This window comes from Haliotis cracherodii, unplaced genomic scaffold (assembly GCF_022045235.1).
Source record: "Haliotis cracherodii isolate W230 unplaced genomic scaffold, xgHalCrac1.p SCAF_13, whole genome shotgun sequence".
NCBI classification, from domain to species: Eukaryota; Metazoa; Mollusca; class Gastropoda; order Lepetellida; family Haliotidae; genus Haliotis; species Haliotis cracherodii.
In genome coordinates, this window is record NW_027266268.1 from 15,532,115 (window position 1) to 15,676,293 (window position 144,179).

A 144,179-nucleotide genomic window follows, 5' to 3' on the forward strand; every position below is an offset into this window, starting at 1 on the left:
CTCTCACAGCACATGCTTGGTGTGTTCTGTGTGAAACGCTGTCACCTTTGCAAACAATAATGTCGATAAAGTGAGTGAGTGTGGGTTTACTCCACGTTTAGCATTATTCTTGCAATATCACGCCGGGGACACCAGAGTGAGTGAGTATGATTTTACGCCGCTTTATCAATATTCTAGCAATATCACGGAGGGGGCACCAGAGTGAGAGTATGGTTTTACGCCGCTTTAGCAACATTCTAGCAATATCACGGAGGCGGCACTAGAAATTGGGCTTCATACATTGTACCCATATGTGGAATTGAACCCGGGTCTTCGGCGTGACTAGCGAATGCTTTAACCACTAGGCTATCCCACCGATGATCGTGATGCAAAACAAAAACACCGTCAGCCAAAGATGAACCAAATTTGAGTGAAATTTGAAATGTAAAAGTCAATGCTCTCTTCTAGTGTCTGTGTGTGTAACTTAATATATTATCAATACTCTTTGATTTGATTTCCAAGAATCTACAGATTCAATAAACCCACTGTCACATCTACACAACTTTCTAACCCATCGGACGCGATACAACATCATCCAGTCATTAACATTGTTCATCCAACCAACACATACATCGTCACATTCCCACTCAACGCTTCAGCGTGAAGCCATGCGAGGTCCAACCCATCTCCCACCCAACACAAGCACGTCGATATGAATATCATACGCTCTATTTCCGTCTGCTAGGCTTCTCTATTGCCACACACTCAACCCCCAACTTTGACATTTACACAACAACGGCTTTTTGTATACAGCATTAGTGGCCCTTCGTGACACCTATTTTGGCACGGGTTCCCAACACCGCGACTAACCCCTTCATTCGCTTGCTGGCTGAGAACTCGCCAGCTATTTAATATTGAGGGTATCTATTAGCGACAGGCGTATTATTGCCACCTAACAGCGGGGTTCAATCTGATTACACGACCAGCCTATGAATGTGACAACGACGGAATCTAAAATCTAATGAGGAGGGAATTTCAGATATGTACCCAAGTATCATTTCAGATGACGTTTCCTTCTCGAGAAGCTAAACTTCAGGTGAGTGAGTGAGTTGGGTTTAACGCCGCTTTTAACAGTATTCCAGTTATATCGCGGCGTGTCAGCTTCATGTGGAAGGAAAGCCCGAAGTGATGCAGGTCCCAGACGTTTACCACTTCGGTGAAACCCACGAGCACGGGTATGGTGCTGACAAACCTAGAAACATAATTGGGGCGAACCGGGATTCGAACCCCACAATCATAGGTTTCTGGTGTGTCCAACGGACGAAACTGCACAGCGAACCGCGGCGCCTTAAGGCGACTGGGCCACCCGTGCCCCCAGGAAGGAAAGAACTTATGGCAACACCAATACTCTGTATCGCTAGTTCTAAGATGACTTGACACATCATCAGTGATGACAGTATAATGATCACCATTCATTGCAAATGTCATATGTCATCACTATCGTATCGGTGAAGTCCACGAGCACGGGTATGGTGCTGACAAACCTAGAAACATAATTGAGGCGAACCGGGATTCGAACTCACAATCATAGGTTTCTGGCGTGCCCAAGGGACGCAACTCTGCACAGCGAATCGCGGCGCTTTAGACGACTGGGCCACCCGTGCCACCATTGTTTAAATGTAAATTATTTGAAAATCCTGCGCTCAGAAAAGATTCTACTTTGGCTCAAACCCCTTTAACATTCTTGTAGTAACAAAATAAATGAAGTAAGGAATCAGTACGCGAATCCGCACAGCGAATCGTGGCGCCGTAGACGAATGGGCCACCCATGCCCCCTTTAACCTTCAGTAACAAATGGGTCAACTGAACTCAACAATTTCAGAGGGTCCCACTTCAACCGTTTTCGTTGTCTTTTTTCGAGTCGGATCATAATCTGTGCTGGTAATTCATCGAGATAGTAAGTGAATGCAGCGACCAATACCGTCGCGGTATCGCACAATTGTGTATCTCAGGCCACCATTTCCTTGTTTCAATTGGTCGAACGTGGAAAAGACTCAAAGTCCAGTCATTTGTCTCCTGCGCGGCATTCAGCAAAATCATCTGGACAAGCTAAAGCGTGTGTAAAATACAGCTGCCAGGCCCATCAGATGATGAATAAATGTGCGCACATATGACACCTGTCCTCAAAGAACAGCACTGGCTATCAGTAAGACAGCGAATCATGTTCAATCTGCTGGCATCTGTCTACAAATCCCTCAATGGTCTGACTCCCATGTACCTACAAGAACTTACAAGGTTTCAGCAACCGGGCATTACGATCTGCATTGAAACAGCAGATGGTGGGGCCACCAGCCCAACCAACAACACATGGAAACAGACCTTGCAGCAGAATTTCGGTCAACTTTTAAGACCACCTTCCACGACAAACGTATGACTTGGGCTTGGAGTATCTGGATATGATGCGCTATTTATATATATGTTATTTATCAATACATATCCCATTTTACCGTACCTGTATTCTCAGACAGTATCGTGGGCCCAAACTACTGGGAAACAGACATGATACCTTCGACTTTAAACCGGCCATAGTACAAGCACACACACACACACACACACACACACACACAGACACACACACACACGCAGCTAGTACACACTGTATATATACTGCACAGTAGATAAGTGCAATAATCTTGAACGGGCTAGAAAAGGCCTTAAGCAATCCATGCTTGCCGTAAAAAGCGACTATGCTTGTAGTAAGAGGCGACTATTAGGATCGGGTGGTCAGGCTCGCTGACTTGGTTATTGCATGTCATCGTATCACAATTAAGTTGATCGATGCTTAAAGTGTCACTCACTGGATTGTCTGGTCCAGACTTGATTATTAACGGACCGCCGTCATATAGCTGGAATATTGCTGAATGCGTTGTTCAACAACAAATAAACAAACAAACAAATCATACGTTTTGTGAGAGCCGACTAAAATGGAGAAGGGTTGGTACAATGTTTTGAATTGCTCTGGGCATCATTCCCCTCGCCTCGGACCGTTGCTCATGTTGGTTGGTTGGTTGGTTGGTTAATGCCGCACTCAGCAATATTCCAGCTCTATGACAGCGGTCTGTAAATAATCGAGTCTGGACCAGACAATCCAGTGATTGATATCATGAGCATCGATCCACAGGATCGATGACATGTATCAACCAAGTCAGCGAGCCTGACCACCCGATCCCGTTAGTCGCCTTTTACGGCAAGCATAGTCACCTTTTACGGCAAGCATGGGTTGCTGAAGGCCTATTCTACCCCGGAATTGTTCATGTAAAAGATCACTGGTTGGCTTGTCCCTGACTCGATGAATGGAATAGAATGATGGCCATGCTATGCACGTTTGGAGGCGTCTTAAGATACAAGACAGGCACACAGGCAAGGTGTGCTGCGGTGATTTGAGACAGAGCCAACAGAAAGGATTTAAGGAATTGGATTACTCGGGACACTGATATCACTCGAGGCACGTGAGATCACGCGAGACACTTGAGATCACACAGGTACTGGGGTCTTTCGATGCACTCATGAGGGTGTGTTGTGATACTTGAGATCTGTTGAAATGACTTGAGATAAAGCCAACAGAAATTATTTAAGCAATCGGATCACTCGAGACACCAACATTACTCGGTACACTTGACATCAATGAGTACAGGGGTCATTCGGTACACTTGAGATCATTCGAGACAGTGACATCACTCGAAACACTTGCGATCATTCGGGCACCGGAACCACTCGCGACACTTGAGATCACACAGGCACTGATATCATTCGAGACATTTGAGATCACTCAGGCACTGGGCCCCTGACAACAACACGAGTAATTAGAGGTACGTTATAAGATATTTGAAACCTACATCAGCATCCGAGCTCTGTGCAACAAATGCACCACAAAGCATATTAATATAAGAATGTTCGATAACAAATACGGGTAAAGCACCATCAGTCTGCTCTGAAACAAGTACATCAACATCAGTCTGCTCTGAAACAAGTACATCAACATCAGTCTCCTCTGAAACAAGTACATCAACATGTTCTATTAAAATAATCACAAGCCTGAGCTTGTATAAATATCTCAAATTATGGCTGTTCTATAACGAATAGACCCGTGAAGATCCCGGGTAGAATAGGTCTTCAGCAACACATGCTTGCTGTAAAAAGGTGACAATGCTTGTCGTAAGAGGCGACCAACGGAACCGGGTGGTCAGGCTCGCTGACTTGGTTGATGCATGTCATCGTATCCCAATTGTGTGGATCGATGCTCAATATATTAATCACTGGATTGTCTGGTCCAGATTTGATTATTAACGGACCGCCGTCATATAGCTGAAATATTGCTGAATGCGGCGTTAAACCTCAAACCAACCAACTATTAAAAAACGAATAGTATCAGTCTGTCAGCCTGTTCCACAAACACACTCATAAACACCAGCCTGTGCTAAAAAACACACATAAGCTGGTCTATAACATACTTGTATATCATCAGCAGCTTGGTGTATAACAAATATATCAACAAAAGCCGGTGCCACAACAAATATATCGCCATCGGTCTGTTCTACAACAAATATATCAATATACTTTAGTGTGACAACCATACGAAGGTCAGTCTGACCTATGACCACCAGACTGGACTGGGGTCAGACAGTTTATGTTGGGGCAGCTCATGTGTTCTAACTTCGATGTATGGATTTCTGTCACCTGAGAAAAGATCTCTTCTCATCAGAACAACAAAGAAACATAAACGGTTCCATAGCTGAGGAGAGGTGAGGTGAGGTGAGGTGATATTGGGTTTAACGTCGCGCCCAAGATTATTGCACTTAAATAGCGACGTGCATGCACGTGTGCGTGTGTGGCTGCTTGAACTAGTCCGGACTGATGCCGATTTATAGTGCTAGCTCACTGAGATATCATGCCGCAGTTTAACATGAATACCCCACTCAGACACAGTATACTGACTTCGAACTGACCAGTCCTTGTTTTAGCCCCTTAATGTCGAGCGCCCGACAGGGTAACAACAAGTACCATCTTTTAACGTCTTTAGGTATGACGCGGCCTGGACTGAACCACCGACCTTCCGCTCTCCGGGCGGACGCTCTGCCACTAGGCCACGGAGGCGGTCATATCTGAAGGAAACAATAGTCAGTCAACGAAGAAACTGCATAAAAATATATTTTGAAAGTTTATATCTGATTTTATCGGAAATGATGTGCAGTCCAAACTATTTCAACAAAACCCATATAACACTACCAGGCAAAAGAAAGTATACACTTGAAAATTGGATTTGACCAAACAATTACAAACGTTATGAAAACGTTATTCGGCGGAAAACAGACGCCGAGACACAGCAAACTTAGGTCCTAAACGCTGCTATACCCGTTTCCATTACATCACCATCGAAACAACATGTCGTGCTTGTTTTATTTTTACCCACCATCATGCTGCATACTTTCTTTTACCTGGAGACCGCCTCCGTGGTCTAATGATAGAGCGTCCGCCCGGAGAGCGGAAGGTCCGGGGTTCGATCCCCGGCCGCGTCATACCAAAAGACGTTAAAAGATGGTACTTATTGTAACCCTGTCTGGCGCTCGGCTTAAAGGGGCTTCAGCAAGGACTGGTCGGCTCGGAGTCAGTATACTGTGTCTGAGTGGGGTATTCATGTTAACCTGCGGCATGGTATCTCAGTGAGCTAGAACTATAAATCGGCATCAGTCCGGACTAGTACAAGCAGACACACACACGTACATGCACGTCGCTATATATGTGCAATAATCTTGGACGCGACGTTAAATCCCATTTCACCTTACCTCTTTTACCTGGTAGTGTATTTTAGTTAAAAACTTGTTCGGACATGCATCTTCGATTTCGATTTCAACACCAACAAATCTAAACGAATGTTATTGAAAAAGAACTACACTGAGCCTCGTAAAACCAGAAGATGCTGTAATAACAATATGCCGACCGGGTTAACAAATGTTGATACATGAACAAATAAATGCCATTCTTAACACTGATTTTCTCGAGGAAATCTTGACGCGTTTGTACATCTGGAACCATCGCTGATCTCCGCCACGGCCCCTTATCGGGAGTTGTAAAACATGACAGCGAAATGGAAAATGAGAGACTATTCCGGTCTGGCTGATACTCCCGGGGCAGGTTTTGGCGAGATTCTCATTAGCAGAAATGACCATTCCCCGTCAAAAGTCACTCTGGCGACGCGGACACCCGACGGCGGAGGGGACCATTGTTGTCTGGCGCGGCACTGTGATTGAAAAAACTGGAGGAATGCCTGTGCCACGATACCTTATACCAACTAGTTTGACGGTGAAATGGCCCGGTAGATTTCATTATTAGCGAACCAGAGAACATTGCAGCAGGCAAATGGAAGCTGAAGGAAATTAAACTCAGTTATAACGTTGCCTGGTCGATTTTGGTCCGAGAACTTAATTCGGTATTTCTTTTGCTGATAGACTAGGTATTACATCCTAACGTGCTGTTTAAGAGCAATCACCTGCCATTTTACATGGATTGGCTTTGGAGAGAGAGATTTTTCATTTATTTATTTATTCACGTTTTTTTGTATAGGGGGTGTAAAATGGGGAAGACGGGCTGTTCGGCAAACGTGAATCGGACTCAACGTTGGACGTTGTGCTTGTGTCGCGTGTTTCTTTTTGACGCAGCATGCAGCAATACTCAAGCGATATGACGGCGGTCTGTAAATAATCGAGTATGGGCCAGACAATCCAGTGAGTGACATCATGAGCATCGATTCACGCAATTGGTATACGATGACATTCATCAACAGAGTCGGCGAGCCCGACCCCCTGATCCCGTAAGTCGCATCTTACGACAAACAGGGATATACTTACAGTATATATTGTCATAACAGACCGCTCCCGTGGTCTTGTGGATAGATCGTCCGCCCGGAGAGCGGAAGGTCGGTGGTTCGATTCCCGGCCGAGTCATACCACAACACGTTGATAGATGGCACGCTTTAAACTTTATACCCCATTTCACCTCACCTCGACCGCATCTGTGGTCTAGTAGTAGAGCGTCCACCCGGAAAGCGGAAGGTTTGTGGTTCGATTCCCGGTTGCGTCACGTTAAAAGATGGAACTTGTTGTTACCCTGTCTGGCGCTCGGCATTAAGGGGCTAAAACAAGGAGTCGTCTTCTCATAGTCCGTATACTGTGTCTGAGTGCGGCATGGCATCTCATTGAGCTAGCACTATAAAATCGGCATCAGTCCAGACTACTACAAACAGCAACACACACACACGTGCATGCACGTCGCAATATTTCACGTTAAACCCCATTTCACCTCGCCTATATCGTCATAATGGCTTCACACAGTGATTTGCCGAGCGCTTCCTGTAATATACGCATCACAACATTGACAAATGTGACTCGGTTCACAAGGTTACTGTTTAACAAACTGAAGACATTTCGGCGTGAACACCGCGTTTAGGTTCAGTAGGTGTAACGAAAGAATCCATTTTCATTACACGGGACTGCAATCGAGATTGAGGCGGTGCACGTGAAGTTCATGCTTTACATGTTTTCGTCAATACCTGTTTTGTTTGTTGTTTCACGCCGCAGCTGGTCAGGCTCGCTAAATTGGTTGATGCATGTCGTCGTATCCCAATTACGTGGATCGATGCTCATGATGTCCATGACTGGATAGTCTGGCCCAGACTCGATTATTTACAGACCGCCGTCATATCGCTGGAATATTGCTGAGTGCGGCGTTAACCAACAAACAAACAACATATGTGTTTCGTGACGGTGTGAATTCTCCTGGCTGTATTTGTGCTATGACGTGCAGAATTCTTTTCGCCTTCTGCTAAGAATGTTCTATTTTAGCTCATAACCGATTGGAGCTCCCCATTCCAAACGCTCGGTATTTCCGTCCAGGGTACGGTCTGTTATCATTTGTAAAATGCTTTAAAATGAAACGCTGAAATATTAAGGCAAAAACGATCGAATCTGATATTTCATATTTAGATTTTAATCACAATTTATCATAATATTAGAGAGATGACACAACAAGCTAAGTAATAATTCTACTAAAATAAGTTTTATAACTGTTACGACTTACAGTTTATATAAAAGCTGGAATATTGTTGACAACTTGCAGCATTCACTCACTGAGGCGTATCACTAGTATGTTGATTTTCGGATTTATTCTTCCTGTGTCGGTGGTAAAATAAATGATAAATAGAACCTTTAATTATTGATTTTTTTAAACAACAAGAGGGATAATAGGATGAGAAAAAAATGAAATTACAAATTCTCTATTTTTTGCAATTTTTACATACTGCTTGTACCGGTGAAGCTATATAGATACTATGTGAGGTCACTTTTCGCGTTTAAATCTGTATCAGGCATAGAAACAATTGTGATTTTTTGTTTTTTGTAAAGGTGGTTATCATGCTCGGTGGTGAAAAATTAAAAGTGGAATTATTATTTTTTAAAAATACACCTGACTATAGATTAACTATTAATCATTTCCTTTGTACAGCGTAGCCTTGTTCGGGACGAAGTCTTTGTTACAGCCGTCTGTGGTGCAGCAGTAATGACACTCGAGGTCTCCTGTGTAGGCCGGGTTGAAGGGGATACACCTCTGGTCATCAGAGGTCTGCTCCCACCATAGCCTCTCACAACGATGCTGTCCGGCGCACCTGTCAATACCATAACCTTGTTAAACTGGGCAGATGGACGTAACCAGAACTGGTAGATGAAAATGAGAATGGAATCACGATAAATATTACCAACGACGTGCCACACTCTCATATAGAACCACCCGTGGAGATTCCAGGTTAGAATAGGTCTTCAGCAACCCATGCTTGCCGTAAAAGGCGACTGTGCTTGTCGCAAGAGGCGACTAACGGGGTCGGGTGGTCAGCCTCGCTGACTTGGTTGATGCATGTCATTGTATCCCAGTTGCGTAGATCATTGGATTGTCTGGTCTAAACTCGATTATTTACATCCCCCCGTCATATAGCTGGAATACTGCTGAGTGCAGCGTTAAATAACAAACAAACAAACAAACAAACAAACACTCAGTCACTCACAATACCAAGGATTAGAATATAACGGACACGGCATATGTTGTATGAACAGTAGATATATACACAAATGTCTCAAAATTGAAATCTTGCCCCCAAGCGTTCAAAACTAGGTGTGAATTTTTAACATTTTTCTGATGAGCATGCGCTAAGAGACTAACGGCAACGTCAGTAACATCGGTGAGGAGGGCATACAAGACGACACAAAGAAACTGCATGCAGAGTCCCAGGAGCTTGAGACAATCATTATGTTGTGAACAAAATTATAATCTGCTATTTATAAATTATTTGTCCATCCTGGTCGGTTATGCGATATGAATAGGGCTTTTTTACAGTGAATGTATTCCATATTCCTTCTTATATTATCACGCCCCCAAAATGTACAATGCTTGCTAAGCATGCCTCTAAAAAAACTTTTATTTTGCCAAAAAAATCACTTCAACCAAATTATTATCAGACAAGAAAATTGTGTACTAATGTATCAGTGGAATATTGAGTTTCAAGTAATGGAAAAAAACTGTACGTAAGACCTTTTTTTCTGGATGTTTTAAACCCCTGCCTAATGCTGTAGTATATGGTGAATGTTTTTGAAATGTTTTTTACAAACTCTGTTAAATATTTTTTTCAATATGAATCGTCATTTTGGAAGACAGACGCTTTACGCCGCGTTCAGCAATAGTCCCGGGGCGGTATTCACAAAGCTTCTTAGAATTTTCTTAAGCCTTAAGTATTCTTAAATCCACAAAGAAATCTTAGTTTCCCCAACAACCAACTTAAGTTTTAAGTAATTTCTTAAGCTTTGTGAATAACGCCCCAGCAATATCGGCGAGGGACCCCAGAAAATGGGCTTCACACATTGTATCTATGTGGGGAATCGAACGTGGGTCTTTGGCGTGACGAGCGAACGCATTAACCACTAGGCTACCCCACCGTCCCTCCAGGAATATAGGATTTATTATAAAGACCCTTACTCTTTCACGTATGTTGTATGTCCTTGGGCGTCCTTCTTGACTGAGTTCATGCAGAATGGCTCCGTCCTCGTGCACGTCTGCGTCTTTTCCATGGCGGGGAGAATACCGCATGGTCCACCGCTGCAAACGTTGCACACAGCTGAAGTAGACAAGCACAACAGTTCCTCATTTTTTTGCGTTTGTTAATAAGAAAACGTTTTTGGATAACAACTTCTTTTTCATTATTATCCAATCAGCTTGTCCCAATTTGTTAATCCTTACCCTTACTTTACACCTGGCTTCTTTACCAAGGTGTCATTTGTTATTATCACTGTACATCTTGCATGCTAATCTGTTGCTTATTACAACACATCTTGTATAACACATACCATATACCTCTCACCACGTGGATGTCGTTACTCAAGCTTGATAACGGTACAGACCCGTGAACATCTGGGGTAGAATAGGTCTTCAGCAACCTGTGCTTGCCGTAAAAGGCGACTATGCTTGTCGTAAAAGGCGACTATGCTTGTCGTAAAAGGCGACTATGCTTGTCGTAAAGCTATGACTATGACTCTGGGGATGGGGTGGTCAGGCTCGCTGACTTGGTTGATGCATGTGCGGCGTAAAACAGCAAACCAACCAACCAATGATAACGGTACAGAATCTCCATCGAAACGTCGTAAATTGCAATGAACCAGACATTGTTATCCATAAAATTGTATGTTTTCTTATTCACTCAAACACTTCTAGAATGCTAATCCAACAGTGTGTTTGTTCGTTTGTTGTTTAACGCCGTTCTCAGCACTATACCAGCTATTCGTTGTTCTTAATATCAGTCACTGGTATGTCGATCAGGTTCAGACTAAACTATGGGATACGATGGCATGCATCAACCAAGTGCAGTAATAGGCGACTATGCTTGTCGTAAAAGGCGACAAACGGGATCGGATGGTCAGGTTGCTGACTTGGTCGATACATGTCATCGATCCCAATTGCGTGGATCGATGCTATTGATGTCAATCACTGGATTGTCTGGTCCAGACTCTATTATTTTACAGACCGCCGTCATATAGCTGGAATATTGCTGAGTGCGGCGTTAAACAACAAACAAACAGACAAAAGCAGTGGGTTGCTGAAGACATATTTTTCAGCAGGAAACACAGACAATCCAGCCATGTGCATATTTTGCGCTGTTATCGATCTTTGCCAATCTCCACACCAACCATTCTGTTTACGTATGTGTGGACATACGGGTATTAAGACCTGGTCATGTGACCTTCGACCTTGACCTTGACCTACATGGCACAACAGGCTTCCGGGTTGTGTGTGACCCAGATCCATCTCCTGTCGATTGTTCGTATGTAGCGGTGTGTTGGTAGGGTGCTGTGTCCGGAGTGGTTGCAGGTTGCACGGTGGGCGGTTGGGTGCTTGTCTGTGGGACTCCATCTGTAATAAAATAAACAGCGTTCGAAATGATACATCGTAGTCGGAGGAAAATGAAACGTACCGACGTTAAATGCCCTATTTCCTTCACATGCTGACCCGTCAAGATCCGGGGTAGAATAGGTCTTCACCAACCCATGCTTGCCGTAAAAGGCGACTACGCTTGTCGTAAAAGGCGACTAACGGGATCGGGTGGTCAGGCTCGCTGACTTGGTTGATGCAGGTTATCGATCCCAATTGCGTGGATCGATGCTCATGATATTAATCACTGGAATGTCTGGTCCAGCCCTCGATAATTTACAGAATGCCTTCATATAGCAGGAATATTGCTGAGTGCAGCGTTAAACAACAAACCAACCAACCTTCACATGCTAGTCCCGTTTGCTGTTTCTGACACTCGACTCGACACGAGGTTACAGAAGACCTCTGTCAGCAGAGGCGGGAATCCATATTGGAGCGAGTTTCGTGCACGTGACTATCACGTGACGCAAAACAACCTGGCAGCAGTATTGAACATAATATTATATGAACATTGTTGCCGTTTTGCGTTTGTCTTCAAATCACAGTGTATACCTAATTCCTGGTCAGTACAGAATAACTGTCTTCAAGCCGCCTTCGTGTTATAACTATATTCGGCGGGATCAAGCGTTACACGTTTTACAGGAGTCACACAATAGCACGACGCCACTGCTGCCAGAGGTATTATATGCAGGTAACGGAATGAGCCGAGTGAACCCGAAGATGATCTCGGAACAACCATTTTGAGTGGGGTATTTTTTAGACTCAAATGATTAAGAAATTAGCTAACTTGACAAAAACATTAGGAAGGGAACGTCCATACCAATGACTGTGTTCTGATCAACGCTTCCAAGTTTGGAACACTTAACAATAGGTGAAGAGCCGGGGCTTAAATGTCTGCTGAGGGTTAATTGTCATGGGAGAGGTTTTCTGAAATTTCTTTGACCTTAGCTGATGTTCTTATGATATGTGTATCCTCGAATCTGATCACGCTTCGGATTTCGTTAGCCTTGTCCATTTGTAATGGCTACATGTCTGATCATCGTAAATACTTCACGAATTTGTATACACAACGTGTCACCACCGGTAATGGAGGGACGTACTGAATACAGACTCTAATTGGGGATGCTGCCTAATTGACAGTTACTCTACGATGGCGCTGCCAGCAGAATGTTATTTTCCGAGGGGCTAGTGACCAAAGTTGGTTGGTTGGTTTGTTGTTTAACGCCGCACTCAGCAATATTCCAACTATATGACGGCGGTCTGTAAATAATCGAGTCTGGACCAGACAATCCAGTGATTAATATTATGAGCATCGATACACGCAATTGGGATCGATGACATGCATCAACCAAGTCAGCGAGCCTGACCACCCGATCCCGTTAGTCGCCTTTCGCGACAAGCATAGTCGCCTTTTACGGCAAGCATGGGTTGCTGAAGACCTATTCTACCCCGGAATCTTACGGGTCAAAGACCAGGCTCCATTAACCGTCCGGCACAGTGTGTGAAGCAGTTGGCATAATTGTACATATTCCAAGAGGTGGTGAGAAACCCAACTCGCTCACTCTCCCTTCCCACTGACATTGTTTCTTTTGTACTTTCCTTTTGTTTGTTTGTTTGCAAACAATATTTCAGTTATATGACAGCGGTCTGAAAATAATCGGGGTTGAATCGGACAATCCAGTGATTGACATCATGAGCATCGATCCACGCAATTGGATTACGATGATATATATCAACCAAGTCAGCGAGCCTGACCACCCGATCCCGTTAGTCGCCTTTTACGACAAGCATAGTCATCTTAACGGGAAGAATGGCATGCTGAAGACCTATATGGATTACGATGACATATATCAACCAAGTCAGCGAGCCTGACCACCCGATCCCGTTAGTCGCCTTTTGCGACAAGCATAGTCATCTTTACGGGAAGAATGACATGCTGAAGACCTATATGGATTACGATGACATATATCAACCAAGTCAGCGAGCATGACCACCCGATCCCGTTAGTCGCCTTTTACGACAAGCATAGTCATCTTTACGGGAAGAATGGCATGCTGAAGACCTATATGGATTACGATGACATATATCAACCAAGTCAGCGAGCATGACCTCTCGATCCCGTTAATCGCCTGTTACGACAAGCATGGATTGCTGAAGACATATTCTAACCCTGCTCGTCACGTGGTTGTACATTCCTTACATTACATTATTATGAAGAAAAGTTAATATTCCGCCTAAGTGGCATACGTTTGAGTTTTCAGTTTGCCAATGAGGGAATGAATCTGTTTAAAAAGAAAGTATACACTTTTAAATTGGGTTGGATAAAAAACTACATACGTTGTGAAAATGTCACCAGGCTGAAAACAGTCGCCGCAATATTGCTTTGCAGCAATGACACCCGTTACAAATGATTCATTTCTGGTTTGTTTCATTTAAGCCACCATCAAACCAGGGGGTATCTTTTGCCCTGGAGTTTAGAGTATTGGGTACATATGTACCCAAATTGTAATTATTATAATATTATTAATTTATAATTGACTAAAACTAAGACGATGTGATTAAAATACTGATAAGTATTAAATGGATTAGTTAATTCAGTGACGATGGACCAGTGAAGACTCGTTAAAGAAAACGTCTTCAGCGACCCATGCTTGCCGTAAAAGGCGACGATGCTTGTCGAAAGAGGCGACTACCGGGATCGGGTGGTCAGGCTCGCTGACTTGGTTGATGCATGTCACCGTATCCCAATTGCGTGGATCGATGCTCACTGTCAATCACAACGCCGCACTCGGCGATATAAAAGCTACGTGACGGTTGTCTGTAAACATTCGAGTTTGGACCAGACAATCCAGTGATGGACATCATGAGCATCGATCCACTCAATTGGGATCGATGACATGCATCAACCAAGTCAGCGAGCCTGACCACCGGATTCCGTTAGTCGCCTCTTACGATGTCGCATCGTATATCATGTACCATACGTACGTTGAGTGGACATGCGCAGTGGAGTATACCGTACTCGTGGTGTCTGTACGTCGGCCATGTAACATGCAACCTGGATGTTCCAGGCTGGTGGGGCGACCACGCCCACTGCCGCACTGGTGTTCACCATGTACAAGGTGTTCGTAAACCAAACCCTTTCTTTACTGATCTGAAATTAAGGAAAATTAGAGTCAAGCACAGCCTCACGTACCCGGTGTATTATACAGAGTTTCTTTAGATACAAATACACTTTTATTAAGTGTTGATATATTTGATGTCAAAAGACACGAGGGTGAGATTGTAAAATGATGAACAAAAGAAACTATACCTCTCAGTTGGTTTTATCATATGATATAATTTTCGATTGAATGTATCTGCTGATTGATATCTTAGACATCTATCTGTCAAAATCAATAAATTTGTGTATTCAGATTGTATGCAGAATGTTGAAGAATGCTTGATTCAGTTTGGTTATCGGACCGGACTGTCAGGAACCATCTTCGCGAGGCTGGAATCCGACCCAGTATGGTGCCATACCTTACAGCCTTGGAATTTGACACTGTGTACAAATTCGGTGGCGGCTGTGACATGGTGGGGTTAGTGAGAGGGGGGGGGGGGGGGCTTATATCCTTCACCACGAGATCTGGCTTGGTTGTGGTTCAGGGTAATTTGACAGCAAATCGCTACATGAATCAAATTCTTCAACCTCGCCTTCTTCCAATCATTGACCGCCAGAGGGAGCTGTTTCAACAGGACAACGCTCCACCGCACACAGCTCATGTCACGGTAGACTACCTTCATAATACCAACATCAACGCCTTGCCCTGGCCGTCGAGATCTTCAGATCTGAACCCAATCGAATACCTCTGGAATGAACTCGATCGACGTGTACGTCAACATCAGAACACGCCGCAGACACTCCCACTACTGGTCAACGCGTTACAAGAAGGAATGGCGCAGAATTCCGCAGGTCAGAAGTCGTACACTTATCCAGTCAGTGCCGAGGTGATGCAGAGCCGTGATTGCTGCCCGGGGCGGTCACACGAGTTCAGCGCAACCTTGTCGCCATATGTGACATGACAATGAACGGTTTTGAATGCCTTTGTACAACGACAACATGTGACTATCGAGCTCCAGAATTTCGTATTTGTAAATATATCGACTTAATTAGCTACAATAAATTTACTAAAAATGTACCTGTGCGTTTCTATTTTTTAAGAGTGTATATTAAGCCTTTTCATGCAAAAAAACGTGGGTATGTGTACATCGATTGCCTACATATCGATTCACAAAAAATGGCTGCCGATCGATCACACATAAGAACTGTAAAACGTATCGATATTTCTTCTATTACACGCTAGGTCTCTAATACACGCCGGATCAACGGCTCTTGGGAAATTAATAAACGGCCTAGCGCCTGAAAGAGAAAATACGGTCGTTTGATATCGGATGTTTTGGCGACAGTGTGACGTTCAAGGCCGTAACCTGGACTGCTTCGATGATGAGATTACAAGGCATATCTTTTGCATACAAACGAACGTTTATGAAACACTGTTAGGGACAGGTCCAGGGTAGAATAGGTCTTCAGCAACCCATGCTTGCCGTAAAAGGCGACTATGCTTGTCGTAAAAGGCGACTAACGGGATCGGGTGGTCAGGTCCGCTGACTTGGTTTATGCATGTCATCGATCCCAATTGCGTGTATCGATGCTCTTGATATTAATCACTGGATTGTCAGGTCCAGGCTCGATTATTTACACACGGACGTCATATAGCTGGAATATTGCCGAGTGCGGCGTTTAGCAACAAACAAACAAACAAACAATTACACTAAATAAAATTGTTATCCATAAATTGTCTCTACTTTGAACGCAAGCGGACTGACCGAGATATCTGTTTTGCAGGCTTCATACGGGTATCTGAATACCAGGTCACGACCTTCCATTGTGCCTTTGCAGGTGGTTGTCCCCAGGGAAACGTCGTCAGCAGTTGACGACGTCACGCCATAACCAAATGACGTTATATCCAGCCGGATGTCCCACCCATTGGTTTGGCATGTGGAGATCAGGTTAGTGTTGGGAGAAACTGCAAAAAATAGATTTCTAATAAATGACAATGTTTTTCCGTTACTTAAGCCTTTGGGGATTGTGTGTCAGAATAGTCGGCTAGTTCCCTGCCCTGAACCATGGTTGGTTTATGTCTTGTTTAACGCTGTACCTAGCAATATTCCAGCCATATGACGGCGAACTGTAAATAATCGAGTCCGGACCAGACAATTCAGTGATGGACATCATGAGCATCGATAGGATGACATGTATCAACCAAGTCGGCGAGCCTGATTACCCGATCCCGTTAGTCACCTTTTACGACCAGCATAGTCGCCTCTTACAGCAAGCATGGGTTGCTGAAGACCTAGTCTACCCCGGATCACGGATACAAGACCCTATGGGGAATCCGAGTTAGAAGAGGTCACCAGCAACCTGTGCTTGTCTTACGAGGTGACTTAATGGATCGGATGGTCAGACTCGATGACCGGGCTAACAAGGCTGACCTGGTACACCGACGGTGTGGATCATTGTTCACTATATCAATCACTGGTTTCTTGTCGAGAGTCGATTGTTGACAGGCCGTTGCTAAATAACTTAAATATTACTGATTGCGGCGTTAAGCAACATGTATACGTTTTCGTAAGACCCGACAGTGTGTGTGTGTGTGTGTGTGTGTGTGTGTGTGTGTGTGTGTGTGTGTGTGTGTGTGTGTGTGTGTGTGTGTGTGTGTGTGTGTTTGTGTGCGTGCGCGCGTTTGGTTTTACGCCGCTTTTAGCAATATTCCAGCAATAGCACGGCGGGGGAAACCAGAAATGGGCTTCACACATTGTACCCATGTCGGGAATCGAACCCGGGTTTCGGCGTGACGAGCGAACGCTTTAACCACTAGACTACCCGACCGCCCCCCGAATTTAATGAGGGTCGGGTGGTCAAGACGTGTCAATGGCTAAATGGGTGTCACTACACCCCGACAGCATCAATGGTTGCTCATGTTTGTCTTACCCAGGATATAATTTTCTGACAGTTTATGCCCCGTAGGGTTGGTTGGTTGGTTTGTTGTTTAACTCCGCACTCCGCAATATTCCAGCTATATGACGGCGGTCTGTAAATAATCGAGTCCGGATCAGACAATCCAGTGATTGACATCATGAGCATCGATCCACGCAATTGGGATCGATGACATGCATCAACCAAGTCAGCGAGCCTGACCACCCGATCACGTTAGTCGCCTTTTACGACAAGCATAGTCACCTTTTACGGCAAGCATGGGTTGGTGAAGACCTATTCTACCCCGGATCTTCACGGGCCCCGTAGGAATTCCGTGTTAACATTTCTCCCCAGCAACCTATGCTGGTCGTAAGAGGCGACTTAATAGATCGGGTGTACAGGTTCAGTGACTTCTTTGATGGCGTGCCATCGTACCCCGACGGCGTGAATCGTTGCTCATAATATCAATCACTGGATTGTCTTGCCAAGACAGGCTATTTATGCTGCTGTCATAAAGATGAAAGCGTGAGCTCGTCACACCGAAGACCCGGGTTCGATTTCCGATACGGGTACATTGTGTGAAGCCCATGTCCCCATCCCTGATATTGCTGAAATATTGCTAAGAGCGGCGTTAAATCAAACTCACTCATTCATATAGATGGAATATTGCGGTGTTAAGCAACAACAAAAACCAACACAATAAGGCAGTAAAAAGCTTGAATGTTGCTACTAGATACCTAGATAACAAACAACTCATTTAGGTACAGAAGAAGCAATATATGGATGACTACTTCTTAAAATACTATTATAGCAATGGTTCGGTAAAAGGATGAATACCAAACGTCGCTATAGGAGTCTCGTAAAGAAGTTGGTATCTATGAAATAACTTTGTCATCCGTCAACTTCTAAAAAATGACTAACAATGTTTGTAAATCATTTGAAAGTCTACATACCTGCTTTTGAAAACGGAAGAATTGCGATGGATAATGCAATATACAAAATACTACCCCTGTGTGCCATGTTTAAATCAGCATAGATTGGCATGGATGTATTACACTAGATAACACATATAACGCAGATAGCTAGGTGGTACCTGTGACCTTACTTCGTGAAGACAATACTTGGTTTGACCTTTTTATCAATGTGACCTGTGCTTTATTCTCAACGGACATGGTACTTTGCACTTAAGCGGAATAGTACAGTCAAGCGTTCTGCGTGTCTAAGAGGGACTGTTTTAAGTTTTAAAAACAGAATATTTTGTTCACTCAGCGCTTCAAGAGATCTGGGTCCCACAGCAGCATGTACAGTGAACAATTTTGTGTACAAAATACAATCTATTTTTTGAATGAGTGAATGAGTAATAATTCTGCAATATCAGAAACCAGTAATAGGCTTTGCGCGTACCCATGTTTGGATTCAAACCCGGGCTTCGGCGTGACGGGCAAACGCATTAACCACTGGTCTACCACACCGCCACCTTAAGGAACCCAAGTGATTTGTCATTGTCCTGGCATTCCTAATCGTAACGTATATCATTTATCACAATGTGGCACTCATCTCTCAAGTGGGTATATGTATGTTATCAGTCTCGTAATGGCTCCCATCTCATACTTCTTCCTGTTAGATAACCCTATCAATGCGGACGACGATGTAGCTTGGTGACGTCAAAGGGGACACGCCGGTTGTTGAACATTGTGCATGTTCTTTTACATTTGTTCTTTGCGGGAAAGCAAACATGATCATTCTTAGACTAGCAGCCATCGGGTTGGTACTGTCGAGATGCCATGTTGGTAAGTTTTTTTCATTGATGATTTAGGTCATTGCATGGTTATCATATATATGTATGAATATTGATTGCTATTTCTGTGATTTTAAATTGTGGTGGGTGAGGGGAAATGGGTTTAACGTCGTGTCCAAGATTATTGCACTTATATAACGACGTCCATGCACGTGTGTTTGTGTGTGGCTGCTTGTACTTGTCAGGATTGATGCCGATTTAAAAGTTCTAGTCCACTGAGATACAGTTTAACATGAATACTCTCTGTGACCTTGACCTACTTGGTATTAATCTGATTTCTCTAGATTCAGCATCCAGTACCAGTGTGGGGACTGACTTCACTGTGGCGTTCTTCCCCTACGCCTCCCAGAACATCACTGTCCCCGTCAGCACCAACATCTACATCACCTCGGCTAATCCCGGCTACTGTAACATCGAATATGCCGTTGATCCATTTACAAGGTCAGTCAGGTATGTAGAGGTCAGAGGTCAACAGACAACGAAGGTCGCTATACCAATTGCTGCAAGAGTATCGCTTGGGGCCATCAGGGAATTCAGTGCAATCCGGATTTCTTGCTCAGTTCCGGTGTCTGCGTACGCTTCCTATACTACTTCCGGTTTTCTGTCAAGCGCCATGTTGATTCTCCCGATGTCAAGCCTGTCTACGACGTATTACGTTCCTGGGTTCCCTGGCAACGGCTTTGTAGGAATAGTTGCAACGTCTGATGACACAAAGGTGCATATCACTCTGCAATCGGTCACGAGGTTTATGTATGGAAACAAGGCGAAGGTATCAGGAGATTACATCGATGAAACTCTGTCAGAAAACGAGGTACTGTTTTTGCATTCACCGGCCAGTGATTTCGGAGGAACCAAGATTACTTCCAACCAACCAATCGCAGTGTTCTCTGGATCCAACAAAATTCAAGATGACGGTTTCGTTTTGAGCGACGAATTCAGTTCCGCTCAAGCTCTACCTTTGCATATGTGGGGCACAGACTTTATCATCAAGGAACCGGTCAGATCAACCTACACCCGACGTTTTACAAGGATCCTGGCAGCAACGAATTCAACAGTCGTAAATAAAATAGCAGGAGGCGTCACGCAGTCTGTATTCACTGGCCTGCGTCAAGGCAGCTACAAAGAGGACGAACTGAATTCTACAGACACGACTGTCTATTTCAGCTCCAACCCTATTTCTGTGACCGTTATAGCGTATGGCCCGCATGGAGCTTCGTACCTACCTGTGCCCTGTCTAGCGCTTTACCAAACGGACACGCAAGTCCCCCAATTAGATTCATCAGATTCTTACATATTCATTACGACGGAAACTAAGGAACTGCTAGGCATGCGGATAAATGGTAACAGCCCTGTGGGAACAAAATGGGCCAACATGTCATCTAAGGTCTTACCATACTCTATTACCGTAATGCAAACAACGAGGACGTCATCGATGACCCTCCAACAGACATCTCCGTTAGGGGACTTCTCGGCCCAGATTTTCGGTTTCACGGCTAATAATAGGGAATTCGTGGCTAATGTTGGTTATGGGGTCTCCACGTCATCTCCAGGAGTGCCAGGTAAGTGTGGATATGTTTCAGAGAGAGTGACGGTATAAGGATACGACAATTAAATATTATTGGGTTTTTGTTTTTCTTCGAACAATTTTTACTTTCTTTTCAAGTATAATTTTAATCAACGCTGTAATACACTTTACGCTGATTCGGAATGTTTTTCAGTAACCTGACGACTGTTTTGAGAGCTGACAATTGCTTATGACAGTTTTCTTGAAATAATTAAAGATGACGTCATCTATCATACATGACGTCACAGGCGGTTTTATGTGACGTACATGTTGTTCCACCACAGATTTACTGAGGAGATCGGGACACATATTTCATAGAAAAACAACTTTGGATATTAAATAAAATAATGCACTCGAAATAATGAACGGATACTATGTCCCTCATGAAATAATGTCAAGGATCGAAACTTTGCTTACCGACATACGGTGGTGGTGGTGTGTGTGCGTGCGTTCGTGCGTGCGTGTGTGCGTGCTTGCGTGCGTGCGTGCGTGCGTGTGCGTGCGTGTGGGAGGGTGTAGGGTGTCTTTTATTTATTGGCAGGATATCTGTCTTTACTACTTCAAAACACACATTTCTTTTGTTGAGGGTGGAGCAAAATATTTTCATTATAATACATCACATATTTTACATTAAATCTTTGATGTTCAGTGTACAATTTCTATTTTTGGGGTACCCCTGCCCAAATCGATATTAAATGGTTTATTCCGTACAGAAAATTACTTCACAAATCATTCAGGACAGATAATCCGTGATTCCTTTGTAGCTCAAGTACATTTTCTTATGAAGGTATCGAGTACAGCCGAGTGCATCTGACGTGTGGCCGTGACAGATGGGAGATAACTCTAAATGCAACAGCTTTCAATGGCAGCCTGGACTACCGTGGTATTTTCAACAATGTGACCCTGGGTCGAGATCCGTTCTGCACTGGGGTTCTGCAAGGTGACCGCTTGGTGCTCAACGCTTCTCTACAGGACTGCAACACAAAAACAGAGGTGACACTAAGTTTTATGTTTTAAGAGGGGTTACAGCATTCTCGCACTTTTTACATTTTTAGCTTGTTTCCAAAGATCCAGATCGCGAGTATGCAAAAAACGCGAAAATGCAGCTAGTATACCATGTGTGACTGAAATATTGTTGATACGAAAACCCCATCTTTCCGAGGCACTGATTATAAGAGTCCAGTTTCCACCCTTGACGAACTAAACTAGAATTCCTGAGTTACATTTTGGCCGGACTAATGGGTGTATGCATAGTCCAATCAAAATCACATAACCAACTAGACATCCGGTTCGTAAACAACATGGATTATAACTTGCAGATTTCGGTCGACCACAGGATTTGCAAAGCATGTGTACCGTCAACTGGTCGCCGACAGATATTTTGCAAATCTTTTCATGCTATTAGTCAATGTGCTCGAGTGAAACCCGTTTTCTTATAATATACATATAGTCTTGACTGGGCGCCTCCATTTTATTTGAAGCAAACGCAAGTGATATGAGAGATGGAATCTGATTGGTCAATAGGAGGGACATAGAAGGGACATAACTCGTAAAAGCCACTGGTGGCTCTACGATCGAGTCCAGAAATTACAGTCCATTTCGGTAAAGGTGTAAACTGGACTTTAATAGTCTATTAACGCCCTTGCCTCGGGAAGATACGAAAACCCAATCTCACTCACTCACCCCAGATCATTCTACATTGCAGACGGAGAAAGGTCAGACCGTGTATGAGAACTCACTGACGTTTAATCAGGGCTGGCAATACAACGTCATGTGTTCCCTGGCAACCACCAACATGTCTGCGGCACAACCACAGGTCGCCAGTAACGTCATCGACGTTCGTCTAGGCTCCATCCCTACCGTCACTCAGATTAAGTTGTTCAGTGACTATGGCTTCCAACACGAGATTCCTGGAGACTTGAAGATGGTCAGTGGAAGAACGGTGTACGTGGAAGTGTCCGCACCGTCGGACATGGGTCTGAGTATAGTGGTCAACGATTGTTACACATATGACCGGTCTGACTCTACCATACCATTGCGGCACTTGATCAGAAATAGGTGAGAGTTGAATATGTATACAGTGATAATTTACTCGTAAATTCTGGGAGCGGTCGGGTAGCCTAGAGGTTAAAGTGTTCGCTCGTCACGCCGAAGACCCGGGTTCGATTCCCGACATGGGTACAATGAAGGAAGCTCATTTCTGGTGTCCCCCGCCGTGATATTGCTGGAATATTGCTAACAGCGGCGTAAACCAAACTCACTCACTCACTCACTCACTCACTACTCTTATACTCATACACTTTAAAAACGCATAGTGGATTTTGACCCTTGTTACGTAAGTAGTGTCAAAGTAATTTAACGGGAATAAGGATTCAAACTCAGACAACATTACTGCAATGTTGCAAACCTTCTGGCCTCACATCCACAAAACATTTTCTGTTTTTTTGCAGTTCGCTGAAAATTATTCCCCAAATTCAACATTTTCTTTGTGTGTCTGTATACATTGGTGTGGTGAGGAGTGTGTATAACATGGCGCCCGTACACATATGAGTAGGAACATGATAAACTAGTGACTGAAAGCATGAGCAACGATTCACGCCAGGGCAGGCGCAATAAGTCTGGTACTCGATTCGCTTTCTCTTTAATCTGCTCATACGATATGCATATGGTATACCACCTCCATGGCGTAGTGGATTGAGCGTCTGCCCGGAGAGCTGAAGGTCGTGGGTTCGATCCCCAGTCGCGTTTATACCAAATGACGTTATGAGATGGTACTTGTTGTTACCTTGCCTTGCGTTCGACAGTAAGGGACTAAAACAAGGACTGTATACTGAATCTGAGTGTGGATATATATGTTAAACTGCGGCATGGTATCATGGGCTAGCACTATAAAATCGGCATGAGTCCGGACTAGCACAAACACACGCACGCACGCACGCACGCACGCACGCACGCACGCACGCACGCACGCACGCACGCACGCACGCACGCACGCACGCACGCACGCACGCACGCACGCACGCACGCACGCACGCACGCACGCACGCACGCACGCACGCACGCACGCACGCACGCACGCACGCACGCACGCACGCACGCACGCACGCACGCACGCACGCACGCACGCACGCACGCACGCACGCACGCACGCACGCACGCACGCACGCACGCACGCACGCACGCACGCACGCACGCACGCACGCACGCACGCACGCACGCACGCACGCACGCACCACAAACTCGCCACTTTAATTTTAAGGGCCAGTGCGCTTAATGCGCCACAATAAGCTGTGCAGAATTGTGTCCCTTAGACGTACAAGGATCCGTTAGTGTTTGATTAACGGGGTTTCACCGTCTCACTATTTTTCAGATGCGCCAACGACAGGTCAGTAGGCATCATGTCCACCAGTGCGTACAGTAGACGGTTCAGCTTCACTGCCTCCAGCAACACTCTGGAGTACGTCAGCTGTGACGTACGATTCTGCAGAACAAATGACCTCAGTGAACCTTGTCAGCCAGAATGTGGGTTTCACCTGGGGGGACCTGCCGTTGGCAGGTAGACAGATGAAGGTCATAGGTCCAGCGGATGTTAGGGGTCAGGGGTCAGGGAGTCTCAGGACCAGACGTCCACTAATTGATTAGTTTTAAAGGACTTGGTGATACAAATTGACATAGTCCCTATATTTATCAGGAGCGGTTATTATGAGGTGGCTAACTTAGGGGAAAACATGTTCATTCTGTGAAACTCCTTACTTCACTTATTTTGTTATAACAAGCATGTTAAAGGACGTTGAGCCAAAGTAGAATCTTTTCTGAATGCAGGATTTTCAAATAAATTTTGATTAACATTTGAAAAATGGTGCCACGGGTGGTCTAAGGCGCCGCGATTCGCTGTGCAGAGTTGTGTCCCTTGGGCACGCCAGAAACCTATGATTGTGGGTTCGAATCCCGGTTCACCCCGATTGTTTCTATGTTTGTCAGCACCATACCCGTGCTCGTGGGTTTCACCGAAGTGGTAAACGTCTGAAACCTGCATCTCTTTGGGCTTTCCTCCTACATTAAGCTGACACGCCGTGAAATAACTGTAATACTGTTAAAAGCGGCGTTAAACCCAACTCACTCACTCACTCTTGCCTCGGGGAGATGTCTAAAACCCTGGGGTGTTGCACTCTGGTCAACAGTCTCCAAGTGACGTCATCGTTAAACCTAATTAGTTTCATTTATTGATTCAATAATGAATAAAACATTTTAATGAATATAATTGACTAGGTATTGATAATATATATGTAATATATTATAATATGCGTCAGGGGAATGTAACTTTCGATTGTTCGCATACATACTTTCGAATCAATAATGCATCTTTGGTGATTTTTCATCACCATCGTTTCATATGCAATAAAAAGAAAAGCTGCAATGACAGCTTTGTCCAGCATTGAAGCACTTGTTTACCTCTCATAGTTGTGTGTCATAGCAATGGCTGTAGTGTTTCTCCTTCTCTTGGAAGCCATATTGTACTTTATGGGTTTTATTTCGTGTAAGTTATCCTTGATTAACACTGGTTAACTCAGGCTGAATAGAGTCAACCCTGGATACCAGAAATGTGGTTACCAAGGCTGAATCAGGTCACGCGAAGCTTAATAATCGTTCGAACGCACGATGAGTGGGCTATGGTTGGTATTTTACGGACGCTTCGGTTGATGCCGTTCTCTCATATCATCCACACAACTTGTCCGCAAGTTGGCGTCAGTTCCTGCAGAGACCATATACCGATACCGATATGTGGTCTCTGGTTCCTGGAAGAACACGACTGGCCCTGGACCCTTATTTTCTGTTCCATGCTGTGGATTAGAACGTGAGTGCATGGTATTTCACGCCATAGGAAGGGTTGATCCTGCAGATGAAAGCACGAGTTCACATCAGCCTACATTCCTTTTGGTTCCCCGGTGAATAGGCCTTCAGCAACCCATTCTTCTAAGAGGCGACTAACGGGATCGTGTGGTCAGACTCGCTGACTCGGTTGATGCATGTCATTGTATCCCAATTGTGTAGATCGATGCTCATGGTGTCAATCACTGGATTAAGACTCGATTAACAGACCGCCATCAGAGCTTGAATATTGATGTGTGCGGCGTCAAACAACAAGCAAACAACGTTCCAGGTACACAGCACGAGACGAGTATGAATGAGTGGCACGATCCAAACATTGCAGGGTTATTGGAATGCTTGGTAGTACAATACGTCATTTCCTGTTTCCGTGTCGTATACAGTCATGACCCCCATGGACTTACTCTGTCTCTATGTCCCTGCCATACTGGGACTAACTCTGTCTCTCTATCCCTGCCATACATGGATTAACTCTGTCTCTCTATCCCTGCCATACATGGACTAACTCTGTCTCTATGTCCCTGCCATACATGGACTAACTCTGTCTCAATATCCCTGCCATACATGGACTAACTCTGTCTCTATATCCCTGCCATACAAGGACTAACTCTGTCTCTATATCCCTGCCATACATAGACTAACTCTGTCTCTATATCCCTGCCATACATGGACTAACTCTGTCTCTATATCCCTGCCATACATGGACTAACTCTGTCTCTATATCCCTGCCATACTGGGACTAACTCTGTCTCTATATCCCTGCCATACTGGGACTAACTCTGTCTCTATATCCCTGCCATACATAGACTAACTCTGTCTCTATATCCCTGCCATACATGGACTAACTCTGCCTCTATATCCCTGCCATACATGGACTAACTCTGTCTCAATATCCCTGCCATACATGGACTAACTCTGCCTCTATATCCCTGCCATACATGGACTAACTCTGTCTCTATATCCCTGCCATACATGGACTAACTCTGTCTCTATATCCCTGCCATACAAGGACTAACTCTGTCTCTCTATCCCTGCCATACATGGACTGACTCTGTCTCTATATCCCTGCCATACATGGACTAACTCTGTCTCTATATCCCTGCCATACATGGACTAACTCTGTCTCTATATCCCTGCCATACTGGGACTAACTCTGTCTCTATATCCCTGCCATACTGGGACTTATTCTGTCTCTATATCCCTGCCATACATGGACTAACTCTGTCTCTATGTCCCTGCCATACATGGACTAACTCTGTCTCTATATCCCTGCCATACTGGGACTAACTCTGTCTCTATATCCCTGCCAAACATGGACTAACTCTGCCTCTATATCCCTGCCATACATGGACTAACTGTCTTTTACCCTGCCATACATGGACTAACTCTGTCTCTATATCCCTGCCATACTGGGACTAACTCTGTCTCTATATCCCTGCCATACATGGACTAACTCTGTCTCTATATCCCTGCCATACATGGACTGACTCTGTCTCTATATCCCTGCCAAACATGGACTAACTCTGCCTCTATATCCCTGCCATACAAGGACTAACTCTGTCTCTATATCCCTGCCATACATGGACTAACTCTGTCTCTATATCCCTGCCATACATGGACTAACTCTGTCTCTATATCCCTGCCATACATGGACTAACTCTGTCTGTATATCCCTGCCATACTGGGACTAATTCTGTCTCTATATCCCTGCCATACATAGACTAACTCTGTCTCTATGTCCCTGCCATACATGGACTAACTCTGTCTCTATATCCCTGCCAAACATGGACTAACTCTGCCTCTATATCCCTGCCATACATGGACTAACTGTCTTTTACCCTGCCATACATGGACTAACTCTGTCTCTATATCCCTGCCATACATGGACTAACTCTGTCTCTATATCCCTGCCATACATGGACTAACTCTGTCTATATCCCTGTCATACATGGACTAACTCTGCCTCTATATCCCTGCCATACATGGACTAACTGTCTTTTACCCTGCCATACATGGACTAACTCTGTCTCTATATCCCTGCCATACATGGACTAACTCTGTCTATATCCCTGCCATACTGGGACTAATTCTGTCTCTATATCCCTGCCATACATGGACTAACTGTCTTTTACCCTGCCATACATGGACTAACTCTGTCTCTATATCCCTGCCATACATGGACTAACTCTGTCTCTATATCCCTGCCATACATGGACTAACTCTGTCTCTATATCCCTGCCATACATGGACTAACTCTGCCTCTATATCCCTGCCATACATGGACTAACTCTACCTCAATATCCCTGCCATACATGGACTAACTCTACCTCAATACCCCTGCCATACATGGACTAACTCTGTCTCTATACTCCTGCCATACGTTGACTAACTGTATAAAGCACATCAATATAATTACATATTTACAACAGAGACAGTGTCGATTGTCTACCCAAGGCACCAATTACAACGTCTAGTCTTTCATCAAAGATGAGATACCCAGTAGCGTAGTCTGTCCTGTGACTAGTCTCCGAACTGTTTGCAAAAGCGTGTGCAGACGAGTGTCACATTATCCTAATTGTGTAAAGATAGTCTTCGTTGTTTATTCAGTTGTTTGTTATTGTTTGCTACCGAACGGACGTTGGTTTTTCGATCATTCAAGACATTGTGACTAATTTGTCAACATATGTTTATATAACTATGAAGAATCAAACCGCATTACTAGAATCACTAACAACCCTTGCAATTCACAACTGCAGAAGGAATGTCTGGAATACTGGAAAGCGGTGTTAAACCCAAGTCACCCACTCACTCGATTACCGGAATAAATTTATCGAGTCAGGCGAGACCCTTTCTTGAATTGGTTACAAATTCTATTGAGCGTAAAATAATGAAAATTGGAAATATAATGGCATGGCATTGTCATGGCAACGACAAAATATGAAACAAACGTGATTAAACGTCAATCAAGGCTTAAGGAATACAGTTACAAAACTTAAATGTCAAATAACAGATTATAGTTTCCAATAAGAGATTTTGTTAAAAATGTTTTACATCGCAGTCAGCAATATGCATCTCTGAATAATGGATTCGCGAGACTAGGGAAGATCCGGTTAGAGAAAAGATCTTCAGCAACCCATGCTTACCGTCAGAGGCGACAAACGGGATCGGGTGGTCAGGCTCGCAAATACTCACTCACTCAGTAAAGATATGAGTCTCACACTAACCAGATTCCAATACTTCTATTTCCTGAAATTTACCTCACCGATTTCCAATTGCATTTTGCTCCAGTAACACAGACGAAACGATGTGCTGACTATAAAAATTCAAAATTCAAACTAGAAGTAATTATCAGCGAGTATCTTGCACGCGTACTTAATATTCAAATCTTAATCCGTCTCAATTGCCTTTAGCCTTTATCCAATAATTGGAAAAACATGCTTTGTATATTCACGTTCTTAACCAAGCCAGTTTGTCAACAGTAAAAAGGGAATCTGTTTGTCGTGCCTGCACTAAGTACCTACCCGCATCTATCCACTGATAAACACTGGGCACTAAAGCCCTACGCCTAACACACACGTCACTGCTGGAGAAATCCGATTATTTAGTTGCCCGGTAAGCAGTTTCAGATTCACAAAAAGTATAAAACCGTGTGTGTGAGGCAGACGGTCATCACAATCACTGAGTGGTTCGATCAGTTTCAACAATGAAGGTTGCTCTCGTGTTCCTCGCTGCCCTTGCTTGTGCCCTGGCTCGTGAGTATAGGAAGGGAGATCACTCTTCCATATCTTGTCTTCTCTCCACTTTGAAACGCCTTGACGTTTTTCCGTATTCGCCATAGTAGATGTTCTTGTTTATGAGGGGTGGTGGGTAGACAAGTGGTTAAAGCGTTCGCTCGTCACGCAGAAGTTCCGGGTTCGATTCCCCATAAAGGTACCATGTGTGCTGTCCATTTCTGGGCCCACTTGCACAAAGCGATCTTAGCGCTAAGATGATCGTAACTCCCATACTTTAGCATGGTCTTATAGCCTTAGCGCTAAGATCGTTTTTGTGCAAGAGGGCCCTGGTGTCCCTCGCCGTGATATTGCTGGAACCAACCAACCAACTCACTCATGTTGATGTGGTTTTATTCGGACATTTCTTCAAAATTGAAAATTACAATTAACCAATCTACTTTGGTTTTGCAAGCATATGTTTAAAAAAAAATATTGTTGATACAGTATATTCAAGGCAGAAGAAGAAAATGAAATTAGAATATGAAAAGAATACGATTCTTATTCTTTTTATTGTTTTCGATAATTGATAATAAAAAGTTCTTATATTGTCCAAAAGCATAAAGTAACTGTAAACATGACTTGGTAGAACAGAAATCCAGAGCCCCAAAAGAACCGATTGAAATCGGTCACAGTGTCTTGAGTGAATGAACAGAGTTTGAACGGGTGGTCACTTCGGAACAATTAGCTCCCAGTGGTGACCTTTCTGTTTGAGTATCACCAACCCACTGGTCGGGTCTGGTTTAGTCTGTCTCACAATCCCTGATCAGGGTATTTTCCCATCCCGTCCTTTGCGTCATGCTATATGTCTACATGAAGCAAGTCTAGATTTTCCACAGGTTCTGAATCTCCTATCTCAGTAGGACGCCTTTTCCGTTTAATTGTAGTTGCTTGTGTCTATCTTAATGATGTATTTCCAGAGACAAAGCGTTAGTCTAGGTATGGCTGTGCCACTATTACACTGCAATGTAGGATATAAACTCACCCACTCACTCACTCGTTGCCTTGCTCTTTAGAGACCAGCCTTGACTGTCGTGAAGGATGGGAGGCCGGCGACGACTCCTGCTACAAGGTCATGAAGCTCAAGGTCCATTGGATCGAAGCCTGGGTATGTCAATAATAATAATAATAATAATAATAATAACATTGTACTTCCAAAATAGAATTGGTCACAAGCAGCCCATGCTCGTAGAGGCGACATAATGGATCGGCCAGTCAGGTTATGTCACTTGCGTGTCAACTTACCCCGGCAGAGTAAAAGCGTTGCTCATGGTATCAATCATTAGTTTGTCTGGTCCAGATTATTTATAGGCCGCCGTCATATGCCTGGAACGCCGTGATATGCCTGGAATACGGTTAAAAGCGGCGTTAAACCCAACTCACTCACCCATATGCCTGGAACATTGCCCCGTTACATAATCATAACTACAAGGAACTGCCCAGTCGTTCCAGACGCCGCAAGTCACTGTAGATCATATCTAACACTGCCACACTTATCTACAGACCTACTGTACCGCCATGAGGTCTTCTCTGGTTGAGATCGAGAGTCAGGAAGAGCAGGATCTTATTGCAGACATCCTCAAGTCCAAGTACAGCAGTGAGTACAGAGATGTTGCTGAGTGTCTGTTATCGTAGGACTTAATGGGAACCCTAGGTCAGATTAAATCCAAGCATCCCTTTCTCGACTGATAGCCGAACAACTTAAATATCTCTTGGTCTTGAAGCTTTCATTTTAACCGGGCCCTGCTTAAGGTACACTTATCCGAAGCGGGATTAAATTAATCTTTACAAAAAGGACATGCTAGCCTAGTGGTTAAAGCATTCGCTCTTCACGCCGCGGACCCGAGTTCGAGTCCCTTCATTGGAACAATTGTCCAAGCCAAAACGTGGTATTCCCTGCCGTGATATGGCTATGATTTCGCTTAAGGAGTCCAAATATCATATTCCAATCTTTAAATATTGGACAGTGCAATATATGAAGGCTTTCCTCGTGCCCAACCCCACCCCTTCCCTCAGTTGTAAGATTACTTTGAAGTCTAAAATCTAAAGAACTCTATCCTTTTTCATATTGGGGCTGTAGGGTAGCCTTGTCCGTAAAGTGTACGCTCGTCAAGCCGAAGGCTCGAGTTCGATTTCAAACATTGGTCTTTAGTGTGAAAATCATTCTGAGGCTGTAATACTGCTTATTATAATCCCAAAGTATACTTACTGCTATTGATAGCTGACGTAAATGGGATTCCCTATTACCCTGTATCAAACATAGGGAATCCATTTCCACCTCTGATGAACATCTCGCGTGTTCTGTAGACTACTATGAGCAGTTCTGGATCGGCCTCAGCGACATGGACACTGAGGGTCAGTGGCAGAACATGCGCTTCAAGCAGAACGCCACCTACCTGAACTGGATCCCCGGACAGCCCAACAACGACAACGGTCGCGGCGAGAACTGCGCCCACATCAACGCCAAGGATGGCAGAGACTACAAGTGGAACGACCACTCCTGCAACGCCGAGCTCAACTTCATCTGCGAGGCCTTGTAAGTGTACCTTCTTGTACCTTGTGTTTGTTAGTGCACTTTATACACCAAGAGGCACTGGCGGCCCAGTCGTCTAAATTACCTCAATTCCCTTGGCAGAGTTGCTTCCCTTATGAGAGCGAGAACCCAGTAATCGTGGGTTCGAATCCCAGATCCACCTGAATATTTATTTCTTGGTTTGGCAGCATCATTCCCATGGACATGACCAAAATGGTAAACGTCTAAGACTTACATCATTTCGGGTTTTACCAAAAAGGGAAGCTGACACGTTGTGATTTAACTGAAATACTGTTCAAAGCGACGTTAAATCATACCAACTCAAAACACAACTAGAAAACATCTGGGATTCGACCTGGAGACAATAAACATACCCTACAAGCACTTCTTTGTTGTTTCAGCCCCCTGGTCTAAGCAGCTTCCGCGATGTTATTGGAGAGCGACAAGGACGGAACGGGCAGTTAGATGATACCAGCCCTATGCAAACAGCTGACAACCGCGTTTGACAATAACATTGTATTTAATCTCAATAAAATATATATTTACATATGTTTGTTTGTGATTGTATGTGTGTTTAGGGGAAGTGACCAATGCATGGACTGCACATTGCTCTTGGTATTGTTGGAGTGTGAGGTGCGAACACCTACACATTCCATGCGCGGATACAGATTTGTTTTAAAAGGAGTGACGGGTCCGTTTATCGTACAAACACGCTGGCACATAATTCGGTGATCAATTTCCGTTTGTTATCCAAAAATAATACAATTAATTGCTACATTTGTTGATACCATATAATTTAGTTATATGTGTATGTATACGTTAAGATGATTAGCACTGCTCAGTGGGAATTACTGAAAATACTTACACTCAAGTGTTAAATTCATGCATTTACTTCACAGTCTAAGCACAACTCATTCACTCATAAAGTCTATGTTTATGTGAGTACTCACTCTCTCATAAAGTCTATGTTTATGTGAGTACTCACTCTCTCATAAAGTCTATGTTTATGTGAGTACTCACTCTCTCATAAAGTCTATGTTTATGTGAGCACTCACTCTCTCATAAAGTCTATGGTTATGTGAGTATGGGTTTGTTATCAAATGCTGCACTCATCGATATCCAATCTGTATGACGGCGGCCTGTAAATAATCAGGTCTGGACCAGACAACGCTGTCCGGGTATATTGCCGTGCAATCAACCAAGCCACACAGGCTGACCACCATAGTTTGCTGGGGACCCAAACATAAATTCTTATCAGGAATCCGAACGGGGCTTCACAGTCTATGATGCTCAAGCTTTGCATGGCTATTCCAGCAATGGTGGGAAAACATTACCTCTAAACGGCACCAACAGTCGTCTGATCTGTTTTTAAACATGGCCGCCATAGCAGCCATATTGAATATTAATCACCATTACTCAACATGAATCATTATAAGAATTGATATACCGAATGTGGTATGTTGTGTTTGTGCCCTGCTGTGGCCTCGGGCATTTACATTAACCCGTTTATCTAAGTTACTGGATTTTTACATCTCATCTGAAACCTCAGTTTATGAAGCTAATAAACTTCTCGGGACGTCATCCTATCATTTTTACTGGGCCTTCTTGTTGTAGAATAACCCCGTGGAAGTGACGTTCTACAAAAGATCCCTCTGTCTATTCTAATAGATCCATATAACACACATTACACTGGTAACTTAGGGAAATGAGCGAAAAGATGAGCATTTCTGATTAAATGCAATGTTTTTTTATACTTACCTGACGCTACACTAATATCAAACAATACGTAACTTATATTTCAGTGGGATCGAACATGCAAGATTTGTATTTGTAGTCTAGTGAGTGTACCATTATGGTACAGAGACCCTGATACCAGATACCATATAATAGATTATATGGTCTCTGCTGATACACAACAACTCTTTTTCAAGTACATGTTTGTTTCTTGTTTAACGCCGCACTCAACATAGTTCAACACTGACATGCATCAACCAAGTCAGTGATCCTGGCCATCCGATCCCGTTAGTCGCCTCTTACAAGCATGGATAGCTTAAGACCTATTCTCATCCTGATTTTCACATGTCTCACGTACATGTAAGCCAGCAAGAGATATATTACGTCCGCTTCTTAAGACTCGTGGAACGTGTGTAGGAAGCAATTGTTGATAAATGTTGTTTCAGCATTTTCTTTAAAAAACAGCAGATGAAAAATATTTCTTCGGGTTTGGTTAAAAACGTGTAAACACGTGGGGTCGGCCCTTGGCTTGTCTCGCTGCTACATGTTGACGTTTTCAACCAAACCTCCTGAGGTTGTTTTATCCTGTATTCTAGTGTACTTAAGGCATGTTCATGTTAAGGTGATGTTTGTGACATCCGACCCGTGAAGATTCCGGGGTAGAATAGGTCTTCAGCAACCCATACTTGCCGTAAAAGGTGACTATGCTTGTCGTAAAAGGCGACTAACGGGATCAGATGGTCAGGCTCGCTGACTTGGTTGATGCATGTCATCGATCACAATTGCGTGGATCGATGCTCATGATATTAATCACTGGATTGTCTGGTCCAGACTCGATTATTTACAGACCGCCTTCATATAGCTGGAATATTGCTGAGTGCGGCGTTAAACAACGAATCAACCAATCAACCAACCAATGTTTGTAACATACTGGTTGGGTGAAAATACATTTTTTAAATATTTCTTAGTGCCAAATTTTAAACACCCCCTACTTTCCAGATTATTATACAGTAAACTAAGGTTATAACGAACTCAAATGGACCACTGTTTTTAGTTCGTTATAAGCATTTATCATACCTCACTGTCATAATGATAACAACCCATGCTTGTCGTAAGAGGCGACCAACGGGATCGGGTGGTCAGGCTCAGTGATTTGGTTGATGCACGTCATCATATCCCAATTGCGTGGATCAATGTTCATGATGTCAATCACTGGATTGTCTGGTCTAGACTCAATTATTTACCGACCGCTGTCATATAGCTGGAATGTTGCTGAAAGCAGTGATAAACAACAAACAAAGGACAAAGGCAGAATGATGAGATCTGATTTGTCCACGTGGTCTTGATACGATACTATGTATCCGCCTTGGAGGGAAATAAATTTCTCAGCGGAAGAATAAATGCCTTATACCCGCCACGAGCAAGTCAGGCTGGCTGCACATGACCGTAAGATAAACCTAACGTGGGGCGCATAGAACCTCATGTACCATGACCCTGCCCTAATCTATAGTATACAGCATCTTTACAGAAAATAACCAGGACCAAAAAATAAGTTTGTATATCCCTTATAAACAGATTTTACTGTATCTGCATTGAATAATGGTGTATTCCTTTGACCCATTTGATGCAGTTCTTTCTGGGAGGTGATCCTACAGATCTCATCGACTTACCAGTATGTTCATTTGTGCATCGAACCAAACTAATATCTCTTGAATATGATTGAGTCTTCACATAATAATATAAACATGTATGGTATTCGCGTTTCATTTGGTATATTTGTTTTGTGTGTAGTTTATTTAATCCATTTATGATTATTTTGACTCTTACAACCAACACAGTTTGCTGGAACCTGTGCTGACCAGGCACGCTTGCAGGAGCCATTTTATTAGGTGTTTGAATCCGTGTTTGAATCGTTATCTATCGTGTAGTTCTCCGATTTTCGATCACGAACGTTGATACCACTAAATTTCGTGTATCCGACATACTCGTTAATCCGACGTAATCATATGCAACCATCGATATCGGATTAACGGCACTTGACTATGTACTTCTTTTCTTTATAATCGTATATATACTACTAACACAAGTTATAGAACACTATGTCATTCATATGACTATAGTTATGTCATGCCATAACAGTCTATAAATGTCTTCTTTGGAGTAATATATATGGAACTGACAATAAACCCATATGATCTGTCACCTCTTGTACTTGAGTGTACACTGTAAAGGCCAGATAATTTATGGATAACAAATTCTTTATTCCATAATGATGTGGAATAGAGCCTTATGCCGTTTTCAAGCATGATGAGGTGAGGTGAAATTGGGTTTAACGTGGCGTGGCGTCCAAGATTATTGCACTCATATAGCGATGTGCATGCACGTGTGTGTGTGTGGCTGCTTGTACTAGTCAGGACTGATGCCGATTTAGAGTGCTAGCACACTGAGATACCATGCCGCAGTTTAAGATGAATATCCCACTCAGACACAGTATACTGACTCCGAGCCAACCAGTCCTTGCTTTAGCCCCTTAATGCCGAGCGCCAGACAAGGTAACAACAAGTACCATCTTTTAATGTCTTTTGGTGTGATGCAGCCGGGGATCAAACCCCAGACCTTCCGCTCTCCGGGCTGACGCTCTACCACTTGACCACGGAGGCGGTCTTTTCAAGCAAGAGTGAACTAAGACAGCACAGTACAGGGACTGTATACCATATATAAAATAATCTAACAAAAGGTTATCTGTCCTTCATAGATTAATAATGAAAATGAACACTAAAGACTTAAAAACTAATAACTTTGGCAAAGTAAACACATTTATGGATAACAACTTCTTTATTTACAGCAAGACATTTCGGTATAGATCAGTTTACCGTTGTCAAGCAAGGCTGAATAATGAATATGGTACAGAATATATATATTTACAGTACATAAAGTTGTTATCCATAAATTGTGTCTACTTTGCCACCCATCAACTTTTAATTAAACCAAACAATTAATAAATTAGGGACAGACACACAATCCCTCATAATTGAAGGTCATTCTCAAATACATGTATGTCTTGAGGCTGGAAGCTTTGATTCTATCTAGAATCCCTGGTAGTAAGAGAAAACAATGCCATCTAATAAGGGAATAAGCATTTATTGAAGAAGAAATCTTGCCATACCAGCTCTGTTAATAAAGCTCGTACACGTAATGGCCACTGACACAAGGGAGGACAGGACTCGTCCATCAACACTACAGTTACTGCCGTGGTAATAGCAATCTGTTGTGGTACAGTAAAATGGTACATCGATTAAATATGAATCAAACAAATGTGTAACATGTAAAATTCATGAATCAACAAGACGTGTAAAACTGGAAACAAAATTGAAATGTCTACCATTGCACCTAAAACATTCACAACCACCTCTTTCGAGCCATTTCATAAAAACCTTCGCCTCCATTCATGTCTTTACAGTGTCCGTATCTACGTACATAAAGCGATACTAGGATAAGATAGCAGATCTTGGCAGTGTCAAGAAATCCACATCAATATTAATTGACGAATAATTGACGAGTGAAATCGGCGTAGTCGTAAGTATCGGGTATTGTTCTGCCCGTCTTGTCGACATAAGGCTTCATGCGGGCCACACAGTAATCTGCCTGTTCCTTTGTAAGGTTCTGAAATTAAAAGAAAGTAACATTAAACCCAGGTGGTGCAAGGTGAAATGGGGCCTAACGTCCAAGAGATTCATCCTGTGTTGGTCATTAGGGGACCATTTCATAAGTAATAGCAGATACATTTAACATTTAATGATCTCACTTGTACTACCCATCCAAATATTTTGTTGGTTGTGACTAGTTTTACAAAAGCAACATCTCAGCTATGTAACTGCCGCTAGTAGACTGTCAACAAGACTGGAACAGGCAAACACAAATTCCAGTCTGCAAATCAATCCATGTAATCCCCAGGAGACTACCACCATACACACTACATCAAGTCTGTAAATAATTGAGTGTGGACCAGATTTTCCAATGGTTGACATCATGAGCATTGGTCTATGCAACTGGGATACGATGACATGCATCAACCAAGTCAGCGAGCCTGACACCCGACCCCGTTAGTCGCCTCTTACGACAAGTATAGTCGCCTTTTACAGGAAGCATATGTTGCTGAAGACCTATTCTAACCAGGATCTTCACAGGTCCCTTTAACATTGAGTCTGGGCCAGACTCGTCACGGTATGGCTGAAATATTGCCAATGTGACGTTAAATGTTAACTCACACACTCACTGAGCCAGACAAAGTAGTGATTGATATGAGTCCAATGCTTTCAACCCAGTCACTGAACCTGATCCCCCGATCCAAACACATCGCCTCTTATAGAGTGATAACTACCTATCATCTGCCCAATATCTCTGCTGGGGGACCCCAGTTTACTTACGGCATAAAGTTCCTGTGCAGTGATATAAGGCTTTTCGCCTGAGGTAAGAGCTCGGAAAGCTTGTTCCACCTCCGAGCTGGACTGGACGTTTTCTGTCTCGCGACTGATCATGAACGCCATGTACTCCTGTAAGGACACCTGACCATCCCTGGAAAACAGAACATAGGAATAACATACAACAGAACACAGGAGCAGTATAGAACAGAACTTCTGTGTAATATTCAAAGGAACATCAGTGTAATATCCAACAATTTCAGTCATGCTGTTGTAAGGAGAAATGACCAACAGTTTATCATAAGGAAAACTTGATACATTCAAAGGCTTCCATTGAGGAAACTGTACATTATAGTGACGAAATTGTTGGGTTTAACGCTGCTGTGAACAGTATTCCAGTTATATCACAGCCTTTCAGCTTAATGTGAGAGTAAAGCCTAAAGTGATACAGATCTCATACATTCACCACCTTGGTGAAACATAATCAAGTGATGCAAAGCAACCTCATAGGTCTCATAGGCCTGTACTCCCTCCCTGTACATTATATTCACACAAATGCTGTACCAGGTGTCATTTTGAAGTATAGATACCTGTTTGGATCCACGATATCCAGAATAGCCATGAACTCCGGATCTATCTGTCCTTCCTCCACCATGGGCAGATCGTAGCCCAGAGCTCGAAGACACGACTTGAATTCCTGGTGGTCCAGTTTGCCGCTCTTATCCTTGTCGAAATGTCTGAAACAAAACAGGCAATTACACAACCGTGTACTGGCCGACATACTACTGTAGACATCATAAACAACTCTCAAGAACAAATTATCGTGAAAAGTTTTAGTACACAAGTCCTTAAAATGATAAGATATAGCATAACCCTTCAAAAGGGAAAATCTCATATAGTCGTAAGGATACCTTAACTATTGGGCGGTTTGGCAAGGACCACAGGACCGGTGCCAACTTCTACCGCTGATTTGATAAGGCAACAGTGTAAGCCGGTACTCACTTGAACATCATGCTGAATTCTCTCAGGGCATCTTCCGACACTCCACTGCGGTTTCTATTGAAAGGAAAACAGAAGGCATTAGCTGAATTACTATCCCAGCAGTACACCAATATTTCTGCTATATCAGACAATTCTGGCATGGCTTAGTAGAAGTAAATATTCAGATGACAATGGGATCGAAGTCATATATGAACAACAATTGCCTCTGATCAAGCTTAAATTTGTTTGTTTAAGAATATTCTATCTATATGAGAGCGCCTGTAAATATTTGAGTCTGAACTAGACCAAGCCCTGTCGGGGTACAATAACACACTATCAACCAAATCAAAGAGCCTGGACACCCAATTCATCTCTTCCAACCAGTGTAGGTTACTTGGATTTATTCTAACCCAGATCTTCACATGGTTGGGTCGGTCCATAAATCACCTCTTTACACCAGCATAGGTTGCTGGTGACCTACTATAAACCAAAATTCCCATGAGGCTTCAAACCTCAATGAGGAGCCCCTACACTGTTGACAGTAATAAGTAGGGTTGAAATGATACATGGATACTCCATCTTCCCGAGGCAAGGGCCCTAACTGACTTTAAAAGGGCAGTTTCCACCCTTGCCTAACAAGGCTGGAATTTCCAGGCTTGATTGTAGCACCACCAGTGGCTATTACGAGTTATGTCCTTTCTATGTCCCTCCTATTGACCAATCAGATTTCAATCCTCATATAACTTGCATCTGCTACAAATAAAATGGAGGTGCCCAGTCAAGACGATCTGATCGATAATCAAGATCTATATTGTTATAAAACAGGTCTTACCCTATGAAGTGTATCACATCATGAGAAAACCTTGATTAAGAAAATTATAAGATTTGCAAAATATATGTTGAGCCCAGTTAATGGAACACATGTTTTGAAAATGCTGCAGTCAGCTGAAGAAGACTGAGGACCTGGGTGATGATTGGACTATGTATAGACTCGTTAGTCCAGCAAAAATGTAACCCTGGAATTTCAGCCCTATTTCGGCAAGGGTGGAAACTGGACTTTTATAATCTCGGGAAGATGTGGATACACATGATTGTAGCTTCCCCTCAGCCCAAGTGGGATGCGTGTGTGACTGGCGGTAGTTACCTCGCCTCGATCTGCTGCTCCAGGTTGTGCTGCATCCTCATACACAGCTGATCCAGCTGATCCCACTGCTGAGCCAGGCCCACTGTGCTGTGCTCTGTGTACCTGGACAAAAAAAAAAACAGCTACATTCGGATGTACCAATGTCTCCATTATAAACACATAATGTACCTGTTGTCTCCCTGTCGAGTCACATTGTATACCTGTCACTTCATATTGTTTGTTTGTTTGATTTTTGTTGTTTAACGCCAAACTCAGCAATATTCCAGCTATATGATGGCAGTAAATAATTCTGTCAGGACAAGACAATCCAGTGATTGAAAACATAAGTATTGATCCACGCAATTGGTATACGATGATATGCATCAACCAAGTCAGCGAGCCTGACCACCCAATCTCGTTAGTCGCCTCTTACAGCAAGCATGGGTTGTTGAAGACCTATTCTGACCCTGATCTTCACAAGTGTGTCACATCACACAGCATACCTGTCTTATCACACAGCGTACCTGTCATATGCCGGTCACATCACACAGCGTACCTGTCATCTACCTGTCACATCACACAGCGTACCTGTTGTCCAGAATAAGCCTCTCCTCCATGGCTGCACCCAGGTCCTCAATCTTCTTCAGCTGACCCTTCTGTGCCCGCACATCCTGTGCCTTGCGCTGCAGGGACAGAACATGCCACTCAATCACACCATCAAACACCATCAACAGTCCCTTAGCCCAGCAACCTCAGCCCAATGTCTAATCCAGACTTTAATAACATTCTAGTATGCTCATCTAATAAATGTCCACATGGAAATATACTGAACATGTTGCTGGGAACTAAGTATTCTCAAATGATTCTGGCACAGATTGTATCAATAATGTCTTCTTTTCTACTGTTAAACAGAACAAACAGTTTTATTCTACTGGGACAGTCAGCACTGGGACGCCCTAATCCATGGAACCTCACTCTACTTCGCAGGGTGCCGTTGTACAAAGAGATCTGTGAGCGAAGGTGATCGTAACTGCTATACCTTAACATAGACTTACGCAGTCAGCACCCAGAGATCATTCTCAGCTCGCATTGCTGCATCACATCAGTTTAAACAACCCCGCATGACAGCATTTTATTTCAATTTAAGACCAAACTCCCACAGGGTGTGTAGTCATGCTTTGGCATATTCATTTATATAAGAAAAGGGTGTGAGTGAGTAAAGTCATTTGAATGATATTTGAATCCTATCTCTGTGTCAAGTTTATGTGGAAGGTAAGCCCCAATCTCATTAAAATCAGACCTTAGTTCTCGCTACCGCTAAACAAAGATCTGAGGACATCCCAGTAGAGGTCACGTCAGAACGACCTTTCATCCGACCATTCAGAGCGTCGCTTACCAGATCATGAAAGTGACAGTCGGAATGTGATTTCTAATCATGCATCCTCGAAAAACTTTAACACACAGTATTCCGAACGATAGTTACAGGTTTAACGACTGAATCCATACAATCTAGATCATCTATTAGCGATTCCAGAATGTTCTTTTGTTCAGGTTACAAATTTGTAATCAAGAATTTGTCAAAATATGTTTCGCAGCGTTGTCGCCAATTTGAAAATAGTGCCGTAAAGCATGAGAAAGCTGCCTTCTGATTGGTCATTCCATTGGTCGGTCAAAGTTCGCACAAGGTCGGTCTGACTTGACCCGTAATGGGATGACCTCAGATCTTTGTTTATTTGTTTAGCGGTAGCGAGAACTAAGATCTGATTTTAAAGCGATTGGGTCCAAAGTCCAAACATACCTTGGTGGCCTCCAGCTGTTCCTCCAGTGTCCCAGACCCCTCCATCATGGCAGCTCTGCAACAGGGAGGACACAGTCATTACACGTCTCATAAAGCTTCGATTCACATAATACTTTTGTTTAAACCACAAAACAGCTTTTAACTGTTCGTGTCAAGTATCATCATCATCATCATCATCATCACCACCACCATTGTTACCAGTATGTTCATACTTTAAATTGCCGAATAAAAAATATTTTATTACAAATGATGTATTAATTCAATAAACAAGCCCTTGTTTGTTCCATCTCTGCACCTTTATACTGACAAACAGGGCTCCAATTATTTATTACTCAGGATTCCCCCAGTGACTCAGTCTTTAACAGTCGCTTGTTTGTTGCTTAACATCACTCTCAGCAATATTCCAGCAATATTCCAGCTATATGATGGCTTCCTGTAAATGATCCATGCCATCGAGGTATAATGACACGCAATCAACAAAAACACTAAGTCTTGGCACCCAATCCCTGATTGCCTTGGAAACACAGCATACTGGATAGGTTTCTGGGGACCAACACACACAGCCAGAGTCCCCACACGGTTTTGAATATGTTAAACAAACAACAGTATTGCACAGGTATTGAGAGGCAGTATTGTAAACAGAAGCTAAATGTTCAATTTGTGCCTGGATGTATACTCCCCAGGGAGCTGAGAATGAAAATCAACTACATCCTGATCCACTGACTGGGGTAAAAATGTAGCACCATGAGCATTCAAGAGTCGAATAAAACGCATTGTTAAAGGACTTATTATTATTATGCTTGTCTTAAGCTCTTCATCACTTGAATCAATAGCATGTTTTGTGACGTCGACATATCACACAGCACACAGTGTCACACTCTCATGCAATGTTATGAGTTAAATAAACCTGTTATTTCATGGAACAATGCATTCAAATGTTGTTCATACACACTGCTGAAAATTTCTAGTAATGTTAAACTGTCAATTAAAAACACAACAGGAAGGACGGTTGGAAAGGGGGAACCGGGATGAAATGGTTAGTGACAAAAATTGGGAGGAAACAATTACTTATTAGGTCTCAAGTTACCATGGTTACAAATTCATGTAGGACATTTCATATGCTATTTATCAACGGGCACACTCATGCATTTAGAAAACAGCCAAAATGTTAATTTGGTAAAGCAAAAAGGTTATATTTACTATGCTGCACATTAATGTGCTTAACAAACGTTTTTGACAATAATGTCAAATCTGTGGAACAGTAATTTGTTCGTCTGGAAGGTCAGGATGATGTTTGGCTTCACAACTTGGTACTTTACTTTCGTCACTGTTTGTTATATTCCAGCTATATGATGGCGCTCTGTAAATAATGAAGTCAATCTCGTGGATGGACGAGACAATCCAGCGATTGACATCATGAGCTTGGGATAAGATGACATGCATCAACCAAGTCAGCGAGCCAGACCACCCGATCTCGTTAGTCCTATCTTACAAGCATTGGTTGCTGAAGACAATTCCAACCCGGATCTTCATGGGTTAGTCACTGAACTAAAAAACTTGTCCATTTTCAAGATGCTGTACTACTAGTAAATGCAAGGACCTATCAACTAGTCACAACATCTGTATCATGCTAAGAAATATAATATTAACCCATCGAGAAGCCACAGTCTATTTTATAAGTTGACCAGGGCAAAATCAGGATTTCATAGAAAAGAAAGAAATTACATAAACAAAATGAAATTGAAATATACCCTTAAACAGCAGGAATGTAATAAAAAAATATCTTAAGTATCACAACAGTAAAGCCATTTACTTTAAAAGTGTAAACAAACATAGAAAATGAAAATAAATTTAATGATGTTTTGTTGTAATGTAGGGAGCTGTTTCAAATGTATATTAACATCACTGACATTTGATTACAATCTTTGTTACCTAGATAGACACAGCTTCAAATATTTGTCGACAACGTTGTCACAATAACTTGATCACTGTGGATAAAAAACTGCTAATGCAGATACGATGCATTCCCTGCCTGCTCCCCACGATTACGGCCCCGCCCCTATTGACAAAAGGTCACACCCTCCCTGCTGAATCCCCCTGTTAAGCCTGTCCCTACTGACCTTGTCTCCGTGAGCCAGGAGTGGAAGGTGTTGGCGGCGGCAGCAAACTGTTTGCGGAGCTGATCGTTCTCCTCCTGTCTCTGTTCCTCCCGAGCCAGCTCACTGTCTCTCTCCTGCAACCACAGAGGAGTTGGTTTATATTTGTGATAACATGTAGACATCCTTTGACAGATGGTGGTGTGTTGTTGATGTGTTGTGTTCTGGTGTTGCTGTCGTGTGGTGTGGTGTGGTATGGTATGGGTGTGGTGTTGTCTGATGTGGTGTGGCGGTGGAATGGAATTTGGTGGTGTGCTGTGTTGTGGGTGTGTTGTGGGTGTGTTGTGTTGTGTTGTGTTGTGTTGTGTTGTGATGTGGTGTGGTGTGGTGTGGTGTGGTGTGGTGAGGATTATTCACGTTTTTCAACTAAACTAAACAGTTTTATTGGGACTTCACAATATCTGCAGACGATCTTTCAAGAAGCCGCTATGCTCCTCCCTGGCCTGCTGGTAGTCACTCACTCACTCACTCACCTTGATGATCTTCTGCAGGTTCTTCCACGTGTCATCCAGGGCCTCCATGGTGAACCAGGTGTAGGGGTTGGGGCCCACGTTGAAGCTCTTGATCTGTTTGTCCAGGGCTGCCAGAGCATTGAAGTCGGCCTGGGCAGCACTCAGTGAGGACTTGAATTGGTCATGAGCCTCTCGAAGTGCCTAGCAACACAGGGCATGGTCAGAAAAATCCTACAAACATTCAACTTGAAATCTTGTGCTGGGTGGCTGTTTTTCCTCATAATAAAAGAACATTAAACAATCATTAGACAAATTAAATCAGAATTATCACAACAGTCCCATTAACTGAAATCTGTGACATTCAATTAGTGTCACATGAACAACTTGACTGAATTTTGTTATTTGTTTTCTTCAAATTCTAAATCACATTAAAATATCTAAAAAATCAAAGAGTGAGATCATATCTCATTGATCCTCAACAAACTCTTTACCCTATGTCAAAATTACCATTAAACAGAACATTGTTCCAAACTTACTCTGATTTCCTCGACTGAGTTGCATCTAACAGGATCAGTGAGATCCTCCTCAGCATTTTCGAACCAGCTGTTGAATGCCGAGGCCTTCTTGGCGAAAGTCAGGTACAGATCCTCAATCTGGCGATACTGGTCCTGGAGATGGAGAAGGCGTTGCTTACGGGCATCCGAGTCCGCCAGTAGCTTCTGCCATCTGGTGGACAAAATCACTTGTGTTACAAGGGAGGTAATACGATTTTTTCTTGTACAGTGAAGACCAGCTCAAAATGGATTTAGCTTCTGACAACTGGTGGACATGATAAGTTGTCAGAAGGAGAGGCAACCCAAAACTATGACTGATTTTATATTATGAACATTATTCCATTTCTATCGCAATCGTCTGTATATGATATAGTATGACCACAGAAAACTGGTTGATGAACAAGAATCTAGTTGCCCGGGGACAATCACACACTATAAGTCAAATCCCCATCAAGGAAAAATCATATGCAGTCTGGAGTTATACATCCTCGTAGAGTAATCTGGAAAAGTTCATGTATGTGTACCTGGCAATGACGTCATTGTAGCGTTTCTCAATAGCTGGTGTCTGGGCATGTTTTGCGGAGATCAACTGGTCCTTCAAAGCTGTGATGGTCTGGATTCCTTCCTTCTCAAATGCTTGCAGGCCGGCATCGAAAGTTTCCTGCTTTGTGAGAAGGGTCTGGACAGACGACAGATCACGCCCATAGTCCTCAGATCTAACCTGGGTCTCCTTGTCAGCTGGAACCAGAAGTACAGGATTGACATTTAAAGGATAAACATGAGTGAGTGAGTGAGTGAGTGAGTGAGTGAGTGAATATGGTTTTACGCTGCTTTTAGCATATTCCAGCAATATCACGGTGGGGGACACCAGAAATGGGCTTCACACATTGTACCAATGTCGTGAATTGAACCCGGGTCTTCGGCTTGACAAGCGAACGCTTTAACCACTAGGCTACCCGACCGCCCCGGATAAACATTAAGGACAGGGTTAGGAATGACTGTTCTAGGACACAATCAGCAGTATATATAACTCAACACCATGACCATCAAACAATTGAGGCCAGGTAGATCAAATGAGAAACACTAGTCCTCAGCCATGTTACCCAGGGATGTCAACCCTAATTTAAGGTTTGGGGTTGTGTTTGTTGTTTTAACGCCGCCCACAGCAATATTCCAGCTAAATGATGGCAGTCTGTAAATAATCAAGTCTGGAACAGACAATCCAGTGATTGATATCATGAGCATCGGTCCACGCAATTGGGATACGATGACCTGCATCAACCAAGTCAGCAAGCCTGACCACCTGATCCCGCTAGTCGCCTCTTACAGCAAGCACAGTCGCCTTTTATGGCAAGCATGGGTTACTGAAGACCTATTCTACCCCGGATCTTCACGGGTCAGATCTAATGACAAACACTAATCCTTAGCGGTGTGACTCAGAGATGCCAACCCTAACTGAAGGTTTGGAGTAATCAGTGCAGTCCAGGGTGTTGTTATACACAACAACCTTAGTACTACGGCTGTCCTTAGTCTATGTTAAGGTATGGTAGTTACGATCACCTTAGCACTAAGATGGCTTTGTACAACGCGACCAGAAGCATAATTTCATGTAAATAGAACAAAGTTAATAGTACCATAATGTGGGTTTTCTTCAACACTTTCATTACCAACCAAGACATAGAGCCTAACCATCTGATTGATTTAGTTACTCTTATGACCAGCATAGGTTGCTAGGGGCAATTCTACAGAAAAAGCCCCACGATAATGAACAATGACAAGTAGATCCTTTGAGTTTTAACTCACCAATCCAGCTCTCTACAACATCCGTCTTCCAGATGAACTGTAGGAAGGCTGAGTTGTCGATGAGGTTGGCGCGGCGATGAGCAGCAGCATCTTCAAGAGACTTCATCTTCTGCTCAAGACCCTCACTGCGCTGGGCAATGTTTTCAGCATTGTGGTTACCCTGGAAACAGTCAATGGAGGTCACAATTGAAATCTGGGCATCAATATTAATTTAGTGCTATTACTTGAAATTTTACAAATTATTCTGCAACATAGAAAAAGCTGTCTTTCAAAAGATTACACGCAACCTATATTAACTAGTCACAGTTGATGTTGTTTTCACTCCATATTATTTCACATTCCCAGTTTTTAAAATAAAGCATGTGTGATGTACCTCTTCAATGAGTTTCTGTCCTTCATTCTTGATCTCCTGGCATCGGTCCTGGTGAACCTTGCAGTCAGTCTCAAAGGCCTCGTGTTTCTTCATCAGACCCTGCAAAAACAATGGAATTCTTCATTTCGGGGGGGGGGGGGGGTATTCCACAGAATCTACCTCTTTATTGGTCCTGTTATCAATGTTGTTGTTGTTGATTGTTCTTTAAAGCCATACTCAGCAATATTCCAGCTATATGAGCGCGGTCTGTAAATAATCGAGTCTGGACCAGACAATCCAGCGATTGACATCATGAGCATTGATCCACGCATATGGGATTGATGACATGCATCAACCAAGTCAGTGAGCCTGACCACCCGATCCCGTTAGTCACCTCTTACGACAAGCATAGTTGCCTTTTACGGCAAGCATGGGTGCTGAAGACCTATTCTACCCCGGATCTTCACGGGTCTTGTTATTAATGAAGACAATACTACAAATCCATCACATAAGTTATAAGAATAATGATATGAATCAACATTGTTGTTTACAAACTGGCGATTGTTACTGACATCTGGGACCAAGTATGGCCTCTGAGCAGATCTAGAAAAGTCCATGAGGCCCGTTCCACAAAGGGATCTTGGAGTTAACATAAATTAACATAGGCTTCAATTATGATAATACTAAGATCCCTTTGTGGAATAGGCACCAGAATAGGCAAGATCGCTTTGTGGAACGGAATCCAGATCTCTACAGCAACCATAGAAAGTCAAGTTTCCCTACCTGCACAGCAGCCATGGTGTCCCCGAAGTCTCCCCCAGACAGCAGATGCTGTTTCTCAGATATCCAAGCCTCCTCTTCCTCAACGTTAGCAGAGAACTGCTGGTAGGCATAGGATTGGTCCAGCTTGAGTCCCCTGTTGGCAGACATACTCTTCAGCTCCTCCCAGCTCGCCGCCAGTTGGTCCAAACGTGCCCGGATGTCGGACGCCCCGATGTCGGACTCGTCAATCAGCTTCTCCCCCACCTCCTGGACTCCCTGAATACTGGGCTCGTGGCTGGCCAGCTCAGCTTCAAGACGCTTGTGCTTCTTCCTCAGGTTCTGCACGGAGGTCAAGTCCTTCCCATAGTCCTCGGACCCAACCAACAACTTCTTCTCTCTGAATAAATTTCATTTCAAAATGTAAAACTCATCTAATGCACGGTTACAGCGAAACTTGTAAGCTTTAATAGCCTGGGTGAAGACAAAACTGCCCTTGTAATGTTAAGACATTTGGGAAATTCTGAAATTTGTACAAACCTGCAGGAAATTGTATGATCCTGAGCTCCAGATAACTTTTTGAGCAATTGAGTTTTCATTCGAAGGTTTCTATTTTAATTGGGTTATTACATTTTTCATTGGGTAACCAATATTTTCATCTATTCATCACTCTATTCATCTGTTTTTTCCCATAATGAGTAAGCATTTTGAGATTTTAAAAAAATGAAATAATGTTTTAGATGTATATAACGGTTCTAAATATAGGCTTCACTTGGAAAGTAAATTAGCTCGTAATTGTGTTTCAGAAAGTACGCATGCTCAAAAAGATTCATTGGGTATTTACACATACTATTTTCAAACAACTGAGTTTTCCATTCAATGCATGTGTTTCTGTACGCAAGTTAATTGAAAGTAATATAGGGTTTGAATAGTTTTCGGGGTATTTTACGCAAATACGCAGCTTACCTAACAAGACTTGGTTGATTTTGCACTGACATAATTAAAACCATTAATTCTGTAATATTACGTTACTCATTCCAGGAAAGGATTAATGGACCATGTATTAAATGTTTCAGTGCCGAATATATCAACTTATGACAACATATACTTAACGTATGTTTAGAAATTGCATACACATAACCCTTCTCCCTGCAGTGACTCTGGCCTCTAATAAATCAACAATATGAAGTATCAACAAGTAATTGTATAATCTAAGCCCTCTGAAGCTGAAATGTTTCTGATGAATGTGTTAATGTGCCAACAACAGTCTATTTCTCTCAATACAAAGCACGACTCACTTGATCCAAGCCTCCTCGTCGTCGATGTCCCTGAGGAACTGGTGCATGGTGTTTGCCTCATTCAGACGGCCTCGGCGGTGGATGGAGAACTCCTTGATCCTGCGCAGCAAGGGTAAAACATGTTACGGCTCTCTGGGTTGCCTCATTGTAAGCGTAACAACATGGCAAGGATTTTCACCTTGGAGATCAATAAGCTTTCTTACCATGCTTACTGTAAGGTAAATATTTCAATATTTCAAATAAGGGTTACTAAATCATGAAATTAGCATAAAAAGCAATGAAAATAATGCAATAGGAATTGTTGTTACTGCATTCATTTTCACATTGTGGAGTGTGAATGTCACTCGGAATTATTCAGTTAGCATGTAAACAAATCAGTCTTGGAATCGAAAAACTAATATTTAAGACAGTCATTATACATTCATTCAATTGACCAACCAATCCCCACTAAAGTTGCCTTTAGTGCCAGTGTAACCAGATATATCTTCCAGAGGCAAGGGTGTTAACTGAGTTTAAAAAGTCCAGTTTCCACCCTAGCCGACTAGGCTGGAATTCCAGAGTGAGTTTGGCTGGACAATCAAAATCGTGTAGTGAATTCGACATCCAGTTCGTCGCAACAATCAAGCCCAGAAATTCCAGCCTAGTTCGGCAAAAGGCAAAAACTGGGCTTGACAGTCAGTGAACTCCCTTGCCTCGGGAAGATGAACCAGACAGTGAAATCCACTTCATTGTCTCCTACAGATACGTCTGTCTCTGAATACCTACTTCTCATATCTCTCATTGATGGTCTTCTTCCTGTCCTGAAGACTCTCCGCGTCCCAAACACCCGCCTCGATGAACTGATCAGCCTGACTGTTCAAGTCCGTGATGCGATCCTGAGAAAAACTCACTTAATCAGTATTGTTTGATTGGATGTTGTTTCATGCTGCACTCAATAATAGTCCAGCTGTATGCTGGTGGACTGTAATTAATTGATAAGAAAATCCGTGATTGATGTACTGAGCGATGTTGCATGCCATCGGGGAACGATGACATACAATCAAGTCACTGAGCCTGCCCACCAGATTCATTTAGTTGCCATGTACGACAAGCATAGGTTGCTCATAACCACTCTTACACGAAATCCCTGAGCACAAAATAAGTATCAGTGATGGAGGAATAATCTTTTTCATTGGTTAATTCATCAAATTGAAAGTACATTTTGTAAAATAATAAATAGTCGTTCACCATAAAAAATAGGAATACCATTTGAAAGTTCACAAAGCCAAATTCATTCAACTTTCATAGTCTTCCAGTAACTACAACACACAACTGGAAAAGTTTGATTAAATCTGCAATATGCATGCCTCCTTATTCAGCCAACCAGCATGGACTATTCAGAGGGGTATTCCCCAGGGGAATCCCCTCCCCTCTCGTCCTGATCAGCATGCCTGTTTCACTGTGGGAGTCACAGTGATGTAATACTGGCTAAACAAAAGAAAAAAGTTCCCAGCCATGCTAAAAGGAAAATGAGGAAATGTCTCCTCGAGGAAGAGCCTCGTGTTAGGAAAAAATAAGGCATTTTGTTGCGAAATGATTTGCAACATGAGGAAAAAAATCAAGTCTACAAAATCGTGTTGATAAATTACATGCAACATTCGTAGATACGAGCTCTACCAACAGCACACATATGCAGATCCTTACTGTCGCCCTGACAAAGAGGCGCTCCTATCTCTGTGTGCTTATTGCTCACTGAGGGCTTGACTAGTGTCCTTAGAACAATGAAAACTGCTGGAAATATTGCTTGTGAGCAGCAAGCCCCATTATTCAGTACTGTAGTTTTGTTTGTTGTGTAACCAACACTCAGCAATATTCCAGCTATATGGCGTCAGTCTGTAATAATCTAGTCTTCACCTGACAATCCACTGATCAATATTATGAGCAACGCTCCACGCCATCGGGGTATGATGACATGCAATGAACCAAGTCACCAAGCCTGACCATTTGGTCACCTCTTACAACCAGCATAGATTGCTTGGGACCAATTCTAACCCTGATTCCCCTCAAGGGTCGGGATAGTATTCCAAAACAGTGAAGTGATGTGGTCTACCGTTATGGAAAAACACAAGAGGCTGGTGTTGACAAACCAACAATCATCTTTGATGAATCTAGGATTCAAACACATCACAAGATCCTGGCAGAAAGGGAAACAACTCTGCATAGGAAGGACGGCGTCTCGGGAGGGGAGGTAAAATGGGGTTTAATGTCGCTTTCAAGATGGTTACACTTATATAGTGACATGCATAGATGTGTGTGTGGCTGCTTGTACAAGTCCGGACTAATGCCGATCTTATAGTGCTAGCCCACTGATATACCATACCGCAGTTTAACATGAATACCCCACTCAGACAGAGTATACCAACTCCGAGCTGACCAGTCCTTGTTTTAGCCCTAAATGCCGAGCACCAGGCAGGGTAACAACAAGTACCATTTTTTAACGTCTCTCAGCATGAAGCAGTCAAGATCGAATCCTGGACCTTCCTCTTTCAGGGCAGACGATTCACCACTAGACCATGGAGGTGGTGACAGTGTCTGACACAGTATTGAATACTAAATCACTCTGGCTCAGGTCAAGAATGTATGAATGAGCTGGGCAGCACCATCATGTCAAGAGCAGATCATCAAAGTTGTGCAAAAAGATAAACATATGCCTTGCAAAGAAGACATGCCAGTTTTCCTACTCAGTGAATAAATTGAATTTAATGCCATGTCAGCAGAATAGAAATAGGTTGGTGTTGAAGAAACAGTCAATATCCATAGTGAGAATCAATTGAGAAAATCTGGGTACATACCCTTATCATACTAGTTATACTGGGTAACCATTATTGCCAACAAATCACATTTTTGGTACGCCTCTTCTATAATTATGGGGTAAACATATTGTTATTGCCCGTAGATTGGCAATAATCGCTTGCTTTAACAAGCTAGAGAATGTGGCACTTTTAGATCCTGAACTTAAAGGAGACTTATAATTACTGCACTAATTATTTGTCCAAAAGAATTACCAGCAGTTGTAGGCTCGTCAATATTACAGCAATATCACGACGGGGACACCAGAAATGGGCTTCACACATTGTACCCATGTGGGAATCGAACCCAGCCTTTGGCGTAACGAGCGACAGCTTTAACCACTAGGCTACCCCATCGCCCCATAAGCTGAGGAATTATCAAGAAATTTCAAATGGGCTATTTCTCACAGTTTAAATCTCCTACAAAAATTGGTACCGTTTCCATACAAGGAACCTACTAGTTACCGAAAGTTGTTACCAAATGTAGTGCTCCAAATGCTTTTATTTAAGAATCCTATGTACAGTCTAATTATATCAGTAGTCAACTGAAGCCTGCATATGAGTAAAATCTGGAAATATTCTCCATCTTTATTTCAAAGATTAGTGTAGATACTGTATACTCATTAGTTTATAAGGTAATGCATGCGATTATTCAATCCAAACCTGTCTCGTGTTTCCTGCATACGTTAATAACCTACTACACGTCAAGCCTCAAGACACACTCAGAAACCTAGTATAGAACATTACATGTAACAAGGGCGCCTCCAGGCGCTGGGCCATCACTGGTTTCAGCAGCGTCGGTTCTTCTGGAGTCTGTGGCAATGGACACATAGTTATCCTTCAAATCACACATGATTATTAGAATTTAGTCATGTTGATTGTATACCCTTTTCTCTGACATACTGTCGATACTCTACCCCTCCAGCCCTTGCTTCACGGGACAGTAATAAACTCTATGTTACTTCATGTTACAACCATTCACAGAACAAATTCCGTTCTATCTAGTATCATTTGGATGAAACGGATAATTACAAAAAAATATTTCTTTAGAATTTGACAATCTGACTGATAATCTGTTCATCACAATGCAAGAAAAAAAAAAACCTCCCTTAAATTATTCACATACAATATTATAAGTGTAGTTGTTAATGTTTATGAAAAAGGTAAATGAAGCCACTGCTTAAATATTGTATAAGGGAACTCAAATCTCTAATATTATCACAAATATGTTGTTTCATTTGTCCAAAAATAAATTGATGAGAATCTGCTTCTAGTAATTACTGAATATGATTGAATAGAGTTCGCATTTTGGCATTTGGTTTCTACTATCAGTGTGTTGATGTTTAGACCTTCAGTGAAAACAACCAAGGGTTGTACGATGACGGAGATGTTTTATGCAGTACTGAAGCAACATCATGGCCTAAAATACCAGCAGTTCAAACGTAACTGTGAATATATACTTACTTATCATATTCTCATGTTGCAGATTCTTTTGTCTAAACCTTAAATGGTACTGGGGTTTAATTTGTAGAATGGGTGTATAGTTCAACTGAAAATGACCCTTATAAACTTGATTAAAAAATCAAATGGTTTTTCGACCATGGCATGATATGGTTAATCCATGTTGAACAAGAACTGACGATATGTGTGTACATGGCTGTCAAGACATTAAACATTTGAAACAGTTGATGATAATCAACCAATGGGTATGAGACAAGGTGTCTCGAAATAAGGTTTGTTTGACACAAGTACTCTCGTGTGTGGAGATGTGAATCCTACCTCATGAGCTGTGATGTCAGCTTCAAGCAGCTGCTGCTTCTTCAGCAGGTTCTGAACCGACGCCAGGTCTTTGCCGTAATCCTCTGACGCCAACATCTGCTCCACCTGCAATATTGGTTACGTAGTTACAATCTACATGTCAGAATCTGTGATAAACATGATAAAGAGAGGGTTACTTCACAATATTTTGATGATACGCACAAGTTTTATTTTTGTAGCGTATCTGTAAAGTTCTTTGCGTATTTGATACGCTTGGATTTTATTTTACTGCACATTTCTGCATTTCTGATGCGTATTTTACGCAGATACGCAGCTTATCTGGAGCTCTGATTAATATTATCATAAATCATCAAGCAATACAAGCTGAACTTACCAATATCATTTATAGAACTACAGAGTGAACATGGAACAAACACGAACCTCCCCAAGCCAGAACTCCATGTCCTTGACGCCTGCATTGAACGTCTGCTGGCGATTGGCCTCCTTCAGCTTGTCACTCTTCTCTGCTGACTTGGCGACGAGGTCCTCCCATTGGGAAGCAAGGGACTCCAGTCGCGCTTGGACAGCGTCGTCCGACCCAGCACACTGGTGGCGGTCAATCAGGTCTGGAGAAAGACACAGTGCAATACACCATCTGTACTATATTATCACAAACAGCAGACACTGTTACTAAGAGCCTATGCCACACCAATGTATCCACAGGGACCAACTGTTCAATTTATAGTCATATGAACAGATTCAATGAACATGTGATCCTCACTCTAGAAACCTAGATATTGTTTAACAAGAGCCATAGCTTCCCCAGTATCTCCAGGATCATTTATTCCATTTAGAGTCAAATTAACAGCTTCAGTGATCATCTGATCCTGACTCTAGTAACCTCTTAAAACAGATATTCAAGAACCCCTTCTGCCCGATGATTCAAAGACAACAGCAGTAATGACAATGATTCTCCTGAAGACACTTACTCTGTCCAGTTCCAATGAGACCCTGCAGACGATCAGCATTAGCCGCAAGTTCAGCTTCAAAAGCCTGGTGTTTCTGGTGCTTACTCTGAAAAGATACAGTTACAAACATTTTAGGATTCGGAGCAAATCAGTCCTCACAGCCTGGAGAAATTTTCTCTCTCTTTTTATGGACATGTTTCAGAAGTCAAAGTGAGACAGAACAAATAATAGCCAACATCCTGGCTGTCAAGAAAATGTTGCAAGATTGAAACCTGTTTAATGAATATGAAGTCCTCTCATTGGTAACCCAGGGATGTTGGTGGGATCCTTGTACAGCCAGCAAAGGTTGCTGGGGACCTGTTCTAACCCAGAATCCCCATGGGGTTCCCTATGTATGTAATTCAAAAGTTCACAATGAGTTTGTGGACTGGGTTTTTAACTGAATGTTGGTGGGATCCTTGTACAGCCAGCAAATGTTGCTGGGGAACTGTTCTAACCCAGAATCCCTATGGGTCCCTTATGTATGTAATTTCAAGGGTCACAATGAGTTGCAGACAAGGTTTGTACCTGGATGTTGGTGGGATCCTTGTAGGACTCGTCCATGGCAATCTGCAGCTTCTCCTGGAGCCAGTTCTCCATCTCATCAGCATCGCGTGAAAACTGCTGGAGAGTCTGAGCCTCTCCCAGCTTAGACCTGTTGTCTATCAGAGCTTCCTTCAGCTGAGACCATCTACAGGCAGAGAAAAAGGTGGCATGAGACATCTATCCAACATTACTTTTGTGTCCAAGATATGAAGCGTACAGAGCTGCCTCACTGCATCTGTTGTGTACACATCACACTGGTAATACTCCTCCTTTAGACAACTGATAGCTTTAATATATAGTTTCACATGATAAGATTGCATTTGGAAATCATACATGTGTACCCTTCAAATGTAAAATATGGTAACCAGTTTAATTGCACAAAATCAGCCGACTCTTTTTGCACTCTTCACAAAATTCATCATCAATTGCCGTCACCATCATCATTATCATAGTTACCTGTCTAGCACTTGGTCTCTCTTCTCGGATACAGCAGGGCCGTCGTAGTGGTCAGCAGTGATCAGCTGGTCAGCAAACTGCTGGAGGGAGTTGATCTTCTCCTCCTGTAGATGGAAACATACATATATAACAGGGCCATATAAGGGAGCAGAGTAAACAGCCAGTATTGGAGGGGTATTCATACTCACTTGGGGTCACAAATTATCTTTTTCTTTCACTAGTCTACAACAATAATCTCAAGTCTTTCTTCAATTATATTTATATTAACTATGGACCAGACAAACTAATGATTGATAATATGAGGAATGTCCCACGCCATCGGGGTATGACCCGTAAATCTATCAAATCGCCTCATCAGACCACACGATCCTCAAAGTCACCTCTTACGACAAGCATAGATTGCTGGTGACATAGCAGGGATTTATCTAGGATTCTAAATTAAGCGTCCCTGGCAGGCAATTTGGGAATCAAATTTGTATTTTTATCAAAATTGGGATTATTTTATAGTTCTTATTTTCATAAATTCAGAAGTATTTTAATACTGAGATTACATTCAACGCATTAGCATAAAACTATGCATTATAACTCTTTCCTATTTCTTCAAATTCTTGGTCCTGTTATCAGTGAAATACAGGTTACCAGTACAAAGTCAAAATTTTAGTCATTTGTTTACATGAATTGGGTAATTAATAATTCCAATTTGGGAATTTTTAATGACATTTGCTGCAGACTTTGGGGCAAAAATCAGCCTCTGAGCAAGTCCAGACAGATACCTGTATAATCTAACCCAGATCACCAACAGGTAGTCATGGTATGAGGTCAAGTTTGCCTCACAAGTTGCTTACCTGAGAGTTGATGGCACGGTCGAAGTCCTCGTGCTTCTTGATGAGACTCTCCACGTTGTCACCGTCCACCTGGTCTCCGGCCAGGAAGGCTTCTCGGGAAGCCATCCAGGACTCGGCCTGCTCGCAATCCCGGTAGAACAGCTGCAGCTCCAGGCATTGGTCCAGCTTCATGCGACGGGAGATCCAGGCTCTGTAAGTAACCATGGCTTAACATCATGATCTGGGGACATATTTCCCTTTTACGCCGCTTTTAGCAATATTCCAGCAATATCACGGCGGGGGGACACCAGAAATGTGCTTCACACATTATACCCATGTCGGGAATCGAACCCGGGTCTTCGGCGTGACGAGCGAACGCTTTAACCCCTAGGCTACCCGACCACCCCTCCCTTGCTACAAGCACTGACCCTATATTTACTAGTAATGAGTGTATAGACACAGATATGAGTATGCTACAAAGCTTTTTCACGTTCAAAATTATAGCACTAACATCATAACCTTGTGTGTGGCTGCTTGTACTAGTCTGCACAAATGTCAGTTTTATAGTGCTAGCCCAATGAGATAACATGCCGTAGTTCAACATGGATACCCAGTACCAGTGTACTGACTGTGTGCCGACCAGTCCTTGATTTACCCCATAAACCCCAAATCCAAGTACCATCTTTTAACTTCTTAAGGTATGATGTGACGGTAATTGAACTATCGACCTTCCGTTCTTTGGAAGTCTCTTTTCACTGAAGGTAGGAATTTAATGATCTTGGGAAGAAGCCCAGTGAAGTTTTATATTCACTTTAACAGACATCAATCAATTCACAGAGTTGTTTTCCAAAATGGGACCTTATTTGCTGCTCAAAAACACACTCAGGATTATTCCAGCTATATGACAGCAGCCAGTATATATCATGATATAATGGAGTCTGGATCAGACAATCCAGTGTTGATCTTATCAGCATCATCCCATGCAGTCAGGATTGTCTGGTCCTGGCTTATTTACTTTAAAAGACATCAATTAATTCACAGGGTTGTTTTCCAAAGTGGGACCTTATTTGTTGCTCTCAGGAATATTCCAGTTTTATGACAGCAGCCAGTATATAATGGAATCTGGACCAGACAAACCAGTGTTGGATCTTATCAGCATCATCCCATGCAGTCAGGATTGTCTGGTCCAAACGTGATCATTTACAGACTGCCATCCAATAGCTGGAATATTGCTGAGTGCAGCGTTTAACAAACAAACAAACTCATCAATATTCTAGGTAAATGACTGTTGTAAATAATCGAATCTGGGCCAGAGGATCCAGTGATTCACGCCGTCCTATAGCTCGTTTAACAAACAAACTTACTGTTCCAACTCCTCCCGAGCACGGGCAAGTTCCTCCAGCTTCTGTTGAACATCTTCACTGGCGTAGTGCTGATTTTGCAAAAGCTGCTGTCCCAGCTGCTCGAACGCCTGGAACGTCCCGGCACGTGCATCAATCTCAGTTCGGTGTTCCTACAATTGTAAACGCTCCATTAAAATCCCGTCATCCACTTCTCCGGTTCAAGTCACATAAACAAACCTGACTTACAAAAGAACAAAAAATAACCATAAATATAAAAAGCAAATTTATCTTACAGATTACACATATCGACAGTCAAATATCCAAAATTGACATTTTTTCTAAAACCTTCCATGATTTACAGACACCATCTTGTAGAGAAAAACATATCTAGATATGAAATTGGATATTTGTCTATCTACCACAGCAACTGTTTAAAGAAACCATTGGAGCTGATGAAATTACACATTCTGAGCCAGTCTAGAGCAGTCAGTGTGTGATATACAATAGTCATTACTTTCTGATTTTCACTGTTTTTCAAAGTCCATGCATAGGGTTAGAACAGTTTAGCAATCTCAGGCTTTCCAGGGTGTCAAATTTATCTTCAGGCCGAAACATCAATATTTCACATTTATGTTTAGATCAAATCATCAAAACAACTTTGGATGTCATGGGAATGGACAAACAGACAATTTTGACACCCCTACTTTTAGTTAATTTCTTGAGGACAATGAAAATTTGATTTCGAGTGTCCATTACATTCCCAACATATTAGTTACAAAATTTCATATCATTGACTGGCTTACACAATGCACTGAGCCTGTAATCTTTTTAACTGCTGAAAAATACTTTAAAATGGTATTTTTGTTCACATTACGAACATCATGTGATTGGTATTACAAGGGAATTTACAGGGGGAATCAGTCAAATATGTCAAGTGGGAATAATCATATGTCATTATATGACACTGGGGAGATATTTGCAGTGAGGGAAGGGTTGCTAATATGGAGGGTCACTCTGGGAGTATCTTGAAACAGCAGTAAAAAGTCTTGCCGTGCATCTCAGATGCACACACTAACTACACTATGTACTCAAGTATGTATAATCATCGCATGCACTGGCAGCCTGTCTAGATACACTGGCTCACACTCCAAACCATGCAGGGGAACTGAAAGTATCTCATACAATTAACATAACGGCCATTGACTGAGAGGAGGTCGACTCTTTCACAGCTTATGCCATTTTGATGACGTTGCGGTATAGTTCTTGCAGGTGAACCTGAGCCAGGAATTCACTGGTCATTCTGAACGTGCATTTTAAACAAGTAAAACTGACATATCAAACATATAGGAGAATCACTCGAATCTGTTGATTCCGAATGTAGAATAGAGACACTCAAGAGATTTGTCCTTTATGGAATTGGACAGGAGCATGGTGAACCCATGTTGGGATTCAAACCGGGTCTACTCCATGACAGGCAAAGATGTAGGCACTGGGCCACCCTGAATTTGATAATTATTCAGTTTATTGGACAGATCTAAGTCAGGGAGTAGAGCTTTACAACACATAGCAGAACTCTCAAGTGGTGGAACGCTAGAGATGGAAGTTGAGGGTGTCTTGGAAAATTTGAGAATCGTGAATTAAAACAGTCCAAAACTCTAAGTACCCCCATCCGACTTATACCCTGGATACAATGAAGCTACAATGCATTAAGGTACCATTAAAAAACTTCCTTTTTATTGGTCCTGTTTTCAGTGACCAAGCCATCACATTAGTTACAAATATTAACAATGAGAATTGTTTTAATTCAAATTTGAGACTTTTTACTGACATTTGATCCAGATTCTGGGCCGAATATCAGCCACTACGCAGCTCATGACTTAATGTCCTAGAAAATGTTTGACCTCAAACCCCGAACCACCAATAAATCCCAAAAAGTTTTTCGAAACATTGGATTTTTCATGGCTATAATATCCCTGTGTGCAAAGTGAGTGACACCAATGAGGCTATGTTATATTAATCATATGAGAAATTAAGAATGAGGATTAGGACACAGCTGTGTCGTCCATGCAGTCCACTGGGCACGCAGCTAATCAGGGGCATCTACAAAAACCTGAAACAAACTTGTTAATTAGTCTTCAGTGAAAAAGGCAGCCTCTCTATCTACTGGGAGCCTTGACAAACGGCTGAAGATTTGTTTGTTTGTTTGTTTGTTGTTTAACGCTGCACTCAGCAATATTCCAGCTACATGACATCAGTCTGTAAACAATCAAGCCTGGACCAGACAATCCAGTGATTGACATCATGAGCATCATCTACTCAATTGGGATACGATGACATGCATCAACCAAGTCAGCGAGCCTGACCACCCGATCCTGTTAGTCGCCTTTTACGGCAAGCATGGATTCCTGAACACCTATCCCCTACTCGGATCTTCATGGGTCGCCTGAAGATACCCATACCATATTTGACCTTGAATTTACCAATTCTTGTGCTGTCAGGGACTCAATGATTGGTTTCTCAAATTGCACTAACCCATTAACTGTAACGTTTGTTTGTTGTTTAACGCCACACTCAGCAATATTCCAGCTACATGACATTAGTCTGTAAATAATCAAGCCTGGACCAGATAATCCAGTGATCGGTATTTTGAGCGACCCAAACCGTCGGGGTACGATTAAGGCAACCAAATCTGACCATTGGATCCATTGGGTTGTGTTGTTGTACGACAAGAACAGTTTGCTGAGTACCTACTCCAACACGCAATCCTGCAGGTGTTTTCTTGTAAGGTCAAAATCTGGGAATAATTTCAATTCTAAAATAATTATTTCAAATTGTCTAAATCTGCAACAATTGGTTGACAAGTTTGCCTTTCTCACTGAGCATACAAGAGTAGAGAAGAATATATGACACTCTAAGACACCAGTCTCAGCCCCATACAATTCCATGGACAGACACACTCATGCAAAATATATACATTATTAGATCCGTCGAAAATCAGGTTACACCCACTGACAAACTTTCCATGCATCAAAATATATTTTCATGTATTAACCAGGATGTTGATTTCGGATTGGCTATCGTAATTCATTGTTTTCATCATGTTCATGCAAGATGACGTCCTTTTCTTTCCTTTGTTACAATGGATTCCAGTTAAATGTGATGTTCATTTGGAAAGGGCAGATCAATTTTGAAACTGGTTGCTTTTACATGTTAGGGTCGAATGACTAAGCACTGAATCCATTCTGCTGACCAAGGTCATCTTTCAAGAACACACAATCGATAGATAGCCAGCTAAGCTAAAGGGTTCAGTTTCAACCATGGGGTTCTGATGCAACACAAGTAACATTCAGTATAATGAATTTGTCATGACAGGACATCAGTCACATGGCGTGCGATCACGTGACCAGGTCACATGACCTATGACATCACTACCTCTTCCTCTTCTTCTTCGTCGGGCAATGATGTGATGCCGTAATGGCTAACGATCTCAGAACTGAACATCTGTAATCAGGGCATAGCTCATAGCTTTACATGGGAAGAGGACATAGGACATAGGACATAGGACAACAACTCATTGGGGTAATATCACGTAATACGGGTGTCACAATCATAGAGCCTCACGAGTTATACTGGTGCTGATTCAGATTCAAAGTTGATACAAGTAGCTTGTTTGTTCTCATAATGCCACACTCAGCAATATTCCAGCTATGGTGGTCTGTAAAATACTCGTGTCTGGACTAGACAATCCAGTGATTGACATCATAAGCATCGATCTATGCAATTAGGATACGATGATGCATCAACCAAGTCAGCGAGCCTGACCTCCCGATTCATTAAGGGATGATGTTTTTTTTTCTTGGGACAATTTGGTGTGAAGCATGGTAAAGTTTCCGGTATTAAAATATAGGTGAAATTGAATTGCAGGTAGGGGAACAAAGTATTTTTTACTTTGAAAGGCTTTGATGATACTTGGATTTTAGGTCGTGTCAGGAACTTGAAACTATTAACAGCTCTTCAGATGGCAATATAAAAAACATAGGTTTATTCTGGGAACCCCTTTTAACCTGAACCCTTGGAGGATAGTTATGTAGATATGTGCAAGCAAGGATGCTGCTACTTGCAGTCTCATCAGTAATGTTTTTATCTTGATACACAACGTATTGTGAGATAAATGTCACTGATTGTGTATCATGACACCCCGGTAAGTGACATCACATAGTTTCTTGCATCAGCGCCCTGTTCCACTAAGTGACCTTAGCTCTAAGTCGATCGTAACTCCCATTCTTTAACACTGACTTACGACAATCGTAGCGCTAAGATTGCTTTGTGGAACGGGGCCCAGACCACTTATGCACACAGAAACCATGTAAACATTTAGTGATACTCCTTGCATAGACATGGCATTGATCAAATGGATAGGAAACTACATGACCATTTTAAACCATTGGCAAGACCCACTACCCATTGAGAAAAACGTATTGATGTTACTATGGTGACAGTGCTATAATACAAGTAACAAGTGATGTGAATAAATCAGAATAAAGAACTAAGTCTAAATGTATTTTGTTGTGTGACATTTCTTACCACTTAACATATAAAGATGGAGTGCACGTGGAGGCATTACAGTGAGATCACAGAACACCATTTCGAACTGATATATATTCCATACAAATGTAGTTAAAGAAGTTAAGAAAATTGGAGAAGAATCGAATACAGATTCCAAAGTCTCCATTTTCCCCCTGGCTGCCCCATAAAAACACTCACTCCATGTGCACCCCTCTATAAGGCTAGTGACTCACTAGCTCCCCAATATAAAGACAGTGTAAGCCTATATTAAGCTGGTGACTCACCTGGTGTCTCTCGAGCAGGGCTTCAGCTCCAGTGACATCCTTGGCCAACTCGTCAGAGGAGACCAGAGCCATCATACTGTTGATCCAGGTTGTGAGATCCCTAAAACAGAAGGACTCATTTTTGTTGATCTTGGCTTCAGAGGGAGTATGCAAACATATCCACGCCCTCAACTAAACTATGCCTCTCCCAATAGATTCTCTCCAATCCATTACCAACTATGACTGTGTGAGTGAATAAGAAGACTGGCTGTAAATGATTGAATATGCATCAGACAAGCCAGTCGTTGAAAGTGTTTTCCGATTAATTGAAACAAGATGAGGTGACATGGTGTTTAACGTTGCGTCTTACTGCACTTACATAGAGACATGCATTCAAGTATGGGTGTGTGGCTGCTTGTACTTGTCCAGACAAATGTCAATTTTATCACGATCATGAAGGGCGGTCTTTATAAAAAAGAAGTGCACAAGTATTTGTTTGTCAGGTGCAATCTTGTCTACAAAACTTAACATTGAAAGACAGCAAACACATGTTAACATTTTAATTATAATGATTATCACATTATCCTGATTTCCGAAAATGTGCGTTTTGGGTCAAATTTTCAGGTATCTTTTTTTAATATTTTTCAACCAATGACTAGGCTGTCACTCACCTGTAGTCACTGAGGAATCTCTGAAGGTCATATGCATCCAACAGCTTGGCCTTGCGGGCATCAGCCTGGAACGAGAGCACTCATAATGATGCATCCAGCATTTACATCCATATAAAAGACAATACTGATGTCGCAAGAAAATATACGATGGAGCCCTTCCATTGTGTCCTATTGTTGAGACATACCTTTGATGTGAGGGCGTTCCACTCTTCGTTGATCTGGGTCTGGTGTTCGTAGATGGTTTCTGCCTGCTCTGGATGAGACTGCATCAGACGCTGGGAGTTCTCATCAAGACTGCGCACCTGTTACAATAAGGCAACAAACATAGATGAAGGCTTTGTTGAAATACTGTAAAACGCCATACTCCAACCAAGATAGTGCTGTCGGGAGCTAAGTGACACAACACTGTAGCCACAGGAAGAGGCTTCCAATGTTAGTTACTATTCAACAGCTGGTCTCATTTCATTTTTTAATTACAATTTTGTAAAAAAAATTAAATCAACTTTAACTAAAATGAGTGAATGTTGCTTTATGCCATGGTCAGCAATATTCCTGCTATATCACAAGAGCTGGTACATAATCAAGTCTGGACCAGACAAAAAGTGGGTGATAGCATGAGCATTAATCCATGCTAGTTGTTATAATGTTGCACTCGGCAAATATCCTGCGTTCTGTAAATTACACAGTGTAACCACCTGATTGCCATCTATATATCAAAAAGGAAGTACTTAGTACATAATGCTCTCTCGGGGATAGAGCTGTAAGATACACAATGTTTTACTTCAAGGAGACTGACCTTCTCTCCGAGTGCAGCCAAGTCTCTCTGTAGGCCCTCATGCTTCCTCTGGAGGGCCTGCACACTGGCCAGGTCGTGGCCGTAGTTGTCATTATTCAGGGTGTTGTCCTTCTCAGCGATCCAGTCCTTTGTCTCAATCACCTCTCTGGGAAACAAAATGGTCATATTTGAGTGAGTGAGTATGGTTTTACGCCACTTTTAGCAATATTCCAGCAATATCACGGCGGGGGACACCAGAAATGGGCTTCACATATTGTACGCATGTCAGGAATCGAACCCGGGTCTTTGGCGTGAAAAGCGAACGCTTTAACCACTAGGCTACCCGACCACCCCTGGTCATATTTGACTGGCATTTAGAAGTTGAATATGTTGAATAAAAACAAGATAGTAAGATCAGTTTGTTTATAACAGTTACGCCAATGTTTGAGATTATCAAGCACCATTATCAATCAGGGTACTGAAAGAAATCTTAGAATACTGCAATTATTTTTCCCCACCAAACTGACTTACTGATCTTCATACCAAACAAAAGGAGAAAATATTGAGCCATACAAATGGATTTATATCTTTTAATTTTAACCAACTAATTCAAAATTGTCTTCAAACATTCCTACACCATCACATAAAAAAATGTGGCCTTGTAGGTACAAGTTACCATGGTTCAATGTTTCATCTTAAAGGGGGTCCTGGGGTCCTAGAGGTTTGCTCCCAAAATATTTGAATCAGGGCCTCCATAAATGTTTTACATTTGCCACTAGAGTTATGGCAAGGACCCCTTGACTTCTATGCTTAATTTTGAAGATTGTGGTTGAAGCATGGGAGAAAGGGCATCCCTAGAATCAGCTGCCCACCTGTGGTATCTCTGCACCTCAAACGCGCTGCCCAGGGTCTCTGCCCGCTCTGCGGTCACCTGCTGGAGGGTCACCCATCTCTGGTTCAGTTGCTGTGGGACAAACCAAAATTATCAATGTATTGACATGCAATGATTCATTGTTTTCTTATTTGTTGTTTAATGCCACACAGAGCAATATTCCAGCTATATGACTGCCTGTAAACAATCAAGTCTGGACCAGACAATCCAGTGATCATTATTGTAAACAAGGACCCATGCCACCAGGGTACGAGGACTGCTATAAACCAAGCAACTGATCCTCACCAACCTATTCATTCAGTTGCCTCTTTATGACCAGTGTACATTGAGCAAGTGAGTGAGTTGTGTTGAACGCTGCTTTTAACAGTATTCCCGTCATATTACAGCGTGTCAGCTTAATGTGGGAGGAAAGCCCGAACTGATGCAGGTCTCAGATGTTTACCACTTCGGTGAAACCCATGAGCACGGGTATGGTGCTGACAAACCTAGAAACAAAATCGGGGCGAACCGGGATTCGAACCCACAATCATAGGTTTCTGGTGCACCCAAGGGACGCAACTCTGCACAGCGAATTGCCAGCATACGTTGCTGGGGGCACCTGTTATACCTGGGAGTGTGTGAAAGAGTGTGGCTTTATTCCACTTTTAACAACATTCCAGCTAAACAATAGCAGGGGACACCAGAAATGGACTTGACACCAAAATCGAACCTAATCCTTCGGTGTGACGTGCGAATGCTGCAACCACTAGGCTAGAGTTAGTTTGCACATTGGACGACTTACCGTGATCTGTTCACGGATCTTCTCGGCAGCCTCGGTCTGTCCCATGGCTGTCAATCTGTCTGCGATGGAGTTGAGTTCCTGGAGACGCACCTCATTGGCTTTCAAGTCCTGAATTTCAAAACAGGAATCATTAAGAAATGCTAATATTGTCTGAAATGCAGCCAAAAATTACATTCCTGCAGAGTCTTACTACAGCTACAATATGAATCATTTCAGATGTGTCCTAGTTAGTACTGGCAACAAACATGGCAAACTAAGCTAAACAGCTTTACCAAAGTTACAGAAGTACAGCGCCTTTTGCTTGAGATACAAACGCACACCTATCCAACCACTTCACAAAATCATGTTGAACCATAAGAAGTTGAAACAGTATCTAGATGTATGAATTGCAAGGTATTTCTGTAACATTGAGTATCATTTTAAAGCAGATAACATGTTACTATGTCCAAAAAACATATTTTGAGCTGCTATATTTACCTTCTGGAAGTCATCAAACTTCTTCTGCATCTCCTCGACCTGCTCCAAGTCCTCGCCGACCTCCTCTCCAACCATCAGGTTCTCCTTCTCCGTGATCCACGACGCCAGTTCAGCCGCCTCTCGCACCAGCTGGTATGCCTTCACAGACTCCCCTAGCTTCTCGTGGCGCTGACGGGCCAGGTCCAGAAGGTTGGCATATCTGCACAAACATGGGGTAGATGTCAATATACAGGGTCCAGCAACCTTCTGAACATTACAGCTGTAGAAGTATTGGCAACCTGAACCAGAGCTTGACAACACAAGCAATGATTTATGCCAGTGTAATGACACTCACTGGGCCAGGTCACACATTTTGTCCAACCAATCCTCATCACAATCGACTCTTTCAACCATCATTAGGTGGGGAATCCCCATGGGTCCAAGTGTTTGAGCTTTGATGCCATAGTTAGGGACCAGTTCAAAAGTTCAAATGTCTGATAAAAAATTCCTTAGGTTTTGAGACATACCCCACATCCCCACCAAAATATCAATTCTGAAAATGTTGAGTTTGTTGTAATACTCTAAAACACAGACATGAAGACAGCGACATCAAAACCCTATCTCGTGGAAAAACAGAAGTATTAAAAGACAACAGCATAAGCCTGGCGGAATCCTATATTGCGATTCAGTTTACATTACCACTGTCGCTAAGATCTTGAGGGCCGAGTTAACTACTTTTCCTCTCAACATGGTTAAAATACGACCCAAGTTTTTGCTGAAATTAGTTACTTTCTGGAATCATTGAGGAATCAGTCATTTAATTTCGTCTGATGGAAAACTTTCAGGACCATTAACCACATTTCAGTGACCTGACGTCAAGGAGTGAGTGAGTGAGGTTTTACGCCGCTTTTAGCAATATTCCAGCAATATCACGGCGGGGGACACCAGAAATGGGCTTCACACATTGTACCCATGTCGGGAATCGAACCCAGGTCTTCGGCGTGACGAGCTAACGCTGTAACCACTAGGCTACCCGACTGCCCCGACGTCAAGGAAGCAAACACTGTACTTACTGTGTCTCGATCTGGTTTTGTCTGACGGAGATGGTGAACTCGTCCATGAGGTTGTTGCGGCTTGCCGACAGACTGGGATCCAGCTTCTTCACATAGGCAGCGGGGACAAAGCCCTGGCGGTCATTCACCTCCACCTTCCACCAGTCCTGTCAACAAGGCAAGGCGGTCAGTGTGGGGCAGTACATTCATCAAAATATGACAGAGAACACCCATGAACATAGACTGTGGACCATGCAAGGTAACTCAGTGTTATTTAACACCAATAAACTGCACTATGCCATCTACATCACAGATGCTTAACATTCTAAGGTCCGATATTTTTTACTTCTTTGTTTATAGAATTTCATATGAAAAATCCTGATACGTAGGGTTGCAAAAAGAACATATCTCAGGATTTGTGGGTTCATCATCTAAATACGTTTCTATGCTAGGAGTGTTTAGATAAGTTGTCAATCTGTCTTGCAGTTGAAAATTTTGTATGTACAATTTTTTAGTGACATAAATTTTCATTTGGTAGAATAGTGCTTTCCAGACTTATTTTTTGCGTCTTTCTAATTGAATCTGTAAACCATTAAAAACAATTTCGCCTAAGTGAGGATCGGGTCCACATCAACCAATGGTCGAAATCATGAAGAGATGTCATTCCTTCTATGCTGCAATCTCCATGACAACATACCTTGTTGGAGCTGTTGAGCAAGGTGAGCTGATCTCCCTTCTTCATCGAAACTTCCCGGGGTGACTTCTCCGAGTAGTCATACAGGGCGACCACCTTCTCTGTTCCGAAGTCATCGATGACTGGAGCTTCTTGTTGCTGTAATGGTCACACACGCTACAGTATCACAACTGTCTACACCATGACCATGTCCACAAAGCAGACAGTGACTGTGATCCACAGTTTTCTGAGACTTTTGTCTCAACTCTGTTATGTGTATACAATACTGTCTTGAGACAGTGTAAGCATAATAACAGCCTTTGAAATTCACGCTTGTCCGTGAGCCCAAGACTACTAAATTGTCCTAAGGATAAGTAAAAATCCAATGTCCTCACTGACAAGTAGCATTTGATGGCTATAATTCTCAAACAGTTCTCAAAACTTTAATTTTGCTACAAATCGGAACTGAACAAAACTGACCGAAAATGTAAACAGTTAACATTTTAGCCTTGCTCAAGCAGGACCACCTACAAGCTCGGAGGGCTCAGGTTTCCACTAGCCCTCTGGACCAATTCATGTCAGTATTTAGAGTACAGAGTTGAGAAGAAAATCACATTAAGCAAAGAATAAGTCAGTTGGTATTGAATTAACATAATATATCATTGCACATGCAATGTGGATGTATTGCTTTTTGATATCCGATTTGGGAAAGAAATACAAATTAATCTGGAAAACATCTGCTTTGATGTTTGTTAAATCGACTAAAATTATTTACAATCTAACATATCAGAATATTTAACCTGAATGGCAGGATGATGTTTTTGTTAAGAACCGCAGTAGAAGCTTCACCGAGAAGGTGGCCTCTATTTGTATGTAATGATAACAAAGGTCAACGCTAATAAAAGTAATATATTAACTGTCAGTTTGGCACACACAGCGGGGTGAGTATGGATATAAGTTGTAGGTTTGGATAGAGGAAGGATATCTTTTGGTCCATAGTTGATAATTGGGATTGTGGAATGGAAAGCTTTCATATGTTTTCAAAATGTTTCCGTATGATTTGGTGCTCAAAGCTGTGTTGAGTGGGCAGGTCTCAGGTGTATTTTGTCAGTAGGAAGGGAGGTAACTCCAGGATGAAGTTGAAACAACTAACCAAACGGGTCTTAAGACCACTGAAAAAGGGGACATCTGGATTCTGGAAAAGTACACATTTGTAAATGTCTTCAGTTAGCAAGTTTCTTTGGTCAACATCTGTATCAAGTTTAATGGCAGTAGGCTTCCGTTTAGCCATAATAGTTGCCACATTGAAATATTGCTAGTATCACTAATAACATAATTGAAAATGACATTTTCTTTTCTTTCTAGTACATCACCTCAAATTAGCACAAAAAATAATCGGTATTTGCTACACAACAAAACAAAACTACACAGAGGCTTTGAACCATACAGGATTGTTTCAGCAGTTGACGTATTATCGATGAGAACTGATGCATACCTTGCATGACTGAGCCTGTTCACGAAGGCCCTCAATGACGCTGCGGTAGGCCTCCAGATCTGACATGAAGGCTTCGTGTTTCTTTATCAAAGCCTGAAATACAAAGCATGTTGTGAGGTAAGTATTATAGTTTCAAACATTCTGAAAGTCTCAGTATCACATGAAAATCCACTCTCTTGTCAACCCCAACCCACCTTTGTCTTGAAGTGAGGGAATCTTCAGTGTACTAACAATGTAGCATAACAAAATGAATATTTCAGTTTTCATTTTTTTTATTACTATTTGTTTGTATCATTATCCATCATGTAGTTGTCCTATTTTTGATCACGATCGTTGGTAATTTCATTTATCCGACACCAGATATCTGGTCACCAGAAATGGGCTTCACACATTGTACCCATGTCGGGAATCGAACCTGGGCCTTCGGCGTGACGAGCAAACACTTTAACCACTAGGCTACCCGACCGCCCCTGAACCTGAATGAAAGTGTAACAGTACAATCTGCATCACCAAGATGCAAAATGAAGGGTGTAGCACTGGCAGTATATCTGGAGGTCACACCATGACGTCACCATATTTGCAAATCATAACATGCGAATCATAACATCCTTAATAAGACTTTTCAATTTGGCAATATATAGCAATTTCTCAAATATAGCACTGATGATGCTTTTTCATTAAGAACACACTCCTGCTATAGATATTCCTATGCAAAATTGAAAGCCCCCCAAACCCCCTCTCACCAATATTCTGCTGATGTACACCCCTTATCTATATCCCCTTCAAGTCAAACGATGGATTTATCACCCGTATCTACATCCCCTTAAAATCCAATGGACAGAGTTATCCCCTCTCAATATTCTACGGTTATACAGACCTCGGCAGAGTCCTCATCGCGGCCATAGTCGGTGTTGGCAGCCAGGGGTTCCTTCTCCCTCATCCACGACTCGGCCTCGTTGGCGTCGGCGAAGTACTGCTGAGCCTGCAGGGAGTCCTCAAGGTCCTGCTTGCGCTGGGTGGCCTTGTCCTGGAGCAGCAGAGAAGGGAGGAGAGTTAAATATGGGAATGGATTTTAAAAGATATTTCTTTTTGGTTTGGTTTGTTGTTTAACGCCGCACTCAGCAATATTCCAGCTATATGACGGCGGTCTGTAAATAATCAAGTCTGGACCAGACAATCCAGTGATGAATATCATGAGCATCGATCCATGCAATTCGGATCGATGACATGCATCAACCAAGTCAGCGAGCCTGACCACCCAATCCCGTTAGTCGCCTTATACGACAAGCATAGTCACCTTTTACGGCAAGCATGGGTTGCTGTATTTCTTGTAAACTGTTGTTTTCAAAGAGAAAAGCCTGGCTGACATGAATACTGTGAAACATATAACTAACTGATATAATGGACCAAGGAAATAGCAGTTTGTCGACTGACCTTGAGTGTCTGCCATTTGTCCTGCAACTCGCCAATCTTCTGGTTGATCGTTTCTTCAGCGAAGTGTCCTTCTTTCACCATGTCCTTGCCCACGTCGCAGACGTTGCCGATACGTGGCTCGTGTCCAGCCAGCTCTGCCTGGAGGGCCTGGTGCTTCTTCATCAGATTCTGGACCCCAATCAGGTCGCGTCCTGGGATGTACAAGGTCACAAATCAGTTTTTGCTTGTTGTTTAATACCACACCCAGCAATATTCCTGCTATATAACAGTTGTCTGCAAATAATCGAGTGTGGACCAGACAATCCAGTGATTGACATCATCGATCCAAGCAATTGGGATATGATGACTTGCAATCCACCAAATCACTTACGATCATCTCTTACAACAAGCATAGGTTTGCTGGCAACCAACGCTCTTACCCAGAATATTCTCACAATATCACACTTGAGAAGCAAATATTGAGGTTTACACATTGTATCAATAAAGGGAATCGAAATGCAGCTCTTCACTTTAACAACAAATACTGTATTCGACGTAATAAGCACCCCGCTCTAATAAGCGCCCACGGCGATATTTGCTGATATATTGGCTAGTGAACAAGCCCAATTTGCATCCCTTCCGATTGATCAATGTACACAAGACTTATTTATTCTGTATAATATGCACATGTGTGTTATATGCACCCTTACTTATGGGCAATTAAATTCTGGAAAAATATATCTGTCGTACATAAACATTTCAGGCTGTCAGCATAAACAACGAAATTTATCTTTCAACTATGTTTTTTTTCCACCAAAATAATATTCTAATAAGAGCCCCCTATTTCTAATTTTGAGAGCACCATGGGCGCTCATTACGTCGAATACAGTATACCCCATTGCCCAAAAGGTGTCTCTATAGTATTAGACACAAAGACATCCTTAAAAAAGATATTATATTCAAATCTTTAATTTAATTAATCATGTGTATATAAGTTCATTTTGGTTTTACGTGGAAATGATTCAGCCATTTCACATCATTGCGTAACATATGCACATTTGATTACACAAACCCAGGACTGAACATAATTGAGTCTGGACCAGACAATCAAGTGACTGACATGTGCAACAATCCACGCCATCGAGGTACGTTGACGTGCCATCAACCAAGTCACCGAGTCTGACCACCTGATTCATTTGGTCACCTCTTATTAACATGGGATGCTGGGGGCCAATTCTAACCCGGAATCCCCAAAGACTCCACCATGGACTTCGAGCTGTTTGAGAACAGGTAACGGATAACACCAACTTGAAGCGAGGACATACAACATAACCGGCTGGCTCACCTCTGTTGGTGGAGGATGCAATGGGCTCTTTCTCCCGGATCCAGTCTTCCTCGTCCTCAATGTCTCGAAGGAACTGCTGGAGGCTGATAGCCTGGTCCAGCTTCTGACGCCGCCCAGTCATTGGTTGCTGTACACCACACAAATAAATACTGTCTGTCACACAACTACTAAACTCAAGCTTCTTGAGGAATTTATATATATATATATATATATATATATATATATATATATATATATATATATATATCAGAGACTTATAAACATTTGGAGCACTATACAATTAGTCAAAAACGTGAGTGAGAGAGTGAGTATGGTTTTACGCCGCTTTTAGCAATATTCCAGCAATATCACGGCCAGACATGGGCTTCACACAATGTACCCACGTCGGGAATCGAACCCGGGTCTTCGGCGTGACAAGCGAACGCTTTAACCACTAGGCTGCCTGACTGCCCCAATTAGTCAAAAAACCTCTCATTTGTGTGGATCTACATAATTTTGAAAATGCATCTTCCTAACTAAACTTTGAGGTCTTCTCAAGGACTTATCTAGGATTCTAAACTCCATGCCCTCGGCAGGAAAATTGTGAAAAAATAGTTATTTTGCTTTAAATTAGGATTTTGCAAAATCTTAATGTTCTTAAGTTCAGAGGTATTTTAACATGGCATTTTGGTTTATATATGATGTTCTTGATCCTCTCCCTCCCCTCCTTGCACCGACACTCACCGTGAGTTTCTGGTAGCGCTGCAGCACCGTGGACTGTTTAGCCTGGATGGTATCGCTATCAAAGTGGCCAGTGTTCTGGAACTGTGCAGCCTGAACCTTGAGTCCATCAATACGGTCCTGTAAACACACAGAGAAGGTACAGTTCATCTCCTTCAAGAAACTATTTCAAGGTAGAAAATTAAAATAAAGGATGTGTACGGAAAGTCAATATTGTTGCAGAATGATCAAACGATACAGATATATTATCACGTGTTACAGAAAAACATGATGAAAAGTAGGCTTTAAACTAATCAGCTAAAGTGTACATCACCAAATTGTTAAGAGTGGATCTTGAACTACGTAACAGTAACCATGGTAACACTTTTTACGTTGCTCTAAGCAATATTCCAGATTAATCTAACAGGTCTGTATGAATTGAGTCCTGGCCATGCAAACTGGTGGTTTAAGGCACAAGCAACAATCCAGAGATAGATACCACTACCAGTCCCAGACTAGTGAAAGCACCACCTGTCATCTCCCAAAATCTAGTTACAAGCATAAACAATCAGAGACTGGTCAATGGCCGATGAAATTTGTCTTAAGACTATATCATATTCTGTCGCCTCCACCATTTTTCCATGCCTCTCTCCATTACATGTTAAAAAAAATCATGCCCTCCCCACATTGACCAGTCCCTAAATAATGTTCTAATTTATAATTAATTCATTTAAAATAAAAGAGTCATATTTTTCATAATACCCCCCAATACATGTTAAAAAAATTCATGCCATCCCCAGCCTTTCCTACAGTTAACGACCAGTCCCTAAATAATGTCCCAATTTATAATTAATTTATTTGAAAAAAAACAAAAACTGTCATGATACCGCCAATCCCCTTTTTCATGACCCTCTTAAACTCATCCCCTCCCCTCTAGCAAATGACAAGTCAGAAACTAGCTGTTGAGTATTGACAAGGTGTTTATCTCTGTAATCCCCAGTCATATAGTGTGATAACGTTCTATGAAATAGGTCACACATCACAGCCACCCAATCCACATCAGTTAGCTCTCTTGACAAGCATCAGTTACTGGGGACCATTCTCCTCTGGAATCCCAGAGGACAAAAGAAGTCACTACATACCTGATGAGCCCCGACGTCGGCCTCCAGCAGAGCATGTTTCTTCTGAAGGTTCTTCACTTGAGTGAGATCCTACAATGATGAGAATCCAAATGAAATCTGTACTTCCTCACATCACTTTAATGATGCTACTTCCCTAACTACTAGTAATTCCCACGACAAAAGCATCAAAACAAAGCAATAGACAATGATGTCTTGCCATGTTAAATCTGCCACACATTTCATCCGATAAACGTAAAATAATTAACAATTATGTGGACTTCTTTTTTTCCAGCATCTCAAATTCAACATGTTTAGTGATAACTAAACTGAATTGTTTTTTTAATGTCAAATTGTCAAAAAGCCATTGTACACAGCCAACAGAACCGGTTATCAAATTTAAAGTTACAATTCTGTAGCGACAACTTGATGAAGGGGTAGTGCTATGTTCAAAGCAATCAGTTGTTAGACAAACATATCATTAGTATGTATACACAAGCAACTGTTTCTGTGTAACTGAACAGCAATGGGCACTCACATCACGCTGAAAAACAAACAATATAGAGTTTTTGCCTCTTTAGTCGATATACACTGTAGGTTAGCAGTCTGTGCCAAATATTGGAGACTACTTGGCTCTCAACATCAGTAGACTTTAGTGTTATAATGAGGACACATATTAGATAAGCTTATTAAGTCTAATAGAATGTAACCAGACACAAACTCCAGAAGAGAGGCTGAAGTTGCATGCTTGTTAAATCTTCCAATTAAATATAGATTACATAATTTTAGATAAAATGTTAACATGTAATGTTTCACAAGTAGTCAAATATTAATCTCTAGATGTTTGTGTGTTTGTTTGTTGTTTAACGCCGCACACACCAATATTAAAGCTATATGACGGCGGTCTGTAAATAATCGAGTCTGGACCAGACAATCCAGTGATTGACATCATGCACATCGATCCACACAATTGGGATACGATGACATGCATCAAACAAGTCAGCGAGCTTGACCACCCTATCCCGTTAGTCGCATCTTACGACAAGCACAGTCGCCTTTCACGGCAAAACCTCTAGATGTAATGTATGCAGCTGACACTCCTGTGCAATAACACAACGGATCACTAAGTACCCAGTACTGAACCTATAACTTGAAACAGGTGCTGTGAACACTATGTCTATCTAGGTGTCTATGTGACTACGCATCCGTGAGGTTCTCAACTCCCTGGGGATCATCCTGAGAGTCCCCTCTGTCATATACAAGCTGAAGGACACTAGGCATGCAGGTTACATGCTACTTTATGGAATCATTATGAGTGAGGGAAGCTTGGTCAGCAATATTTCAGCCACACCGTGAGTCTTCCATGTGTCTGGGCCTGGAGGGGACGAACCCATGATCGATGATTCATCCATGCTGTTGGGGTAAAATGTCAACCAAGTGAACTTCGAGCTGATCATGCTAGGTAGAATATATCCTAAATTCACCACCTGAACATGCATTCAGTCAGTACTACCAGCAGGTCATATGTCATGATAGTAAGTTATAAGTTGTGTATCAACAGGTTATGATTCATAATGCAAGATGTGAAAAGTAGTCGGGACATCACACTTGTGTATTGTTAGCAATTAATGCAAAATTCATTAACCAAATAAATCACAAGTGAAAGGTGATGGGTGTATAATTACACTAGTCTCACTAGGTGGCAGCATTTCATGATTGTGCTATTGTTATTCCCGAGTTTACTGACTTGGTAAGCGTGATTCTAACACCAATACTACATTATACTGTTTCTACATGTTCTATGTATGCAAAAGGGATGAAAACATATCAGTGCTTGTGTCAAAAACATATATATCAAGATATATATTCTCTTGCGCTTGAATATATTATTTTCATGTTCAAATCGAATTCATTCAAAATATTAATCATAATTAATTAAATAAAAAATCAGTACAAGAGGTAATTTCATTTAAATTTTAATTCAGAGCAAATATTTATTAAAAACAATTGTTCCATCAAATTTCAACCTTTTCATTCCCCTTGTATGCAATAATACTACAATATTCTAAAGTCAAAATGCACACTTTCTCCTTAAGCTAATAGTCATTGACCATACACCAAGCATTCTCCTAGCACTACCCCTTCCTACATAACGTCTACCACTCAACGCTTCTCTAAATATGTAGTATGTAGCCATTGGATACAAACATACTTGCAGGAAAGACAAAGTAAGTTGAAACCAAGCTTATATTTGCATAACAATAAATTGATGCAACAAAACAGTTCGGAAAAATAGGTGATAAGAATGTAGGAGAATAACCTGAAATAAGGACACACCCGCTGTTTACTATATCCTTATAAAGAAGTGGATTTACAACTAGCTAGTACAGCCAAATTTCATCTTTTTCATGAGACAACTAAAAGGTGAGAAATGTTAGAGGTCTTGATAAAAGACAAACTGTTAAAAAACAAAAACAATGCTTAGAGTAATGGAAGTGACAGAGAGAGCACACAAAAGTAAGATATGAATAACAATATGAGAAAATCAATACTATTGATCTAGTTTTTTTAAAAAATGGCCTCAATTAATATTAACATGTTATTAACACAGGTTATAAGGCATTTAGAATAAGCCAACAGAAAAAGGCATTAGAATTGATTTATAAGTCATCAACTTGGCAATAGTTCATTAGTTGTAAATCCTTTATGCAAATATAAAGATGTAATAGCAGCTGGTTGAACCTCCACTCACTTGTCTCTGAGTCAGCTGTCATAAGTCACAAAGAAAACCAAATAAGATTGAAGCAAATGAACGGACAGATGTTAGGCAACAAAGTGACTTAACAATTTCTCAGGCACTTTTCATTGTCGAAGGGAGACAACTCTCACAACCTAGGGCAAATTACCTGCCCTTAGTTCTTACTGATTAAAACTTCCTGAGAAACTGTCACAGCATTTTGAAATGCTCAGAGGGAAAATGGGAAATTGAGGGGAATTTGGTGGACCAACCCACAAGTTGATACTATGGGATCATTAAATCTAAGGGTACTGTTATCATTGGTCTAGTCATGGTATTAGCAAACTTAAAAATGGTTAGAATCTGTAAGAAGATAATCACATGTTAAACATGCTTCTGTAAATCAACTCTAAAAAAGATATTGTAATAAATTAGTTACTTTAAAATTATAACTTCAGACATGTTAATCTCCATGCATAGATACGAGGAATCCAACTTGTTATGTTATAAATACACCATTAGCGGAATGGGAAACAATCACTGCTTTATCATAAGTATAATGGTTTTAAATACAACTATGACAGAATTAGTTAAGAGATAAAAATCAACAAAAGGAAACGGAACCAATAAAGGTTAGAGTAGGAATCTACACTAGTCAGACATCCGCAAGGTAGAAATACTCTGGTTTCTGAAAGAGGCCACGCTTGATAACCTACCTTGCCGTAGTCTTCAGAACCAATCTGACCCTCGATATCCACGAGCCATGACTCGACATCCTCGATGTTCCGATTGAACTGCTGCTGCTGGGCAGCTTCCTTCAGCTTGTTGCCTGGCAACAAAATAAAAAAATCTCTCAAAAGATGTATTGAACTGGATCAAGAAATCAAGAAATCTCTCAAAATATGAACGGTACTCGATTGAAATACTATGGAAAGACATTTCAATGACACATGTTAAAACTCCATTGCATAAAACAAATTTGAAAGAAAACATATTTCAGTTATTTACCAATAAAAATACAATTTATCCTTATAAAACAGTGAGTGAGTTGGGTTTAACGCCGCTTTTACCATTATTCCAGTTATATCACGGCGTGTCAGCTTAATGTGGGTGGAAAGCCCGAAGTGATGCAGGTCTCGGACGTTTACCACTTCGGTTAAACCCAAGAGCACGGGAATGGTGCTGAGAAACCTAGAAATATAATAGGGGCGAACCGGGATTCGAACCCACAACCATAGTTTCTGCTGTGCCCAAGTCCTCTTTAAGTACATTCTCCTCACAGACACAATACACTGACTCCCAAGTTCTATCCCCTTACTGTCTAGCGCCAGGCAGGATAACAACAAGTACAATCTTTTAACGTCTTTGGGTATGACACGACCGGGGATCGAACAACCGACCTTCCGCTCTCTATGCATATGCTCCATCCACAAGAACAGGGGACTTATATCTCCAAGAAGCCCCAACTCTCTGTATAGAGTTATGTCCCTTAGGTTAGATTCGAACCCAAAATCAGGGTTTCTGGCGTGCCCAAGGAACGCAACTCTGCACAGCGAATCACGGCTTAGACGACTGGGCCGACCATGTCCCCCCTATTAAAACATTCTTGTACGATGCAACATTTGTCCTGTTTCGTCATAGGAACAGACGGGACAGTCAACCCATTACAGTGAGTGAGTGAGTGAGTGAGTGAGTGAGTGAGTGAGTGAGTATGGTTTAACCCCGCTTTCAGCAATATTCCAGCAATATCATGACGGGGGACACCAGAAATAGGCTTCACACATTGTACCCATGTGGGGAATTAAACCCGGGTCTTTGGCGTGAAAGCAAACGCTCTAACCACTAGGCTGCACCACCGCCCCTCAACCCATATTAATTAATATTACTATTCACATCATGTTACCATTCAAAACAAACAAATCTTAACATGACTCTTGTGCTACTGACACATTACAAATCTTGCATGAATAAATCATGATTTCTGATTCTATGGCATTTGCATATATTTGCATATTTACCCCAAAAATATTGAAGTCAATTCTTACATACCTTTCTTTTCTGTCTGTGAAAGCAGAGTAGCCCAAAGGTCGTCAATTTCATCCAGTCGATCCTTGATGGCCGGTGACTGGAAGTTGTTGTTGTCGATGAGATCCTGTCCCGTCTGTTTGATCGTTACAATGCGGTTCTTGTTGGCGTCAAGCTCGGCCTCAAAGTTGGTATGTTTCTGCAGCTTGGTGTTCAGGTTTGTAGGGTCCTGAAAAAGAAAGTAGGATCATTATATGACAATCACAAATAAAATGAAATATTTCTTCATTACACTTATACAAGTTTTAACGAGAAGTTACTTTTGTTTTCAGTAGAGTAGTTATTGTAGGACCATTGATGGAGTCAGTGAATGTAGTTCTACAAGTCATATGATGGTACGTTTCACAATATTGTGTAATCGTCCAGAAAACAAGGAGTGGTGTAAAATAAGGAGATAAATCTAAATTTGAAATTTGAGGTAGTCTTACTGTAAATTAGATATCTCTTAATTTAATTTGGTATTTAGCACCAGTCAAAAGTCAGGTCGTTTAATGTTTAGTATATCTACAGGGTTAGTCATCCCGTATATCTCCAGGGCTCATATTTAAGTAAACCTACACTAACCCTTCAAAGCCTGAATTCATTCCTGCAGTTCTTACAATCTCAAATTACCCGCCCTTGAACTTCATTAATATTTTACCGACCAATCAAACATCAAGGTATAAAGGAAAAGGAGATGGGAGAGGAAGTTGGATATGAAGACATCCATTCCACCAAAAAGAGATTTTTTTAGGGATTTTTTTTGCTTGTCTCTTGAATGTTGAATGGCTAATGAAAATTAAGGGCAGGTAATTTGAGATTGCGAGAACAAGAATGGATCCAGGGTTTGTGTAGGTTTACTGATATGCTAGCCCTGAAGGTATAGAGGACTAGAAGAATTACAGGCTTTTCAGAGGGTGTCCCCGTGTGTTTCCACTGCAACAATACATCACAGGGGTCTCTATCCTCAAGTCTCTACAAGACCAACCGAAGAGGGGCAGCCTCACCAAATAACTTTCATCAGAGGCTGTCTTGAGTTTCTCATTGATCCAGCCCTTGGTTTCATCACAGTCCCTCTCAAAGATCTGGTACTGTTCAGATTCGTCCAGTTTCTGCTTGCGCTGCTCAGATCTCTCGTGAAGCATGTTGCGACGGCGGAGAAGCTGGAACACAGTAAACAGAGATTAATACAGGTAACCACAGGTAGCATCAAACAAAGTAACCACAGGTTACTTAACACTAGGTAACCACAGATAACTTTACACTAGGTAACCACAGGTAACTTTACACTAGGTAACCACAGGTAACTTTACACTAGGTAACCACAGGCAACTTTACACTATGTAACCACAGGTAACTTTACACTAGATAACCACAGGTAACTTTACACTAGGTAACCACAGGTAACTTTACACTAGGTGACCACAGGTAACTTTACACTAGGTAACCACAGATATCTTTACACTAAGTAACCACAGGTAACTTTACACTAGATAACCACAGGTAACTTTACACTAGGTAACCACAGGTAACTTTACACTAGGTGACCACAGGTAACTTTACACTAGGTAACCACAGATATCTTTACACTAAGTAACCACAGGTAACTTTACACTAGGTAACCACAGGAAGCATCAAACTAGGTAACCACAGGTAACTTTACACTAGGTAATCACAGGTAGCATCAAACTAGGTAACCACAGGTAACTTTACACTTGGTAACCACAGGTAACTTTACACTATGTAACCACAGGTAACTTTACACTAGGTAACCACAGGTAACATTAAACTTGGTAACCACAGGTAACACTAAACTTGGTAACCACAGTAACATCATTAATGAAAGAGTACAATCAGAGCTTAACCCAGTTAACAACAGGCTACATTTAACATCGTTAAAGGCACAGGTAACTACAGGTAATATTAAAATAGGTAACAAAAGGTAACATTTTAGTTGCACCCACCTGGTCTCTTCTGGCAGCTACCTCGTCAGAGGCATAGTGTTCACTCTCAATCAGCTTAGTTGCAAATTCATCAAGAGCCTGGAAAAAAACATTTAGGCAATGCTATTAACATATCTAAATGTTCAAATGCTATCATCATGACACCATAACTATATACTTTTGCCAATAAATATCATAAGGAAACGCTAAACAAGCTTCATTATAACAGCATAAAAGAAGAACGGGCTTAAAATGTCTGTGACCTTGATGCACAAAATACAATGAAATGTAGGATTACGTTGAGAGTTATTTCAATGATTGGTTAGTTGTTTAACGCCGCACTCCAGCTATAAGACGGCGGTCTGTAAATAATCGAGTCTAGATCAGACAATCCAGTGATTGACATCATGAGCATCAATCCACGCAATTGGGATCCATGACATGCATCAACTAAGTCAGCGAGCCTGACCACCCGATCTCGTTAGTCACCTTTTACGACAAGCATGGGTTGCTGAAGACCTATTCTACCCCGGATCTTCACGGGCCTATTTCAATGAAAGAAAACTAATCCGAACATTAACTGAATGCGCATTTGTCATCACAATGTATCCAGACAGTGATACAGTGAACACCCATTAATCTGGACAGAACTGTCAACAAACAGGGTCCAGACTAACAAGGTTGCACTATACACAGGGGATAGACGTTTCAAGCGAGCAGCTGGCCAACCCATCAGATGTCAGCTGAGTACTTCCTAGACCTACAACATACCTTGATCTTCTCCTCCTGTGCAGCAAGGGACTTCTCGAAATCCTCGTGTTTCTTGATGAGGGCCTCCACACTGTCGAGGGAGTCTCCCAGATCCTCATTGGCCAGGAAAGCCTGCATGATAACAGAGAGATGTGTTCACTATAGCATCAAGTAGCAGGGTACCGAAAACCCAGTTGCTTGCTTCAATGCATCAATTACACAGTGTTTCATTTGCAAGGATATCAATCGTCTTTCAAATTTGGTAATATGGAAGACAAAATCGCTGACAAAAATCCTAAAACAATTTGACTCTAAGACAATGACTGATTACACTTGCTTCACAGTTGATACCTCTGAAAATATCCCCTTAATGCCAAGCGCTGGGCAGGGTAACAACAAGTACAATCTTTTAACGTCCTTTGGTATGATGGGACCAGGGAATCAGATCAAAGACCTAGTCCATCCTCTCTCCGGGCAGACACTCTTTCCACTAGGTCACGGAGGTGGTCCTGCAAAAACGTACCTCCTGCTTGGTCATCCAGGCATCAGCCTGCTCCGTGTCTCTGATGAACAGCTGCAGGTCCATGCACTGCTCGTACAGAATGCGTCGCTCCTCCCACAGATTCAGGAGACTGTCCTTCTCATGACGCAGGACGTCCAGCTACAAACAGGAAAAACAATGTGGTCAGAGGTTCTGTGAGTACATTTTCATAACACCAAATTCTACGCCCACCGGTATGCTCACAGTGCTACATTTTTACCTCAGTCAATGGATAAGCATGCACTCAAATTTCATTCTCAACTCCCTGGGGAGTATACAACGGGGACATATAATTGTAAGATTAAAGTTCCTCATTAAGAAAATCAAGCTTAGATAACAGGACTGGTTACATGCCAGCAAGTTTGTAGATTACGAAACTACCCTATATCGTCATGCACACTGAAAATGAGTAAAATCTAAATATTTTTTACATTTGTATACTTATCCTGCATTACTCCGTATTGCATTTACTGCTGTCTTTGACAGAGTGACGAACTGTGTGAGATCCAGCTGCTGAAGAAAGTTGTCCCAACCAGCTCAGGAGGCAGCGCCCTCTCACAGTCGGCACGTGACCCGGAAGTCATGACGTCACACAAAAACACATAACTGCTTTAAACATAACATCTGAAACTTCGTGGGGAGGTAGCATAGCGAAAGGGAGGGCACTTAGACTTCGTAATGCAGGATAAGTATACAAATGTAAAAAATATTTAGATTTTACTAAATTTTTTAACTTATCCTGCATTACTCCGTATTGCATCTTTATCAGACGGCATGGCCGGTGGGCATACCTGCAGATGTGAACCATATTAAACCCTCGTCAAGGTCCGATGAATCCGCACCGCATACAAGTGATGACCGGAACATCTACGACCATTCCTGTCTTCAGGAAACAAGAGTCGATGCAAAAACGAAACGCCCGAATAGGTAACCGAAATACAATGAGGCGTGTTGCCAAAATATATAACTTACCGAAGAGCGAAAGCGAAACGCAGTAGAGCCCTCTAATCTGAGGCGATAAACACCAGAGAGTTCGACGGGCCCCGCTCGGGGAATCGAAGAATCAGCGCCGTCGGCGGCAAAATCTACGACCAATCCCAAGAGCGAATGCGAAACGCAGGATAGCCCTCTAGGCTGGAGGCAAGGAACACCGGTGAGGTCGACGGGCACCGCTCAGGTATCAGAGAAGCAGCGGCGTTGGCGTCGGCGCCGGTGTCCACATCTACTACCATTCCTGTCGTCAGGAAACGAGAGTTGATGCAAAAAGTAAAACCCGGATAGGTGACAGCAATAGAATGAGTCGGGTAACCCAAAACTAAAACTGACCTAAGAGCGAATGCGGAACGCAAGAGATCCGTCTCGTCTGGGGTGATAAACACCAGAGGGGTCGACGGGCCCCGCTCAGGGTATCGGAGAATCAGTGGCGTCGGAGATAGATGACCTGTTGGGCTACAACCAGGGACCAAAACTGTGAACGCCGGCGACAACTTTCAAGGCTACATCACGGAAGTAGTGGTTGGTGAAGGCGGTGTCCGATCGCCACGAACAGGCTTCCCTGAACGACTGGATGGAACAGTATACCGTGAAGAACCAGTGTAAATACGATCGCCCTGATCTCATTTTATTTCAGGTGATAGCCTTTGGGGGGAGGGTCCAATCCGGCGGCTCATAAGCTTTAAGGATGACCGTCCGGAGCCACAGGGAAAAGTATTCCGGCTGACCAACGACTGCGACGAAGGGGAGACCGGCAGAAAAAGGTGTTTCCTAGACTTGCGGCAGTCTTTAGATCGTAGAATAACCTTCAGTGCCCTTACTGGGCATAATGACGCTCATCCTCATCCTCGGCACCCACACTGGACGAGGGGGGAGGGGACAAGGAATGATCTATCAGGCTGTCCTGGGAGTTGAGTCTTTACGCTGACGTCCCAGTACGGTCCATGATGAACGGCGCCCTGGGTACTGCATTCGAACCGGGCACGGGAGACGTCGAGGGCGTGCTGTACATGGACTCGAGCGGCAGTAGTCAAAACCAGTAGAAACACCCGTCTTCTACTTAAGGTCGTAGAAGGAAGACGAGGGGAGTGGTTCGAAGGGCGTTGAAGACCACCTTCAGATCCAACGCAGGCAATCCGAACTTGGCCTTCAGGTCTTCAAGACTGAACGAGCGTAGGTCGGGAATTTTCGTCTTTCTCCGATCGTCCGGGATGGCCAGAACGGAGTAGATGGCGACCAGGTGTGTGGGGGTGGTAAGCCCTTCAACCGACGGGTGCTACGCAAGTACAGAAGGAACTGATCCAGGATCTGCGGTGACGCTGTCATCGGATCCTGGTGTTTGTCAGAACAAAATGCCTGGAACAAGCATCATTTATCAGCAAACAGTCCCCCTGTAGATGGACGGTGGGCTGAAGCAATAGCCTTGGTCGCTCTAGCCGAATAGCCCTTGGCTTTCTGCAGGTGTGTCAGGCGTGCAGCCGATAACATGCGGGTATGAGGGTGTGGCAACAGACCGTGTGGATGGAGCAGAAGGTTGGACCACACCGGAAGTTCCAGGGGTTGTCTCTGGGTATGTTTCGGAGGTCGATAACCCAACTTCTGGCTGACCAATAAGGCGAGACCAAAGTCAATGGCAGGGGTCGAGTGGCCTGGATCTCTGAAGAACCATGGGAGGGAGAACCGGAGTCGGAAAAGCGTACACGCGTAATCCTTCTCAGGAACGATGGAAGGCTTCGACTGCCACAGCGGTCGTATCCGGCACAGGTGGAATGGAAGACGACAGCTGGCCACATTCAGATATGAGGCAAACAGATCTAGGGTTGGGGTGTCGACCGTTTGACATATTCTGGCCTGAGGCGCCGGAGAGCGTGAGGCGTCGGAGAGCTTGAGGCGCCTGGAACGCCGAAGATGGTGATTCTCGGGGGCGCCGGTCGAGTTTGTAGCGCCGGGAGAGGGGCGAGTACTCTGGGTCCGCAAACACCACACTACGGTGACGTCGGCAGTGGACACGATCAACAGGGCGTGACCGAGAAAGCACTGTCAGCAAGCGATGTCCTGGATAAGCCTTTATCTCGAGGCTGTTGCTGTGCCAATGGTGTTGATCTCTGGATCACAGGTGGTCACAATGTGGGCTGGTGTGGGCCACTAGCCACTGACAAGGTGGCAGGGGAGGTAGTCAGCAACAGGGGTCTGCGATTGCGTACCGTCGGTACGATTCCGAAAAAGGTGTGATCGCCTGCGAGCCAACCTCAAGTAGACGAAGTAAACCAGCTTCACAATCGACCGCCGGGGCATCGACGTAACCGGGTAGTAGGAAGTCGAGGCAATATGGCCATTGCACGAAGTAATTAGATCGTTTTCATCCCTGAAGCGGCGTATAAGTACTCCTGTTCTTATATCGAGGTGACGATGGAGGACGACAACACGATACGAGGCAGGTATGCAACAGGGGTCAGTGGGACGGCCGAGGGACTTTAAGTATCAAATCGACACTGTGTCCGGTAGTCAAGGCGGAAGATAGGAAGGTGTCGTAGTCGAAAAGATCAAACCGGACGAAGGAAGGCGATCTTTTCCATCCCTTGAACGCCTATAGGCGCTATCGTTCTTACAGCGAAGGGTTGATGAAACAAGGTTCCTCGTGACAGCCGTGTTGGTAGAGGAGGTCTATTGTTTCCAACATCCGTGCATGGATGGACTGCGACAGGCGCCTGGTTGAGTGGTAGCACCAAGCGTACAGGTAGACATGGAAACCAATCTGTAGAAATACATGGCACCCCTTGCCATGGTAAGTTGACCTAATTCCGGTCGGAGTTGTTGACAGTCCGAGTACTTGACACGTGACATGTAAATCACACTGCGCAGTAGCCGAGAAAACCGCCTTGGAGTCGGAACTGAGGTGCAAACTCCACACACAGACAATCCTCAATGAACTGCGTGAGAGGCGATCAAGTGGTGTACCCGAGTTTTGCGATAAAACACGGAACCCCATGGGCGTCGTGGAAAACCCGGTGAGCGCCGAGGAAGAGTCTCTTTCAGGAACGCTGGCGCTAGGGTAGGGTAGAACAGCGTTGGTGTCGGCGATGTCGACAAAGTAAACTCTTTGTAAGTGGATGTCGTCGTCGAATCTGATACAGACGCTGTTCACATGACGCTCTGTTTCGATGGAAACCCGCAGGTCATCTCTCCGGAATCATAGCGCTTTAAACGACGGGATTATGGATAACGTCTCAGTGGGCAAGTTGAATCAGATCAACTGTCTATTGGTTGAAAAGATTCCACCCAGGAACGAAGTAGAACGATAGTCACGATCCCGAAGACCGAAGGGAGAGTAGCGACAGGAGCGGCGACAGTTGTTTCACCATGCTTCTCCGTGTGACGAGTTATGAGACGTCAGCAAGAGAAGAGGGCAGCAAGAGAAGAGGGCAGTGGCGCCGGGGAGGCGATTGCCGATGGTGCCCCTTAAGCCGCAGTAGAAGATCGGATAGTCGGCTCGTTGATCTGAGCTTGATAAAGCTTGTTGATCTGGGCGCCGGAGGTCATCTTAGGCGCCGGATATATCATAGGCGCTTCTCTTGAGACGCCGGAGTAGTCAGAGGCGCCAGAGACATTAGAGGCGTCGAAGATCATGAGATCAAAGACCTTAGAGGCGCCGGGAGCGCCGAAGACATCAGAGGATGCGGAGGCGCCGGAGCGCGGAGACATCAGAGGCTCCGGGAATGCACGAGGTGCCGAGACATCAGAGGCGCCGGAGGCGCCGGGAGCGCCGGGACATCAGAGGCGCCGGGAGCGCACGAGGCGCCGAGACATCGGAGGCGCCGGGAGCGCCGGAGGCGCCGAGACATCAGAGGCGCCGGAGGCGCCGGGAGCGCACGAGGCGCCGGGAGCGCCGAGACATCGGAGGCGCCGGGAGCGCACGAGGCGCCGAGACATCAGAGGCGCCGGGAGCGCACGAGGCGCCGAGACATCGGAGGCGCCGGGAGCGCCGGGACATCGGAGGCGCCGGAGGCGCCGAGACATCGGAGGCGCTGGATGCGCCGGGAGACACATAACATGTGGCCAATCACAAAGTATGGGAAGCATAATGTGATTCAGAAACTTTGTATTTCAATGAAGTTTATGAGATCAAACAATGACGCTAAAAGGTAGCGAAAAAGCATAGCTTTAAGCAAACACATAACCATGTGCAAACACGTAACCATGTGGCAAAACCACAGAGTACGGGAGACATAATGTAACTCAAAAACTTCGTATTATATTGAAGTTTATGAGAAGAAACAATTACGCTGAGAGGTAGCGAAAAGGCAAGGCTTTAAGCACACCAAAACAACATACATAAATGTAATGTATTACCCAAGCCAAAGAGAGAATTCAAAACGCAGAACACGACATTACGTGGCCACGTGGTGAATGGCCAAAATGGCGGGAAAGAAAACAAAATGGCGGGAACAACATTGCGCCCGTAAATTACTGTGACGTGAGCCACAGACGAGCGATAAACGTTACAATTTACGAATGGGAAGACCCTAAGGTCACGGCCCATAACAGGTAACAATGTAGCAGCATATAATGAATGTAGAAACACGCAAAATATAAAAAACAAATAATAAGCTTTAATTTCCACAAGGGATACACAGTACGTCCGTCCGTGGAGGTGACAAAGCAGTTATGTGTTTTTGTGTGACGTCATGACTTCCGGGTCACGTGCCGACTGTGAGAGGGCGCTGCCTCCTGAGCTGGTTGGGACAACTTTCTTCAGCAGCTGGATCTCACACAGTTCGTCACTCTGTCAAAGACAGCAGTAAATGCAATACGGAGTAATGCAGGATAAGTTAAAAAATTTAGGTTGCAGATCTTGTGCAATTAATTAGACATGTGACTCTACCTTTTCATGGACTTCATCCGAGGCGTAATGGTTGGTGTCAACCAATCTCTGCCCCGCCTCAGCTGTTGACTTGAAGCTGTCCTCGCGAGCATCAATCTCACCCTGGAAGATGAAAGCGGAGTATGCACAAAGGCACTGATACATGTATACCAAACAATCTACAATATGACAACCAAACAAGAAGACGAACAAGAAGAATATAAAAATGTCCTCCATTTTGAGATTTTGTAATGGTAAAGATGCTATGTCGTGAAAGAAAGAACAGCTTAACTCTTGAGGTGAGGTGAGGTGAAATAGGGTTTGACGTCGCGTCCAAGATTATTGCACTTATATAGCGACGTGCATGTATGTGTGTGTGTTTGTGTGGCTGCTTGTACTTGTCCGGACTGAAGCCGATTTATAGTGCTAGCTCACTGAGATACCATGCCGCAGTTTAACATGAACACCCCACTCAGACACAGTATACTGACTCCGAGACGACCAGTCCTTGTTTTTGCCCCTTAATACCGAGCGCCAGAGAGGGTAACAAGTTCCATCTTTTAATGTCTTTTGGTATGACGCGGCCGGGGATCAAACCCCGGACCTTCCGCTCTCCGGGCGAAATCTCTACCACTAGACCATGGAGGCGGTTGGTTAACTCTTGAGTGAAATCTCAGCATGCTATCACGATCCTGTTGATTTTGCTGTCAGAGTTCACAATGACAGACATGGGCTGGGGCCACACTTTGGACTATTATGTGGAGTTTTCAGAAGGAAATCTATTCAGTGTCTTGCTTCTATTTTAAAGATAGATCCAAAGCAATGATTGAGTTTAAGAAGAAGAACCACATGTTCCCCAACCCCCCTTACCGTAACAAACGTAACAACAAGAACAGCATGTCTCCCATCTTACCTTGTGTTCCTGGTGGCGCTCCAGTAGGGCCTCAGCGCCAGCCACATCCTTGGCCAGTTCATCAGCAGCAATGATTGCCTGCATGTCATGGATCCATGACACGAGGTCACGAAAGTCCGCCAAGAAACGGTGAAGGTAGTAGGAATCATCCAAGTGAGACCTCCTTCCCGATGCCTATAACAATAGGACATGACTTAACACTAGACAGTCAGAGGGATAGGCATAACTGGAAGTGATTACCCATTGACAAGACTGCTCTTGTGCTGGTTAAAAATAGGCTAATAAATATCACTTGCATCAAATTTATACCATGTATAGAACAAATGTACTGAAATAAAATAACCTTCATTTTGGACTATGTTTATTTTTACTTGTTTATATATACTACAGATCGACAATCTTCACCATATGTACACGCTTAAATTTCCAGTAAAGTATGTTGAACAGCAATTTATCTGCTCTGCAATCTGTTGTTAACCGTAGCCTGCAATAAGTGCAGTTGAGAAAAAACACAAAAAATTATTGGATTTTCACTTGTACTCAGCACAACTTTACAGTCTTGCAAAGCGTCAATTTCAAAAACGATTTCTGCTCTATAAATAAATCAGTGTTCAGATCACCCAAATACAAAGGAGACCTTTCTAATTTCTATTTATATAAACATTTCGTAACTTTGTTTCTAAAACTGACAATTTCTTCCCTTTATATTTCTGTGTTCTCATAAATATGTGATGGTTAACTGGTCATGTAGATACATGGCATCATAGCCCTGGGCAGGACATAGAGCCTTTCAGGATCAAGGCTTTGAGCCTGCACATTTAAACATATCGTACCTTGGTCCTGAGTCTATCCCAGTTCTCCTCGATCTCGTGCTGTTTGCCACTGATCTGCCCAGCTTGTTCCCGGTGAATCTCTTGCAGCCTCTTGGACTCGGCACCCAGAGCGGTCACCTGTAACCACGACAACACCACTCAAAAACACAGGGCACTACAATCTTCATTAATCCAAAAATGGTACATTTTATTTGAACTGTTTGAAATTTGACACCTATCAGCAATATTCCAACAATTATGGCAGCCTGTAAATAATTGAGTTTGGACCAGACAAACTTTAATGATCCACACAATCGGTATACGATAAGACGCTATCAACCAAGTCACCGATGCAGATCACTAGATCTCTGTCGTGAACGATATTTACAATTTGCTCCTAATTTGCCGGCTAAGGCTAATTTGAAAGCAAAGATAAATTCCTGCACTTCTTTTTATAGAGCCTATATTCTGTATCAGGAGCTTAACATAACTTGCAATGGACCAATTCTAACCCGGAGTCCCCACGGAGGTTATACATAAGATGTCCCACAATAGGTTTGGGCCAAGTTTTCACATCTTCAAGGACCATGACTGTACCTTTTCTTCCAGAGCAGCAAGGTCGCGCTCCACTCCCTCGTGTTTACGCTGGAGGGTCTGCACACTGGCCAGGTCACGTCCGAAGTCATCAGACGACAGCACAGCATCCTTCTCCTGAATCCACGAGATGGTCTCATCAGCATCTCTGTCAGAAAAAGAAACAAAAATTAACTGATGCTGATGCAAGGGAGGTTACTCTAATAAGCTGTTGTCAAGAAGGCATTGGAAAGGTAGCAAATGTAGATGACAGTAAATGTAACTGTTTGGCATGCAAGAAATGTTTTGAACTGTGTCAAGTTTCACGTTTTGACGATCATGTCGAATGACAGCAAGACACTGAATGTATGGGAGAGAGTGTCACTTTGATGTTAAAACTGCCATTATTCCATAGTACTAAGATCATTTGTTGAACAGGATTGTCAACAGATTTATTTCATCATACTGACCTGTTGAATCTCTGGATCTCGTGAGCTCCAAACAGTCTCTCTTGTCTCAGCAGGGAGAGCTGCTTCAGGCGCTGCCAAGCCTCATTCACCTCCTGAAGCACAACAATAAGCACATTTAGCACACTTACAAAAGGAACAAAACATGGTTACCTATCACAGTCATAGCTGAAATAATATTGGCACAAAACATGAACAGGAACTTGTTTTGATATTACAACCCGACTAGTTCGGCTCCTGGCTTGTGTTTTCCTTCAACTGCTGCCACAGTTCAACACTAACACTTTTCAACTGCAAAGATATACCCTTAAAATAAAGCGACATACACTTCAATTGCTGTTATGGAGTGATACACTATTCAACTGTTGTGAGGCAAGGGTGTTAACTGACTATAAAAGTCCAGTTTCAAACCTTGTCGAAATAGGCTGGAATTGCTGGGCTCGATATTAGCACCACCACTGGCTATTACGAGTTACTGACCAATCAGATTCCACCTCTCATATCAATTGCATTCACTTCAAATAAAATGGCGTCCCTTAGTGAAGACGATCTGATTGATCCATATTACAATAAAACAGGTCTTACTTCTCGAAGTGAATCAAATTACGAGGTAATTGATTAAACATATTAAAGGATTTAGAAAACTGTAGTGAGATACAAGGCAAGGACTCACCTGTTGTCGCAGTCTGATAGTTTCCTCGTCAGGGTGACCATCTGCCACCAGCTTGTCCGCAAGGCTGTTCACCTCTGTCACTTTGTCCTCGTGGTTTTGCAAGTCCTGCCAAAGAAAACATCTATCAACCATCAACAACATGAACACACAATGCCATTTAGAAAGTGGCCAAATGTAGCAAATGCCATATTAGCATAGAACTTCCTTTGTAAAGAACAATATCAACATGTACAGAAACAATGGTCATTAATATCAATACTAGGTCTTTTATATTTTTTTATGCTTGATTTCATGCTATTTGGGTGCGAAACTTATGATCAAGAAATGGGATAAAATCACTCCCATCAGTCAAGCACTGATTGAAATAAATAATTGTAAACATTAACGAGCAATCCAAAATTATTGTTCAAAATGAAGTGCATTAAGTAAGTATAAGGTTCACAGGAATCAAGTAATGGCAGACTTGTCAAGAAATTGAAACAGAATTAACTTCACGTAATGGTTATGTTTAGAAATTCAGAAAGAACTGCTTTATTAAAATTTATATCATCGACAGATGTTTTTTTCTGTGATGTCAAGAAGACTTTCCTGTCTGAGTATGAATGCTACCCACCTTATGAAACTCATCGAACTTCTTCTGCAGTACCTCTACATGTTCCAAGTCTTGTCCGAACTCCTCGGACGTCACGAATGCTTCCTGCAATATCAACAGCATGTGATTAATATTCCTTAGCAACTGCAAACATGAAAACTATAGTGGGAGCGTGGGTGTGTGAGGTGAGGCTAAAAGAGGAGGAGCATGATCAGGGTAACTGATCAATAATCAATAATAATTGATCTTTTGATATCAGTAGCTAATTGCATGGGGAATCAAGTCAGAATTACCTCTTTGAGAAGATGTGGGATTTGAGAGATCATTTCTAAATCTGGCAATAGGAATATAGATGACTAACCTTGTCAGAGATCCAGAACATGACCTCATTGCACTCTCTCTGGAACTGAACGAGTCGCAGCGCCTGTTGCAGCTTGAGGCCCTTCTCAGACAGCTTGCGGAGCAGCAGCTCCCACAGACGGTGCAGCTCATCGAGGCGCTCCTGTGGATGGGGGGAGACATTATAGAAACACATGAGGCACATCTCATCAAGGTGCATCAATAACAAACACAGGACTGGCAGTTTCAAAAGCCAGTGGTAACACTGATAAATATGACTGCTGACTCCTAGCCCAAAATGAGACAATATTTATTGTGTGCATTCTGTTCTTTGCAAGACATTGTTAGATGCTTGTTACATTTGCTGCTTCAAAATATGTGATGTGGAATACATAGTTGTTTGTGTTTATATTCATTTATATTAGTCTTACTGTTGATAGTTATTTTCGAGACATAAATGTGAAGTTTAGTTAATGCGAGCAAAGACCACTCACATTTGTCACACTTACTTCACACTCATGTTAATTTCAAGATTTACAGTACTTCAATATCAATCTTGTTTCTTCTTTCAGATATATATTGTCTTCACACAACCATTACCAGTTGAACATATCACATCAAAGGATCCTCTTTCTGGGAAATTGAGAATTACTTCAGACTCTCTACAATTGACAGACATCGTGTTGATCACCTCCGTCATGCCGATATTGTCCTCCTACCTTGATGATCTCGGACGCAAAGTGGCCTTGGGTGATCATCTCGTTTCCAGTCTGGTCCAGGACATCAATGGCGTTGCTGTGTGCAGCAACCTCGGCTTCAAACGCCTGATGTTTCTGAATTTTAGCCTGAAAAAAACCCAAAACAACTCAGTATACTCGGACATTAAAGAGCAAAATATTGCAAAATATTGCAAAATGAACATTCAATTTGAAAATATAGAAAACCAGCAATGAAAATATGTTGTACACATTTCTACCTTCAGGACCAGTAAATAAAAATCACAAATTAAAATGTTTCACCAGTGTTCCTGTTTACCGGTAATTACCAGTTTTTTATTGGTAAAATTAGGCTTTGATCGGTAATTCAGGTGACTGCCAGTCCCTCTGGACCGGCAAATAAAGTACCATATAAATCTTTGTTGTTGAACAAAACATTGGCGATATCAATTAAAGTATATTTTTTTGAATGAAGTCTACTTGTCTGTTACCATCAGGGTTTCCCTGTGTCTATTTTTATTGCAAGGAAATAACATTTTGCTTTGCTTCGAGGTTAAATATCCTTTTGTAGTGACTTCATCTCGAAATTTTTTAAAAAAGGAGACATTTGTGACTGAAGTTTGTGTGAATAGATCTAATTAAGTTATTTCAGAGATGACATCTTTGCACTGGACATGATGTTGAAAACCAGGTTATTTTCATACATTTTTATTTTGTTGAAAGTTGGGACTGGCAAAAATTAGGGAGAGACAGGTAAATTATTAGAGCTGCCAGTCCACTAGAACTGTCAGTTTCAAAGCCAGCGGGAACACTATTTCATATAGGCTGAAAAGAAGGTAAACTCTATAAAAGGCCATCCAAAAATAGAGTAGGTAGGTTGGGTTTTCTAAAGTTGTCTTTTCACTTTGATATACGGAGAGTTGCACAATGTTGGAAAAAAGCCTGATTTCAAATGAATGTATTGACTGGTTTATCGATAGAAAAGTTCAACAAATTCAGGCTAGTGGCAAAAAACTACGGACATTATCAGGCGGCAATAAAACCTATGGTGCACCTCAAGCAAAAAAAAACAAACGAAAACAGTTACAGTTAGGGCTTATCTATCCAGGGACTAATCTAGGATTTTAAACTAACTGCGCTTGGCAGGTTAACTGGGAAAATATCACTTTTTCAAAATTGGGATGTTTGCTAAAGATCTTTATTTTCCCACATTAGGACATACCGTATTCAAACTAATAAGCGCCCCGCTCTAATAAGCGCCTGCGGCGAGATTTGCTAATATATTAGCTTGTGAACAATCCGAATTAGCACCCCTTTCAACCCCTTTTCACATATTATACGCACCGCTTTCTTCTCCTATTCACATATAATATATATGCACCCTTTATTATTGGCAATTAAATTCTGGAAAATATATATCTGTCGTACATAAACATTTTAAGGCTGTCAGCATAAATCACGAAATTTATCTTTCAACTCTGCTTTTTTCAGCAAAAAATATTCTGATAAGAGCCCCCTATGTCTAATTTTGAGAGCGCCCTGGGCGCTAATTACGTCGAATACGGTATCTTAACATTGCATCAATGCTTAAGTGTAAAACTAAGCACTAAAGCCTGTGGAATACAAGCCACCTCCACCAAACCATAGCATTGGTCTAAACTATAACTACATGACCTGTATTGCCAATCAGAGAATTTGTACTGACACTGGCTGCAGACCTCTGAGCAGGTCCAGATAATCCCTGTCTGAACATGCCAGGAGAGTTGACAGTATCTACCTGCAGGTTAGTTGGATCCTTGTAGCTCTCGTCCGAGGCAGTCTGCAGTTTCTCGTGGATCCAACTCTCCAGCTCGTCAGCATCTCTCTTGAAGTACTGGTATCGGCGGGAGTCCTCGAGACGGTCACGGCGGTCCCGACAGCTGAACTTGAAGTTGGTGTAACGGGACAGCACTTCATCTCTCCTGTTCTGAATGTCCTCTGCTGTCTCGAGGATCTTTATCTCGCGAGGCTGGACCTCTGTCGTCGACATCTTCTGGGTCTGCAACAAACAGAAAACATTTTGGATTACCGGATCGGGGAAGGTGTACACTAGGCATATTGTCTTGGACAACTTAAAATGTTTGGTCAACTGTCATGGTATGTCCTCAGATCCTGGTTTAGCAACAGCGAGAACCAAGATCTTAAAGAGAATAAAGGTAACTGTACACACATTCTACCATGTTCTTAAACCACCATTTTGAATGATAAAATATATGATTCATCTTTTCTACATGTTCAGATTTCTGACTTATCATTTGGTATTTAATATCATCAGCCTTCAAAATTCATGCTATTCAGCAAGCCCGAGGCAACTAAATTGTGCAGAGGACAAGTAAAATTCCAAAGATGGTACTCCTCATACCCTAAGCACTTGAGGTCAATAATGTTCAACCAGTTCTCAATGCTTTAAATTTCCTACAAATAGTAATGGAATTAAACTTACAGAAAATGTAAACATAGTTAACACATTTTTCATGTTCAAGCAGGACTAGCGATATAAGTTGGTTTTTTTTTAAATATATATAAAATAAGGTTTACCATGATAATATATCTATTTTTTTTTTTAGTTATTTAATATTACAGTTGATACTAACACTGTTAATGTTACTAAAACTAATTCATTTTGACTCGTGGGTTATGTCTACAAACTAAAACATAACCTTCGACCCATATGACTCAGTGTCGGCAACATGATCAGCATCATCAGTCGACCCCAGTATATATCATCTGCCATAAAGCTACCATAATGCGTTTTCATTAAATTTTGCTGAAAAAGCAATCAAGACAATGTTGATCCTCGCCAGGTAATGAGTTACAGGTGCAACAGATGGCATACAGGTATGTCGTGCTTGAACAGTGTGGCACTTTCTGCATACTAAGTAACTATGAAATCTGGTACATCATCAGCATCTGAATCACCAGAATCACTGGAACCAGCTAAACACTGGTGTGGGGGTGTACCGGACATACTGAACCACTGTCTACAGCAATGTATGAACCTAAGAATGAAAGTCATGGGATCCTCGTCATAACCTAAGGGTCAGTTGACATGAGTGAGAGAGTGACTAGAGTGACTAATAAGTGAGTGAGTGAGTATGGTTTTACGCCACTTTTAGCAATATTCCAGCAATATCGGGGGAGACACCAGAAATTGGTTTCACACATTGTACCAATGTTGGGAATCGAACCCGGGTCTTCTGCGTGACGAGCGAACGCTTTAACAACTAGGCTAGAGTGAGTGAGTGAGTGAGTGAGTGAGGTTGTCTAATGCTGCACTCAGCAATATTCCAGCGATATGCATGATATGAGGAAGGCCTGTTATTCATCCAGTCTGAACCAAACAACCCGACCCCGTTAGTCGCCTCTAACCACAAGTGTGTGTGGGTGGATACCAATTCTAACCAGGATCTTTAGTATCTTTACAAGGTGTACCTGATATACTATAGCACTGTCTTCAGCAATGTTCGAAATTAAAAAGGAAAGTGAAGGGGCCCTTGTCATAACCAATGTTAAAAGTTTGACTTATGGATCACTAGGCATGCTAGATTCAAATACCACAGGAGCAACAAAGGGCCCGAGGGAAACCTTAAGATCATGCTGTTTCAGAGTTCCACAATAGTACTTTCTCCTTTCTCTCTTTGTTCTTAAACGCTGCACTCAGCAATATTACAGATATATGACGGCAGTCTGTAAATAATGAAGTCTGGGCCAGACAATCCGGTGATTGACATTGAGCATCAATCCATGCAATTGGAATACGATGACATGCATCAACCAAGTTAGCGAGTCTGACCACCCAATCCCGTTAGTCGCCTCTTATGACAAGCATAGTCGCCTTTTACGGCAAGCATGGGTTGCCCATTCTACCCCGTATCTTCACCACTGCAGTACTACCGTGAGTCGGCGTCCATGTTATCCTCGACAGCAACTCCATGTACCATGTAACATCTAACTGTTGGTGGATCATGGTACTTAGTAAGAAGATTTCAGAAAAAAATGGTTAAATACAGGTACATTTTAAGTTGTTTTCTTCTCATACCTATTTAACTATTTATTCGAATAGCATAACAATCGGAGCCATGTTAAAATGCTTCAGAAGTCTTGTCCCTCTAGAGTCTGTTAAAAACAATATCAGCTAGCTCCATGTAGAATGGTCAAAACAGAAGTGATTTTTTTACCAAAGCACAATTTTAACACATCCAAATAAATTATTTCTTTTCTTCAGTTCTATGATCATTTTTAACCACTGATCTCAGAGCTTATGAAAATAAACCATGAAATGAAATAAGTCTGCAATTTTAACAACTTGTCCGAAGCCTCAGTCTAGAATTCTGTTCAATCTAGTGAGATTACAAAATTTACAAAATACCAAACAAGGTACTAAAGATGATATGAGCCAATTTTGGGCTAGTCAATCCAAAGTTTTTGTTTGGCATAGACTGATACACATGATACAAGTGACATGATAAGTAAGATATTAACATCTATTTTCAATTTGTTCCAGCTATATCAAGTTGACAGATAATTCACACGACACACCAAAGATATCCATGGAGGCTGTGTCTCCCACTAATGCCAGTATCAGTCAGTCTGGTCATTGATTAAGCCGTTGAAACCCATAATGTGGAAGATCTAATTCAATCTTGCCACAAAAATCTCCAGCAGTAAGTGCAGGGAATGAGGGGGCTCAGAATGAGGGATCAACGCTTTGATTATCGACTGTCCAGGAATGTTCCTTCGACCTAGACTGTGATGGGCCACAGTGACCTTTTACAGCTATAATTAAATGAATTTCAAATGTCTTTGATCGATTAACAAAACATAAGGCAGTAGGCCTAAATATATTTCCAAACCAAGTTCACTTTTTTCAGCGAGACAAATCACAGGAGTTTCATCACGAACATATCTAAGGCCACAGTTCAGAGATAATCACCATTTGTCAAATCGAACTAGTCCCAGGCCTCAGCCATATGGCTACAGGCATTTTTGTCCAAGTAGCGAGTGGTAACATTCATGCCAATATTGTAGGTAGCCAAAAGCATTTGAAATTATCTTTTATCAAGTAACTACTACAATCTGTACAAGTCATAGCTCTAGTCTTGGAATTGTATATAAGTGGAAACTGTACTTGATTTTTGTTATTTGTGACTTGAACAATAACTAGATTATATAAGTATAGCCTTGCTTATCCAATGAGCATTGTAAACTGAAATAAAATACTAATTACGTAAATATTTAGGTATTTCTGTTTATTGTCGACATTAAGAGGAATTATTTGGGGGTACAATTATTAGCAGACGTGTCTTCCCCGATCAGCTGTTAAGCAATAAAATCTAGTCGCCATAAGATATTTTTCAAGGTAGTCATTTGGCTACCTCTGAATTTTAGACAGGAGACAAATTGAAATTTAGATCGCATTGGCGACTGTTTTAGTCACAACTTTGAGGCCTGAGTCCACAGCTCATTTCTGTAAAATATATATACTAGTCCGTTTAGATTTGCAATGGTGTAAAGGACTAACTAGTGTTTGGGAGAACATGAATTTGTTTTCATGACAAGGCCCTTTTAAGGAAGGAGGCCCTTTCAGTTGTCTATAGGTTGGTTTATAACACTGACAAACAAAAACTAAATTAGACAAACATAAAATGACTTCAGACAATTTTGAGGCTTTGTCTGACAACTACGTAAATTCCAAGGGAGGTGAAAGATTTAAAATCTCCACTTTTGTAAAATGTCACCAAAATTGAAAAGAAAATAGCTTTAACTATGTTCAGCTACATCACAAACATGCATAACATGTAAACATTCCTCAATTTCAAGCTGAGACATCAATAATCAATCCATTCTGCATGTTCTAGAAACCGTGATGTAAATTAATTCTGATGCACAACGATTAAGGATGGCATAGCATGCGAATAAAATATCAAGGCAAAGCAGCAAGATTATGACTGCTTTGTTCAACATGGCAACAATAGTCCTGAACACTAGAAATGAGTCGCAATGAAGAACTGAATACTCATTATGTATACATGGTGTATGGATTGAGGATTGTTTTATTTTATTGTTTTTGTCTTGTTGTTTGACGCCACACTCAGCAATATTCAAGCCATATGACAGCAGTCTGTAAATAATCGAGTCTGGACTAGACAATCCAATGATTGACATCATGACCATCGATCCAATTGGGATACGATGACATACATCAAATAAGTCAGCTAGCCTCTGACCACCTGATTCCAACAAGCGTAGTCGCCTCTTACGGCAAGCATGGGTTGCTGAAGACCTATTCTACCCCGGATCTTCACGGGTCAATTGTATTCATCTGTCAATAGTGTCTTATCTGACGGCGGAATATCTAACATTCTCAACTAAGTGCTCTTTGGCAAGCAAACTTGGAAGAATCTTTCCTTGCTTCAAAACATGAACTGATACTTAAGTTGTGATTTTTCTCTCTAAAAATCCAGATGTATTTCAACATTGAATTTTAACAATGAATTTTAACGTTGCATTCAATGTAGTAATGTAAAACTAAGCATTAAAGCCTCTTGTTCTGTTGGTCACATTATAAGAGAAAGACAAGACATTTCTACAAAGCCATAACCTGATAACATTAGTTACAACTATAACAGCATGAAGATCGGGAAATGTTTAATTCTAAAATGGGAATTTTTACCGTCATTTGCAGACTTGGGGCCGAATATCGATCCCGAAGCAGGTCTAGAAAAACCAATGTCAGATCATGACCTGTATCATGTGGTAATACAAAAGAATCCACCATTTCGTACTTCCTTCACTTTGTCCATAGAAATATTGTGCCTACTGCAACCATTTTAACCACATTGAAAATGTCTTCAACTGGAGTTAAGAGCTTCGCGCTCATGACAAATTTATCATTATATTCATAGGAATTCTATCGTGGCTGATTTTTTTTTAACAAAACAAGCATATCATTATCAACCCTCAGAATGAAATGAAACAAATAAGAAACCATATTTGTGGATTGAATAAAACATCGTATACGATACAAAGCAAAGTAAATAAAAGTGTCTACCACTAATAACAATAATTTTAAATCAGTTAGAGAATAAAAGACATACGAAACAGGATCATTAAATAATTAACAATGATTGAAACTAAAAGACAGCCCAAACATATTTTTGACAACTAAGCATTTTGTGCTGACTAGTCAGTTTGCCCTTGTCACTCTCAACATAACGAGTTAAAACTGAGATATTAAAGGTTACTGGATGTTAGTACATACCTCTCCTGTTCTGGGTGGAGAGGAGGTAAAGTGTTAGACAGAAAAGGCCATAGTAGATAGCATACGCCAACAGAAGGAGGGTGACAGTTAGGAAAAACAGGTCTGGGAACTGCTCAAGAAATGGACATTTAAACATCCGCTGGAATCTGCCGGTAGAAAGACACAACCCCAAGGCACCTCACGGAACAACTGTTGGCTGGTGAATAGTCAAGGGAGCAGTGAGGCAGAGCCATCTACATCGATACTTTCAGTCTGGTAGCGCAGCCGTGGTCGGGTCGGACAGCCGAGGAAACCATTGCTGCTGATACTCTGCCAGAGCTGGCCGGCTAGATCCGCTGGAGACGTTGCCACGGCAACCATCTGCAATCATTACTGATTCAGGCAGATCGATAGAGTGTGCTTGCATTGCTCTGCAGTGTTGCAGGAACTAAAGCCACGGTAGGCAAGCTATCTGATTATGTCATGTTGGAAGGAATTGAAGAGAGATGGTCGACGTATTTCTGTCTCCAGTGGAACTGCCGTGGGAGGCTGTTTTTATCATACACTGTCTCATTAGGTTAAAAGGAGGTTTGAAGTGGGTTTCAAAAATGGCTCTGGTGTTGCTTTAACCTCTGAAGCGTCAATCAACACTTTTCAGTCTACGAGACATTGCTGCCTATATTTGAAAAAGACTTAGCTTGGTATGCTGAGTGGACAGAAATGAGATAAACACCCACAGACCTAGTGCTAATGATGTATCAATATTCTGTTTGAAGATATTTGGAAGAATCAACATGCAAATATTCTAACAGCAAACATCAAAATGCATTGTTACAATTCCTTACAATTATATGAACAGGAAAATCAGTAGGTGGCGCTTGAAAAATGAAATACATAAAATATTTGCTTTAATGTCCATGAAGAAGGGTTTTCACTGTGCCTTAGACATCAATATTTAACCTTTACCCAGACCATACGTCATTTGGTTTAAGAATACATACATCTTCCATGAGCATGTAAAGACCACAGTCGGTGCCAAAAACTTTAGACTAATAACCTGAACTTGCCTCCAAGCATCATTTTCAGTAGTGTCATCTATATTGGCTTGACTATAATTAGCCGGAGAACTAGACAACATAAGTTTACAAGACTAGGGCTTCAGGCTCGTGACCATGACCTTTACTGCGGTTTCATGATTTCTAGGCCATTCCTTTGAATAAAGAAATTTGTTGAATTTCTTCAAGACATCTTGGAAAACATCTGTCAGCAGTGGTCAGTGGCATTATCAAGTTTAATATTTTGAAGCATGGTACCATCAGAAATTCTGAAAATACCAGGTGCTAAAACATTCTCATCAGGCTAAGTTACAGTTTACTGCGCCAGGTAAGAATGCATTTACCTGTCAGTTGGCCACAAATTAAATTTCATTTGCCTAAATTTAATGAAATTAAAACTAATTCAGTCTAGAATATCACACCCATCAAGCGGTTGTTTCAAAACAACGATCAAAGAAAAACCCTTGGTTCAGTCCAGTCTTACATGCTTAGTGTCAAATCTGCCACACGTACCATCCGTTAAAATCATAAAATAAAACTAAGGCAATATGTAACAGAAAGCGTCATACATTTCAATTTCATGTAAAATGGACATTCTGAACTGAGCACATATTTAACCCATCTCAACAAAAAATCTTTTTATACATTTTCTTACACACCACTTTGACATATATTATAATTTAACAGACAACACTCCACTGACTAGTCGGACTTGTAAACACTACTGCGCTTGGCATCAAGCATTAAATTTAAGTAAATATGTATATGTCAACTTTCATTACCATGGTAACCATAAAAGAACAGTCTGTGATCTTATTCACTTGTCCGAAGCCCCTAACTGGTAAATTAACAGCAGCTTGTACTAGTCCATATACTAAGACTTATACTTCAGGGATTATCCTGGAAATTTTTACCTATGAGAGAAAATCTCCCGTGGTCCAAAAGCAAAGAGATTTTGGGGCATGTGATGAGATTTTGCTAATTTTTAGAGCTATTTCATCTTCACACAGTGGGGAAACTGTATTTGATTTTTGGTACTTGTGACTCAAATAATATTGCAAGTAATTTTACCAGATTATACATGTATAGATATATCCTCGGATATCCAATTTTCAAACATTAATTATTCCACTGAGAATACATGTATTTAAAAATATTAGCATTAGTATTAACAAAAAATTACATTTGACTTATATTTCTGTTCTTTGTCTACTTTAGGAGAAATTACACTAATATTTATGTATTTATGTTCATTGCCAACTTGATGGGGAATTATTCGCGAGGACAATTATAGATCGTTTAGGAGGCATGTATACCACCATCAGCTATTCATTTCGTTGGCATGCAGGAGACAACAATCTGCAGTTTTGACAAATTTCGACAATGTATATATTTAGAGTGATGACATGAAATAGCACCTGTTGTAAATGGTATTACAGTTTGTTGGCAAAAAATATATTATAATAATTATGTTCCAGTGCTTTCGTCAATATGGCCGTCTTATTTCCATCTGAAGTGTGTACCATATCAGAGGCCGGGTCTCCGATCGTATCGAATGATATCTTGTCAATATGGACTTTTCAACACTTGACAGACCTGCAAAGTTTCATAAAAAATATTGAACGGTTTCTGAGTTATGCTCCGGAAATGAAACGTGACGTACGGAGCCCATTTCTATATCCCCCGCCAACTTTGTTGGGCGGGGGATAATAAACGAAAGAGTGAATCTCAAAATGCCTTCGCACTATAGAAAGCTCAGGTTATCTCATAGCTGCACCGTGACATTGTGAATGGGTATTTTATGATAATCAATACATTCGTTCACTAGGAGTGCTGGTATGACATTGACAAGCCGAGGCTGACCCAGACTAGCTCTGATGATTCACTCTGTCAACAGGTGCAACAATAACCTTCTCCTGCTGCGGCACCTCAATATAACGCTAGGCTTTGTGACAGCATTAGTAATAAAAAATTTACATGAACTAAAATCATTACATTGCATATTGGTTAAATGATGGCAAAAATAATTCCACGATGGAACAACTGGACCAGAATTGTTAAGAATGGTAAAACTTGAAAATCAATTTACACTATTAATGAAATTATGAATAAACAATTATATTCAACAAGGGGAAGACACACAGTGCCACCTGCTACAAAATTATCTCAAAACACAAGTTAAGCAAATAAAACAAACCAGCTTGGAATAAGTGAAGTGCACACATACCTCCATCCCTGAATAAGGCTACACCCTCTACCTTATCATGCTTATAGTACACTGATGGAATGTCTGCCTTATACTGAGGGAATGTCTGCCTTATAGCGAGGAGGTACAGCAAACAGGACCAGTTCATCCACAATGAATTCACCTGAGCATGCAAAGCCCTAGAACATAACCATACAGCAGCCTCAAGCTACCAGGTGGAGTGAATGTAATATAAACAGGTATTTTCACACTGCTGCGTTAGCACAAATACATACAATGGTAGTTGATGTTAAGAATTTTAGGATAAGTAAGTCGAAAATTACCCAGAACAATGCAATTACATCATGTACATACCTGTAAAGATAATTTACAATTTACTAACAAAGCAATATTGTGATTATTGAGTATTGCAGTGTTAGAAATTGGTACTAGTCCTATAGTCCTTGTCAATCTGTCCAATAGTTATGGTATCATAGGGACTAGTAGAATTTTCCCAGTTTTAAGGGTTTTTCTATATGTTATCATTGTAAGGACTATAACTGTTAGTTGCTACCCCTGTATTGAGATTTTACCTCTTCTAGCTGAGAGAGAACAGTCAATAAGATGATAAAGATAATTAAGAAGGAAGGATATTTTGCATTTATCTCCAACAACAAAAATAAATAATATTCTGTAATCGAAATTAAGGGGGTTCTGGGGTCCTTGAGACATCTCCTATACTATTTGAATCTAATGGCCCATATCTAAATATTTAACCTTGCTATACCTATTCTCTCTCACTTTTCATCAGATGAAGTAACACAACAGGGAATATATAGACAGAAAGAAGATGCTAACTCCAGTTGTTGGGGAAGCAGTACCAATGAAGCAGGAACCCTTCAATGAGGCGGTGGAGATCAGCAAAGCCAATGGGTGGGGCAGGATACTGGTCCAGCAAAACAAGTCTCACCCTGTGATTCATGATATCATGGTTTTGTATTTCAGGGCGGCCACCTTGCTAATGGGAACAAAATGGTGTCATTTGCTGAGACTCATTTAAATTTGGACATGTTGAAAACAGTCAGAAATACTACCAGCAGACTCATCATCATCATCATCATCATGTTTACAGCCCTGAAGAGAATTCCTTCAAACTGCCCCGTTAAATTAGCTGCAGAATTTATCAAATATAGGTTATAACAATGGAATTGTTATTTTTGGTTGATGAATTCAGCAGAGACTGCTTGGAGAAGGTGAATATTGTTGAAAGTCATTATCTAAATAATAGAAATATAAATTCACAACTGGTGTCAACACAACTTGTCCTTCAGAGTTCTGCATCTTTACGGGGATTTTATTAAAATATTTTACACCATAACTCTTTACCATGTTTAAATATTGCCTGTTACAAGCTAAGTGTACTGGACAGTAACAAATAGACTGAACATGCTGAAAGAATATGCTTTTACTTGAGTACCAGTAACAGCCTTTGAGATCAGTGGCTAATCATACAGAATGTTAGTCACATAATAACATAATTCCACAGCCTATTCAAGTTTTTTCTCCCCCCAAGCTCCAGTAAACTACCCCCAACACACACCCACACACCATTTACTACTGATTAAAATCATTTCACATTTGACCTATTCGCATGATATTTGTGATACAAAGTAGAACTTTACCTCAAATTTGTTACTGATTCGGGTATATTCACTGCTTACAAGAGCATAGTAAGGGAGGTAAATCTATGGCTTATGGCAACTGTGAAGGGATGTATTTATTATGCCAAACACTTTTGAGTCTACTTGTACGAACCTGCATTTGGCTCTCAACATCATTGTTCAAAGATTCTTATGTTATTTTACATGCCAAAGGGAGAAGAATTAGCTCAGTTTAGAACAGAATGTTGATAGATGCAGGCTTCAGACTAGTGGCTAAATTTGCAGACTGTAGCCTAGTACAGCTGTTGACTCAGTTGACCACCATGAATGAACCACCATTAGCACTGGCCACAGTGGGCCATTGTCTCAGTGAGATGTGTAACCTGAGACTGGTGCAAGGAGCAGGCAGCTGGATGGGCTCAAAGTAAGACTCCCAGGAGGAATGCCATACTATCTTGTCTACATAGCTTATGTACTCCCAGCCAGGGGAACACACAGCCAAACATTCCTCACCTGGTTCACAACATCCAATATGTGAGTGTAGCACAAGATAGATAGCTCAAATCACAGGGTTTCAGATCAGCTTATTTTCTAAGAAACTGATTCAGTGATAACTGTAAACTGTAAACCAAAATATCCTGAAGATTACATTTTTAAAAATTTGGTAATGGTGCACACTGTCCGAAATTAAGCATGAAAATCAAGGGGTCTTTCTCATACCCCTAATGCTGGGTGGGGGTGGGGCATTTAGGTGTGAAGATGCACATACCATAGCAGAAATGACCCCAAGAACCTCTTTAAATTAAAACACCGACCAAGAAAGTCCTATCAAAAGTCGATATGTTCATCCAATTCAAAATGTTTCTAGCAAAATTACTGAGTCAGCAAAAAGTTAAAATTGTCTGCAAGACTGCAAAGAATATTGATTGGAATAAACAGACCTTCTCTGAGTCCATTATGAAGGAGTCCGCCACTATCACTACTAATTATACATAACTGGGTGCTTGAAAATAAATAATACAAGCAGGATGGAATCAGACAGTGGTCAAGCAGTCTAAATTTACTTTCAAGGCAATGTTTATAATTTTAGAAATTAGAGGTCGTAGACAACCAAGTGAACCAGTACAACAAGGCAGCAAATTTCTCTACCTGCCACTCCTTTGGTCTACTCCCAAAAACTGGTCAGTGAAAAGCTCTATATAGTGAAGCCCAAAAGGGACTACCACCCACCCCTCCATTCTATGCACATCGGTTAAGTGCCATACTTTCAACATCAAATCATAAACATTACTACACGACTTTATCAGTGGTATGATCACACTGCACTTATACCAGTTAAGACAGCTCTTGGAACTTTAGGTTAGCTACCTACCATAGTATTAAAATCAATGGACCCCTAAATAAAAGCTTTTCACATTAGGGAAGTGACAGAGACCTTGATTTTTAATCCTAATTTCAAATACTGCATATTATCTGTTACATACATAACGTGTTCAAATGCAACATTTACGGTACACAATCCATCACATAAATGCTGAACCTTCAAAGTAAATTAGATGAAAAGTTCAAAGCAGTAATTTACAAAATGATAGCCACTACCTTCCTGTAGACTATATCCTGGGGCTGCTGATGCACGACTGAAAGCTAAAGGTCACGAAGACCCACTGCAGTGAGAGGCAGCCTAGCAGCTTGGACTGATTTTGGATGTCAGCCACTGTTCAATGATGTAAGGCTGCCTGCAGGCTATGATATAACTCAGAATGATAAGACCAGGGGCAGGCAAACTAGAGGTTTGATCATTAGCCTGTTATGTAATCAGGTAATATGCATTTGGTATTTCCCAGGAATTCCCAGAAGAAATATTGTACATGTTGTAAATTCCTCTTTAGTGTGTTGTTATTTCCAGATTGAAAATAACGATTCATAACCGCAATTACCAAAACTACACATCTGATGTGCTGCACAAATGCAAACTAGATCATGTATCCAAAGATGAGCTGTATTTAATTTTACTCAAACCGTTTTACGAATGTAATTTTCAAGAGTGTTGCAACATGCACACCATTCACAATCTGTCACATTTCTGCTCAGTAAGGCATGCATTATTATTTCTTTAAAATTGCGACTTTTCTTGACACATAATTCAAAATTTGAGTCGCTAATTTAAGGCCTAAGAACCCTTTTTATCATGGTTAAAATTTACTTGTCTGAATGTAGTTTCCAAATATTATTGTTTGTTCATGTAGGCCAAGGTTAGCCTCTGTACACAGTTATATCTCTGAGCTGATCATTGAGTGCCCTGACATAGCTGTAAACATGAAATAATGAGTAAACATAGCCCAACAGTCATGACACCAAACGGTATGATCTAATTTGGCTTGAAATGGACAGGTGTGCTCTATGTACTAAGAAACTGTTACATACAGAAAATGTTTAAAGAGTTGACAGGGAAGCATATTGGCACTAGCTATGTTATGACTGTTTTGGCTCGGAAATGTTTTGTTTAATTTAGTTTTCCTAAATCATGATAATACACAATCAAATAAAAATACATAACAAAACATTGCCATCAAAAGACACCAATCTTTCAACACAACACCACAGTATATTATGTCACGTGAGAAACATGTCACTTTCACAAATATGAAAAAAAGGTTGTCTCAGGAAAGCAATGTCTCAGTCTTTACAAATGAACCATATTGCCCTAGATTGGGACTGGGCATATGTGATAAATTGAGTATATTCCCCCTTAAGCTTGCAACACTGCATACATAACATTCTACAGCGTTTGAAACTAACAGTTTTCATCCACTTGTCCTTATAATGATTATGTATAGCAAAACCCTTAGAAATGACAATTTTCTACTAGTCCTTATGATACTTTTACCATTGGGCAGTTTGGCAAGGACTATAGGACTAGTGACAATTTCTAACCCTGTTCTATCAAAAGAAATTACAGTCAATACATTAGATGCAGCAGCTGGCAATGAATCATACTCTTGTGAGCTAAAGTATACAGGATACATTGATCAGTAATATATTATACAACTGATATAAAGTTGGTGATAAAAAAGCAAGAATGCAAGCTATGCCATTTGGTTAGCAGTTTGTACACTACTGATTCTGAATGAATCATACTGACATTTCTCAAACAGTACTGTTATTAGAGTGGGTTGGTATCTCTCTGCAGCTTATTATACCATTAAATATCAAACAGCAGTCTACATACAATTACATGATACTTCTATATATCTTGAAATTACTACAGCTTGAAATGAAAACTCTTATGAGTGACAGGTGTTGATGATTTGCGAACATTTCAAAACCCTAAACAGGCCTCTGACAGTACTAAATTACTCATCAGATGCCATAATTCTATGCATCAGATACATTGAGTCAAAGCGTGAATCAGAGACATTCATTTTGCCTGAAAGTGTTTCATAAAGGTGGCTTCATAATGCATAATGAACAAAAACTGTTAAACTTCAAGATACTGTCACAAAATGATGTGAAATGCGCGTCTTAAAGCTTCCTGTAAACCGGCTAAACCAGGTCAAGCCAATCTACAGTTGGGTGTGCTGCATACCGAACATATCTGTGTGATTAAAGGTATAATGTTAAACGTGATCAAAGCACGAAAGCCTCTAAACGATTTCAAATATATTTATCTCAAATATGTTACTTTCATATTATGTGATAGCAATCTTACCTGTTAAAATACCGCTATTACTTTACTGGGATGGCTCCGACAACATACGACCTTCAGGGGATTCAGTTCGATCGTTGGAAAACCGCGGTAAGCTCAATTAATAACACTGGTGCGTATGAATAAAGTTTGCCTTTCACAGACTGTTCCCTTTTCAACCTCAACTAAGAGCTATTGTAGATATAAAACACAGTGGGATGTACAGGTGCCGAGCTATTAACTTAAGAACAAGAATTGAATACACTACACCAAGGGAGAAAACCAGTATAACGGAATAGCTATCACGTGACCGGAAGCAAGCACCTGCCGCAATAGAACGTATTTTCCGTAAAACCCATTACATTACTTAGATTACAACGTCTATGTTTTCTTGCAAATATATTATACTTTCTTCAGTTGGTACCTATTTTTACAAAATATTAGAAAGCTTACATCGAAACAATTGCTATTTCATTAAAACGTGTTTTGTTAACGAGAGACAAATCTTCCATGGTAAAAACCAGACTATGTAAGTAGTTTTCCACAGATAAGATTGAATTTACCTTCAGCAAAATGTAATACATGTATTATAGATATCGTTTAATGCGGTGAAGTTGATACCGCATTTTGCATCTCATGCGACTGTAGGACACAACGCGCAAATGTTTCAAGACATCGGTTACTTAAATTGGGCCTTAGGGTATTTAAATCCATGTTTTTACGTTGATAAGATTTCACCATTTCATCATCAATACCCAACAAAATTAAACTGTTAAATTCGTTCATTTTTACCAAAATGCATTTTACTAAAAGCCCATATGTATGTGGATGATATGTTGATATTATTAATACACATAATGTTTTTTATCTAATTACATACGAAATTACGAAAACTATTCCTATGCGTTAATTTTGTTGGCCATTTTGTTCAAATGTCCTTTCATGTCTATTTGAGTTCTTACGAATATATAGATAGTCATGTTGAAAATAGTCCATGGTCAAAAGCCAACACAAGCTTCATATCAACGCGTGCATGTTGAACAGTCTCTATCGATGAAATGTATGAAGAAGCGCAGCGATCGCTGCGAGGAGCTCAAAACATTCAGAAATACCTTCCAAATATAGCACGAAACGTGGGGTTGTTTATTTCCGGGTATGGCGTGTCATAACACGTTCGTCCCTATATTAAAAGGACGCACATATTTTCAATAAGGAATGAATATTGTAAATTATGAAATGCATTTCCTCAAATGGATGAGAAGAGGAAGTTTCGCCACGAGAAATTCAACGGCACAGCGTATCACACTCGACATTCACAGCTGATTTCAGAGATCATCTGCCCAGCTGTTCGTCTTCACAGTCACAGTCACAGAACGTAATCCAAAGTTGGAATTTATTACAGAAAAATAATGGAATCTAACAAGCCTGATGCAGAAGCTACATGTGAAATGAAATCCAAACCCCAAAGTTACGTCATATTTGACACGGAGACGACTGGTCTACCTGGGCCGTACGGCAATCCGAAGATTACCGAGCTGTGCCTCCTTGGTGTGCACCGAGATGACATGTTTGAAGATGGAGTGACAGTACCCCGGATTGTCAACAAGCTGCAGCTGTGCCTTAACCCACAAAAACAAGTCTCTCCTGGTTCAAGCATGTTAACAGGTGATGTTTTGAATCCAGATTCAGGATCATTCTTGATTATCCATTGTATCGTCAATTGATCGTATCTTCAGTCAGTTAGGATATTTGACCTGGAGCTCTTCCCACATAATTTCTGTTCGCGTCATGACCTCTGCTGGAAAAGTACAACTGTTGTCGGGAGTATATATGATATAACAAATGTTATATTTAGGATACTTTCTTAGTAAAGTACAAATTCTAGTACTTTTGGGGTCTGAGTCCCCTCCGGGATTCGAACCCAAACTCTCAGAGTGAGGCACGTAATCGATCGCACACAAAGATCTAACCCTCTCATCCATCAAGGCTTCCACAAAATGAAAGTCCGACTAGTAGTCTAGCTCATGAACTTTGTGTACCCATCTGACGAGTGTAAATTGACATGGCTCCCATGGCCGAACTTTCTTAGTCAAGTACAAATTCTAGCGTTTTGTGTGCTGGCGATTAGGTGCCTCACTCTGAGAGAGTGGGTTCGAATCCAAGATGGGACTGAACCCAAAAAAGTATACTGACATTTGTACTTTGCTAAGAAAGTGTTATTCCAAATATAACATTTGTTACATTAGACCACTTTCTAAATGGCATTGTGAATTCATAGCTTTTAGCCATGAGAGGAGCCATGTCAATTTACACTAGTCAGAAGGTACACAAAGTTCATGAGCTAGACTACCAGTTGTTGGAATTTTTATTTTGTGGAAGCCTAGGTGGGTTAGATCGCTGACTTTTTGTGCTGGCGGTGCCTCACTCTGAGAGTCTGGGTTCGAATCAAGGATGGGACTCAACCCCAGACAGTACTGTAATTTGTACTTTACTAAGAAAGTGATATCCCAAATATAACATTTGTTACATTAGACCACTTTCTATGTGGCATTGAAAGTGGTCTAATGTATTCATTTGAAAAAAGTTGTTGATGTGACTATAAGATATAATTGACATAAATCTTAATGGTTATTTTTACAGGGTTGTTCAATGATGCACTTGACAGACAACAGCCATTCAACAGTGAAATTGTAGCAGTGATTAGAGGATTTCTGCAAACCCAAGCACAGCCGACATGTTTGATTGCCCACAATGGCGACAAGTTCGACTTCCCCTTGCTAGCTGCACAGCTAGAGAAGGTAGATGAAACCTTGCCCCATGACATATTATGTGCAGATTCATTATTAGCCTTCAGGGAAATAGATCCACCTGACACACCAAGGTCACCAGCTGAGGTCAGAGCTCAAACCTGGGAAATCGCCGAGGTTACGCCTGGTAAAAGACAAAACTCAGATGATCAGTCAGATATTCCAAAGAAGCCCAAAAAGGATTTCAGTAAGACCCAGTCACTTTTTGAAAATATCAAGCGTGAAAAGGCTGCCCGACAATTGTATAAGGAGGAAGCTAATGGAAGTGTGACAGGAGGCAGGAAGAGTCTGGAAAAAGCAGTCAGCCTTTCAAAAACAAATGAAGTAGATGCATCTTCATTTCGAGAAAATTTCAAATCGTCAATTCACACTGATTCTGTATGTAAGGTGACACCCGAAGTAGCAAAAGACTTGGTAAATGTTCTTTCGCCATGTTCAAATCGGTCCCAAGACACTTGTGTCACTCTATCCAGGTCTGACAAAGTGGCATCTGAGACAGTGAACAACCCAAACTCTGTGCAGTCCACCACCATGTCTCGTAACACAACCAAGCCACAGATTCACAACAGGGGTAGAAGAACGGGTTCTGAGGCCAGTCAGCATCCTCGCCCCTCTCAACTAAACACCTCGTCAACTTGTGAAGTTCGCACAGGTTTGTCTAACACCCCAACTGCTTCTTGTGAGTCTGCCACAAAAACACAGCTGGACTCCCAAGGAAGTTTTATGGATGAGGACTTACTGATGGCTGTAACACAGATGGAGGCAGACAATGGCCTGGACCATAAATCCCTGAAGAATAATGACTCTGTCCATCCTCAAGCAACTAGATTACCAATAAAAAGGCGATTGGATCATGAAATCTCTACAGTTGTTGGTGCTTCAGATAGGGAAGCCTGTCAGGATCGTAACGGTTGTGACACGAAGAAATCTTGTATATGCCCTACTAGTAGCTCTGACATCAGATATACAGGACCTAGGATCAGCTTTGGGACTGAGACTGGACTTGTGTCAAGCTCTCAGACTCAGAACAGAGGCTCTGTGAGCAGTTCTTGTAGGCTAGCGCCTTATAGATGTCATGCAGCACCTTTGAGAAGTTCTGGTACACAGGACACTGATGCAGGATCCTTAAGCAGTTCTGAAACACAGGACCCTAGTATAGGATCCTTGAGCAGTTCTGATACACAGAACCCTAGTATGGGATCCTTGAGCAGTTGTGTAACACAGAATCCTAATACAGGAGCCTTGAACAGTTATGAAACACAGGACCCTAATATAGGATCCTTGAGCAGTTCTGATACACAGAACCCTAGTATGGGATCCTTGAGCAGTTCTGAAACACAGGACCCTAATATAGGAGCCTTGAGCAGTTCTGATACACAGAACCCTAGTATGGGATCATTGAGTAGTTATGAAACACAGGACCCTACTATAGGACCCTTGAGCAGTTCTGAAACACAGAACCCTAGTATAGGATCCTTGAGCAGTTCTGAAACACAGAATCTTATTATAGGATCCTTGAGCAGTTCTGAAACACAGAACCCTATTATAGGATCCTTGAGCAGTTCTGATACACAGAACCAGTCGACAGGACCCAGTAGTTCCGGCACACCGTACAATGATGCAGTTCTCATTGATTCTGATACCCAGAACACTCAGGTTCTGACAAATAGCCAAGAATCTGTCCTATCCCATCCATCAAGAGAAGATTCTGATGCAGATGAACACAGATCTCAGTCAATTATTGTGGGTTCTGATCAACCAAGGCTAAACTCTGAGGCCACAGTCATATACAATATGGTTCAGAACAAAAAAGCCATAAGTGAACTCAGCTCGCAAGGTAGCTTACCCGATGGTGCATTTCTTGAAGCTGTTCAGAATATGGAGAAACAGGAAGAAAAGGCAAGGAATAAGGTCTTTTCAGTGGGCAGTGACAGTGTCAAGGTCACTATGGTCAGAGCCATGGACGTCAAGAACAATAACTCTGTCAGAGATGACAACCATAATCGTTCAGTGGTTGAACCTAAACGGAATGGAGCAGTCAGTTCTAATACCTCATCTAGCAGAAGTGTGGCGATGAAAAGCGTCCCCCGAAAGTCCTACCGATTACAAGATGTATACATACGATGTTTTGGTCACCCTCCACAAGTAGCGCATACAGCTGAGGATGATTGTATTGCATTGCTGAAAATAGTGAAGAAATTCACACCACGGTTTCTTGACTGGGTCGATGAACATTGCGTCCCGTTGAATACAATACCGCCAATGTATTAATTTGGGTGCATGTGCAATGGGCATTAATGGGAATGATAGCAATTATTAGAATGTTATGTGTATTTGGTTAATTCATCAGAACCAATATGGCTTGTGTTGGCTCAATGAGGCTTTTTATGTGAGCTGTTTTATCCAGCTAGGCCTATTATTATGATTATTGTTGTTTGCATAGGTGAGAAGAGGTGAAATGGGGTTTAGGGTTGTGTCCAAGATTATTGCACTTATATAGCAAAGTTGTTTCATAGCTTATTATGACTTGAAACCTAATAATGCAAATAGTCCAGTCAAATTCAGGTGAGATACACAGCCAGCTGCCTATTGGTTCTATTTTTAATCATGTTGCTGAGTTTTGCGACACAATCTCATTAAAGTCCGATCTATGTTCTCACTTCCGCAAACAAGGATCTGAGGATATCCTGTTATGAACTACTACAAGCAAGCATGCGACCCGTAAAGATTCCGGGGCAGAACAGGTCTTCAGCAACCCATGCTTCCCGTAAAAGGCAATTATGCTTGTCGTAAGAGGCAACTAGTGGGATCGGGTAGACAGGCTTGCTGACTTGGTTGATGCATGTCATCGATCCCAATTGCAGACCGCCGTCATATAGCTGGAATATTGCTGAGTGAGGTGTTAAACAACAAACCAACAAGCACACATGCATGCATGTTCACACACCTTATCATGCATGTCACTATATAGCTGCCATAATCTTGAACACAACATAAGGTCTCTTAAGATCAGCTGAAAATATTTCATACTGATATTAGTAAACTAGCACAAGTCTGATATCTTGTGTAACATTGGTTAGAACACGGGTAATAAATTTTATAAACTTGACTGAGGCACAAGACAATCATGTTCTTGTGAAGATGTCTTGCTATACTGATATTCTGGGCAGATTTTATGTCCCGCTGATATTATGGTTTTATTTATACCAGACATGTATACTTTGTACAATTTAACTGTGTGTTTGGAAGTTTTTCCTTTTTCCTGTAAGTCAAATTGTTCTACAAGAATGTTTTTTTTATCTGCACTTGTACAATATGCTCACTGCCAAAAGAAACGCGAACCATAGCTTCATTGAGAAATATACGTAAAGAAGAGATGTTTCCACTGTGTACAGCTCAATGACAAATATGGTGATGTGATACGTTGGATAATCAGGGACGTAGTTCCTATTGACTGTTGTGACAGTACACTGCCAGTCTCCTCGTTTGTCCCAATCTCATTAAAATCAGATCTAAGCTCTAAACGACCTTTTGCGAACTTTGACCGGCCACTAAAAAAACTGACAAGAAGTCGACATCAGCCAATTAGAAAGCAGCTTTCTTGAGCTTTACGGCACTCGTTTCAACCTTGAGACTTCCATTTCAGACTATGCTTGAAAAATATGTTGACACAGTTCTCAATTAAAATTTTGAAATCTGAACAAACGAAATGTTCATACCAGTATGTTCGTTTGTGCATCAAACCAATCTGATATCTCTTGTATATGAGTAACTCTTCATATATTAACCAACATGGGTTTCTTTTGTCTGTGAGTATATAATGACGATATATTTTCTCGGTCAGAGATGCAGGATATTACTATTTAAAGGTATGTTCCTATATACTCATGCGTAGGTTGTTATATTATTACATACATTTACTGATGATATTTTTGATAACTGCTGTACATATTTACATTTTATCTGCTGTTGTTTCATCATGCCGTTTATAAGATGCATGGTCAATTTGTGGTATAGCCATGTTTGTTTGTTGTGTAGTGTTCGCAAACACACATAAAAAAGGACCTGTGAAGATCTGGGTCAGAATAGGTCTTTAGCAACCCATGCTTGCCATAAACATGATAAAAGGACACTTTGCTTGTCATAAGAGGCGACTAACGGGATCTGGTGGTCAGGCTCGCTGATTTGGTTGATGCATGTCATCGTATTCCAACTGCGTAGATTGAGGCTCAATCACTGGATTGTCTTGTCCAGACTTGATTTTTTTACTGACCCCGTCATGTAGCTGGAATATTGCTGAGTGCGGTGTTACACAACAAACAGACAGACAAAAAGTTTTGTTGTGGGTTAGCTAAGTTGATGGTGTGTTTGTCTGTTAGACTTAAGTTTGATTCCCCAAATGGGCAAAAGACAAGAAAGCAGTTCTTGGTGTTCTTTGGAAAATGTATATGTAAATATTCACAGGGGTATCAGGGTAGCCTAGTGGTTAAAGCTATCATTCGTCACATGTGAAACCCATTTCTGGTTACCCCACTGTGATAGTGCAGGAATATTAATAAAAGTGGCGTAAAACCATACCCACTCCACAAATCTCAAGATCTTCAAGGATAGGGGGTGCATCAACAAACTTCAAGCTTCGAATGTGATTAATTGTTCCAGAAGAAATTGTGAATCTTGAAATACTTCCATTGAAGGTCTAATAGAAATCATTTGAATTCTCTGGAGGGTGGGTGTGGGAGTGAGATGGGTTTTTGGAGAAAGGTTGTCTCAAGTGAGTTAGTGAATGTTTCTATAGTGCATGAAGAATCAAATTGTTTTTGAAATATGTGCTGTATTTTATAACTCTGTGTGAAATGTTTAACTTTTGTGAATGAATTGCTCATAACAGTAGAATACAGGTGCATTTAATATAACTTTAAACAGAAATAGTGAGTGAGTATTATTTAACGCCACTTTTAGCTTTATTCCAGCAGTATCATGGCAGGGGACACCAGAAATTGTCTTCACACACACAAACAAAAATAAATTGTTCCAGTTATTTTCATATGTTGTTGTTTTTGTTTATTGCCACAGTCGGCATTATGCCAGCCATCTATTGGTTGGTTTGTTGGTTGGTTTGTTGTTAAACACCGCACTCAGCAATATTCCATCTATATGACAGCGGTCTGTAGAATAATCGAGTCTGGACCAGACAATCCAGTGATTAATATCTTGAGCTGATATCAATGCATGCAATCGGGATTGATGATGTGCATCAACCAAGTCAGCGAGTCTGACCACCCGATCCCGTTAGTCGCCTTATACACCTTATACGACAAGCACAGTCGCCCTTCACGGCAAGCATTGGTTGCTGAAGACCGACTGAAACAGCAAGTAATCACTTTTTCATTTCTGAAAAGTTAGAACTCAATCCATAAAAAACCCAGATCAGACAAAAAAGGAAAAGTGTAAAAATGGTTAAAAAGTCAATATACACAATGTCTGTTTGCATTTAATTTCTACAATATGTCAAATATTCCTGAGGTAGTAACGAAGTCTAATATTGCCGGCTGAATAGAACCTTAAATATGTTGTGGCCATAAAGTTTCATAAGAGAAAATGAGTTGTCTCTGTTAAGTACTAAATTTCTTATATTTAATCTGAAATAATTGTGGCATGGGTTGTTTGATTTATTTGTTGTTTTACGCCGCACTCTGCAATATTCCAGCTATATGACGGCAGTCTGTAAATAATCGAGTCTTGACCAGACAATCCATTGATTCATAACCCATGCTTGTCGTAAGATGTTAATCACTGGATTGTCTGGTCCAGACTCGGTTATTTACAGACCGCCGTCATATAGCTGGAATATTGCTGGGTGCGGCGTAAGACAACAAACAAACAAACCATCCAACCAGCCGGATCTTCACGGGCCCGTGGCCTGGGCATTAAAGTAAATAATGCTTCACTGTCTCGGAAGTATTTTCGCAACAGTGTGTACATGCAGGGGAGACGTACCTCTTTATCAATGACAACGCGGTAAGCATTTAACCCAGAGTTTCCCAGACAAAGTTTTGTAATTATGACTTCCTCACGTTTCTTTCCTGGACGAATTGTCCTATTTGTTTTACAGAAGGTCAAATTGGATTCATATGTGACCAGTTGTCCCAGTATCTCACAACTGTTACATGCTTGTGGTAAAATAAAGTCGAAATGTTTTGGTTGGGGTCTGAATTCGGATATTGTGACCTCAGGTCATTGCAAGCCAGATTTTGCAAGTGGTTCTGCTGTCCTATTTCCATGCAGCCCAACATGGGCTGGAATCAACACAATATCACACGTAATGTACTTCACTCAATTTTGATATTTCATAAACCATGTCACTTTGTGAACCACTGATACCAGATTCAGTTGCTTTAACAGCCTCATGATCATTTTCGTTAACCCACCTTAGAAATTTAAACTCACGAAATATTCTTTTTTTTGTGGTCACCAAGACTTGGCTCTATATTTGAGCTATAAGTTTATGTCTGGTCATCACTATTGCAACAGATTTGCACTTAGAAACCATAACACCCCCAACACACACACACACACACACACACACACACCACACACCCAACACACATACACACACACACACTCACACACTTAGAACACCACAGTATGATGACGTCTAAGCATTTCTGAATTGGTTCAGAGTATAATTTGAAATTTCCAAAAGCGACTCCAAAATGAGCCCTCTTCAGCAAACTGTGCTGTATACATATTTAATGGAAAGTCTGTGAAGAAGTCATTTATCATAATATTGAAAATGACATTGCATATGTAGGGTACCATTTCCAATAAAATGTATATCAGAAAAGTTTTGTCCAATGCGAATTTGAATAGACCTTTCAGAAAGAAACGAGTGAATCCATCTGAACATGTTGCCTTTCATCCCCAACTTCTGTAGTTTGAAAAAGAAGTCCTTGTGTCCAGATCTAATCATGTGCCTTCTCAATATCAAGGAAGACCCATGTGTACTCTTGATTGCATAAATCCTTCTGTGCTTCTGCCTTGAGCCGTACATGATGATCCGTACATTAACGCCCCTTTCTAAAGCCCAACTATTCGTGAAAGAAGACAATTCTCCTTAAGAAAATAATTTCATCGATATGTGACTTATCTTTCCATGATTGTGCATGGACTGGAAGTTACGGAAATTGGTCTATATGAAGCAGGCATTGCTGGATTCTTCCCTGGTTTTGGTACTCGGACAATGATGGCATGTGTTCTGGCTTTAGGCATAGTCCCAGAACTCCAGCAGATCAGGGATAAGTGCAGAACCTGGCGCGTTTGTAAACATCTCACAACATCAATCATCAGCCCGGAGAGGTTTGTGTTCGATACGGCACCTTTCTGTTCATCGTATGAGAAAGGGTGTTTAAATCAGAGCTACAGTCCAACATGGTGGCAGAAATGTCGGGTAAAAATGCGGTTTCATAAAATTCTATGACTTCTCTGAAATCCCCCCGGGAAGTTATCAGGGCTACTAACTGTTTTAAATTGTTCAGCTAGTGTAAAGAACCTTGGTCACTATACTGCCCTCAACAGATATAGGACCCGTGAAGATCCGGGGTAGAATAGGTTTTCAGCAACCCATGCTTGTCGTAAGAGGCGACTATGCTTGTCGTAAGAGGCGACTAACGGGATCGGGTGGTCAGGCTCGCTGACTTGGTTGAAGCATGTCATCGATCCCAATTGCGTGGATCGATGCTCATGATATTATTCACTGGATTGTCTTGTCCAAACTCTATTATTTACAGACCGCCGCCATATAGCTTGAATATTGTTGAGTGCGGCGTTAAACAACCAACCAACCAATCAATAGGTATAGGGCACCGGATATCAGAGTCCGGCTGATACTTTTAATTCTGGACCAAATAAAAGATAAAGGATTAAATCTTTTAATACTTGCAATATAGTTACGCCAACTACAGCGATTTGCCCCACGACCAATACGTTTAAACTCGGCACGTTTTTGTCTCAACAGGGGCGTAGGGTAGCCTAGTGATTAAAGTGTTCGTTCGTCACACCGAAGTCCCGGGTTCGTTTCACATGGGTGTGAAGCCCATTTCCGGTGTCCCCTGCCGTGATATTGCTGGAATGTTGCTAAAAGCGGCGTAAAACCAGCCAGATCACAAGGTAGAGAAGCATGACAAACCCTACTATAGGCTTATTCCCTTGCTTGTTTTGCCTTTTCACATTCATGGTTCCACCACACTTTGGGGATGAATGAAAACTGCCCCCTGACGATGTTCCAATAGTTGCCCGGGATATTTCAATAATGTTTTAAGTTATGTTATCATTTGAAACATCAGCATCGTTCATAAGTTTATTGGACCAGTTTGTATTTTTAAATTTCCATGCTGGAACATGTACTCAAGAAGACCTCTGTGAATACTGGAAAGTGCTCACTACCAAGAGAATCGAGTTGGAACACATCCCAGTTACATTTAGATGCTTATGAGGAGGATATCATTGAAAGGTCCAAGGTAGAAAACATCCATCTCCCCAGATCCATTCGGGTCATTTTACCATCACTTAATAATCTCCAGGTCAGATTCATCCAAACGGTTTTCAGTAACTGTTCCGTTGTAGTCTGTTTAATTGCTTCCCCATGAAACATTGCCATTGATCATCCGCTGTTAATTTGATATAATCGTTTACATTAGGCTTTCCAGTGGTGTACTGTCATTGGACCCGTGAAGATCCAGGGGTAGAATAGGTCTTCGGCAACCCATTCTTGCCGTAAAAGGCGACTATGCTTGTCGTAAGAGGCGTCTAACGGGACCGGGTGGTCAGTCTCGCTGACTTGGTTGATACATGTCATCGTATCCCAATTGCGTGGACCGATGCTCATGATTTCAATCACTGGACTGTCTGGTTAAGACTTGATTATTAACAGACCACCGTCATATAGCTGGAATATTGCTGAGTGCGGCGTTAAACAATCTGTCATTGATTAGTTTCATCAAAGTAAATCTTAACTGGATTGGCTTCAAAAGCGTTTTTGGCAACTCGTGCTCTCTGAAGCACAAATCAGATTTTACAAAAAACGAGGATTTGCGACATTTGGATTGTTTATTACTCTATCCTGTCGGAAACTAGCGTATCCCTTGATATAGAAATCACTCTCTGGCCACGGGAATGTCTCCTGGACACAGATAACATCTGGATGCTTATATTTATTTGATACCCGTGAAGATCCGAGGTAGAATAGGTCTTCGGGAACCCATGCATGCCGTAAGAGACGACTAACGGGATCGGGTGGTCTGCCTCGCTGATGCATGTCATTGTCACCCAATGTCATGGATCGATGCATATGATGTCAATCACTGGATTGTCTGGTCCAGACTCGATTACGAGCTTAAGATGTGGGACTTCATTGTTTGAAGCCCAGTTTCGGGTCAACTGTCGTACATAGAACAACAGATTCGGATGGAAACATCCGAAATAGTCATTTCTCTTTGTCGAGTCCTGTTTGGAAGTGTGCGTTCTTTTGAAACCATGGTAATATAGTTTTCCGCAAATTCCGCATCAGTAGACGTTTCTTCAAAGTCAATTATCTTTATCGTCACGCCCGTTATGGTCGCTATCCATATTGAAGCGATCCAAAACCAACGACGAGCTCGTCAAAAGACAGCCAATGAAAACTGATACCAGCCGCGTGGGAGGAGAAGTCCGTTCTACAACGGGTAATACAAAATAATAGCTAATATGGCAACAGAATAAGCCAATATTTGGCAGTCATATAAAACCTTTATTAAACCCAAAGGAATGACTTTTAACGCTATTTGACCACATCTAACAAAACAAACGAGAGCGATTGGCAACACGTCCGACCTCGCCGACAGTCGAAACCGGTCTCCCGCGAAGCGTTGATTCAACCAATACAGATTATCTCCCTTGGACCAATAATCGAGCTGCTGCAGGAAATGTCCCTCTCGCCGTGTCCTATTTCCATATGACTCTTGACAAGGCTATAACCAAACGACCTTTGAGATACGCATGACCCAGGCGTCCAAGGCAACACATTTCACTTTGTAAAGTTGCGTCCCTTAGGCATGCCAGGATCCTGTGATCGTGATTCTAAGACCTACATATCTTCCGCTTTTCTACCCCCTCATCTCGTGTCAATCCTGTCTTCGTGGGAACAATATCTTCTAAGTGCCTCTTAAAATTGATTGATTGATGTTTAATCAACGCCGCACTCGGCAATTTATCAGCTACGACGGCCTGTCAATATTCAAATCTCGACAATCCAGTGATTGAAGTTATGATGTTTGTTTGTTGTTTAACGCCGCACTCAGCAACATTACAGCTATGTGACTGAGGTATGTAAATATCGAATCTGGAGCAGACAATCCAATGATTGACATCATGAGCATTGATCTACACAATTTGGATACAATGACATGCATCAACCAAGTCAACGAGTCTGACCACCCGATCCCGTTAGTTGCCTCTTGGGACAAGCATGGGTTGCTGAAGATTATTCTAACACGGATCTTCACGAGGCCACCTTAAGCAGCATGTGGGGGAATCTTATTGGAACTGCAATCAATAGTTTCACAAGTTCACGTGACTATGACATAACACAAAACAATCTGGCGTTAGTCATGACTCATATAACTGTTGTTCGATATAAACTTTATAGCTGATTTCTATTAACCCTGAAACAAGCTTTTCTCAAAATTATCGACCATGATGTACGAACTATATGCAGAATGATCGGTGTTATGCGGTTTACCGTGAAATCATGTAATATCACTACTCCATTGCTCATCGTTTCCCATACTTGTAAGAGGCGACTAACGGGATCGGGTGGTTAGGCTCGCTGACTTGGTTGATGCATGCCATCGTATTCCAGTTGCGTGAATCAATGCTGGTCAATCATTGGATTGCCTGGTCCAGACAAGATTACTTACAGACCGCCGTCATATGGGCTTCGATGACAGCACGTGGAGCAACCAATGAAAACAAAGGATAACTACGAAAAAACAAGGAGATTTTCACGTATAAGCATACTTTCTTAATGAACCGTAACCATTCTTTGACATTTGTTCATGAAAATGTGTAGACTTGTCAAACATGAAACGGATGAAAAGCATATTCAGTATCTTGAATGGACCGTGAAAGATGTGACGAATCGTCACATGGCGCTGGCCGGTGGCAAAGGTACTATGCTGGCTGGCTGCCGGCCGGCCGCATGGAACTCTGGGTAGGAGAGAGAGAAATCACTTGTGTCTGTTGATACCGGAAGTAGAATCAACGAGCCCCGAATCTCATGATTTATCCGTTACATAACCAACACATCAAACCACAGTCAGGTTCAGCGGGGTCGGTCGGGTAGCCTAGTGGTTAAAGCGTTCGCTCGTCATGCCGGAGACCCGGGTTCGATTCCCGACATGGGTACAATGTGTGAAGCCCACTTCTGGTGTCCCCCGCCGTGATATTGCTGGAATATTGCTAAAAGTGGCGTAAAACCATACTCACTCACTCAGGTTCAGCGAGAGGGAAATCTGCGAGTACTCAGATTACATCGCACAAACGGTAAGTCTCCCGCTTGACATCGAATGCAGCATATGTACGTGTACCATAGCTTTCGACCTGTGAAGATCCAGCTGAGAATTAGTCTTTAGCAAGCCATGCTTGTCATAAGAGGTGACTAATGGGATCAGGTGGTCAGGCTCGCTGACTTGGTTGGTGCATGTCATCGTATCCCAATTTGCGTAGATCGATGCTCATGATGTCAATCACGGAATTACCTGGTCCGGACTCGATTGTATACATATAGCTTGAATATTGCTGAGTGTGGCGTTAAACAACAAAGAAACAAATCATTGAGTGATGCACGACACCATCATTGGCTGCCTAAAAATAAACACACGTCACGACCACACCACATATCGGCCCAATGTATTCACGGGTGATGGAAGCTCATAGTGTATACATACATACCTGTGATGACGTTATGATGAACCAAACCACGCTGTGCAGTAGCAACTAAATAATGACGTCATTGTGAAGTATTAAATGTCATAAGGACGGTATAGGTAGCCTTAAGGTTAAAGCATTCACCCGTCACCCCGTAGATCATTTCCAAATCCATGGTATTCCCCGCTCTGCTACGGCAGAGTACAACATACTCACTCACATAATTATCTCAGCACACCACACCTGGGGCATATCTTACAGAATGAGTGAGTGAGAGAGTGTGGTTTTACGCCGCAACATTTAGCAATATCACAACGGGGGACACCAGAAATGGGCTTCATACATTGTATCCATGTCGGGAATCGACCCGGGTCTTCGGCGTGATGAGCGAACGCTTTAACCCATAGGCTACCCGACCGCCCCCTTGAATAGTATCAGTCATTTTTCTCAACCAAATATTTGTGACCCAGTGGGGATTCTGTGTTAAAATTATCCCTAGATCCCATGATCGATTGAAATGAACCGGTGTTCATTTGATATTGTGCCACTTGCCCCGATGGCGTGGGTAGTTGTTGATAATTTCAGGCATTGGTCTCTTTGATCGAAGCTGCTCTGATATAGCCGAAACCTTGATTACAGCGGCGTTAAACAACATTCACTCACCAAACGTCTAATAATGCGACCAAATACCTCTCATTTTTTCTTCCTCCGTGTTCTAGTGGTAGAGCGTCCGTCCGGAGAGCGGAAGGTCCGGGATTCGATCCCCGGCCGCGTCATACCAAAAGACGTTAAACGATGGTACTTGTTGTTACCCTGTCTGGCGCTCGGCATCAAGGGGCTAAAGCAAGGACTGGTCGGCTCGGAGTCAGTATACTGTGTTAAACTTCGACATGGTATCTCAGTGAGCTAGCACTATAAATCGGGATCAGTCCGGACTAGTACAAGCAGCCACACAAACACATACACGTACATGCACGTCGCTATATAAGTGCAATAATCTTGGACGCGACGTTAAACCCAATTTCACCTCACCTCTTCTTTGTAATTGACCCTTCAGCCTCTTATTAATTCATCATAACGCTAACACGAGATGTTTGAGTTACACTCGGCAGTTTAATACCCTTGCACTTGAACGGTTTGAAGCATGATGAGGCCAAACACTATATTTGAGATGATCACAGCCGCGCCGAACAGAACAAGACATGCGATGTCCACTCATCTTGCCACCTGCTGCCAGGAAATCCTGACCTCAGTGTTCACGTCTTCTCCGACCTCTGTTTCGAGGTCTTCCGTAATGGGGACATCTGGGTTTGAGTTCTCGTTCCGGTCTCACCGGTCTCCACCCCCGAGGCTGTCGCACGTCATGGGTCGAGGGTGAAGACGTTTCTGTTTGATGGTGGACACTTTGTTTACGAACGTCTTGGATCGTTTGCACCGCATCAACCTGACCCATACTTTGATGAATGCCGGTATTGAGACATGATCTGGTTTGTGGTGGACTTTATAACTGAACATAATGGCAACTTCACGCACATGTTTACTGAACGGTTTCAACGGTTTCGGCATTGGTACGCACTGCTGGGGAATACTGGTTTCAGATTTCTGAATTTTCACGTGTGTGCAGGCTAACTGACCATTTGTGGTGGACGTTGAGGACGATGATGGGCGCCACCAGGGTAGGTCCACTCATGCCGGTCAAGGACGAGATGCAGATGACCAGAAACGGAGTCTGCAGGGATGTAACTGGCAGGATGCTGCTGGCGACCGTCAGGGACACGAAGGCCAGAAGGACAGTGATGCACAGGCCAATCTTCTCTCCAGAATCCACCGGTACGAAAAACACCAAGATGCAGACGATGGAGAGCAGGATGATGGGGAGAAGGACGTTCACGATGTAGTAGACAGGACGACGCTCGAGATCCAAATATACAAATATTTCTGGTAAAGCGTCCATGTCATCCAGTTCCAACAACTCCGTTGTCACATTTACAATTCGCCACAGCCCATTGGGGGTGTCGGTAGCTCGCTGAAGATGGTCGGGAATAAAGGATATATCTTTACCTGGAGAACCGTAAGTCGACACCACCATTTTGCAAATTTGTTTGTCGAATGGAAAGTAGGTGACGTCAGTTTTGCATGACAGGGTGAAGAGACCCGATGGCTGCCAAAGAACAAGCCCTGTGTTTTCCACCTGCACTGTCAACTTGTCAAAGCCGAGGTTTCCTCTTGTAGTCAGCGTGTTTGTTAAAAAGATGTCAGGCAACCACGCCTTCTGTTGCTCTACGTATATTTTCGTTACACCATCATAATCAGCGGGGTCCCACTGTAAAGATGCATCCTGCCACACCAACTTGAACATTTCGTTCAGTGTTATTGATTGTTCAACCTCGTTCAGATCCACCAAGGAGATGAGTACAAAACCTAAGTTCACAGGCGTTGGTTCAGAGTCTTCTAACACCGGTCGTATTTGAGAGTTATAACCGCCAAGCACTTTGTTGTAGAGCGTCTTCCGTATGGACAGTGGACCTGCATATATTTCTGTGACACAGATCAGAACAAAGACGATTCTCCTGTAAGATTCCATGCTGCCCGACTACACGACAAGATATTTGAGGTGTCAAATGTAACCAGTTTGTGTTGAAACTATCCACTCAAAAGGGCATGGCCAAGCATTATTAATAATTCCTCAAGTCTTTCAATGCATTAAACGATGGGATGGTTTGCACTGTCACGATATCGACTTCGTCAACCGGCCTTGAAATTGTCTATATTTATTATTTATCGTGCTTCTTTTGAGTCGCGTATGACAATGGTAAAGTTTATTTTGTTGACAGTAATGTTGACTTGTACTCTGGAATAATTTGGCATGTACAGGCTTTTAAGTCTAGACGATAGTGACAATGGATTTACAGTTTCCATCCATATACCCGCTAGGAACAGGGGCCGATACAGCTTTCCTAGGAGAGGGGTACCGTTATGCGAGACCTGGAGGAAGATTCCACCCGGTTAGTTAGGGCTACCGTTATGCAAGACCTGGAGGACGATTCCACCCGGTTAGTGTAGGTTTACCGATATGCGAGACCTGGAGGACGATTCCACCCGGTTAGTGTAGGTTTACCGTTATGCGAGACCTGGCAGACGATTCCACCCGGTTAGTGTAGGTTTACCGTTATGCGAGACCTGGAGGACGATTCCACCCGGTTAGTGTAGGTTTACCGTTATGCGAGACCTGGCAGACGATTCCACCCGGTTAGTGTAGGTTTACCGATATGTGAGACCTGGAGGACGATTCCACCCGGTTAGTGTAGGTTTACCGTTATGCGAGACCTGGCAGACCATTCCACCCGGTTAGTGTAGGTTTACCGATATGTGAGACCTGGAGGATGATTCCACCCGGTTAGTTTAGGTTTACCGATATGCAAGACCTGGAGGACGATTCCACCCGGTTAGTGTAGGTTTACCGATATGTGAGACGTGGAGGACGATTCCACCCGGTTAGTGTAGGTTTACCGATATGCGAGACGTGGAGGACGATTCCACCCGGTTAGTGTAGGTTTACCGATATGCGAGACCTGGAGGACGATTCCACCCGGTTAGTGTAGGTTTACCGATATGTGAGACCTGGAGGACGATTCCACCCGGTTAGTTTAGGTTTACCGATATGCGAGACGTGGAGGACGATTCCACCCGGTTAGTGTAGGTTTACCGATATGCGAGACGTGGAGGACGATTCCACCCGGTTAGTGTAGGTTTACCGGTATGCGAGACCTGGAGGACGATTCCACCCGGTTAGTGTAGGTTTACCGATATGCGAGACGTGGAGGACGATTCCGCCCGGTTAGTGTAGGTTTACCGATATGCGAGACGTGGAAGACGATTCCACCCGTGTCTTATGGTAACATACTCACCATACTCACTCACTCACTCACTCTATGATGAAAAATATCCTTTTGCTAAAATAAATATAATTACCATGCAATTCAACTAATATTTATTCTCAGTTATTCATGTTATTCAGTAAATTAAGTTATTAAGATACACCAAGATAAGGAGAAATCAAACGACAAAACCAATTATAAAATACAATTAAAAAATACACAATTGAAATATAATAGTGTTTATGTATTCATGGTATGATAAATAATAAGATTTGTTTGTTGTTTAACGCCGCACTCAGGATTATTCCAGCTATATGACGGCGGTCTGTAAATAATCGAATTTGTACCAGACAATCCAGTGATTGACATCATGAGCATCGATCCACGCAATTGGAATACGATGACATGCATCTACAAAGTCAGCGAGCCTGACCAACCGCTCCCGTTAGTCGGCTCTTACGACAAGCATTGTCGCTTTTTGCGGCAAGCATGGGCTGCAGAGGACCTATTCTACCCCGAATCTTCACTGGTCTAGATAATAAGAACCAATGTATGTGTCGCTGATGCAGGACGAGGAGACGTAATGTAAAACATACATAGACATAACTTGCATGACATACGCTGTCGGGTTCATACCATGAGACGTTCATAGGCGTTCATACTTTAAGCCAGCTTCATAGTTCAGACTTGGAGTCGTTCATACTTTCTGTGGGGTTACCTTCTAGGGGGGTAATAGTGCGAGACGTCCATACTTTTTGGAGAGTTCATAGTTCAAACTGCGAAGCGTTCATACTTTCTGTGGGGTTCATAGTTCAAACTGCGAAGCGTTCATACTTTCTGTGGGGTTCATAGTTCAAACTGCGAACCGTACATACTTTCTGGGGGGTTCAAACTGCGAAGCGTTTATACATTCTATGGGGTTACCTTCTAGGGGGTTAAAAGTGCGAGACGTTCATATTTTCGGGGGGGGGGGGGGGTTGTCATGCTGTGAGGCGTGTTTCTGTTTCGTTCATACTATGTAGCGTTCATACTTTCTGTGGCGTTCATACTATGTAGCGTTCATACTTTCTGTGGCGTTCATACTATGTTGCGTTCAGACTTTTTTTGGCGTTCATACTATGTAGCGTTCATACTTTCTGTGGCGTTCATACTATGTAGCGTTAAAACTTTCTGTGGCGTTCATACTATGTAGCGTTCAGACTCTTTGCGGCGTTCATACTATGAAGCGTTCATACTTTCTGTGGCGTTCATACTATGTAGCGTTCATGCTTTCCTTGTGGTTCATACTTTAAGACGTCCGTACTTTCACATTGAACGCGACGTAACACCCAATGTCACCTCACCCCAGAATCTGTGGGAGGTCAGGCTGCAAGGACTTCTCAACTCTATTTCAGAACTATGACCTTAAATTATATTAATAGAACCCACACCCAGTGTAACCACGTCCACTCCACTGGAATATTGCTGAGTGCGGCGTTAAACAACAAACCAACCAACAAACAAACGTCCTCTCCAGTTGCTTCATTTATATTTTGCCAGAACATGCAACACAATTTGCTACGCAACAAAACATACACAAACAACAAAGAAAATGCTGTCCTCATTAAAGCGTTGGCTCGTCATGTCGAAGGCCCGAGTTCGATTCCCGTCGTGGTGTGAAGCCCATTTCTGGTGTCCCCCGCAATGATATTGCAATGATATTGCTGGAATATTGCTAAAAGCGGCGTAAAACCATACACACCCACTCACTCACTCACTCACTGTCCTCCTAATCCTTTCACACCCAAGACCCGGGTTCGAATTCCGACATGGGTACAATGTGTGAAGCCCATTTCTGGTGTCCCCCGCCGTGATATTGCTGGAATATTGCTAAAAGCGGCGTACAACCATACTCACTCACTCACAATCCTTTCATGGAATGTATTAAAGTAAGTGAATAACGTTCAACGCTGCCTTTAAACAGCATTTTAGTTATATCAGGGCGTATCATATGATGTAGCCGGGAAGCCAAACGTGATGCAGATTGTACACGATGAGATGCTCGTAAATCACGGATCATAATCACGACAAGTCTTAGATCAGCGGATCCTGTAACTCTGAAGGGCCACCCATGTCCTAAGGTTAGGTGAGGTGAGGTGAACTGAGGTTTAACGTCGCGTCCAAGATTATTGCACTTATATAGCGACGTGCATGTACGTGTGTGTGTTTGTGTGGCTGCTTGTACTAGTCCGGACTGATGCCGATTTATAGTGCTAGCTCACTGAGATACCATGCCGCAGATTAACACGAATACCCCCACTCAGACACAGTATACTGACTCCGAGCCGACCAGTCCTTGTTTTAGCCCCTTAATGCCGAGCGCCAGACAGGGTAACAACAAGTACCATCTTTTTACGTCTTTTGGTATGACGCGGTCGGGGATCGAACCCCGGACCTTCCGCTCTCCGGGCGGACGCTCTACCACTAGACCACGGAGGCGGTTCCATGTCCTAAGAATGCGTTAAAAGTCACAGTCCTTCAAAAGGCAAGACTCTGCACTCTCGTCCGAGTGATCTGATACTTTCTTGTACGACAAGTCGCCCTCGTCGTGGTAGTACCTGTTGGTGATGCGTACACCGTACATCCATCTCACGACGTAGTAGGTGATGACGTAGCTCACGACCATGAAGATGAGGTTGAAACAGAGATGTATGCCGAAGGCTGCAGCAGCAAACGCAACGTTTCTGTGATCTTGACGGTTATAGTTAGACGGATGACTGCCTGGAAGAGTCAAATACATGCAATAAGAATTGTTGCTTCGTGACACTCTCTTGTTTAGATAATCCAAATGTTTAGTTTACTTGTACTACATACTGACTGTCAACCTGTCCCTTGTTTCGTAAGCAGTCTACAACAGTCAGCCGTAGACATTAAATTAACGCCCTCACTCAATTGTTAACCCGTGAAGATTCGGGTTAGAATAGGCGTTCAGCAACCCATGCTTGTCGTAAGAGGCGAGTAACGGGATCGGGTGGTCAGGCTCGCTGACTTAGTCGATGCATGTCATCGTATGCCAATTGCGTAGATCGATGCTCATGATGTCAATCACTGGTCTTGCCCAGACGCGATGATTTACAGGCCGCCGTCACATACCTGGCATATTGCTGAGTGTTGCGTTAAATAACGAACAAACAAACACTCCAGTGTTATTCGCTGAATCTCAATGCATGATCTTCACCCCTTAAAACGTGACGGTAGCCTAGCGTTAAAAGGCCCGGATTCGAGTACCCAATGGATACAATTCATGAAGCCCATTTCTGTCCCCCCCCCCCCCCCCCAAGATCTGATTTTTATGTGTCCCCAGCCGTGAGATTGCTGAAATATTGCTAACAGCGACGTGAAACCATTCTCGCTCACTCAAAATGGACTGGTCGGCTCGGAGTGTTAATTCTATGTGTAGCTGAAAGGGACAGAGCATTTAATATTCGAGGGGTGGGTGATGGGGTTCAGAATATATGTCCTTTACGCTCAGTCCCACCTTTGGACAGACATTTTGAAGGAAACATTTTTTTTCACCTCTGACCTACCTGGGAATGACGTGTGATCGTACAGGATGAAGGCCACGTGTGAGAACCACGTTCCCAACGTCAACACAAAGTACGCCCTCACAAGAACAGTGGCCACGCCCTTCCTCCACAACATCTCACACAGGATGGCTAGTCCAGTAGCCAGCATCACCGGAACGGGCAGGACGTGAACTATCTCCTCCAGGGGCTCCTTGCCGTGCATGTGGGCGTGGTAGTAGAAGCCGATGCCGTACCAGAAGAAGGCGACAGCAGCTGTGAGGTAGTGCGTGCCGACGAGGAGTGGGAAGTCGTAATACATGAGGAGGTCGGTGATTGCGTGGAGGATGAACAAGCCGTAGATGGTGACGTGCTGCATGTAGACGAGGTTGATGAAGTTGCCGTCATCGTCTTGGAACTTAGCCCCACTGTCAATCAGCTCTGCCAGGAATCCTACACAGGAGAACATGGTTGAGTGAAGGAGTGAGTGAGTGGGTTGCACCCATAAAGATTCCGAGTTGAAACAGGTCATTGGTAAATATTGGAGGCCGATCAGTCTCATTAAAATCAGATCTTAGTTCTCGCTATCGCTAAACAAAGATCTGAGGACATTCCATTACGGGTCGCGTCAGAGCGACCCTTTCATCCGACCAAGCGTCGCTTACCAGATCATGACAGTGACAGCCGGAATGTGTTTTCTAATCATGCAACCTCGAAAACGTTAACACGGGGTACTCCAAACGACAGTTACGGCCCGTACGACTGATTCCGCCAAATTTATCATCTATCTGTGGCTTCCATTCTATAAACATATACACGGAAGAGGCGTTACATACTGCCATACAATCTCAACCATATATTAGACATTACGGAATGTTTGTTTGTTCAGTTTTCAAAATTTTAGTCGAGAACTGTGTCTACATATTTTCAAGCATTATTCGAAGTGGAAGTCGCCAGGTTGAAACGAGTGCCGTAAAGCTCGAGAAAGCTGCTTTCTAATCATCTGATGTCGACTTCTTGTTAAGTCATTTGAGTGGCCGGTCAAAGTTCGCGAAGGGTCGTTCTGAAGTGACCCCTAATGGGATGTCCTCAGATATTTGTTTGGCGGGAACGAGAACTAAGATCTGATTTTAATGAGATTGGAGGCCGATATGATAGAGCTGGAATATCGCCTAAAACAACATTCACTCATTCACTATGAAAATAACCCACTCCTTTTTTCCACATTTCCAGTTGGCGGATTCGTAAACCCAGTTTTGAAAAACAGTGGTGAGGTGAAAATGGGTTTAACGTCTCGTCCAAGATTATTGCACTTATATAGCGACGTGCATGTACGTGTGTGTGTTTGTGTGGCTGCTTGTACTAGTCCGGACTGATGCCGATTTATAGTGCTAGCTCACTGAGATACCATGCCGCAGTTTAACATGAATACCCCACTCAGACACAGTGTACTGACTCCGAGCCGACCAGTCCTTGTTTTAGCCGAGCGCCAGACAGGGTAACAACGAGTACCATCTTTTAACGTCTTTTGGAATGACGCGGCCGGGGATCGAACCCCGGACCTTCCGCTCTCCGGACGGACGCTCTACCACTAGACCACGGAGGCGGTCCTGTAAAACAGTGAGTTGGTTCATTGCGTGTCACGGTGCCCTTGCGGTGTGGGGCGCGTCATATTAACCACTGGTTTGTCTGGTCAGGACACGATTATCCAAATCCCGCCATCATTATATATGGGGGGCGATTGTGTAGCCTAGTGGTTAAAGCGTTCGCTCGTCACGCCGTGGGCACGGGTTCGATTCTTCACATGGGTAAAATGTGAAACCCATTTCTGGTGTGTCTCGACGTGATATTACTGGATATTGCTAAAAGCGGCATAAAACCATACTAACACACTTACTCACTCATATACATATAGCTGGAATATTGCAGCGTTAAACAACAAACAACAGTTGACATTGATTAACCAACCTTTGATCGAAGCTGATTATAAGGATGTGTATATGTCTAATTAAAACAAACGTCACGCATAAAGTGTACCGTATTTCCTCTATTATCAGAGCGTCTATTAATTTCGCGCAAACAGTTGACCCTGCGTGTATAAGAGGCCTGACAACTTACTACCTCACATAATCCCAACTTCTACAATCATACAAAGAGTACATTTGCAGGAAACGGTTATTATATAGTGAACTAGTATTCATCACATGCCGTAAGTTAATGTGATATGGATCATATTTCTTTTCAAATGATGAACCCGGCCTCTGTTAGAACTTCTATTGTTTCGACAGAGGGTACATCCCAGCGTCTAATATAGGAAATATGGTACGTTATAACGCTTTTTGCTATTATTGGGCCCCTAATTACTGGAATAGTCCGTGTATATACAGGCAGTATGAGTGGGATAAGGCAGGGTGTCAAACTATTACCAATGGTGTTGCGACTACGCAGCAAAACAGCATTCACTCGCTAATCCAAAATACACTCATACATACCTACAACCGGAAATGCTATCTTGAAGTATATTTCAACCGGAAGTCGCCGTTTCCCTGGTAACGGATAACTGAATTTGGGAATGAATTCTTTTCCTCTGTCTCGTCGCTGGAAAAGAAAAGAGGTGGTTGATTAACGCGCATACACAGAGGCAAAGACATACACAGACGCAAAGACATACACAGACGCAAAGACATACACAGACGCAAAGGCATACACAGACGCAAAGACATACACAGAGGCAAAGACATACACAGAGGCAAAGACATACACAGACGCAAAGACATACACAGAGGCAAAGACATACACAGACGCAAAGACATACACAGAGGCAAAGACATACACAGAGGCAAAGACATACACAGACGCAAAGGCATACACAGACGCAAAGGCATACACAGACGCAAAGACATACACAGAGGCAAAGACTTACACAGACGCAAAGGCATACACAGACGCAAAGGCATATACAGAGGCAAAGACATACACAGACGCAAAGACATAAACAGAGGCAAAGACATACACAGAGGCAAAGACATACACAGAGGCAAAGACATACACAGACGCAAAGACATACACAGAGGCAAAGACATACACAGACGCAAAGACATACACAGACGCAAAGACATACACAGACGCAAATGCATACACAGACGCAAAGGCATACACAGAGGCAAAGACATACACAGAGGCAAAGACATACACAGAGGCAAAGACATACACAGACGCAAAGACATACACAGACGCAAAGACATACTCAGAGGCAAAGACATACACAGACGCAAAGACATACACAGACGCAAAGACATACACAGACGCAAAGACATACACAGACGCAAAGACATATACAGAGGCAAAGGCATACACAGAGGCAAAGGCATACACAGAGGCAAAGACATACACAGACGCAAAGACATACACAGACGCAAAGACATACACAGACGCAAAGACATACACAGAGGCAAAGACATACAGAGACGCAAAGACATACAGAGACGCAAAGACATACACAGACGCAAAGACATACACAGAGGCAAAGACATACACAAAGGCAAAGACATACACAGAGGCAAAGACATACACAGACGCAAAGACATACTCAAAGGCAAAGACATACACAGAGGCAAAGACATACACAGACGCAAAGACATACACAGAGGCAAAGACATACACAAAGGCAAAGACATACACAGAGGCAAAGACATACACAGACGCAAAGACATACACAGAGGCAAAGACATACACAGAGGTAAAGACATACACAGACGCAAAGACATAAACAGAGGCAAAGACATAAACAGAGGCAAAGACATACACAGACGCAAAGACATACACAGACGCAAAGACATACACAGAGGCAAAGACATACACAGACGCAAAAACATACACAGAGGCAAAGACATACACAGACGCAAAGACATACACAGACGCAAAGACATACACAGACGCAAAGGCATACACAGACGCAAAGACATACACAGAGGCAAAGACATACACAGACGCAAAGACATACACAGACGCAAAGACATACACAGACGCAAAGACATACACAGAGGCAAAGACATACACAGACGCAAAGACATACACAGACGCAAAGACATACACAGACGCAAAGACATACACAGAGGCAAAGACATACACAGACGCAAAGACATACACAGACGCAAAGACATACACAGACGCAAAGGCATACACAGACGCAAAGGCATACACAGAGGCAAAGACATACACAGACGCAAAGACATACACAGACGCAAAGACATACACAGACGCAAAGACATACACAGACGCAAAGGCATACACAGAGGCAAAGACATACACAGACGCAAAGACATACACAGACGCAAAGACATACACAGACGCAAAGACATCACAGACGCAAAGACATACACAGAGGCAAAGACATACACAAAGGCAAAGACATACACAGAGGCAAAGACATACACAGACGCAAAGACATACACAGAGGCAAAGACATACACAGAGGTAAAGACATACAGACGCAAAGACATAAACAGAGGCAAAGACATAAACAGAGGCAAAGACATACACAGACGCAAAGACATACACAGACGCAAAGACATACACAGACGCAAAGACATACACAGAGGCAAAGACATACACAGACGCAAAGACATACACAGACGCAAAGACATACACAGAGGCAAAGACATACACAGACGCAAAGACATACACAGACGCAAAGGCATACACAGAGGCAAAGATATACACAGACGCAAAGGCATACACAGACGCAAAGACATACACAGACGCAAAGACATACACAGACGCAAAGACATACACAGAGGCAAAGACATACACAAAAGCAAAGACATACACAGAGGCAAAGACATACACAGACGCAAAGACATACACAGACGCAAAGACATACACAGAGGCAAAGACATAAACAGAGGCAAAGACATACACAGACGCAAAGACATACACAGAGGCAAAGACATACACAGACGCAAAGACATACACAGAGGCAAAGACATACACAGAGGCAAAGACATACACAGACGCAAAGACATACACAGAGGCAAAGACATACACAGAGGCAAAGACATACACAGAGGCAAAGACATACACAGACGCAAAGACATACACAGACGCAAAGACATACACAGACGCAAAGGCATACACAGACGCAAAGACATACACAGAGGCAAAGACATACACAGAAGCAAAGACATACACAGAAGCAAAGACATACACAGACGCAAAGACATACACAGAGGCAAAGACATACACAGACGCAAAGACATACACAGACGCAAAGACATACACAGACACAGAGGCAAAGACATACACAGACGCAAAGGCATACACAGAGGCAAAGACATACACAGAGGCAAAGACATACACAGAGGCAAAGACATAAACAGAGGCAAAGACATAAACAGAGGCAAAGACATACACAGACGCAAAGACATACACAGAGGCAAAGACATACACAGACGCAAAGACATACACAGAGGCAAAGACATACACAGAGGCAAAGACATACACAGAGGCAAAGACATACACAGACGCAAAGACATACACAGACGCAAAGACATACACAGACGCAAAGGCATACACAGACGCAAAGACATACACAGAGGCAAAGACATACACAGAAGCAAAGACATACACAGACGCAAAGACATACACAGACGCAAAGACATACACAGAGGCAAAGACATACACAGACGCAAAGACATACACAGACGCAAAGACATACACAGACGCAAAGACATTTACAGACGCAAAGACATATACAGAGGCAAAGGCATACACAGAGGCAAAGACATACACAGACGCAAAGACATACACAGACGCAAAGACATACACAGAGGCAAAGACATACACAGAGGCAAAGACATACACAGAGGCAAAGACATACACAGACGCAAAGACATACACAGACGCAAAGGCATACACAGAGGCAAAGACATACACAGAGGCAAAGGCATACACAGACGCAAAGACATACACAGACGCAAAGACATACACAGACGCAAAGACATACACAGACGCAAAGACATACACAGAGGCAAAGGCATACACAGACGCAAAGGCATACACAGACGCAAAGACATACACAGAGGCAAAGACATACACAGACGCAAAGACATACACAGACGCAAAGACATACACAGACGCAAAGACATACACAGAGGCAAAGACATACACAGACGCAAAGACATACACAGAGGCAAAGACATACCCAGACGCAAAGACATACACAGACGCAAAGACATACACAGACGCAAAGACATACACAGACGCAAAGGCATACACAGAGGCAAAGACATACACAGACGCAAAGACATACACAGACGCAAAGACATACACAGACGCATAGACATACACAGAGGCAAAGACATACACAGACGCAAAGGCATACACAGAGGCAAAGACATACACAGACGCAAAGGCATACACAGACGCAAAGACATACACAGACGCAAAGACATATACAGACGCAAGGACATACACAGAGGCAAACACATACACAGACGCAAAGACATACACAGACGCAAAGACATACACAGAGGCAAAGGTATACACAGAGGCAAAGACATACACAGACGCAAAGGCATACACACCTTACGTTTGACTTACTATCTCCTACGTAGGACTTAGTATCTCCTACGTAGGACTTAGTATTTCCTACGAAGGACTTACTATCTCCTACGTACGACTTACTAAGCCATATATAGGAGATACTAAGTCCTACGTAGGAGATACCTATACCAGAAACATTTTCACCGTGGCCCCACTACGCTTCCGCAGAAACCCATTACTATCCAAGCTGAAGTTAAAGGGGTGTTAAGGCAGTCAACTGGGTAAAGCGTTCGCTCGTCACGTTGAAGGTCCGGATTCGATTCCCCACATGGATTTGTTTGTTTGTTTGTTGTGTAACGCCGCACTCAGCAATATTCCAGCTATATGACGGTGGTTTGAAAATAATCTAGTCTGGACCAGACAATCCAGTGATTGACATCACGAGAACCGATCTACGCAATTGGGATACGATGACATGCATCAACCAAGTCAGCGAGCCTGACCACCCGATCCCGTTTGTCGCCTCTAACGACAAACATAGTCGCCTTTTACGGCAAGCATGGATTGCTGAAGACCTATTCTACCCCGGATCTTCACGTATACCATAGGTACAGTGTGCGAAGCCCCTGTCTACCCCGCTGTGATATTGCTACAATAGTGTTAAGCGGCGTAAAATCATACTCACTCACTGACGTTATTTCTATTTTTATCGGACTTTTGGCCTGCGGGAAACAAAGCTATACCATATAAATATATGGATCAAGGTGACACGCAGTATCACCATTTCCTGCATAAGACCCCCTGCAGGATTACATCTGTATTGTAGCTATGGTTAGTTCTACGTGACATCTGTAAATTTCATCTCACATCCGCAATATGTCAGTCACAAAGAGAGAATAAAATACATTAATGTGAGTTCAGCAAAAGCGTAAATATCATATACTCAACAACAAAAGTTCCTGTCACACCAATATTTTAGTGTATTTTTCAAACAATAAAGAAAGGTTTTCATTATTGTAGTAAATGTACATGGAATCAAGTCACAAAAACGCAACTGCTACAGAAAAGCATGCATTCCATGCAAAAGTTGACTTTTATGCAATCCCCAAGCATTTCACTACCCAAAAATGGGCATAAAAACATGTGCGTTAACGGCATTCCATATGCATTGTTTAGCATCGTGCTGACAACAACCACCCAGAAAAACAAAAGAATTACGCAATTATGGCAACGTTAACAACAGACGAATGCAGTCAGAGACCATTCTCGGAGTGGCAGGCTACGCGTAACCAATAATCGACAAGACAACTGGATTCGAACAACACACCTACGAAATCGATTCCAGCCAGCAACAGTGACTGAAAGGAGCATCCATGGCCTTCGACGAATATCTTAACAAACCGTACGTCGTCGCCTCAGATGTGCAGGGATTGTCGCCAGAAGACCCGCCAGACGTCCCATTTTGACAGGAAACCACCGCCAAGCACATCTACAGTGATGCAGGCAGCGTCTACGCTGGACGGCCATGCAGTGGGGACAAGTTCTATTCACTGACGAGTCTCGTTTTCATCTCAGCCACAGCGATGGACGGATGATTCGAGTGTACCGACGTCGAGGTGAACTTTGCGTCAATCATTGTGTCATGGAAGAAAATCGGTTCGGGGTCTGCAGCGTTATGGTATGGGGTGGGATTACAGCAAGACAGAGGACCTGTTTGATAGTGGTAGAGGGAAATCTCAATGGACAGCGCTACCGCGACGAGATCATTGGCCCTGTTGTTCTACCGTTTTTGCGTCGTCATGGCCCAGGCATTACCCTTCTACATGACAACGCCCGGCGTCATATTGCTCGACTTGTTCAGGATTCTCTTCAACAAAACAACGTGAATGTCCTCCCCTGGCTGGCTCGCTCCCCTGATCCCTCACCAATCGAGCACATGTGGGATGAGATGGATCGGCTCCTTCGACGTCAACCACGTGTTCCACAGACACTCCAGGAACTTCGAAACATGCTCCAGCACATATGGACAGATATCCCACAGGACTTTGTGCGACGCCTGGTCCATTCCATGAGACGAAGATGTGTTGCTTGCATCGCAACAAGAGGTGGACACACACGCTATCGATTTGTAAATTAACATTTTGGCATGTTCATGTTTTTTTTTGTGAAATCACGCATTTTCTGAAGTCAGTACGGCAAATTAAACCATTTGAACATTTACAGGAGTCTTTTATCTGTTGCAAACCGAAATTGTTTCAGATTTGGTAAAAAAAACATAACTTTGCATTAAATCTTATTCAATGTCACAGGAACTTTTGTTGTTCAGTATATATACTCAGAGAGATATATAAATTCCATCTGATCAACTTGACTTTGGTCGTGATGCAGGGGGACCATTTCAAAAGTTCGATGTGTAGAGGGAGAATAAAAGTTTAGTTTAGAGGGAGAGGGAAAGGGGGGGGGGGGGGGGTGTTAATACCTGATTTCTCAATACTTAATATAGTAACCAAACCGATCCTATTTTCATTCCCTGTTAGAAGTTGTCATTAAATACATCCATTTTTTTTCAAGAGGTAGGGTTTTATTGCTGCCGGCAGTAGTGGTAGTTGCATCCAGTGCAGTGCGTGATGTATGATGACAGATTAGATCGATAAAAACTCTACAAATGGTTATCAACATCAGGTAAATAAACTTTAGTCGATAAACGTTCTGAAAAAGCAGGGCAAAGCACAAGAATTCCTGACAAAAAAGGCCACTATATTCAACTTTTTCAGAATTAAGCTATGTTTTTGTCATGGGGTGCGTGGAGGGTATGCCTCAAAACATAAGGAATTAAGACATAGAGACACACATAGAGATACACACACGCGCACGCCCGCACGCACACACACGCACACACCAGCCAGGCAAGGAAATATTTTCCAATATTTCATTAACACGCCTGATTATCAGACTTGGACATAAAACATAACAAGATTTTATTTTAATTCAAAAACTCAATAAAACTGTGGTAATTCTATGTTTGAATCAACAGATGGAGGTCATTACTTACAAATATATAATTAACATAGGCGTTCATCATCCACCAAACTGCGATGATGATGAAGAATATGCCCTCATCGATGTGACCTGCAAATGACCCCATGACCTGGAAGCAGAAATAGCGGTCGATTAAGTAAGCACATGTTGCTATACACCTTAGCGAGTTTCAAGCTATATCAAAACAAACGAAACGAATGTGGCTATGATAAACCAGTTGTTGATAGCACGATCAGCAATCCGCGCCAGCATGAAGATGACACACAATAAACAAAGAGAGATCAGTTTTGAAAAATGACCAGAGTTTCGGAACCAAAAGCTAACGCCCCACCACACCCGAAACATTGGATGATAGGTCGCCAGGAGAGAGATCAGCTTTGAAAAATGACTGCCAGAGAACCAGAGTTTGGAAACCAAAAGCTAACGCCCACCACACCCGAAACATTGGATGACAGGTCGTCAGGAGAGAGATCAGCTTTGAAAAATGACTGTCAGAGAACCAGAGATTGGAAACCAAAAGCTAACGCCCACCACACCCGAAACATTGGGTGACAGGTCGCCAGGAGAGAGATCAGCTTTGAAAAATGACTGTCAGAGAATCAGAGTTTCGGAACCAAAAGCTAACGCCCCACCACACCCGAAACATTGGGTGACAGGTCGCCAGGAGAGAGACCAGCTTTGAAAAATGACTGTCAGAGAATCAGAGTTTCGGAACCAAAAGCTAACGCCCCAACACACCCGAAACATTGCACGTTGACGATGACCCCCCCTGCACATGGGTAAGGGGTGATTTTGACATTTTAGAGAAATGTCGTCAAATCGCTCTGAGCCATTAGTGTTGTTAATTTTCATCTCACAGTAACACGTAAGCCCTCTATTCTTTCTATAATTCTTTTCACAACGTGATGAACGCCTAGGAGCTATTGTCATGCTTCAAACTGGAATAACTCAGCGAGAGGTAGCAGCGTGTTCATTGTGACTGATTTGCAGACCTTGGAACATGTTTCTGCAGAAACAAAATGTAAATGATCGCTACCGCACAGCGCGCCCATTGTCAACAACACAAGTCCTGGATCGATTAATCAGGAACATGGTCAAAAAGCTAATCAAATCGCTGTTCACTTCCGCCAGGCCACAGGAGTTCAAGTTACTGTTCATTCCACTAGGAATCGTCTGCATGCATCTAATCTACATGCTCAACGACAACGTGTTATACCATGCACCGTCATCAAATTCTAACCAGACGCCATTGGTGTTTGGAGCATAGAAACTGGAAACGCCGATGGCCTCTTTTAATGTGTTCAGATGAGTCCAGATTCACACAGACTTTCCGGATATGCGTGGACGTGTCTGGAGGTGGCCTACCAAACGTCACGCGAACGTCACGCGAACATCAACGTAAGGCAACATGGCAGAATTGGGCGTCTGTCTGTAATAATATGGGGAGGGATCACATTGACTACCAGAAAGAAAGGTCACTGGACAGTGTTACCTATACTACAAACTGGTTCCAATAATGCGCGCCATGCTAGCTTCCCCATTGTATTCAAGACGATAACGCTGGTGCCTACCATGCATGTATGTAACCGACTGCCTTCAACAGCAAACATCACCAGAATGCAATGGCCAGTCATGAACTTTTCCCCACAGAGATCGGGAGTCGTGTACTCCTACGTCAAAAACCAGCCGCTTCGGGCGGTGCAGAATTCGGAGTGGTAAAGACTCCATTAAATTGTCACTGGTTGATTGATTCGGACCATGCCATGCCGTATAAACGAGTGTTTGACCAATGGGGCATGACCCATCAGGATGAAGTCATCATTGACATTACCCTTTCTTGGCTGGTTGCATCCTTACAAAACACCGCCAACATGTTCTGGTCATTGTCAAAAAAAAATCTGACAAACAGAATCAGTGGTATATACACTACCCGAAAACATTACCCTCAAATCGCGCAAGGGACTTATAATGTGTGCGTATGTTGTTTATGTCTTAATCGATTCACTACACCAGGCCTCACGTTGTATCCACCTGACCTCATTCATTGGGACCGCCTCTGTGGTCCGCCCGGAAAGCGGAAGGTCCGGAATTCGATCCCCGGCCGCGTTATATCAAAAGACGTCAAACGATGGTACTTGTTGTTACCCTGTCTGCCGCTCGACATTAAGGGGCTTAAAATAAGGACTGGTCGGCTCGGAGTCAGTGTACTGTATCTGCGTGGGGTATTCGTTTTAAACTGCGGCATGGTACCTCATTGGCTAGCACTGTAGAATCGACATTAGTCCGGACTAGTACAAACAGCCAAACACACACACACACACACGCATGTACGCCGCTATATAAGTGCAATAATCTTGAACGCGACGTCTGAGTGGGGTATGCATGTTAAACTGCCCCATGGTATCTCAGTGGGCTGACACCATAGCATCGGCGTCAGTCTGGACTAGTACAAGCAGCCACACACGCGCGCGCGCACACACACACACACACACACGCACATACACGTGCATGCACGTCGCTATAGAAGTACAGTAATCATGGACGCGACGTTAAACCCCATTTCACCTCACCTCACCATTGTTCGGCTCTCGCGAAAGCTCTACCGACTGGTCTGCCCTGGAATACCATCAGCGGCTTACAGCCATCAACATATCAAAGACTGAAAACATCTCAAAAGACAATCTGGATGAGGATCCCGTCTGCAAAGTCGTACTACTAAGATATATTTGCGGAGCAGAAACCGGAAATAAAACCATTTTAAAACAAACATATCCAAGACTAAAGCCATATCAAAGACGCAATAAAGGAGAAATAAAACAAATAGCAAACGACTATTAAAAGGGGCCAACAAAACACAATCCAGCGATTGATATGTTTCAAAATGCTTCATCCCTGAACAACTTACCGCACAACCGGGAGTGAATCGTGTAAGAGGATTATGTGCAGGGATGCAGGAACATTCAACTTAAAGGAGCTCGGATCTCAGTGATCTCCCGCTGAATCTCACTTGGAGTCAGGATGTCACGCACGGAGGACGTGACCGTTGTCTAGTATTAGTAAAGCCATCACTATATTGAAAGATCACAGCTCATTAAGCACGTCATCTGGTGC

General features: G+C 42.4%; 7 protein-coding genes across 17 annotated transcripts; 3 read left to right on the forward strand and 4 right to left on the reverse strand.

The window, feature by feature from the left end:
- Positions 1 to 8,032: 8,032 nt before the first annotated feature.
- On the reverse strand, positions 8,033 to 18,623 carry LOC139458970 (uncharacterized). The gene is made up of 6 exons (XM_071240410.1): positions 18,469 to 18,623; positions 16,366 to 16,565; positions 14,485 to 14,650; positions 11,335 to 11,481; positions 10,054 to 10,192; positions 8,033 to 8,695 (listed from the first exon to the last, which is right to left on the reverse strand). The coding sequence occupies exons 1-6, from the start codon at positions 18,557 to 18,559 to the stop codon at positions 8,515 to 8,517; spliced, it is 924 nt and encodes a 307-aa protein (XP_071096511.1). The 5' UTR covers positions 18,560 to 18,623; the 3' UTR covers positions 8,033 to 8,514.
- Positions 18,624 to 19,167: 544 nt separating this feature from the next.
- On the forward strand, positions 19,168 to 25,306 carry LOC139458971 (uncharacterized). The gene is made up of 5 exons (XM_071240411.1): positions 19,168 to 19,305; positions 19,598 to 20,872; positions 21,665 to 21,870; positions 22,583 to 22,935; positions 24,248 to 25,306. Exons 1-5 carry the CDS (start codon positions 19,251 to 19,253, stop codon positions 24,435 to 24,437), a joined length of 2,079 nt encoding a protein of 692 aa, XP_071096512.1. The 5' UTR covers positions 19,168 to 19,250; the 3' UTR covers positions 24,438 to 25,306.
- A 4,145-nt stretch (positions 25,307 to 29,451) lies between these two features.
- LOC139458972 (perlucin-like protein) lies at positions 29,452 to 32,587 on the forward strand. Its single transcript, XM_071240412.1, has 5 exons — positions 29,452 to 29,516; positions 30,551 to 30,642; positions 31,038 to 31,131; positions 31,842 to 32,070; positions 32,469 to 32,587. The coding sequence occupies exons 1-5, from the start codon at positions 29,468 to 29,470 to the stop codon at positions 32,479 to 32,481; spliced, it is 477 nt and encodes a 158-aa protein (XP_071096513.1). The 5' UTR covers positions 29,452 to 29,467; the 3' UTR covers positions 32,482 to 32,587.
- A 4,339-nt stretch (positions 32,588 to 36,926) lies between these two features.
- On the reverse strand, positions 36,927 to 109,578 carry LOC139459664 (spectrin alpha chain-like). 11 transcript variants are annotated; one of them, XM_071241271.1, is made up of 59 exons: positions 109,323 to 109,578; positions 95,211 to 95,471; positions 93,437 to 93,562; positions 92,740 to 92,880; positions 92,400 to 92,483; positions 91,787 to 91,891; positions 91,117 to 91,208; positions 90,671 to 90,815; positions 90,095 to 90,211; positions 89,262 to 89,435; positions 88,370 to 88,471; positions 82,477 to 82,614; positions 81,975 to 82,085; positions 81,225 to 81,302; positions 80,268 to 80,423; positions 79,246 to 79,450; positions 77,913 to 78,025; positions 77,212 to 77,226; positions 74,484 to 74,552; positions 73,366 to 73,482; positions 72,643 to 72,769; positions 71,319 to 71,509; positions 70,762 to 70,911; positions 69,885 to 69,977; positions 68,414 to 68,548; positions 67,738 to 67,883; positions 66,686 to 66,884; positions 66,209 to 66,316; positions 65,408 to 65,499; positions 64,557 to 64,701; positions 63,946 to 64,062; positions 63,761 to 63,825; positions 63,111 to 63,210; positions 61,693 to 61,761; positions 58,282 to 58,430; positions 56,939 to 57,128; positions 56,094 to 56,197; positions 55,620 to 55,782; positions 55,074 to 55,158; positions 54,526 to 54,710; positions 54,106 to 54,210; positions 53,074 to 53,139; positions 50,264 to 50,373; positions 49,499 to 49,597; positions 48,225 to 48,600; positions 47,463 to 47,561; positions 47,090 to 47,249; positions 45,811 to 46,024; positions 45,269 to 45,458; positions 44,754 to 44,933; positions 44,245 to 44,357; positions 43,775 to 43,792; positions 42,125 to 42,179; positions 40,915 to 41,009; positions 40,348 to 40,449; positions 39,225 to 39,278; positions 38,813 to 38,959; positions 38,229 to 38,376; positions 36,927 to 37,464 (listed from the first exon to the last, which is right to left on the reverse strand). In XM_071241271.1, the coding sequence occupies exons 2-59, from the start codon at positions 95,460 to 95,462 to the stop codon at positions 37,339 to 37,341; spliced, it is 7,410 nt and encodes a 2,469-aa protein (XP_071097372.1). In that variant the 5' UTR covers positions 95,463 to 95,471; positions 109,323 to 109,578; the 3' UTR covers positions 36,927 to 37,338. The 11 variants fall into 11 exon arrangements, with proteins under 11 accessions (XP_071097372.1, XP_071097373.1, XP_071097374.1 ...); XM_071241272.1 differs by lacking the exon at positions 109,323 to 109,578 and adding an exon at positions 100,734 to 100,977; XM_071241273.1 differs by lacking the exon at positions 77,212 to 77,226.
- A 766-nt stretch (positions 109,579 to 110,344) lies between these two features.
- LOC139458975 (serine-rich adhesin for platelets-like) lies at positions 110,345 to 117,029 on the forward strand. Its single transcript, XM_071240413.1, has 2 exons — positions 110,345 to 110,963; positions 111,939 to 117,029. Exons 1-2 carry the CDS (start codon positions 110,708 to 110,710, stop codon positions 114,374 to 114,376), a joined length of 2,694 nt encoding a protein of 897 aa, XP_071096514.1. The 5' UTR covers positions 110,345 to 110,707; the 3' UTR covers positions 114,377 to 117,029.
- An 8,631-nt stretch (positions 117,030 to 125,660) lies between these two features.
- LOC139458471 (acetylcholine receptor subunit beta-like) lies at positions 125,661 to 126,650 on the reverse strand. The gene has a single exon (XM_071239909.1). It carries the CDS (start codon positions 126,648 to 126,650, stop codon positions 125,661 to 125,663), a length of 990 nt encoding a protein of 329 aa, XP_071096010.1.
- A 3,794-nt stretch (positions 126,651 to 130,444) lies between these two features.
- LOC139458976 (transmembrane protein 45B-like) lies at positions 130,445 to 141,174 on the reverse strand. Its single transcript, XM_071240414.1, has 4 exons — positions 141,082 to 141,174; positions 133,979 to 134,084; positions 131,511 to 131,939; positions 130,445 to 130,704 (listed from the first exon to the last, which is right to left on the reverse strand). The coding sequence occupies exons 1-4, from the start codon at positions 141,172 to 141,174 to the stop codon at positions 130,445 to 130,447; spliced, it is 888 nt and encodes a 295-aa protein (XP_071096515.1).
- Between the last annotated feature and the right edge of the window lie 3,005 nt (positions 141,175 to 144,179).

Bases quoted from the DNA above. Each gene is read 5' to 3' on its own strand.
- LOC139458975 (XM_071240413.1), top strand. From the start codon at position 110,708: ATGGAATCTAACAAGCCTGATGCAGAAGCTACATGTGAAATGAAATCC. The intron at 110,964-111,938 runs GTGATGTTTTGA...TTATTTTTACAG, and splicing joins TGGTTCAAGCATGTTAACAG to GGTTGTTCAATGATGCACTT.
- LOC139459664 (XM_071241271.1), bottom strand. From the start codon at position 95,462: ATGTCGACGACAGAGGTCCAGCCTCGCGAGATAAAGATCCTCGAGACA. The intron at 71,510-72,642 runs GTGAGCCAGCCG...TGTACATCCCAG, and splicing joins TGCATCCTCCACCAACAGAG to GACGCGACCTGATTGGGGTC. The intron at 70,912-71,318 runs GTCAGTCGACAA...CTGCTGCTCCAG, and splicing joins ACAAATGGCAGACACTCAAG to GACAAGGCCACCCAGCGCAA.
- LOC139458972 (XM_071240412.1), top strand. From the start codon at position 29,468: ATGAAGGTTGCTCTCGTGTTCCTCGCTGCCCTTGCTTGTGCCCTGGCT. The intron at 29,517-30,550 runs GTGAGTATAGGA...CTTGCTCTTTAG, and splicing joins CCTTGCTTGTGCCCTGGCTC to AGACCAGCCTTGACTGTCGT. The intron at 31,132-31,841 runs GTGAGTACAGAG...CGTGTTCTGTAG, and splicing joins CCTCAAGTCCAAGTACAGCA to ACTACTATGAGCAGTTCTGG.
- LOC139458971 (XM_071240411.1), top strand. From the start codon at position 19,251: ATGATCATTCTTAGACTAGCAGCCATCGGGTTGGTACTGTCGAGATGC. The intron at 19,306-19,597 runs GTAAGTTTTTTT...TGATTTCTCTAG, and splicing joins ACTGTCGAGATGCCATGTTG to ATTCAGCATCCAGTACCAGT. The intron at 21,871-22,582 runs GTGACACTAAGT...TCTACATTGCAG, and splicing joins ACTGCAACACAAAAACAGAG to ACGGAGAAAGGTCAGACCGT.
- LOC139458970 (XM_071240410.1), bottom strand. From the start codon at position 18,559: ATGCCAATCTATGCTGATTTAAACATGGCACACAGGGGTAGTATTTTG. The intron at 11,482-14,484 runs GTACGTATGGTA...ATTTTATTACAG, and splicing joins ACTGCGCATGTCCACTCAAC to ATGGAGTCCCACAGACAAGC. The intron at 8,696-10,053 runs GTAAGGGTCTTT...TGGTATTGACAG, and splicing joins CATACAACATACGTGAAAGA to GTGCGCCGGACAGCATCGTT.
- LOC139458471 (XM_071239909.1), bottom strand. From the start codon at position 126,650: ATGGAATCTTACAGGAGAATCGTCTTTGTTCTGATCTGTGTCACAGAA.
- LOC139458976 (XM_071240414.1), bottom strand. From the start codon at position 141,174: ATGGGGTCATTTGCAGGTCACATCGATGAGGGCATATTCTTCATCATC. The intron at 134,085-141,081 runs GTAAGTAATGAC...TTTCTTTTCCAG, and splicing joins CCTATGTTAATTATATATTT to CGACGAGACAGAGGAAAAGA. The intron at 130,705-131,510 runs GTAGGTCAGAGG...TGACTCTTCCAG, and splicing joins CGATCACACGTCATTCCCAG to GCAGTCATCCGTCTAACTAT.